At 45.1% G+C, this 104946-nt stretch overlaps 2 protein-coding genes across 5 annotated transcripts; one reads left to right on the top strand and one right to left on the bottom strand.

Annotated features, from left to right (window-relative positions):
• Positions 1-4910: 4910 nt before the first annotated feature.
• TNIP1 (TNFAIP3 interacting protein 1) lies at positions 4911-61523 on the top strand. 4 transcript variants are annotated; one of them, XM_033140308.1, is made up of 18 exons: positions 4911-4932; positions 31850-32020; positions 33603-33725; positions 35866-35954; positions 37674-37745; positions 44051-44257; positions 46881-46975; positions 49572-49662; positions 50209-50298; positions 51698-51763; positions 53215-53346; positions 54325-54453; positions 54640-54768; positions 55081-55206; positions 56750-56830; positions 58085-58282; positions 58778-58868; positions 59677-61523. In XM_033140308.1, the coding sequence occupies exons 2-18, from the start codon at positions 31888-31890 to the stop codon at positions 59718-59720; spliced, it is 1896 nt and encodes a 631-aa protein (XP_032996199.1). In that variant the 5' UTR covers positions 4911-4932; positions 31850-31887; the 3' UTR covers positions 59721-61523. The 4 variants fall into 4 exon arrangements, with proteins under 4 accessions (XP_032996199.1, XP_032996200.1, XP_032996198.1 ...); XM_033140309.1 differs by having other exon boundaries at positions 31850-32026; positions 44051-44242; XM_033140307.1 differs by having other exon boundaries at positions 31850-32026.
• Positions 61524-65294: 3771 nt separating this feature from the next.
• Positions 65295-73779, bottom strand: GPX3 (glutathione peroxidase 3). Its single transcript, XM_033140306.1, has 5 exons — positions 73575-73779; positions 68100-68253; positions 67032-67149; positions 66509-66608; positions 65295-65686 (listed from the first exon to the last, which is right to left on the bottom strand). The coding sequence occupies exons 1-5, from the start codon at positions 73659-73661 to the stop codon at positions 65471-65473; spliced, it is 675 nt and encodes a 224-aa protein (XP_032996197.1). The 5' UTR covers positions 73662-73779; the 3' UTR covers positions 65295-65470.
• Positions 73780-104946: the final 31167 nt, after the last annotated feature.

Here is a 104946-nt window from a genome sequence, read left to right as displayed (position 1 = left end):
GTGGGGAAACTGACATGCACACAGAAATACCTCTGCAAGAATATGCTCACTGCTGAAAAGAAGTTTACTCTGGATAGTGCATCTATAGGGTGGCCTGCTTTGCATTGTTAAAGAAGGTACATGTACCCCAAAATGAGGACAAAAATAGACACAAATCTGCATATGCTACTTCATATGTACACTTGCACATTTAGAAATCATTTCCGTAATTTAAATAGAAAAGTAGCCTCACTGGTGGAGGAACAGGAGTGCGGAGGGAGCGGACCGCCCCCGGCACCACTATTCCAGTAGGGTGCCATCACAGCAACCCTCCCGGACATGCGCCGTGCACCCCCCCATGCGCCGGATGTCACGCCCCCAGAACATGCGCCATGCCCTTGCGGGCAGCGTACTCATCTGTGACTGGATCTCCCAACTTCATTTTTAAAGCAGCAACAGGCTTTTGATCAGCGGCACTGAGGAAGGGTTTGATCCTTTCTCTTCCTGTCATTTCCATGACATAAATCCTTCCCCTATTTTCTCCACTGGGAGGCTTGATGGCATTATCCCGCACTTTCCAGGGCATTTCCCCATCACTTTCCTTATCACAAAAAGTCTGGTCTTTAGGGGAAGTGGGGATTTTTGTGTGTGTGTGTAAGACATCCCAATCAGCTGTAACTGATAAACCTGGATTTGCTGGTATGTGATTCAATCTCACCCCTCAAATATTTGCAGTCTGGGTGCACCATCAATCATGGATCTCCCATGTCACACTGTAATGTTAACAAAATTAAAATGGTATTCCAAATCGAAGGATTTGGAATACCTGGTCATAGAGGCCTATCAATCATGCAGACTTTCCCCAGGAACAATAAAACAGCTTTGTGGTTAGACTACGTAGCCCTTTAAGGAATGTGGCATGGAATAATAGTCTTTCCAAAACTGAATCACATTTTTTCCTCAGTGAATTATTCACTGAATGGTGACGTACTTCAGCATACCCCTCTGGGCTAGAGGGGAGCCCTTTAAATTACTTTTGGATCCTCTTCAAAAACCACCGAAGAAGAGCTGTCTATGGCCTCCGCTGGGGAATTCCCCATCTCCTAAGCTAAAAGTAAGCTTAGGCGTGCCTTCTTCCTCACATTCGATTAAAGCACCCCGAAAGGATCTTTTGGACCCCCCTCTCTTACTTATCTGAGTGAGTAGTCAAAGAAGACATTAACTCCTTATTTTGGACATTGTGGGAGTTTGGGAGGGGGTTACGGAGCTTGTGGTATATAGCTCAGAATTTGATCACAAGAAGCTGAAATCTCTCTCTACTCCCTGCTTGCTCCCCACTCGCAGCTCGTGAGCTAGAAGAACGTATACTGTTGGTTCTTTGACTCTGACCTAGTATAGGAAACACATCATATGAGAGTCCATGTTTATAGAACATACTATCTGGAAGGTGGTGAAATGTCCTTCATTTGAGGTTTTAAAGCAAAGTTTGGATGCCTATCTCTCATGGATGCTTTAGTTGAGATTCCTGCATTGTAGGATGTTGGATTAGGTGGCCATCGGGGTACCTTCCGACTACAGTTCTGTGATTCTATGAACAAACCAATGTTTATTTGAGCAGCCTTGGTGTTGTCAAACTGGCCAGCTGAAGAGAAGGGTGCTTTTGGGGGGGTCTACTTTTCAAGCATGGGGAATAAAAAGAGAATCTTGATAATCACTGGGCTTGGAAAATAAAAGGAAGAGATGAGAAGAGATTTACTGGTGGGTCTAGAACAGTGTTTTTCAACCACTGTTCCGTGGCACACTAGTGTGCCGCGGGATGTTGCCTGGTGTGCCGTGGGAAAAATTGTGTTTATTTGATTCCTATTCAAGAGAATTACTTTATATATAGTCAATATAGGCACAGAGTTAATTTTTTTAACATTTTCTAATGGTGGTGTGCCTCGTGATTTTTTTCATAAAACAAGTGTGCCCTTGCCCAAAAAAGGTTGAAAAACACTGGTCTAGAAAACACTCTTAGCTCTGAAAAGTGCAAGAGAAACTCATTAATTCATGTCTCAGGGTTGAAGGCTCCCCAAACTGGAGCTTGAAGGAGCACCTACCTACATAGCTTCCAGCCCGTGCTTTAAAGATCTGCCCTCTTCATGCAGCCATTGGTGGAAGGTAGTCTTTCAAAATCCTACATCAAGCTTCTTGGTGGTGTCCCTCACCTATAGCACTGTCCTTCCTGACTGAGATTTGGTGGTCATTTCATATTCATAATGTTAACATAAAATATATTCAGCTCACCAGTAGTTGCCTATACTTTTCAGTATGATTTATTATCCTCTGAAATGTATTTTAAAGTTTGTTACTGATTGGAATTTCTGTTACTGTTTTATGATATTTGTATATCGTTTTAAGATTGCTATGATATGTCCTGCACTCTGGCAAGAAGAAGGGCAGGGTAAAAGAACTGTGCGGGGAACCTACCCACACCAGCATCAATCCAGCACTGAACATTATTAATGATAAGCAACATCTCCTGCTCTGAGAGGAAAAGAGGATCCAAAATGGCAGAGAAGAACTGACAGCAGTTCTTGGCCAAGAGGACCGACTCCTCTTCCTCCTGCTATTTCCACTGACCAGGTTGTGTATGTGTGTATGAGAAAAGCTGCTCGCTATACAGTTCTAAGGTTGATTTTCTAATACAAGTACTGTTTTTCAAAAACCCAACACAAGAACCACACCCCATTTCTCACCACCATGTTTCAAGACTTCTCTCTCATACATGCATGTAATTTAGAAGCTTGGTGCTCCTCAGGTGACCAGATGTCATGCAGCAGCAGGGCAGGGCTCCTGCACCTCAAATGCGTTGTGCAAATGAGGAAAGTTCTTTGGACACCACTTTCCCAATCCCTGCAGCACATGATAAAAGCAGCACTGCCAAAATTCCTTCTTCTATGCAACTCTTAAAAGTGCAGAAGCTCCCTTCTCTCTGTGGCCAGACACACACAGGCAGATTTTTATTTTATTTTTTAAAAAGAGACAATGGCCAGCAGATCATCTACCCCCCCCCCCCCAGCTACATCGGGTTGCAATGCTGCTTTTGGACCGGGGCTAGTGAAAACTTTGCTCCAAAGATAAAGTGTGCCTGGGACACTTTAGCTGACAGCATGGAAAGGCACCCCGCCAAGCCTGTGAGAACCAGCTTATTACACCTGTTATAAAGGTAAAGGGACCCCTGACCATTAGGTCCAGTCACGGACAACTCTGGGGTTGCAGCGCTTATCTCGCTTTATTGGCCGAGGGAGCCGGTGTACAGCTTCCGGGTCATGTGGCCAGCCTAAGCCGCTTCTGGCGAACCAGAGCACGGAAACACCGTTTACCTTCCCGCCGGAGCGGTACCTATTTATCTACTTGCACTTTTTGGCGTGCTTTCGAACTGCTAGGTTGGCAGCAGGGATCGAGCAATGGCAGCTCACCCCGTTGCAGGGATTCAAACCACCGACCTTCTGATCAGCAAGCCCTAGGCTCTGTGGTTTAACCCACAGCGCCACCCGTGTTCCACACCTGTTACAGGCCTAGATAAAAACCCTTGCAGCAAGGCTCACCCCAAGGGCATCTCCATTTCATTTCATGCTCATTTGCGAAGAGGGATCCTGTGGAATCTGGAAGCTTGCTTGATTTCTTTTTAGCCACTAGTGTAGTATAAACACTGACAACTGGGAAACACTGGCCTGCGAGAACAGTCTTTACCAAAGGTGTCATGGGCTTTGAAGACGCTCAAGCTCAGGAGGAAAGGGAGAAATGTGCTAAGAAGGCATGCTTGGCAAATCCACACCGTGATCAACTCCTATGTCCAGAAACCTATGTCCCCACTGTGGAAGCACATGTGGATCCAGAATTGGCCTCCACAGTCGCTTATGGACTCACTTTAAAACCGTGTTCATGGACGCTTAGTCGGCTACGAGTGATCGCCAAAGAAGAAAGAAGACTTCTGGTGGCCCCCTTGCTCTGCAATTCCCCTAAAAAAGTTGAAGAAAAATCTCATGGAGACTTCTTTCTCTGGGCCAAGTAAAGCTTTGTTTTTAGAAAGGAAACAGACTATTTTATATAGAGAGCTTCAATTCCCCTTAAAAATTGAAGAAAAATCTCATGGAGACTTCTTTCTCTGGGCCAAGTAAAGCTTTGTTTTTAAAAAGGAAACAGACTATTTTATATAGAGAGCTTCAATTCCCCTTAAAAATTGAAGAAAAATCTCATGGAGACTTCTTTCTCTGGGCCAAGTAAAGCTTTGTTTTTAAAAAGGAAACAGACTATTTTATATAGAGAGAGCTTCCATCGAATCCCCCGAACACCACATGGGGGAAGGACAGGCAATTGCACAGCTATCTATCTATCTATCTAGTATTATTTCTGCACCGCTTTGTATTTATAAGGAGGGGGGAAATCACAAAGCAGTTTACAACCCGTATTAAAACATTTAAAAAAAATCCATAGAAAAACTTTGCAGAAGAAAGTCAAATGTAAGAGAAAGCCCGTTCCACTCCTAAGTCAGCAGCCTACGGGATCAGGCTAGAAAGCGTTTGCCTAGCAGTTGCCCTTGCCGGCGATGCCAGCTGAGCTCGCCCGAGCGGGCTTTCCCCTCGCCTCGCCGCGCCGCTTCCTTTCTTCGGGCTCGCGTCTCCCTTCGCTCTCTTGAGGTTTTTCGAGACGCCGTCAGTGCGCGCCGGGGCGGTGGGAGGAAGCAGCTCTCTGATTAGCCGCTCGGCTTATCAATCACGCGCCGGGGAAATTCCAAAGTGGGCGGTCCTTCTGACTCACGCTTCCTTCCTCAGCCGCCCGGAGAGAGAGAGAGAGGAAGCGGAGCACGAGAGGCGAGGGGGGAGGGCGGGGGGAAAGGGGAGATGCCCGCGGCTCACAGCCCACTAGATCCGGGAGCTGACTGGGTCACCGTCGCAGGATCTCCCACAGGTAGGATCCGAGCATCCGTTACCCCAAGCCAGCCTCATTTCTCCTTTCTTACGGGGAAAGAAACGGTCCCCCCCCCCCCACTTCCTTGTCCCTGTGCGGACAGAAGGGATGCTTTACGCTTAAGGTCGGATGGGATGGATGCTTAGCAACGGGCTTGTGATGTTTTCGTGGGAGCGGGGGGGACCAAATGGTGCGCCTCCTCTTCCACGGTTCTTTGTGCCCCAGAACTCCAGCCCTGGAAAAGCAAATGAAAATAAGGTCAGCGCACCATAAGGACGGAGACCCCGCTCCCTAAAGCAGGGAGGTCAGGGGTTGAAGTTCTATAAAAGTTGAGATCCCGTTTCTCCCAGTGCCTGGCGGATTCTGTATGTGTTCTGTGAGAGGAGTTGTTTGCAACGTTAACAACAGGACGCAGGCACAAGTGGCTCGTGCTGAAGGCAAGGTTTCATAAACGCACCTGTGTGGTGTGTTGTTATGTCCTTTGGAGTTATCAACAGGGAATCTGTCATGTCACACTCCATAGTGCTGGATAACAAATGCAATTTTAGCTCAGGGGTTGCCCCTGTTTTGTTTAATTGACTGAAGGGTTTCTTACTTTTAAGGCTCTCCACAGTGGCAGTAACGCAGAATGCTTCTCAGGTCATGTTCGCAGGATAGTGATTGTTAAAAGGAGGTCAGATCCAGGGTCCGATTTAGGTTTGATGAGGCCCTAAGCCAGTGTTTTTCAACCTTTTTTGGGCAAAGGCACACTTGTTTCATGAAAAAAATCACGAGGCACACCACCATTAGATAACAATAATAGCAGTAGTAGTAATAATAAAAATGATAATTCTTCTCATGTCTGAATTGAGCATGTGAAGATGGCGCACCTTGCCCCGCCCCCACCAGGCTAATAATAATAAATAACAACTATAGTACTAGTCAGGACTCTCCCCCCAGCCACAGGAACTCAGTTCTGGCACCTCTCAGGTGGGCGCCTTCGCCATTATAAGAGAACGAGGGAAGGCGTCCGTGATGAGTTCCAGGCTCCAGCACCTCTTTTTCTAGAAAAATAGCATTGGTAGTACAGTAGTAGTAGCAGTAGTAATAATAATGATGACAACAAATCGCTGAAGCGAGCGTGTCTGAAGCGAGCGTGTGAGGAGAGCGCGCCTTTTCTCCCGCTCCCCCGGCGGCGGGACCCTCGGCTCTGCCAGCCCTGCAGGCGGCGGTGGCGGCGCTTCGTCCCTGTCCTGCTCACCTGGCAGGCCGTCTGTGAGGGATCCCACTCCCTCCTCTTTCGATACTTCCCCAACCGTGACTCTCCCTAAGTTTCACTGTCCACTAGGATGAATCCTTCATTGGTTATATGGGAGTGTCTCTGGGATACCTCAGTGCTTTACGTTCTTAAAGTGAAACTCCTGCCACCTTGGGATCTCCCGCCCTGGGTTCCCAAACTGCTGCAGCTTGCCCTTTCGTTCTGGCAACTGCGTGGCACCTTTGGCTTCCCTGCCCAGTCCTCTGTGTGTTAGGTAAATAAGCCACCCGTCCCTTTTACCTCAAGGAAACCTCTCGTGCTTTTCCCCTCAACCACACCTCTAGAGGTACTGACGCACTGCCACAGTCAGCGAACGTTTAAACACTTTTAACTTTATTAAGGTAACTTGAAAACATGGATATCTTGAGTCAGTACTGGTACAAATCTTCTTATATAATTCAGCTCAGTTACAATCTTTCCTGCATCCCGTTAGCAATGGTAAAATGACCTTTCCTCCCATTCCCCAAAGCCTAACCTCGCAGTTTCTCTTTCTAAACCTCCACCCCCAACTGCCAAACCCCCAACTGCCTTTTCAGGTTGTTCCCCCTCCTTTTAGAATGCCCAGTAGCTCCGCCTCCCAGGGAACACCTACCTAACATGGGAGTGATAGGTTAACCCATGATGAACCAGGCCTTATTCCGCCACATTCGTCCCACCCCCAAAGTCATTGCATAGGCATAGTTATACATTTTAAACAATGCCGAAGCAATGTATTGGAGCTTAATCAAGACCAACAACCTATTATTTCCCTTTTGTACACAACTTCTATGTTGCAACATAACTTAACAAATAATTTACCTATTCCTGTATCTTATTTCCACCATAACAACTAATTTGGCACTTATACACATTTCTAATTTGGAATAACATTTGCTATCACTCTAAAGAGTCCGTCCCAGGAAACCTCGAGCTTCCGCTGTCGTCTGGGCCTCAACACCAGGACTTGGTCACCAGGTTGGAAATTCCGATCTCTGGCGTGTGCGTCGTACCATCTTTTCTGTTGTGCTCTTGTTAAATTACAGGATGATAGTTCCTTAAGTTCCTGTAAATCACTTTGTAGATCCTGAAGATAGGTTAAGACGTCCGCATGACCAATGGGTTCCTTTCCAGTCCCATTCCGGGTCAATAAAACCACGCTTTTATTCTGTCTCTGGTTTTATTAATGCTTAGATAAGCAGCCATGGGTGACTCCAGTGCCAACTGTAAAACTTGTAGTCGGTATTTCCGGGGCAAAACCAACTTTTTTTTCATTTTCCATTTGGCTGCACCTTTTCTCCTTTTGGCTATTTTCATTTTCCACTTGGCTGCACCTTTTCTCCTTTTGGCTATTTTCATTTTCCACTTGGCTGCACCTTTTCTCCTTTTGGCTGTTTTATGACGTCTCCCTTCTATTGCAGTAGACAGGCAGGGATTCTCTAAAGTCACTTCAGAGTCAGGACCCTGCACCTCATCCCACAAGTCTCTCAGAGATTCATCTTCCCCCTGTTCCACTAAAAACTGGGTGCTAGATTCCTGTGCATTTGGTAGCATAATCAGTACTTCCTCTCCCACAGGCTCTGTGGTTGATGCATTAATGGCAGGATTTGAACCCACAAGGGCTTTTGATTCCGCTCTTGTGATAGCATGTATTTGAGGTCTCCGTTTAGCTAGGTCGTTGCCTATCAGGACAGGAACCTCCAGATCATCCCAAATACCCACTGTCCACTTGCCAATAAAATCTTGATACTGAATATTCACTTCTGCTACCTGCACCTCAAACTCCGGTCCCCATATACCTTTTATGCTGTAAGATTGGTTTGGGAGATATTGTTCCTTAGGAATACAACTAGATCTCATCAGAGTAACTTCCGATTCAGAGTCCTGAAGTCCCACTAACTCTTGTCCATTTACTCTGACAGTCTCCAAAAATTCCTTATTAACCTCTTCCTCAGATCTCCAGACCTGCATAACTTTTGCAGAAGCCTCTGTTTGACTACACGTTGGCTCCTGGACTGGTGTCTGCGGAAGGTTTTTAATATCCGTCTGAAGTAACAGTTTTACTGGCTTCGCAACAGCAGCTGCAGTTTGTGCTTTGACCAGTAGAGGACATTTATTTTGTATGTGACTCTCACTTTCACAAAAGAAGCACGTAATTTTCTTTTGAGGAGACTTATCAGACTCGGATTGTCTGACAGGATTGGGTTCTTGTTTTTCCTTTCTTTCCCCAACTTGCCACAGTTTATTTTTCTGTGAAGGCTTAAAGAATGTGACTTCTTTACTATCTTGGCTCTGAGATAATTTTGCTCTTAGCCGTATCTCCTCCAGCCTCAGTCTTCCCAACTGCACTTCTCTCTCCATAGCAAATCTCTCCCGTTCTGCCTCAACCTTGGCTAATTGTATTCTTTCAGATTGCATTCTCTCCTCAGCAGCTATCTTAGCCTTTTCTTTCTCCGCTTCTAATTTATTTTTCTCTTTTTCAGCTTCAATTCTGGCCATCTCTAGTTTCATTTTCATCATCTCTAACTCTACATTAGGGTTCTCTCTGGTTTCTGCCTCATCGGGTCTCTCATCACCCTTAGCTTCCCTAGCTTTCCTCAGGTGAGCCATTTTTCTGACAGAAAAAATACAGTTGTCTGATTCTCAACTAAACAGGCGTGTGGGTGTTGTTTACGGATCACGACGCTGCCACCAATAAATGTGAGGGATCCCACTCCCTCCTCTTTCGATACTTCCCCAACCGTGACTCTCCCTAAGTTTCACTGTCCACTAGGATGAATCCTTCATTGGTTATATGGGAGTGTCTCTGGGATACCTCAGTGCTTTACGTTCTTAAAGTGAAACTCCTGCCACCTTGGGATCTCCCGCCCTGGGTTCCCAAACTGCTGCAGCTTGCCCTTTCGTTCTGGCAACTGCGTGGCACCTTTGGCTTCCCTGCCCAGTCCTCTGTGTGTTAGGTAAATAAGCCACCCGTCCCTTTTACCTCAAGGAAACCTCTCGTGCTTTTCCCCTCAACCACACCTCTAGAGGTACTGACGCACTGCCACAGTCAGCGAACGTTTAAACACTTTTAACTTTATTAAGGTAACTTGAAAACATGGATATCTTGAGTCAGTACTGGTACAAATCTTCTTATATAATTCAGCTCAGTTACAATCTTTCCTGCATCCCGTTAGCAATGGTAAAATGACCTTTCCTCCCATTCCCCAAAGCCTAACCTCGCAGTTTCTCTTTCTAAACCTCCACCCCCAACTGCCAAACCCCCAACTGCCTTTTCAGGTTGTTCCCCCTCCTTTTAGAATGCCCAGTAGCTCCGCCTCCCAGGGAACACCTACCTAACATGGGAGTGATAGGTTAACCCATGATGAACCAGGCCTTATTCCGCCACACCGTCACCTCCCTGTCGTCGTGCAAGGCGACCGGCGGAGCCTGCCCGAGGCAGCAGAGATAGAAGGTGGTGTCGTAGCGGCGGCTGCCTCGCCCCGCACGGCCCACGGGGGTCAGCCAGTTGCTCCACTCGCGCAGTGCCCAGATGTTGGGCACCCGCAGCCGCCACTCAGCCAGTTCCGAGGACGGCGGGAGGCGCTCGGCTGGCAGCAGGCGGGCGGGCCCGCGGTGGTAGCGGCGGCGGCATCAGCCACCGGGCCGGGCAGTACCAAGAGGACTCCGGCTTCTTTGAAGGCCTCGCGGATGGCGCAGAGGCGGAAGGCCACGTCTCCCGGCAGTGGCGAGCCCAGCTCCGGGCGCTCGGCGGTGAAGAGCGCCGCCCTCGGGCACTCGCCCCGCCCCGCACCGAGCCCAGTCCGCAGCGCGGCCCGCCTGGCAGCAGCTGCAGCCAGTCGGACAAGAAGTCGGCCGCGTCCGCCACGCCGCCCGCGAAGACGTGAGCACTGGGCAGGAAGGCGCCCGCAGCCGCCGTGGGCCGAGGGGGAGACGCGCCCAGCCCACCTGCCGCTAGCAGCAGCGTCGCCACCTCCCGCCAGTGCCGCAACCGCCAGCCCATGTTTTCATCACGGCACACCAGGCAACATCTCGCGGCACACTAGTGTGCCGCGGAACAGTGGTTGAAAAACACTGCCCTAAGCTATTGAAGCTAATGGGGCCCTTTATATGTCCAGCTGTCCTTTGTCAACAACAAATTGTCGCTGTTTTTTGTGTTGAATATATGCTATATATGGTAATTTATGGACCTAATTGGTCTCTAAAGCCATTTGCACATAACAAAGTATATATTTTCTTGAAGTAATTGTTGAACTGAAATACAATTAAGAAGTAGTATGCTAATAGTGAAATACAATTAAGAAGAAGTATATTAATGGTGAAATAATTATTAAGCTCTAACTTAAAATGATTTTTTATTCATAACAAACTTAATAAGGCAAACACATTGGCATTGGGCAATAACAAAAGTTTCTTTAGAAACACAATTTACAAAGACTCAAAATCTAGTCTCTAGAAACTTGCTATAACATGAAATAATAATAGGTGTAAATATATGATGCAAACTACTAATAATTATAAATAGCAAAATGTAGGCACCCTATTTATAGAAATGAGCAAACCAGTGATATTTTAGGGAGCAGGCTAGCAGGCGTGGCCCATTACTTACATCATAGGAGCCTACACAACACAAAACACTGTTGCTGTATGTAGGTTTTATTTTATTTGTTTTTTATCTTATATTTAGGAAATGTACATCCAGTTTCCCCCCTTTAAATTTCTTGGGGGGGGGGCAGGAGCGTGGGGCCCTAAGCTATAGCTTGTTTTAGCTTATATGGAAATCCAGCACTGGTCATATATTTTGCTTTAATGAGGCTACAGTCTTCTATGTGGGGGTAAGGTAAAGGTAAAGGGACCCCTGACTGTTAGGTCCAGTTGCGGATGACTCTAGGGTTGCAGCGCTCATCTCGCTTCATTGGCCGAGGGAGTCAGCGTATAGCTTCCGGGTCATGTGGCCAGCATGATTAAGCCGCTTCTGGAGAACCAGAGTAGCACACAGAAACACTGGTTACCTTATTTACTGATTTGCTGAGTGTTGCTCATGGCTGAACATATGCATTATGTTATTAATGCATTTTTAGTCTGTCCTTAATGAAGGCATAGGCACATATGAGCATTAAAATACAATGCTATGCAGTAACGACCTGTTATTATAAGATTAAAAGACACCACTGGATAGCCCAGGTGGTTAGAGCACAATGCTGCTAACCAGTGGCATGGGGTGACATTTTTCGTCAGGGCCAGAGGCGCCAGCTTGGGAGGGCAATGGGTGACATTGTGCACATGACCATCACATCCCCCCCCCTCGCAAGCTGGGCAGAAGCTTCCTGGGCTTTGGAAATGAGGCAACAGGCTTTAATATGTTAATTTACTCGGGACATTTAAGGCAGTGTTTTTCAACCTTTTTTGGGCAAAGGCACACTTGTTTCATGAAAAAAATCACGAGGCACACCACCATTAGATAACAATAATAGCAGTAGTAGTAATAATAAAAATGATAATTCTTCTCATGTCTGAATTGAGCATGTGAAGATGGCGCACCTTGCCCCGCCCCCACCAGGCTAATAATAATAAATAACAACTATAGTACTAGTCAGGACTCTCCCCCCAGCCACAGGAACTCAGTTCTGGCACCTCTCAGGTGGGCGCCTTCGCCATTATAAGAGAACGAGGGAAGGCGTCCGTGATGAGTTCCAGGCTCCAGCACCTCTTTTTCTAGAAAAATAGCATTGGTAGTACAGTAGTAGTAGCAGTAGTAATAATAATGATGACAACAAATCGCTGAAGCGAGCGTGTCTGAAGCGAGCGTGTGAGGAGAGCGCGCCTTTTCTCCCGCTCCCCCGGCGGCGGGACCCTCGGCTCTGCCAGCCCTGCAGGCGGCGGTGGCGGCGCTTCGTCCCTGTCCTGCTCACCTGGCAGGCCGTCACCTCCCTGTCGTCGTGCAAGGCGACCGGCGGAGCCTGCCCGAGGCAGCAGAGATAGAAGGTGGTGTCGTAGCGGCGGCTGCCTCGCCCCGCACGGCCCACGGGGGTCAGCCAGTTGCTCCACTCGCGCAGTGCCCAGATGTTGGGCACCCGCAGCCGCCACTCAGCCAGTTCCGAGGACGGCGGGAGGCGCTCGGCTGGCAGCAGGCGGGCGGGCCCGCGGTGGTAGCGGCGGCGGCATCAGCCACCGGGCCGGGCAGTACCAAGAGGACTCCGGCTTCTTTGAAGGCCTCGCGGATGGCGCAGAGGCGGAAGGCCACGTCTCCCGGCAGTGGCGAGCCCAGCTCCGGGCGCTCGGCGGTGAAGAGCGCCGCCCTCGGGCACTCGCCCCGCCCCGCACCGAGCCCAGTCCGCAGCGCGGCCCGCCTGGCAGCAGCTGCAGCCAGTCGGACAAGAAGTCGGCCGCGTCCGCCACGCCGCCCGCGAAGACGTGAGCACTGGGCAGGAAGGCGCCCGCAGCCGCCGTGGGCCGAGGGGGAGACGCGCCCAGCCCACCTGCCGCTAGCAGCAGCGTCGCCACCTCCCGCCAGTGCCGCAACCGCCAGCCCATGTTTTCATCACGGCACACCAGGCAACATCTCGCGGCACACTAGTGTGCCGCGGAACAGTGGTTGAAAAACACTGATTTAAGGGACTAACCTAGTCCCCCTAGTCCATTGACTGCATGCCACTGCTGATAACCGTGGTTGCAGGTTCAATTCCCACATGGGGCAGCTGCATATTCCTGCATTGTAGGGGGTTGGACTAGATGATCCTCAGGATCCCTTCCATTGTAGAATTGAAATTCTACAAGTCTATGATTCTATGAACACAAAGAAAACATGATTAAGACTACAGTACACTGTTGCACTACTAGTATAAAACAAATACCGGTATGTTCTTTATAGTGAGAGCTGTTCGGCAGTGGAATTTGCTACCAAGGAGTGTGGTGGAGTCTCCTTCTTTGGAGGTCTTTAAGCAGAGGCTTGACAGCCATCTGTCAGGAATGCTTTGATGGTGTTTCCTGCTTGGCGGGGGGTTGGACTGGATGGCCCTTGTGGTCTCTTCCAACTCTATGATTCTGTGATTCTATAGAGTTGACCAGCTGTATTACAACTTAGAAACACCAAGACCCTGATCAAACAGATATGTTTTCAATGCTCAAAGGTATGGTGCCAACCATAACTCTAAGGGGGGCATTCCAAAGGGGGGGTGTCACCATGGCCACATAACTAATAACACCTGATGGGGACAGGGCCTCCTTTGAAAATCTCAATGCACAGGGAGGTGCTCATTCAAATATTCAGGTCCTGGGTTATGACATCTAGGGCCCAATCCTGTTCATGTAGCATCCACTGATTGCAGTGGAGCTTACTCCCAAATAAATGTGATTAGGATTGTAGCCCTAACTTTATGTATTTATTTCTGTCCTACCCTACTCCCCAGGAGCTCTGGCTGATATGCAGAGTGTTGTACAATCTTGTCTTAGCACTTCTATGAGGTAGGCTAGACTGAAAGATAGTGGCTACCTAGTGAGCTTCTTGGGTGGGCAGGGAATTGAAGCCAACACTACAGCTATCACGCTACTCTGGCTTTTTATATCACTTTTGTGTTCTTCAGCTACTTTTCTTTTTCAAAATAGTGAAAGGAGGTATTATCCATGTTTTGCAGTTGGGGAAAATGAAGTCAAGGTTTAGTGGTTTCACTTTGTACATGATAGTGACTCTAAAGCTGCAGGTCTATGCATGCTTATTTGCGTAAATGCTCCTGTGTGACTTATGTCTGAATAAACATGCATGAAGTTGGATTGCAACCTTGTATATTGTTTGCAAGCCCAAATAATGACACATGGTTCATTGTCAGTAACTTTAAGTGAAACAGTAATCAAAAGAAAAGGAGCGTTGTTAACATATGTCTAGTTCCAAACCATACCTTTCTGTCTTGAGAAAGAGTAGGCATGCCCTTCTAAAAAAATTCACTATGTATTGGCTAGTTGACTGATGAAAAAATAAAAGATAAATAAAGGATAGAAATGATTCTCACCAGCTATTTGCCCTAATTCCAATAGATGACACATGCTGAGGTATTTTGGCCAGCAGAATTTGTAAATATTGTTAAAAAATTAGATGCCCCCATAGTGTCTACTCTCCTTTTCTAATTGCTACTGAAATACATCAAAATGGAATAAAGGTATTTCCACTTAAACTTTTCCAATGAGAAATTTGCTGAAGTAGTCTTCCAGCAGGGCACAAAGCACATTTTGTAAATACTGTAACTGCATATTCTGGGCATTGTGAATGGATATTTAGCTGTTTTTTTAATAGACCATTAAAAACAAACAAACACATCAATTAGTTGTGTATCACGTGAAGGTGATACAGAATTGCAGTATGCAGAAAGTAACAACTCAGAAAATGCCTTTATAAATGTCTGATAACATTTTGCTTATTAATCTAATATTATTCTGTTTATAAAATAGAAGCTGTTTCTGTGGATGTGTTTGCTTCGGTTCTGGAACATAGAACCAGTTGTTTCTTCCTATAGATCTTTAGCAATATGAGCAATCTCAGGGACACACATTGCCCCAAGCTATGTTTGTTCTTGGCACTTATGTTGTACAGATGACCAAATGCTGCCACAGTAATAATGGAATACTGTGTTGAAATTCTGGTGATGAGTAAGCAATCCCAATGATGGCATTATTAGATTACATATGTCAGTGTTGTTAGTCTCTTCCAGCAATGCTGTTGGTTGTGTGAATTACCTTGTCTTCCCAAACTTGAATGGTCTGCTATTCCTGCATTCTTTTCAGGTAATCAGAATGTTACATGAGTAGTTACTCTGGTCATGTAGCAGATGGAATTTTGACTATTGAATTATGAATCTATACTTTCTTGTAAGCAAAGCTGACTTCATAGTTTCTCCTCTTGTGAATGAAATCATCTTGGAAGGCTTCAAGGTAGCATTCTGGTGGAGATATCCTGAGTTTCCAAGCTGTAGCATTCATGAAGGTAAAACCCAGCTTTGTTACATGCAGGCATGTGCTTATTGAACCCAAGAGAAGAGGGAAGTGTGTTATTGTTGCTTCCAGGCTCTTGTCAGTAATAGCTATTGTCTTGGAGCCTTTTCCATCAGTTTCTCAATAAATATATGTGTATCTATGTGTTTTCCATTAGTTTCTCAATTAATATATGTGTAGAATATATGTGAAGCTCATGTGATTCTAAGTGATGTATATAATATTTAGTGACTGACTTCAGAAAGTCTAATATGGGGGTGGTAGTGTTTAAATGGTTGATTGAAGTTTATTTTGCCTGCAGCAAACTTGGGGGATCTATATTGACAATTACCACCAGAATTTGTATATTCCAAGTTGAACAGAGTTGGAAAGGGGTAAATGTGATGCTTATAAATGTGCGAAGAGAGGTGCTAATTTTAATACCATTATGGTGTGTTTGCTAAGTTGATCAGAACTTGTGGTCTTGCTGGCTGTTTCTATTCTGTTTGATACAAAAAGGATTGGGTACCTGACAGGCTCTTTTTCTTTTCCCCATGTGGTTTTCTGTTTGAAGGTGAAGGTTTAGAGTAGGCTTGGGGGGAACCCATGGCCCTCCAGATGTTGCCGAACTGCTACTGCCATCTTCGCTGACCATTCGCCATGCTTGCTGGGACTGATGTGGGAACATCTGGAGAGCCACAATTTCAGCAGTCTGGTTTAGAATCCATTGCATCGGGACCTAAACTTTGGGAAGGTGCTTAATGCAATTTTGTGTTTCTCTGCAACATTTTTCTGAACTTTGCGTTCTATTAGGGGTGTCTGATAAACAAAATTCTAAAGCCAAGCGGTGTTAGAAACTGGGATAGAAAAACTAGGAGCCAAATGTCTTTTGAGACATGAGTTGTGGGCACCAAAACAGAATGTCAAGTTGCCATGGGGGGGGGGCAGCAACGCTTTTTATTTATTATTTTGATAAGCATGAACTAATACACAATTCACATAAATGACACATTGTTGACACGTTGTTAATACCACATTTTAGCAGAAATTGTTAATACATGTTTAATTTGGTGTTTGCAATAAAAGCATTGGTACCATACTTCACTTTTCAAAACACTCTACTCTTTACTGTATTGTTAAACTCCTTTACATATTGTCTATCCTTAACATATACTCCGAGGCTTCAAAGCACATACATTTCAGTAATCCTTGAGTGTCAGCCAGGCACCAAAAATGGCATCCAGACTTTTTGAGGTGCTCGCAAATGGGGACTATTTAGGCGCAAAATGCGCCTGGTGCCCTGCTAATTTCGAACCCGGCAGCCAAGGGAAGCTGCAGTTCCTATTGAAAGTTTGTGATTGTGTTTCTCTCTACCTACAATCTCTTTAGTAAAATTAAAATTGTTCTCTGAACTGCGTTTTGCTCTCTGTGTGTGTAAATAGAAGAATCACTCTAGTTTTTCATGATCTATTGTTACCAGATGGAACAGAGATGAGTTGCAAGTTTAATTTTAAAAACACTTGACAGGTCCTGGCCACATTTGATGCTCTGAAGCACATGGAGTTTTGCTATGCTTGTGTGCGTAGGCATGCGGGTTTTTCAATGCAAAGGTCAGTGTACAGTGTGCCTTCTTTCAGGTTGAGCAAGGCATGACTTGTGGGAGGAAGGAAGCATGTTGCCAACTGCTGCAGTTGCGTCCAGATATCAGCAATAGTAGATTTTTGCCAGCATAAGTCGGAGCAATGTTGATCCATCTTCCATTATTTTTAACACACACACCTGGCCTCATGCACTTGTTAGCCTCATCCTGTATTATATCCTTTCCACACATCCTTCATTGACCCTCTTTTGATTTTATTTTCTATACCTAAGTGTTAGTATGAATGTCAGAAAACTGCAACCCTGTCAGACTCGCAAAAAAATTTAGACCTGCATTTAAGGTTGTTGTTGTTGTTTTAATTGCGAGCTGCTTTGAAAGTCTTCAGATGAATAAAGTGTGAAAACAAAATAATCTTCAAAGCAGCAGCGACACATCTTGAATTTAAAGCAAATAGGGTACTATTTTTTAAAAAAAAAATCTGAAAGAAAATAGTAATAAGACCTGGGCAAATGAAAATGCTTAAAATACATAAGGGTCAGCACTAGGCAAGCCTTATTAGGGAAGGCATTCCACAGCTGAGATGTTGTCATAGAAAGCGTATTCTTAATTTTATGAAGCATTTTTAATATCCTGCCTTTCCAACAAAATATTGCTGATGGCAGCTGAAAAGAAAATTTGTACTAATGCAAGCAGTGTGTTCCTATGCCTACTCAGGAGTAAGTACCACTGAGTTCAACAGGGTTTGTTCCCAGGTAAGTGGGTGTAAGATTGCAGTCTAAAACACTCCATATAAATTACACACAGAGACAGACAGATACAGAGAGAGAGAACTATACAAAGATGTACAATTCTTTAAGTCCCTCTCCTGAAAACCCATTGATTTGATTTTCTACCAGATAGTATTTTGTGCATCTGCTTGCCATTCCACAGATGGCAGGTGTCATCATAGAAGAGATGTTTGTCCATATCTTGTACACACAGGTGCATAAAAAGTGTAACACCCCCGCCCAATAGAAAGGTTTAGTTACCAGATGCAAATTTTATGAAGATTTGGTTGACTGATCTATTCACACTCACACATGAATGAATTGACTAAGGCTGTACACCTGTGCACACATACCTGGGAGTAAACATGCATAGAGTTGCATTTCTGTGTGGATTGTGCCCAGAGTTTCTTTATATCAGTTGAAATGCAGTGTTTAATCTGAGGAGTACTGGTTTGTCAACCAGGATATATTTGGATTTGTGCACTAATATTTCAGTCTTGAGTCTTCTCTACACCAGCGTTTCCCAGGCTTTTCGGCATGGTGACATACGAGTTCAAATTTACTTGGTGTGGTGACCTATCAACTTATTGTCACATGAATTTTGGAGCATAGGTCTCTGACAGCCTACAGCCATTCATTTTAACTGTACGTTTGCCTGTTCTTGAGACATCCAAGCAAAAATTTACTTAACATGGAATTTGTTAAAATATTTATAGTTATTCACTGTTTTGTTTATAGGAATGTAAGAGTGCCAACCACCTATTTGCAGGATATTGCTTCATAAACTGTTAAAAAGTTTTTTTTAAAAAAAAAAAATACAGCTGCACAAGCAGTGTTAGATGTAACAAACTTCAACTCACCCTTGGTTTAACTGTTTAACTCAGGGGTCAGCAAACTTTTTCAGCAGGGGGCCGGTCCACTGTCTCTCAGACCTTGGGGGGGGGGGCGGAGTATATTTTGGAAAAAAATATGAACCAATTCCTATGCCCCACAAATAACCCAGGGGTGCATTTTAAACAAAAGCACACATTCTACTCATGTAAAAACACCAGGGACGCCCCACAAATAACCCAGAGATGCATTTTAAATAAAAGGACACATTCTACTCATGTAAAAACACGCTGATTCCCGGACCGTCTGCAGGCCGCATTTAGAAGGCGATTGGGCCGCATCCAGCCCCCGGGCCTTAGTTTGGGGACCCCTGGTTTAACTGTTAACTAACCTGGCATTTCCATACGCTGCTCTGGTTCTCCAGAAGCGGCTTAGTCATGCTGGCCACATGACCTGGAAGCTGCACACCGGCTCCCTCGGCCAGTAAAGCGAGATGAGCGCTACAACCCCAGAGTCGTCCGCGACTGGATCTAATGGTCAGGGGTCCCTTCACCTAACCTGGTGGTAGATTCAGTGATGGCTCACCATGGGATCCTTGTGCAGGGAGTTTTTTGTGGGAGTGTTGCAGCTCGCTTCTGGTGCTCAGATTCCAAAGGCCGTGGTGATCACTCAGGGCTGCTCCCTGTGTGACCATTTTGTGATTGGATCTGCTTCTAACTGCCAGAGAGCAGTTCCCAAGTACTTTTTGATATATATCCAAGCAGCCTTATGATATACCAACTGAACAAAAAAGTTGTAAGGGGTATTCATTGTACCAGTTTAGTATTATAAGCCATAGTTATTTTGGGTTTGCTTATAAAGCCTGTGACCCATTTGCACAGCGTTTATGACCTGCAGGTTGGGAAATGCTGTTCTAGACTATACAGTCATACCTTGGGTTACGGCCGCTTCAGGTTGCGCGTTTTCGGGTTGCACATCATGCCGAACCCGGAAGTACTGGAACGGGTTACTTCTAGGTATCGGTGCTCACGCATGCGCAGAAGCGTTAAATCGCACTTTGCGCATGCGCCAAATCGCAATCTGCACGTGCGCAGACGCGGCGCTGCGGGTTGCGAACGTGCCTCCCGCACGGAGCACGTTCGCAACCCGAGCGTCTCCTGTACTTGTATATCCAGTTCATTATCAAAACAGATACAATTGTTTCAGCCTTTGGGCCTGTAAACACTTCCAGTAGAACAATCCTGTATAATGATGCTGGGCTCCATCTTACATCGGTGCCAGCCAGTGTAGCCAATTGGGGATGGTGAACGCTAGAGTCCCTGTTGTATGCAAGCAAGTATATTCAACTTCTCTCTCTCTCTCTCTCTCTCTGCTACTTAAAGGGAATGTGATGGGAATGTTGAACTCTCTGTATGGAGATTTTCTCCATTCTCTAGCATAGCATGAACAAGTTCTTCTGGTCTACAAAAGCCAGGTACTCTCTGTTGCATATGCATGAGTATCACTTACTGGCCCATTCTATGTCAGCATTCAACTGACGCCCGAAAAGACAAAGTTTGTGGGAGGACAGATTTAGCAACAGTGGAATCTAGAACCAGAAGGTTGGGTGGCAGGAAAGCATTAAGAAGCCCAGCTCATGCTGTAGCAATGGGTGTGGGCTGTCCATTGGGAACCTGTTGAAAACCTCTCACTCCTTGGTTGGTCTGTGAGTAATACAATGACTGCAGTAGTTTCTCAAGGTGTTTCTGCTGTCCACTTCTCATATTCCAAAGATTTTCTGGGATAGCTAATTTAGGATGGAACCTAACCACTAAGAATGAAGGCCCCCCCCCCAAAAAAAACCACGCTTCATTTGTGAACAGGATGGACATGTGATTGCTGACTCCATCACAAATCAGCATAGAGAAAAGAAGACACTGTACCTGCAGAGAGGTTTTAAAAAAAGGGAAACCCTGTTTTCTCTCCTGATGTGACTTATTATTAGCCTTCAACAAATTAATCTGGCTCCTGTGAATATTGCGGTCATGGTCATAGCTTATCCTGTCTCCAGAAAGGTAGATTAATTGGATAAGCCCTGGTGATCAAATGTAGTCACCCAAATGGCCAGATACCTAGAATGAAGTTGACTGTCCTTGTGGCTGGGATGCTGTGGACTCGATTTCTCTGATGATTGGTTATTCTGCTTTCTATATTATACTGCCTATTTCCTTGGCTCCATTTTATTTCCTTTATTATTTTAATATAATATATATTAAAGTGTTTAGAGGGCAGTGTTCATCTAAAGGAAGTGTGAGTGCAAGGATTGCCACTAGCGCAAGCGGAGTTTCCCCGCCTCCCCCTCTGTCACCCCCAAATCCTCTGTAGAAGGTCGAGGGGAAACTCAGAACAGATTTAAGGGGTGTGTGGGGGAGGGAGAGGAGGAGAACGTTCCATTGTGTAAAGCGAAGTCCTTGCATTGATGGAATGTATGTTGAATACAACCCATACACTTCAAAAACCAAGTAAATAAATAAAATTAAAACAATATAAAACAAAATACAAAATTCCCAATTATGCCACTAGCAGGGACAAGAATTTATAGGCACCCAGTACACCTCACCCCTCCTCAAAAACCTGGGCAAAGGGTTGTTTGACAGTGGAATGGACTACCTCAAAAGGTGGTGGACTCCCCTTCATTGGAGGTCTTTAGACAGAGGGTGGCTGGCCATCTGTCAGGGATTCTTTAGCTGTGATTCCTGCATTTAGCAGGTTGTACTAAATGACCCTTGGGCTCTTTCCAACTGTGCAATTTTGTTCTTCTTCTGCTACTGAAACAGAAGCAATGGCATGGTGAGATGTTCCAAAGGTGTAAGGCTGCCATATAGAGAGCCTCCTTGTGGGGCCCCAGACTATTATTCTCTTTAGGTGTAGAGACCACCAGCAGAAAATCTTCTGTAGATCTTAAAATTCAGGCAGGTTGGTATGGGAGGAGGTGTTCCTTCAGGTATTTTGGGCCTGGGTCCTTTAGGGCCTGAAAAGCCAGCATCAGCACCTTAAATTGGGCCCAGAAGGCAATAAGCAGTCAGAACAATAGTCTGAGAATTGACATTGTATGTGAACACCCCAAGGCAACCCCTAGGGCCCTGCATCAGTTACCACTTCTGGACTGTTGTCAGGGTCAACCCCATGTGGAGTGCTTCCGCCCTGCCCCCCCCCCCCGAATTGGCTACAACATACATTTAGATTTGGCAGAGATTAATGTTCCTTGTTACTGGGGGGGGGGGTGCTTGTGCAGTGTGCGATCAGCACGTTCAGAGACCTACACACACCACTTTTCTCAATCAGCTTCCTGTCAGCTGCTAGCATTTCTCCAGAAATAGACACTGTACTCATGTGTCACCTGGTGAGCCAGTGACTCTGTCGCACTGCTTTGATAAGGTTTCTGCTTCATTGTCAGCTGGGCCTGAATTGTCAGGCTTTGACCTTGACCTGCTTTCAGAGTGGGTGCCCAGTGGATTAAAAGTGCCGAAAAAATATGTCATGTGCCAATGAGATAAATGCAGCGAGAGAGAGAGAGAGAGAGAGAGAGGTGTTTCTTGTGCCATTAGTTCTTGCCGTTTCCTAAAACATGCAAAACTTTTCGAACTGCAGGAGGGTCACCAGCTGCAAATATTTTTATATATTATTTTTCTTTATCACATTTACTATCCTACCTTTCCTCCAAGGAGCTCAAGATGGTGTACGCAGTTCTCCGCCTTCACATTTTATGCTCAAAACAACCCAGTGAAGAAGCTTAGGATGAGAGGCAGTGACTAGTCCAAGGTCATCCTGTGAGCTTCGTGGCTCAGTGAGGATTCGAACTCTGGTCTCCCAGGTCCTGGTCTGACACTGTAACCATTACACCACACTGGCTTGCTGACTAAAGCAAGCATCACAGAGAATTGAAAAAGGCTTTTCATTTCCAGCCTCTCTTATAAGAGGTTCCCCACCCCTTGGCATTGCTCTACAATATGTTGCCCAAATTGCCTGTAGAGTGTTTAATGCACTGCTTTCAGGGAGATGAATTTTTGTGCAAGTTATGAAAGCTACACTTCTTTTAATGAAGTGTAAATCTTCCTGTGGTTGGTCAAGGCTTAACACACATACACACCCCAGACACAGGCCAGAGCATCTGTGCAGCTGGATGCCAAACACATTTTGCTAACTTCTAAAATAGCTACTTCTTGACATACTTGCATGTAATTTCTCGGTCTGTATTTATGCATAAGATTTGTGTGTGGGTTTGGGGGGGGGTGGTGACAAGAGAGTGCACTCCAAGAGAGCGGAGCACAAAAGTGAAATTTGTGACAAGGCTCCAAAAATGCAACTATTTCTGGCCTGCACTGGGATTTCTTGTTTTTGAGTTTTTCATCTTTTGCTTTGCTTAAAATTGGTTGTAGCCAACAATACTGTCCCTTTTAGTTTGAGGGATTTGTTTGTGCATTGGAGCTTCCTATCTCTCCCCTTCATATCTGTTCTGGGAGTTCTCATAATCTTCCAGAGCAGATTTGTGGGGACATGCAGAGAAAGGAGAGGGGGGGGGAGTTCTGTTGTGGAGGCACAAGTCCTAATGCAGAAGTGAGGGACCTTTTTGACCAGATCTTTATATTCTCCATCCCTGTGGAAGTACCTTGGATTTTCTGACTAGTTCTACTTTTAGTTAAGTAGAAACTACTTAACTAAACTACTCCCGTTATGCCCCTGTCCATCCCTATGGGCCAGGTTTGACAGCAGGATGGGGCCACCATGTATCTGCTTGCCCTCCTGCAAACTGCATGGGCTTCAGTCAAACCTGGACTACCTGTGACCCACTAGGCCAAATGCAGCTGACCAGCCATGTTATGGGGGTTCGATGAACCTGCCTTTGCCCAGGGCTGTAAAAACTGGAAAGTTGACAAGGATGTGGCAAAGCTGGTAGGCTACCTTACTAGAAGGGCTGTAGCTCAGTAGTAGAGCATCTGCTTTGCATGCAGTTGGTCCCATGTTCAATCCTGGGGTGTTGATGTAGGGCTGGGAGAGAGCCCTGCCTGAAACCCCAGAGAGCCACTGCCAGTCAGTGGAGAAAATATTGAGCTAGATGGATTAATAATCTGACTTGGTATAAGGCAGTTTCCTGTGCCCAGCTTGCTATGTCCCCAGTTATGGGAGCCTGGCCTAAAGAGATCCTTTGCTCTTTTTCCAAAGACCCTCATGGTCCTCTTCCTAGTTGCATGTGTCCTCTTTCTCCACCCCATCAAGCTCTGGGCCACCGCAGAGGCGATGGTGCTACATGTGCAAACTAAGGTCAAACATGACGGAAATGTATTGGAAGAAGGATTCTTCTTCTTCTGATCCTGTTCTCCCCATTCCTCCGAAACATTCCCTTGGAAGTCTTTCTTGTAAAAGACGTGGTGGTTTCCTTCAGGGGAAACTCCCTACATTAATTCATGGCAAATGAGAAGTTTGGAAACCAAAGGCGTTTAACAGCAGCCTGGAGTCATTCAACCCCCTGTGCACTGTCTTAAATCATCTTGCGTTCTTGTGGCTTTTGCATGGGGGGGGGGGACACGACACGTCTGTGTTTTTGTATAGAGGGAAAGAAAGAGATCTTAAATATATTGTTGTGGCCATTGTGTGGGGAAAATGCTGTCCCCCGTCCTGGCTTTTGCACAGCTAATAGATAAATATAATTTCTTAATGAGTCCTTGATGACTGAAAAAGTGATTTGGGAATTGAAATGTAGCCTACAACGACAGAAGTCTGAGCAAGGAGAGGGGTGTGTCCCAGGGACATGTTGTCACTTTTGTGAAAACGGGGGCATCCCTAAATATGAGTATTGTCTACCCAGGTACTTGTGTGTTTGTAAATCTGCTGATAGCATGAAAAACACCCTCATCATAAAAAATGCCCCCTACAGAAACTACCTCTGAAGTATTTCCTACCACTTAGTGGAAGGATGAGATACGGTAATATATTCACTCAGAGCTTGGGGGGGGGGGGGTTGCCTGAACTTGAACAGTGCAGGGAGAATGCTTAACAATTGTTGTGTCTCTGCGTTTTCACGTGCAAGCAATTCTCATTGAAAGAACTGGGACTCGTGCGCACATGAGTTTAGAGACAGGATGCAACTCACTTTTGTAACTGGGTGCCCAGATAATAAAGAACTAGGAGTTACTCAGTTTTTACTTGGTGTGTCAGGAGAACTGTTAGTATCATGAGGAATGGAAACTTACTTGAAAGAGCCATGCTCAGATGGAAAACACTTATGACAATGTTTTCTCACCTAGCTTTTTAAGAACCTTCCTTTGTGGGAAGGAAGAAAAAACCCACGTTCCTAACCACCAGACATTTAATTGCTGTTCTGGTCCTGGATTATGCCAGGTTTCAACCCTTGGCTGGAAAATCCCCAGCATTCCTGACAGGTGGGTTGTGTAAACTGGGAAACGCCTCTGGAGATGAGAGCTTGCAGGCTTTTGTTGTGCAGTAGAGGTGGCCTGCTCTGCCGCCTTCTTGCAGCTGGAGGGTGCCATCTGTCTGTCTTTTCTTTGATACAGGTTGTGTGGCAAAGCATTTTCTGCAAGTTGCTTGCCTTTGAAGAATAAAAAGGGTGGTTTTGTGCTAAGAAGACAGACCTGTAGTGATTGAGAACTCTAGACCTAAACACTGGGTGTGCTGCCTGAGGAGTTGCAAGCTGCTGCTGCTGTTACCACCTCCCCCCTTCTCCTTTTGCCTCCCTCACTCCTCCTCCTCCCTCTGCTGTCACCTTCTCTAATTTGGGGTACCTTTGAGACCCCTTCTTGGAGTGAAGCTTTGTGACTGAGCTGGCTATGGAGAGAGCTTGCATTACTGCCATGTTGCCTGATTGATGGCAAATCACTCTGATATCTCACTCTGTTTAAAAGGACCTTTTCCTCTGAGTGAGGACTGGTGGACTGGGACAACCCTGTTAGGAACAACAGGTTAGCTGAATCCCACCCCTGGTGGTACCGGTATTGGCAAAGTTGAGTCACTTGAGTCCTGTCAGGGAAAAAGGCAGGGTATAACTAAACACAGTCGACTCCCCATTTATGTGGGGGTTACGTTCCAGACCCCTGTATGCATCAGTGAAACCGTGTGAAATGGGGAGTTGCTTGTATCAGCTCAGCTGATGCATGAAGAAAAAGCACGCGCAGAAGTACAGCTTGCACAGCTGAGGTGCGGGGAAGCAGCTGCTGCTGTGCCATGTTCTGTTTGGGCTCCGGGGAGGGTCTCCTTCCATGTCAGGAGGACTCTCCAGGGTGCTCCCCGTTTTCGGGATCCACTTCTGGGTTCCCGGCACCACACATCTGTGTGGTTGCACACACAAAGAGTGTGTGTAAATAGGAAGTTGCCTGCAACTAAATAACTAAATAACAGTAGTAACAAATTGTAGCCTAGTCAACTTCATTGTTCACCCAGACTCCAGATAACTTGCAAATAAGTTAGATAGCACCAGTTCCAAAGTCCTGTGTGGGACCTATCCAATTATTTTTTAACCACTGAATGATCCCTGTGAAAACCTGTCACATTACCCATTTTTGCGAAATCATTAGGGACTTTTATCAAAAGCTTTTTGGAATTCCAAATATTGTTCCTTGAGGTGATCTGATATCTAAATATACAGTGGTACCTTGGGTTACATACGCTTCAGGTTACATATGTTTCAGGTTGCATACTCCGTTAACCCAGAAATAACGCTTCAGATTAAGAACTTTGCTTCAGGATAAGAACAGAAATTGTGCTCTTGTGGTGCAGCAGCAGCGGGGGGCCCCATTAGCTAAAGTGGTGCTTCAGGTTAAGAACAGTTTCAGGTTAAGAACGGACCTCCGTAACAAATTAAGTACATAACCAGAGGTACCACTGTAGTTGTGTTTCAAAAGGTTAAGACGAGTAAACTGATTCTTTCTCAACAAGGCTTATCCTGCTCTGTGTTTTCATAATTCTTGTTTTTAGCAATGCTTTCTACCAATGCAGCCTCCAGGAGGAGCTAAAGTGGTAGAAAACGTTGTTAAAATCAAGAAGAAGAGCAGGGCACAAATCGCTTAAGTCAGAGGTGGACCTGCAGTCCTCCAGATGTTGGATTCCAAATTCCACCATTGGCCACACTGGCTAGGGGTAATTAGAGTTGTACAGTAGTCCCTTGCCTGGAAGGCCATCGATTAGCCCTCCTCTGCTGTCCTAAATAAGCAAACCTATCTAACAGAATTGGTGCTAGTACATGTAACATGAGGACTGGAAACTTTGTTTTTTAAAAAAACAAAAACAAAATTCTGTGGAATCCAGGACTCATGGCCTGCACCTGCCAGAACTGAGTAATTTGATTATTTTCATAGTCAGAATGCACAAAATTGCTGATATGGGGCAGGGTGACGGGAGTTCTAATGAACTATAGTGTATGGCGGAGGGATTTATGCAGATCATGAATGGGGGGAAATAGTACTTTTATATGTATATGGAAATGCTTGCGTGATTTAATTTAATGTCATGTCTCTGTGAAAACCCTCAGAGCAGTTAGCTCCTGACTCCACCACCCCCCCACATCTGATCAGTAGTTTGTTCTTTCTTGTTGACTAGGCAACTCACGGCTTATTCATTGGTTCTAATTGTTTATATTTCACTTTGAAAAATACAAATCTAGCTGGCTTATGAGTGAAATCGGACTACGATAATAAAGTTGCAATAAGTTAATACTGGAAACTCATCCCTCCCGTGAGGCAGATGGTGTCTGTTGGGTGTGTTTGCCGGGGACAGTCCGGACTGGAGCAGGACCAGTCGACTGATGTTCAGTTCACCTGTCTTTTCTTGCTCTTCCCTTCCTTCCTACAGGGGAGTTGGTGTTGGTTGACTGTAGGAGGAGTGAGAGGATGTTGCCCAGCCTCCACTATTGTTAGCTATCTGGTACTATGAGCCTTTCCCCCTCTTTTTTTCTGCTTGGGCGAGATTCCCTTTTTCACTTACACTAACTGCCTTTTTCACTCATGGCCATGTGCAGACAATTGTGTGGGAAACAAATCTAATTCCTGTTCTATTTCAAAATCCCCTCGCCCCATATTGCGGGTATGAATTCTGTAAGGTGATTGTGGGCTATGTGAAGAAGTACTGAATGTTGCTTTCTTCTGAATCTGCTGCCAGCCACATTGGGTGAAGCAGGAAAAGGGGAATTTCTTCTGCCAGCAGTTATTTGCTTTGTGGGTAGATGGTCACCAATGGATTTCACCCATGGTGCCATGTGTATCTTTCAAGATAGTATACACACACACATATATTTACGCAGTATACTCCATCAGTATACACACACGCTGCAAGCGTTTTCATTTCTGCACATAGAATTGTAAGGAAACAAACAAAAAACTCCACAAAGCTAAAGCTGAAGGAGATTTGGGCTCTTCCAATTTTTTCACTGCGTCAGCTTTCTAGAATTAACCTATATATATACTGAGACGCAACAGGCTGACACCTTTGAAATAGTTCAACAAGTTGACTAACTGTTCTAAAGATACTTTGTAACAAGTCCCTGCAGAGATAGTATTTATGTTTTTATGTCAATACAGTACAGTATCTTTAAATCGGGACATTCCCAGTGCAAACGATAGCAATCTGCATCCAGGAGGGACTGTTACCATTCTAATTTACCTAGAGACTAGAGATAAAGCATACTAATTCACCTCAAGTCCATAAGCAGAATTGTGATGGTGCTTTTAAATACAGTGGTACCTCAAGTTAAATACGCTTCATGTTAAGAACTCCGCTAAGAACAGAAATCGTGCTCTGGCGGCGCAGCAGCAGCAGGAGGTCCCATTAGCTAAAGTGGTGCTTCAGATTAAGTACGCTTCAGGTTAAGAACGGACCTCCGGAACGAATTAAGTACTTAACCCGAGGTACCACTGTAACGAAATGCAGCCTTGCAAATAAATTACGAAGTCCTTTATAGAACCCAGTAGTCAATCACAGTATAAAGTTCATTATTTTGTGAGCTTTTGTTGGGTCTCACAGCAGTCTCTTTTTACTCTTTTCCCTGAAGCTAAAGAAAAAAAGCTGTAACTTTGATTTGCAGGAAAAGCCCTAGTAGGCTTCTCCGTTTTAGGAGGAGAGAAGGCATCTTACTTGAACTAATTTAGTGTGCTGTCAAATTGGACAGTTTAAAAAGGAGATTAGATAAGTTCATGGAGTTTTTGGTCATCAGTGGCTGCTTGTCATGATGGATATATATTTTCTCCCAGGTGGGCTTCCCAGAGGAATCATTGGCTGCTATAGGGAACAGGCAGCTTCGTCTAGATCAGGGGTCAGCAACCTTTTTTCAGCTGTGGGCCGGTCTACCGTCCCTCAGACCATGTGGTGGGCCAGACTATATTTTTTTGGGGGGGGGGGGGGGTTGAACGAATTCTTATGCCCCAAAAATAACCTAGAGATGCATTTTAAATAAAAGCACACATTCCACTCATGTAAAAACACACTGATTCCCGGACTGTCTGTGGGCCGGATTGAGAAGGCGATTGGGCCACATCCGGCCCACAGGCCTTAGGTTGCCTACCCCTGGTCTAGATGGGCCTTTGGTCTGACCTAGCACAGCTCTTATTATGTTCTTGTATCTACATACCCTTGAATGTGTTACCAATGAAGACAGTGGCAGGCTTGTAACATTCCTATTGAGGACTGTTTCCTGCCTCCCGCTCCGCATTGCATGTTGCTTTAATTTCTACTTCACCTGTGTGTTGAGCATTGCTACAATTCCCAGCACCCTTCAACTATAGTTCCCAGGATTCTTTAGGAGAAGCCATGACTTTTGAAGTGGCATGAGAGTGCTTTGAACGTATTGTGTGGATGTGACCAGTGTGGCACCAGGTGGAGACCCTGCACTTCTGGATGTGGAGTAGGGTTCTGCCTTTCCCTGATTCTGCCTTCATCAGCTTAAAATGAGAGTGCATTTGTGGATCCTTGAATAGTGTTTTTATTTTAAGAAATAGTATTTAAATGTACTTGCCCCTCCTTTCTGTTCCCGTACTGATAATTTAATAGATGTGTATATTATTCAGCATCAGCAAGCCTGTTCTAGTTTCAGACACTTTCACTGGTCTGTTATCGATTTATGACACTTTCTTTCACACAGTTTGAACTGAATGAAGGTTTGTATCAACACACTAAATATCCCGGAGCTGTTCCTGCATCATTCAAGAAGAATGTGTGTGCACTTTTTAATGACGCCTGCTGACCTAGTTCTGTTCTCTGTTGACCCAGAGTGCAGTAACCTAGCTGAACTCTCATTAGTTTGGTGCTTGATGAGCATCGTTAAATGACGCAGGATTAAATTTTCCAGTACAAGGTGTGCTTAGGTGAAGGGAGTTGAACACTCTGTGCATTAGATCTGAATGCTCCATCACTTTGGGCATTTTTCTCCCCAACCTAGTCAACTTGTGCTAATGGAGTGGATCTGTTCATTCGTTCATTTGTTCGTTCGCTCATTTTTGCTTGAAAACTGAGGTGTACGAACCAGAGTAAAACACTGGATCAAATGGGCAGCCATATACACCAAGAATCAGTAAGCAGGGTGCCTCTGAGCACATACTCAGACTGGGCATTAGTAATGCAGTACCAGAACCAAGTTTGTACATTCTCTCTCACAAAAAAACCCAGTCCTGGTTTTCTCCCATATGTTCTTTATCAGCAACCTAATTTGAAAATAAAAGGCCTTTTAGCTGGTTGTTTCTGTCATTAGAAAAGTTAGAAACCCTTAAATCTATTGCAAGGCACCCACAGACTTACTGGCGGATCTCATTTTACCTGTGTGTGTGTTCCGTAATGGATTGCTGCCTCCTATATTCTTCTTTAACTACACCACCATTCAAATAGCGATCTGGTAGTGAATGTGATGACGTCACAAAGCAAATCAGATTTGGCTACATGCCAATGCTGATTAGGGCAAACCAGTTACATTGTCGTCGCTCTAAACCCCTGTCTCACCTGGAGTATCATTTGAGTGTATATCAGAGAGCACATCTAGGCATGCATCCTTTGGAGAGTATGGATAGATTATCCACAATCAGGTGAATGGCCTTGTGAGTAGAAAGGCAGCGGAGCACAAGGAGCACAACCCTATTGGTTCTTCTTGCTCTCTCGGGAGCATTTGGTATCATTGACCATGATGTTCGACCTGTTTTGGCTGAGACTGCCATCATCCGGAAAGAGTAGGTTTGCAGTTTGGGTGCGCTTTTAGATCTACCAGTCCAGATGATTTTGCTGCCACAGACTATCTTTTTACCAGCTGTGCCATTCCTCAACAGGCATAGTCTGGTTATAGTGTTCCATAGTCTGGTAATACTTGGGGCTGCCCTTGAAGATTACTCAGAAGTTCAATTATTTCAGAATTTGGCTGCCAGAATTTTAACTGGTTGTTGTTGTTGTTCCCAAATACTTGTAAGAGTGCTTCTTCCCCCATACTGACTGTGTTGAGATCTTCAACAGGAGTTCATCTTCAAGCGGTAGTGTGCTCTGTAATAAGAAATGAGAGGTATTTGAATACCTTCCCCTAAAAGGTACGCCTGGCGCCTACTTTGCAATCTTTTCAGCGCTAGGTTAAGACATTTGTATTTACTGAGGCATTTTAATTTGTATATTCACTCAGCTTGCTTTCGTCCTTTTAATCTGCTGCTTTAAAAAAATAGGTTATGGCTGTACAGTGTTAGTTTTAATTTTTTTTAAATTTGGTTTTAATTTTATTACTCTGGTTTGTTGTACAATGCCCTGAAATCTGTTTTTATTAAGGATGGTATATAAATATGTTAATTAAATTGTATATCCCAGCTCTTTTTTATTTTTGCCCTTTTTCTTTTTGCTGTGGTGTTTCCATAAAATCACAGACACTTAGAGTTGGAAGGGACCCAAGGGTCATGTAATCCAACCCCCCCTGCAATGCAGGAATCCTAACTAAAGCATCCATGACAGATGGCCACCCAACCTCTGCTTAAAAACCTTATGTTTTGCAGAAATGGAGAAAATTGCTCTGGCAATCAGGGTGCCAGTCTTTTCTCCACAAACACAAGAACAATGCTCAGCAGAGTATCTTAAGGATCATATTTTGCTGTGATCTTATGACTATAGACCACTCCCAATATTCAAGCCTCAGCTAAGATTGATATATCTTAGTTAGGACTAATTATTGGTTAAAGCAAGTTCAGACAGGGTTCAGGAAGACCAGGGGAACTGGGGCAGAAGAAGGCAAGAGGATATACACTTGCACCACCTGCTCATAATCCCTTAACCAAGGTTAAAAATAATGGGAGCGTTATATCAGCTCAGTGTAAATCGTCATGGAAGCTGTAGCCTCTGACTAAGGCCACCCTATCTGGAAAACCCCTGAAGTCCCAGTAACAGATGAACACCATGATCTCTCCCTTCTGTTAAATCCCTCTGGTTGTTCTAGCGTTCTTAAAGGATTTACGCTTGGAATGCTAACCTCCTGTTCCGTTGTTTCAGGCATAGCTACCCGGAAACTGGAGTATTAAGCTGCACCCATGGAAGGAAAGGGGCCTTATCGAATCTATGACCCTGGCGGGGGAACGGAAAAGGGAGCATCTGCTGCCTTTGAACGGCTGGTGGAGGAAAATACCCGGCTGAAGGAGAAGATGCAGGGAATTAAGTCTCTAGGTAACGGTGAGGATGACATGGAAGCAGAAAAGCAAAAGTTACTCATTGTTGCTGTTTCCGGAATGCCCGGGTCTGCGACAAACGTCAAAGAAGCCGCTTTCTTGTGTACTTAGCAGGAAACCTCTAAACCAGGGGTCAGCAATCTTTTTCAGCCGTGGGCTGGTCCACCATCCCTCAGACCATGTGGTGGGCAGGACTATATTTTTTGGGGAAATGAACGAATTCCTATGCCCCACAAATAACTCAGAGATGCATTTTAAATAAAAGCACACATTCTACTCATGTAAAAACACCAGGGACGCCCCACAAATAACCCAGAGATGCATTTTAAATAAAAGCACACATTCTACTCATGTGAAAATACGCTGACTCCTGGACCATCCGCGGGCCGGATATAGAAGGCGATTAGGCCGGATCTGGCCCCCAGGCCTTAGGTTGCCTACCTCTGCTCTAAACCTCTGTGACACCATAGAGGCATAGTTGTAGCAGCACGTGAGATTCTATTGGGGGTAGCCTACTACTTCACTGGTGGTGAGCATTAAAGGCCAAGTCTGTGATTTGGACTTGCTGCCCCCTTTATGCTAAAGTCTTTCTGGGGGTGCTCTCCATGTTATTGCTGTTGCCTCTGTCTGCACTTTGTTCAAGAGACGTCCCAGGTGATGACTTACTGGCATTGCTCACACGTGGGCTGTGTGTGGGATATGGACCTTTTAAAATATTGTGGCAGTCAGTGGAAGCTCTTAAGGGTTTTTCAGTAACGCTGAACGTCGTAAGTGTGAAAATTGTATACAGGTCCCGGATGTAGTAGCATCACATGAAGAATCTTTTACTGTTTGCCGTCTGAGAACATAATTGTTTTCAGAGGCTGAGAAACAGTGCTGAATATGTCATTGGGTTCTAACTCAGCAGTGTTTCATTCCACAGATGCACCTCTCTGTAGATAGGGTTTTGAATTGGAGGTCTATATTAGGAATTTCTTTACTTCTATAAAAGTTTTTTGTTTTTTAAAGGGGTAATTCATATTACCTAGCCTAAAGGAGAATCCTTTGTGCCTCCAAAAGCTTTCCACCAATGCATATTAAGCACCCATTGCTCTTTATTCCAAAGCAAATTAAAATGAGATCTTGATAGCGATACATTTCTCAGCAAGGCCAAAAATACTGGCATAAAATTTGAGCTTTGCACGTGTGTGGCTGAGGTGCTCGCCAATAAGTAGACAAGGCAAAACATTGCAATTCAGCTGAGGTGGCTTTCTACTTTTTCCTACAGTTTATACTTTTATATATTTTATACATTTTATACTTTTTTCCTTGGTTGTATGATCCCTAATCGATGCAAAAATTTATGTGGCTGCTATATACATCATTCACAGTTCCATCCCCTGCTCCCCCATGGCACAGAGATCTTTTCTGTGTAGGAAAAGTACTCTGTATGAAGTAGCCATTTGAACTGAAATGCAGTGGAGTTAGGCCAGAATTGCTAGAGTTCGGCTAGTTCTGATAACTATGCTGGATGTGCTGCTGTAAAGAAAGAACCTGCAAATACAAAGGAGTGTTAAATCGTGCCCTTGTTGTTTTGCCAGGGGATCTATTGGAAGAGTCTCAGTTAGAAGCCTCCAGGCTGCGTCAGAAAGTGGAGGACCTAGTGAAGGACAATGAGATGCTAAGGTCCACCTCCTCTCTTGACAAGCTTGCGGAAATGGCAGGTATGAGCATCAAAGGACCAACTGTTTAGCATGTCCCAGTAACATGTTCTTTGGCAGACCTAGATTTTCACTGCCGGCGTGTGTTGCATTTAAGGGAATTGCAAGTTGGAAGGAAGAGTAATAAGCCTCAAAGTGATGCTGTTGGCTGTCTTGCATTAAGTGTAAAAAGCCCTTTCAAAAAAGATGCATGCTGGTATCACTGGGCCATCTATGCAGCCAACCTGCGTCTTCAGGTCTGCAGCCTGAATCTGTGTCACTTCAGTTCTTAGGGGTGTTTGGCTCGTGCAGCAGACTTCACAGTAGAACTTGCACCTCTCCTCTCCCCTGCAGCCCCCTGTGCACCATCAAAATCTGCTGCAGCGGGTTGTGGGACCCTTCAGAGCAGATTCTGTGGATGCTTGGCCGAGAGGAGAGGAAGGGGAGGTTCCGTTGCGTGGGCAGAACTCCAGTCACATGGTTTTAGCTACAGCCCAGCCTCCTTGGATTGAATCAATCCTGTTTTCTGCATGCTGCTTTCTGGGCAGGTTGTGCATATGCAAAAATAAACTGGAACTTGAGGGAAGTTTTGGCCATGCTTTTTGCTCATTTTCACTGCTGTTCCCCTCTCTGAGAAAAGCATGAAATCAAATGACCGGTAACCAAAGGTTTTGAATACATTTTTGCTTCTGCAACAAAACTCTTCCTTCCACACCCCTGCCCTGAAATACTTTTTTCTTCTTTGAAGGCTGTGTGGTTTTAGGGGGCAGCTACACTTTTGCACGCAGAAGGTCCCAGGAATAATCCTTTCCATCTTCAGGCAGGTGATGGGGCAGGGCCTCATTCTGTCTGAGACTGTGGAGAAGTGCTGCCAGTCAGAGTAGACAGTACAGGGCTAAGTAGACACATATGCATTGGTTTGAGCCAGCTTCCTAGACACCCCCCCCCCCGGTCCCGGTGTGTTTTCTTTTTGAGTCTCAAAAAAAATCACGAGTGCTTCCAGGTGACTGATTTTATTCAGCATTCATTCCTGTTTGTTGGTGGGGAGATTTGATGGCCGTGTGCCATCTTTTGGGGGGAGAGTGGGTTTGTTGTGCAAGACCTCCTCTTCAACTGTAATTGCACAACCTGGGTTTACTGGTCTGCGATTGAATCCCACCTGATACTAGCAAAGTCTGGGCGTAAATATGTGCATGCCACACACATTGCACACATACCCCCAATTCAGGGTGAGGTTGGCTGCCTTGGGTGGTAGAATTTTTCATACCAAAGAGCAGCCAATGGTCCATTACTTGATGTATTTGTTTAGACCATTATTGGGGGTGCTGCTTAGAGGGAGCTTACTGGCTGGGACTTAGTGGGAGTCTTGCAGTGTACTTGGGATCACACGTTTGATAGATCTGAGTGTGAAAGCCCTGAGAGCACCCTCCTTTAACCTTAGAAAAAGTGACTGTCATTCTGATATGGCACACTCTCACCTTCACCAACCTGTTGCTAGCTGAAGCTAATGAAGCTTGTAGTCCAAAACATCTGCAGTGTGCCAGGTTGGCAAAGGCTGATGCAGTGCGACTTAAAAAAAAGATGTGACTGTTCTGTTCTCCCCACCACCACCCCTATCACCCCTCTTGAGAACTAGATGGGCTTCAAATGGAAAAGCTGAGGAGTGATTTTTGATCTTTCAGTATTACCGTATGCTGAGCCCAGGAGGAAAGAGGGAAATTCCAGCTGACACTCATCAAAGGCCATTTATACACATTTGCATCACACACCAAACATTGCCGCCTCTGTGCCCCCAGAGACCAGCCACTGGTTCTTGCACGGGGAAGGTGGGGCTTGATGTGGTGGGAGTGTGTGTGTAATTTGTGCATGGGGACTTAAAACAAGATGGAAAAGGGCAAGTACTGTTCCTTGTAGACTCTCTGGTGTGTATTTTTAAGTTGGTTATAAAATAGATTTGTTTTAGGCAGGTAATATCTGCTACCAGCTCTTCTGCTCTTGAACCTGTTTCCTGTTAATGCAGAATGTTGGATCTCTATCCTGCCTAGCAACCTGTTTGCTCCTTTCCCTTTTCTTCTTTATACTTTTGCTGCTGCGGTTTCTGTTGGCAGAGCTGGATCTCTGCAATGAGAAATGTTCACTTGCTTCTTTTCTCTTTCCCCCCCAGGAGGAACCCCAGATCTTTGCTCTTCCTCAGAGGTTCCAGGTGAAGGTCAGAAGGAGATGGAAAAACCCACACAGAAGCCACCCAGCAGTGTAAGAAATCAGACTTTAAATAGTCAAGGCAACATAAAAATAATAATGATTAAAACTGCACGCCCTGCTAAGCAGACACAGGAGTAAGTCCCAATGAATTCAGCGGCAGCTATTTCCGAGTATGTATAGAACTAGGCTGCAAGAATGCTAAACACATTGTAAAGACAGGGAGGGGAATGATATCAGAATGACTTTTTCTTCCAATGAACTACTCAGGTTTGAGGACTCTGGCATTTTTAGTCTGTCCATGTAACTGGAAGGGAGTTTCTGAAGTGGAAGAATGCTGCATAGCACTTTTAATGAGCCACATGCTCTACAGTCAAGTTGATCATCCCAACTACTTTGAGAGGTGCTTTCTATTTTGCAGAACTGGAGCTGAAAGAGCACTCTCTTCTAAACCGCCCTGTGATAGTCATTGAGGTCCAAGGCTGGTGCTTTTATTCCTGACCCAAGCTACATCTATTTAAGTCTTGCGAGGCTGCGGGGAGAGTCCATTCCATGATTCAGATCCCAAACTTCCTGGCTTTGTTGAATGCCACTTAACTACAAAGAGATGTCTCTTGGATTGTTTCTAAGAGGTAGCTGCCTTATACCATTGGCATATCTTGTTCACCATGGCCTACACTGATGTGAGCAGCTCTCCAGGGCTTCAGGAAACAACTTCACTGAGCCCTTCCTGCAGACACCAGGGATTGAACCCAGGATCTTTTGCATGCGAGGCAAATGCTGTGCCACCGAGCTCCAGCCCTTCCCATAAAACTGCTGTAGTTTTGAATACTTTATTATTTGGGAAAACATGTAGCCCTGTTTCATTCTGTATCATGGACAGTTACAGTTTGCTGTGGTTTCTAATAGTTATTAGGTAGATTTTGATCTCGCTACGCCTCCAGTTTGGTGTGTAAGATGCCATCTTCCTTTCCCACACGACCTTTTTAGATCAAAGAAATAAGCAACATTTGGAAACGGCTCCATCCAGTGAAAGATGCTGTCCCACTCCCCTCTGACTGTGAACGCATTGCCTCTTGCTGACAGAATTGGAGCCCACAGAGGGTCACTGAGAAACATTACAGAGTTATTGGCTCACTCAGAGAAACCCAGAGATTTGCAGAGACACAAACAAACAAACAAAATAAAAAAGCAAACAAAGCTGCAAAGGAGCCCAGCAAAGACTAGATTGACCTCCAGGAGCTCAGGAAAGTTGAGGATTAGGTGGGAAAGACTTAACAGAAAAGCAGAGGCGTTGGTATTTACTGAACTGCTTGAACCCTTGACAGCCTATATTATCATGGAGGAAGGCATAATTGGACCAGTGTATATAAAGGTATATTCAACCTTCTCAGACCCAGGACCCACTTTTAACCCAAACATGCATTTGGGGACCCATTTCTTAATCTTTTATTGCATATTTGCATAGTGATGGTGCTTCCTGTTCCGACTTATCTTGGATCAGGCAGCAACCCGCCTTTTGAAGATCAGTATGCTGGGAGGTGAGGATTTATGGCAATATTTTGTTGCAGGCTTTTTGCTTTTTTATCCTGTTTCTAAGCAAGCAGGACACCATATATCTGGTTGTTTGTTTTTTAAACACATTCAATAGAGAGCGGGGAAACCCAAATTACTCATTTAATCCCTACTCTGTTTTTTCCTCAGGTCCTGAAACAATCTCCTATAGGGAGAATTTGGGGTATATAACTCTGCATTCATTCATTTTCTCTACAGGGATCTTCATCTGAGTTTGAAATTGTTGGAGCTGAAGATAAAAGGTCTTCCCAGGGAAGCACCGGGAAATCGGTATGTGAATCCAAACAGCTTGTTTAGATTGAGACGCAAAGGGGGGGGGAATGTTTTATGGGTCGTGTTGTCTTGGAAGTTCCTTTGTTTGTGACCTTTTTGTGTGTGCGTTCCGTTCTGATGTATTTTTTCATGCCATCTCCTTGTGTGGTTTGATAGCTCAGAGACAGGGAAATACAGAGGTCTCCAGAAGAAGAAAGCCAAACTAGTCAGCAGGTTTTATCGAGCAGTTGAACTGTTTTATATTGCATTTCACAGAGTAATTTAAGCAAAAGAAAAGAAACAACAACGGCATCTGCCGTGAGCCACTTGCAGTCTTCCTTTTTTCACATGGAGAAAACATCAGGAGAAAGAAAGAGATGTGCTGAGGAAGGAAGGAAGGAAGGAAGGAAGGAAGAGATGTGCTGAGGGGTGCTCAGTCACTGGAATATTTCCCCTCCCCGTGTCATTGTCTTGAACTGGAAGCAGCAATGGGTTGCTGTAATCTGTAGCCACGGATCTCGTGGGGCAGAAGAGGTGCTCAATCCTTTGGCTGTGGACCATTTTTCCTATCACAAAACCCTCAGTTTCCTTCTGCCCCAGAATGATTATATCCATACCCCCCCCTTTTTTTTCCTTCTTCATAGAGCTAAAATCAGCTGGGAACTTATTGATGCTGGGGAAATTGCTACTGGAAAGAAAGAGGGAGATACTCCCTCTTTGTAGGACTTTCAGCTCCAGGTTGCTGCTTCTGCAACTGAGTGCAGTAATGTGTAGTTTGCCCCTATAGGAGATTGTTTCAGGACCTGACTTGGGCCACCAGCTGAGTTTCCTTGCGCTGGTGTGTTGCCACTCACAGAGACTGTAACCACACAAACCAGGCACGTGCCACAGTTTTTTCATTTGGCCTTTTTCCCAGAACAAGCTGATGGGAACTCTCCAACTGAGATCTGAAAGTGCTGCTGTCAAGAGGCTTCTCTACCCCCCTTTTTTTTCTTGCTCACATATGCAAAGCTGTGTGCTGGCCAGCTACTTCCTTCTCCTCGGTGAGATGTGCAAGCTCACAGGCTTGGGCAGCCAGCCAACAGGATGGCAGAGAACTCCGCATGTATCCAGGCGGCACTTCTCAGGAAAGGGGCTGGGGGAAAAAACCCAAGTGATGAAATGAAACTGACTGGAGCAATCTAGCGAACCCTTTTAGCTCACGTGAGCCAGTGTAATGTCGGCAGTGGTTTTAGTACCTACTTTAAATAGCGCCCCTGCCGCTCTGAAAGTTTTACAATCTTTTAATGCAGTGAATGAGAGCTCTCACTTCACCATCATAAACGAGGAGCTCTGGAGATCTGACAGATATCTCTGGATTTGGCTATCTGTTCACTTCTCAAGCCTATCTACTTAAATAGAAATGCTCTCCCCAGGGAAGTTCACCTGCCGCCTTCATTATACACCTTTAGGCGCCAGGCAAAAACGTTCCTTTTTAACTCGACCTTTGGTTGATTTGATTGACATCCTATGCCCTTTTAAAATGTGGGGTGTGGTTTTTTGGGGTGTGTGTGTGGTTTTTATCTTGATTATATATATTGTGGTTTTATATTTTGGTTATGTTCTGTGAACCGCTCTGAGACCTCTGGGTATAGGGCGGTATATAAATTCAATAAATAAATAAATTGATACATGAAAATATTTTGTTAAAACATTAGCCCACAAACAATCTGCTTTGCTCATTTGTGGTGGTGAGTTGCCCCCATCCTGTCACATCAACCCAGCTTGAAATTGGATCTGGCCAGTGGCAGAACAAGGTAAACATTGCTGTCCAAGCCAGTGCTAACCATGAGGGAGAAAAGGGACTCTTCCTCCAGAGAAATACTTTTAAATAGCTGTTTCTTAGCAAGAATCAGGCCCTCTTTCCCTAGCCAGTTACTTCTGTTCCTGAGCCAAATGCCACCTCCTTGATCTTGCCCATGACTTTCCTAGGGCTGTTACGCAGAGCAAAGGGAGAATCCTAACTCAATTATTTTAAAGCTGTCGCAGAACAAGTCCCTTCGTGCGTTGCTCTTGAGCCAGCATGGGCGAGGCACAAGAAACAGAAGGTTAAAGGAAACAACTCTTACATAAAAAGTATGTCCTTTTTATTAAGATTTGGAGAAGGTGTGGAACAGGCCCAGCATCAGTGCTTGAGGAACTAGGTGGGGCAAACAGTCATGCATATTTAAGGCACACACAATGGGGGTGGTTGTTGTAATGTCAACAGCTTGGCTTGCTGTTAGTTGCCTATAGTAACTGCTTCCCTGGGTTGGGAAGCAGTAGGTTAAAAAGCCTTTCCCCCAGATAAGTTGGCATCGTGTCAGCCAATGTGGCTCCTGCCACAGCTCCAGGCTGGTGTGGTTAGGCGGCTTTGAGCGGCTCTCTTTCAAGAGGCAGCCATGCTTTGCTGCTGGCAGAAACAACAGCTGGTGAACTCTGGTACATCACAAAGCTTTATGAATTCTTCTGACAACCAGTAAAAGTTGTGATGTCCCAAAAGGTGCGCCGTCTGCCTTAGGCTGTGCAGTTCTGTGCCACTTGTGATGCTATTACATTGGATCTATAATGTTTAATCTGAGCATAAATTGTTTTATGAATGTCCATTGGGCGCTCTCAGGATCTGACTGTCCCGAGATAAAAGGCATCCCAGGTTTTGTGAGCAGGAAGCACAAGCAGAAACCAGTGCATACAACAGGAAGAGCTGTGACTGCAAGAGTGGCATCAAGCTTGTCTTGTAATTTGGTATTACTGAAATGAATTGATGGGGAGGTGTAGAAGCAATTGGTGGGAAGTATAGAAACTTAAGAGAACTTAAGGGGAAAGCGTCTAGACCTTGAGCAGGCTGGGAGATTGATTCACAAGCAATTTTTACTATAGTCAAATCTCGGTTCCCGAATGGCTGTTTTTTAACGTTTCGACTCCTGAACACCAAAAACCCAGAAGTAAATGCTCCGGTTTTTGACGCAGCTTTTGCTTGAGTGCAGGAAGCTCTTGCAACCAATCGGAAGCCACACCTCGGTTGCCGAACGTTTCAGAAGTCAAACGGGGTTTCCGGAACAGATTATGTTTGACTGTACTGCTACTGCTCCCAAATGAGACTGAAGCTTAAAATTAACCAGGATTACTACAAGTAGCATCTGAAACATTTTCCTAAATATTTGGGATAGCTGTTGCCATCAGAGTAAGATAGTGCAAGGTCTTTTGCTTCTTGAAAAAGGCTTTTGCCAGTACATCCAATGGGCAGGGGTGACTGGCCGTGCTGTAGTCAGAGAGCTGTAGTCCAGCATCATCTGCAGGGCTCTGGTTTTCCCCATCCCTGCTATGGGAGAACTGGTTGGAACCTGCCCAGAGTACAGTTGTCTTCCTTGAAGTAACTTCTATTGAACTAGAAACAGATGAGGCAATAAAGATCTGGCACCAAAGACACACTATGATTCCTGTGTGTATTTCCCTTATGAGTCAGCAGCAACAGAGATGGACAAAGTCTCTTGCAAGACTGGGGTTTTTCATTCAGTGGACCAAGTTCATAGGGGCATGTTCATGGAGGGGCGGACAGGATGAGTCAGCTCTAAGTCCTGGGTGAAAGCTGGTCTTTCCCTGCCTTTTACCTTCAAGGATTCCTTTCTGATGGGCTGCCTGCAAGGTGACTCTTTGAGCTGGCATGCAGCCTGATCTGGCCATGCTTGCTACATCTGCGCAGGGTGACATCCCTTTTCTGACCTGGATTGCTTGGCTGTGAATGGTGGCTTTCGTCTCCGAGGCAACCGAGCAACTAATCAGCCATAACAACCCAGACCAGGTTAGTGCTCCACTTTGCCCAGTTCAACCACGTCAGGGAGGAGGGTGTGGCTCTGTGGCTGCCTGTCAAGGGCCTTGTATAAAGCGGGTGCATTTCAGCTGTAGAGCTTCTGACAGAGGGGCACATGTGCCACCAGCACTTTGGAATTGAAACCAATTGGAACTGAACAGCAAGAGGTAGGAGTGAGAGAGGTGGGGAAAGGGGGAGTGAAGTGAAGGTGGAAGCGGTGGTCCAAGTTGCAAGAGTGTTTTTCTTCATTAACAGTGTGGAAATTACAGAGAATGTAATGAACAGAATCCTTATTCAGAGGCACCTGCTTGAGAGTAAAGAGGTGTGCTCAGCTTTTTGTTGTTGTTCATTGGTTGTCAAGTTTTTTGCCTGCGCTTGTGGAAGGGCCAGAGCATCTGCTTTGCATGCAGAAGGTCCCAGGTTCAACCCCCTGGCATCTGTGGGTAGGACTGGAAGAGAACCCTGCCTGAAATCCTCAGTCGGTCTGTGAGGGCAATACTCAAGGAAAGGGACCGATGATTTGACTTGGTATAAGGCAGGTCTGATGAGTTGATTCCTAGGAGTATCTCCGTTTCCGGTCTCCTCTGTGGGATACAGAATGTTTCTGAATGCCAGTTGCTGGAAACCTTAAGAGGGGAGAGTACTCCTGTGCTCAGGCTTCCCATGGGCATCTGGTTGGCCACTGTGAAAACAGGACACTGGACTAGATGGGCCATTGACCTGATTCAGCAGCCTCTTCTTATGTAAGCTACTACACTGTCTTCCCAGGAAGCCCCATTGCCATAATTCGAAGTATACAGACTGAAGACATGCTGCCTTGCTCAGTGGTGAAGGAAAGACACCAAGTACATGATCAGAGACACTTTATTTATCACTCATTCATTCATTCGTCCTTTGTGTATTTAGTATGGAAAATGAACTCTGAAACTGAGAGCTGGGGAGCCCAGCCACAAATCAAGCCCAGAAGATATGCCAGAGTCTCCTGTCCTAAAGTGCATGGTGGGGGGGGGGCACCCAAGTCTGTAGATTTCTGCTGCAGAGTTCAAGCACCCCTGGAGTTCTCCTACATTACATGCTGGCAGTTTTCTGTGTTGAAGTGTCAGAGGAGTATTTCAGCACTCCCAAAACGGCTGTCAGTAACTTGGTCCAAATTGGTTTAAAGTCCTTTAGAGGTTAAATGAGTTGCAATTGGAAAAAAACTGAGCGGGGGTTATTTTTAGGCACTACTTTTAGGTGACATTAGAAGCTTGGAAGCAAACTAGTTCTGGCAAACCCCCCCCCCCTTTTTTTTTACTCTCAATGTCAGCTTAAAACATTTAGTAGTCTGAGGTGAAGGAAAAATGGCACCCACACCCACAACTGGACTAGCAGTAGAATTTTTCTTCGGTGCCGGCAATGAGGGGGTGTCCTACTCTGCGCCTGAAGGTAGCAGGCACTAAACTATTAAGTGGAGTGGGACAGGCCATGTGAGACACACAGCTCTGTCCTTCAAAGAGAAGAACAGCCAGGGGGGTCATCCACTACTGTTCTTAGCATCTGCTGCCTGAGGCGGTAATCTTACTTTTCTGCTTACAGCTAAGGTGCATTCAGGTGGAATTTTCAGCAATAATAGAAACAGGGCAAAGGTGAAAGGGGCATGGGTAACACAATGAGTTATTCTGGAAGTGCAGAATACCACAGACGAATGCAAGTGCCTTAAATACACTGGATCTCTCTAGAATCATCTCCCATGCAGGGCCTCAAGGACTAAACACTGGCCTTGGTGTTTTAGCCCAATTTATGTTCCCTTTGAGGAATCGGAGTTGGACATTAAATTATGCTTAGAGGGCTGTTGAACTTTTAGACCATAAAATGAGAGTAATTTTGTACTCTTCACACTCCTGGTCAACCCACCTTAAAAAAAGAGAGAGGAATTTATTAATTATTTTTTAAGTGGAAGGGCTGCAGCTCAGTGGCAGAGCATTTGGCTTCCATGCAAAAGGTCCCAGGTTCAATCCTGGCATCTCTAAGTCGGGTTGACAAAGACTCCTGCCAGAAGTCATGGAGAGCCACAGGCAGGGGGCTGACTTGGTCTAAGGCAGCTTTCTATGTTTTTTGTTTTAGAAAAAATACTGCTACCACTCAAGGTTGCCAGGGAAGTTGAGTGGGACTGTGAGGAGGGGAAATCTCACTCTTCCCTCCCATGGCATCTTGTCCACCCCCACCCTGCCATTGAAGCATGGGGCTAAAGTGCAATTTCAGGGTGAGATTTTCTACCTTGTCCAGGAGAAGCAAACCGTGCCCCCCAATATGGGGACTCTATCCAGCCTGCTCACTTTGTAGCTGATATTTCTTTAAATAAGTCCAGAGTAACTCATCCTGAGACAAAAGTGTTGCCTAATCTAGGTCTCGGATGAAGGAAAGGAAAAGGTGGCAAGCTGCTTCTTTGAGCCTGCCTAAACCTAGCCCTTATTTGCCTTCCTCCCAGATTTCAATGTCTCCGTGTCTTTTGCAGGACATCGAGCCACTTCAGAACGAGGATGGAAACCTGATGCTGCACCTCCAGCGCTTGGAGAACACGCTGAGTCTCTTTGCTGAGGAGTCGGACAAAACGCAGCTCTTTGCCCACCTGGGGCGCATGGCTCTGGAGTTCAACCGGCTGGCCTCCAAGGTGCACAAGAACGAGCAGAGAACATCCATCCTTCAGGTTCGAAGGCTGCTGGTAGATGTGCATAGTTCATTTTGCTTTTCGGTTTTCATGAACAACTTCCTGTCCTCCCCACCCCAGATCCCAGTGAGTGGCCAAAGCACATATGCCTGGCCTTTCTCCCATGTAAACATTACACTTACATGTGCCCCATCACTACCTAAATGCACTTACTTGGGGGGGGGGCAATGTGATGCACCGACCCACAACACTTCCCCCCTGCAAAAATAATTTTTATTTCTGACAGTAAGAGCTGTTTGACTCCCTTGGAAGATGGTGAACTGTCCTTCATTGGAGGTTTTAAAGCAGAGGTTGAATGGCCATCTCTCAGGCATTCTTTAGCTATGATTCTGGCATTGTAGGGGGTTGGACTAGATGACCCACGGGGTCTCTTCCAACTCTACAATCCTATGATTCTATTCCATACAATGTACTGCTCCTGGTGCAATACAAGGCACCACACATGCCCACACCTTCCACCCATTCCACCCATCCATTACAACAAAGGTGCAACTCGGTACAAGTAAGGTCAACATACATTGCAGATAAATAATAATAATAATAATTATTATTATTATTATTATTATTATTATTATTATTATTATTATTTTATTATTATTTATACCCCGCCCCATCTGGCTGGGTTTCCCCAGCAGATAAAAGCAAAACAGGAGATCAGGATACAAGTAAGCAGAAGAAAGAACCTAAGATCAGCTATTGCACCAACCAAGAAATATTACAAGCCACATAGCTGTTTTGGCCCTGTGATTTTATCACCTTCTAATTTCTCCTTCCAGCACTATTTCTTTGCCTTCCTTCTCACTCGCTCCCACCTTTAAAAACAACAACAGCATGTGGCCAGTATTATCACTCCCATGTGGTGGATGTTGAACCAAGCCTGGGAAATAGCAGCAGCCGTGCAGTGTGTCTGCAGCTGAGCTGAGTCTTTAACTGGGAACTTCTAGATTGCAGTTCAACCTTTAACCACTACTGTACTGGCAGCAACAATTAAGCCCCGTTGAATATGTGTGTTTCTGGTCATGTTGCCACCAGGCTTTGCGTTCAAGTACCCTCTAAAGCCACCCGGCACACTGTTGACCTCGTAAAGGTTCCTAACCACCGTTCGCAATGCACTGTGTGGTCGATGGAGGAAACATCTTTGCTTTAGTTTTTCTTCCGCCATCTCTTCTTCCCTTTCCAACTAGGAAGGGAAACTTTGAGGATATGACACACTCTCAGTAAGGCATCAGACACTCCCCCCCCCCCCCCGCAACCTTTCAGGTCATAAACTCACCACTGAAAGGCTTTTCCCTGGGGCAAGCCATTGTGCAATTGACCATTTAAAGGGTGATTTATACTTTGTGCCAGTAAATTAAACGAGGGAAGTCCTCAAGAGGAAGGAGAACTGTGTTATTCCTTTTTATTCCCTGGCAGTGATGCCCAGAAGTGTGTCCTTCTGCGGGCCAAACTGAACAGGATGTTATTCCGTGTCATTTGGCATTGCACAGTTTGCAAAACACCATGACAAATAACCAGCATGCCAGGAGCGGGGTGGGGGTGGGGGGGGCGGACTGTTGTATGGGGATCTGGAGGACTTTAACCCTTTTGCCCCTGCTGCACACCCAGTCAGTATCAAAGAGGTGCAAGTGTGCAACTGAGAGCCAGTGTGGTGTAGTGGTTAAGAGCGGTAGACTCGTAATCTGGTGAACCGGGTTCGCGTCTCCGCTCCTCCACATGCAGCTGCCGGGTGACCTTGGGCTAGTCACACTTCTCTGAAGTCTCTCAGCCCCACTCACCTCACAGAGTGTTTGTTGTGGGGGGGGGGAAGGGAAAGGAGAATGTTAGCCGCTTTGAGACTCCTTCGGGTAGTGATAAAGCGGGATATCAAATCCAAATACAGGCTGCCTCTAATCCTGACTAAAGTGACTGGTATTCTTTGCACCTACCATTTGCAATTTTCACCCCATTGCGAATAGCAGGTGTGGAGGGCAGGGCAGCAGGGGCTGCCTCTGATCAGAACCGTGATGGGGCAGAGGTTTAAAGCCCCCCTGCTCCCCTATGATCCCAGTCCATCTCCCCACACCCGTAGCAACTATTATGTGGGTTGTTGTTTTTTTCAAAAGTCATGCAAGTTCCACGTGAATAATATCCTGCAGTTTTAATAGGGAGATATAATTCCTGCTTTCTTATTCCCATCTTTCCTCAACATTAGAGAGAACCAGAATAGTTACAGTGTCATACCAATCCTATGTAAGTGCAAATGAACCTCACTGGATGAGCTTGAACCAGGGGCCATCTCTCAACCTAACCCGGCTCCCAGGGTTGTTGTGAGGATAAAATGGTGGGGGACACCAAGTCTCTGTCCTGAGTTCCTTGAAAGAAAGGTGGGATATAAACAGCAAGGAAGACGGGGTGGAATATAGCTTTGGCATTCATGTCAAAATCTGAGAAAAGGGTTCATGGGATTGGGGACTAGGAAATTCAAATTTCAGCATCGACAGCTAGCCAAGAGCAGGTGGCCAATTGCCAGAAGCTGTTTAGTGAATTTATGACCGAGAAAATGGCCCTTGGCTAATGTGATATAACTCTTTCCACTGCTGATGCTTCTCATACCTTTCCCCCATTTTTTTTAATACAGGCCTTGTGTGAGGAGCTGCGGAATGAGAATGAGGAGCTGAGGGCAAAGTTGGAGAAGGAACTAGAGCAAAGGAACCAGGTTTCAGAGAAGCTGAGGTGAGGGCATGTCAGGTGGGAAAGGAGAATGCAGTCATGCTGGGCAGAGCAGTGATCTAGGCGTTTTCATTGTGTGTCTGTGTGTGGTGACTCTGAAGTTAATATTGGAAGCCTGAAACTGGTGGAAACCGGCCCCTGCCCCTTGCCCTGCTCTGCTCCTAGGGAGTTTTCTTAACAGCCACCCTGAGCAAGCATTACAGAGCCCAGAAGAAACTTCCAGTCCTGGATTTGTGAGGTGAGTGCAGTTATGGCAGAGAACACCAGTGCTTAGAAAGTTCATTTTAGAAAAGGAATTGATTCTAGTTCATCCCTTGCAAATGAAAAATAAAAAAGAACTAATTCCATTTCATTTCACAGTTCGCTTGTGATGGTGCTTGGCATATATTTTTCTGCCTTCAGAATTTTGCAAGCTGTCCTGCTAAAGTATAAAATATACTGCAGCAACATCAGAACACACAAGCATTTTATTTTCCCCAACAGTTCTGATCTTTAAGCTTTAAACAACAGCAGCACTTTTCAGATAGGTAAAAACGGCAAATGCAGTGGCCACAATTATGGAGTTATGTGCAACGAAACACACACACACACACACACACACAAAATGAATTTAAAATCTCCCAAATTTCACTGCAAAGGAAAATTAATTCATGTTCAATTGACCCAGAACTACTTTCAGGTGTAATTAGGAGATTTATTTTTTTAAAAAATAATTTGGTGAATTGGTTAATCTGAACAGTTCATTCCAAGCACTGGGAGTCCAACCCACCTTGCAGGAAGGAACAGAAGGAGTGGAGCCACTCCCTGAAAAGTAACAACAATTTTTGGAAATCCCAGAGGAGGATAAGGGGAATTTCCTTGCATTGGGTGGCACAGGGTGAACCTTAGAAAAGAGACCCTAATTAATACCAGTGCTGGCCCACCTTGGTGCTGCCCTTTTTTTCAATAAGTAATCCCCCAAAACACTCTGCAAGTGTTTGTCTGAGCAAGCCCCATCCTCAAGTTGCCATGTAGTGCAACCGTCTGAAGTGCATTGGACGGAATGTACTTAGAAGCATTTACATGACTGAGATTCCCGATAACGTCTGGTTCCCTATTTGCACAGAGGCCTCTAAGTGCCTTCAGTCGAACCTGCATAGCAGCCTCCTTCAAGCCATGAAGGTCTAAAAGGAGCAAGTGGACTTGGGAACATGGATGCAGCAGGGTTTCCCTGCATGCCGCTGCCCCTCCACACACTTTGAACACCCCTGGGCTCAGGCAAACACCTGCAGAGGGCTAAAGATTCAGCCTTTCCCTAGCCTGAAGATCATGAAGTCCTTTGGCCTTCTAAGACCCAACCAGCAGTTCCCCAGAGACAGCAGACACTGGTGTCCTGATTGCTTTGGCTGGGTAAGACCCAAGCTTCTCTGAATAGCTCGGCTTTCAACTTCTTGATATTTCCAATCAAAAATGCTTTTTAAAAAGTTGTCACTTGGTCTTCCTAGCTGAGATGCTGCCCTCTAGAGGACCTGCCTGATTGTGACTTCCATGCACTCTGAGCTGTTCTCCATTGTGGTCTACAACGGCAGAGCTGGATGGGCCTCAGGAAAGAAATCTTGTCCTGATGTCTTGTCCTGATGTCTTGTACTGCATCACATTCTGTTGCTGAGGGGGTGCAAGCTTTAGAATGTAAAAGACTTTGATGCCAGGAAAACCTCCCCGTACAATCTAGCTGCCATACCCAGCAAAAATTCAGAACAAACATAGAAGTCTTGCATTTCAAGCTTCATGGGCAACTGTCCTCTTTTCAATTTACTTGCAGATCTTTGTAAAGAAGAAGCTTTACCAGGTTCCTAGGGCACGTAGACACTGTATTGATTTGAACACTGCCATTGTTAACATAAAATTGAACTAAGAGACCCATTTTTTTTCCTTCAAAGGTTATGTTACTTTAGAGTAATGAGATCCTCATTGCCACTGAAAGACCCTTAACTTGGCAGTATGTAACCAGGGTGGGCATCCTTAGCAGGATCTGCCTCGCAAGCCAAACAGGACAGGTGGCTGGGGCTGCCCACCTGTCAATCACATCCCATCATTATGTCATCACATGGTTGACATGTGGGCCTGGCCTTGCGCTCTGATCTCAGAGGCTTAAAGGGGAAGTGAGGGGAGACTCAGAAAGCCTTTTCCAAGTCTCCTCCTGCTTCCCTTTTCAGTCTCTTTAAGATAGGCCTGTCTTAAAATCTTTAGGTTCCTATCATAAGTAACACTGAGCCGCTTGTCTCGGGTGGCAGATCAGGAGGGGCAGCCGAGCAAGCAGCCCCCCTGCACATACTCCCGCCAGTGTGCCAGAACAAGTGAGCCCTTTTGCCAGACACTCCCATGCCATTTGAGGTTCAGTTGCTGGCAGCAGCATGGCTGGGCACTGTGGCGAACCTTTTGAAGACTTGGGAGCAGCTTCACCATGGCGTTTACGGCAAGTGGCAGCCCTGGCACACACCATGGGGCAGAGGGGCTCTGCCATGCCTCAGGTGGCAAAATGTCTTTGGTCAGCTCCAGCCAGAAGAATGATTTCTCTTCCCTAATGCTCGTCTCGCTATATTGTTCCTTCCCAATGTAGGTGTGAGAATCTGGAGCTCAGGAAGATGGTGATGATGGGCAGCAAAGATGGAGTCAAGGCAGAAGGCGTAGAATGTGCTGGACAGCAACAGGTGGGAGGATTTTCCCTATGAAACAGAGATGGAGAACTTGAGGACCCCCAGATGTTGTTGGACTGCAGCTGCCATCATCCCTGACCCTTTGGCATTTTGCCTGGGGCTGAGGAGAATTGGAGTCCATCAACATCTGGAGATGTCTTAGCCCTGCTATAAAACCAGATAGTCTTTTCATCTTGGCCCGCTACCCTGGTCCTGATCTTGTGGGATAACTGTTCAAGAGCGCAGAACTGGAGTGGAGTGGCTGTTGGACTTTCTGCTCCAGCCACTTGAAGGCTTAAGAGCTGCCTCTCCCCCACCCCCAAATGCATGCATTAAACATGTCAATAAAACCACCCTGGTTGTTAAATAGTGATTGCTGTTATTCGCCTTTCCAATGTATATTGGATCGTGGTGGTTGTGGGAGAAAATAGGCCTTACTGTTCAGTGCTTTGGATGCTGGCTTCGGGAGGGAGAAGCATGGGTGCCGCTCTTGAATCGCGAGCTGCTTGCTATGATTGGCTTAGCCGCTTCTCAGGACCCTTTTGTGTGCCAACATTTCAGAAGGGGACTGCAGAGGAGAAAGCCATGGGGAAAAGCATGTTGGGGTCAAGTGAGAAGAAAGTGAAGATCCTCGAGCACCAGCGCAATGAGGTAAGCCAGACGTCTGCCCCAAGTGACCTGAGGCCAGAGGAGAGCGTGGCACATTTATTATTTTAAGTGTTGCATCTCCTGCCCCTTAAATGCACAGTTTCCTGAGGCAACTCACAACTGCAACGAGTCACAATACTGCCCCAGCAAGCGGAGAACCCACAAACCACAAGGCAGGGCAGTGTCGGATTACGTTGAAAGTCGGAGCAAAGAGCAGTGCTTTCATTCCCACCCCCCACCTCCCGGAGAGGTGAGCAGCAGGGAAGCCTGGGAAATGAACCAGGGAAGGGCATTCCAAAGGCAAGGCTCTGTGGGGAAGAGTCACAGAGGTGGATCATCTTGCAGGGTTCAAGCCCTGGCATCTCTAGGTAGGGCAAGGAGAGACCCCTGTCTGAAAGCATGGAGGACCCGTCAGTGTAGACTAGGTATAGGCAAATTCGGCCCTCCAGATGTTTTGGGACTACAACTCCCATCATCCCTAGCTAACAGGACCAGTGGTCAGGGATGGTGGGAGTTGTAGTCCCCAAACAGCTGAAGGGCCGAGTTTGCCTATGCCTGGTGTAGACTATACTGAGCTCCGTGAACCATTGGTCTGGCTCCCTACATTCTCCCACAACCCAAAAGGCCCTGTTACCAGTTACTTGCCTCACTTGAGAAGATAGGGATAGCCTGATGAGGACCTCTGAAGACGGTCTTAAATGTCAGGCCGATTCATGTTGGGAATAGACAGTGCTTTCCATATCTCCAGGAAACTGACATCTGTTACCCCCTTTCCTTGGAAACATCGAGATCTGATTCATATCCTCAACATATTGGGTGGACTGCTGCACTGTGATGTTGTCATGTGGTCTAAACTGATCCCACAGTGGGAGCCTGCATTAGCAGCAGGGTCAGGTGCATTTTTCTGTTCTGCTGACAATGGCTCTCTGGGGTCTCCTACTGAGATCTTCCCTTCACATGGCGCCACCTTTTTAAACTGGAGATTCCAGGTGGGATGGAGCTGCAACAGTAGCATCCTGGCAGCAGCATCACTGCCATGTGCCCAGAAGAGGTGGCAAGGTCAGGACTGCATTGGTGCAGCAGTGGAGGCAGTCCAGTGCCGCTGCTGCTCAGCTCCAAATCTACCACTGTCACTCCACTCCTCCTGCCTCTGATAAGCGGCAGCAGATTTGCTGCTAGGCATTTATTGTTGCGGGAAAGCTGCTTCTGCTGTTCAAGAGAGGCCCAAGGTCAACCAGCTTTGGGTGCTATCAGGTTTGGCAATCTATGGAGAGCCTGAAGGAGGCTATTCCTGTAAGAGAGTTGCTGGACAGACTAGAATGCGCTGGCAAGATAGTGCTTTGGCTACATCAGTAGGGAATTGAGATTCTGTCGTTTGATAACCCTGTGCCTTTCCTTCTAGCTGTTGGAGGTAAATAAGCAGTGGGATCATCATTTCCGGTCCATGAAGCAGCAGTATGAGCAGAAGGTAATAGCAGGGTACCAAATGCCTTGCACAAATGAAGTTTTATGGGTGACAGTTATTTCACATAATACGACAACCAGCGAATTTTGTGTTGCTCTCATATGCCTTGTCAGAGGGGAAGAATGTTAACAGGCATGTTGCTAGAGGGAAGGCTGGGTCTCTCTATGGCACTGACTTTTTCTCTCTGGCTTTAATGCTTTTTATGATAAACATTTGTCTGCCATCTTACTGGCCTGCATCAATGCTCCAAACTCAACATACGGTTGACAGTCAGCCAGAACAATCAGACTGTTGTTGTTTGCCATCTCTTAATCTCATGACTTCGGTTAGCTTGGCTTGTGCTATATGCCAGATTTTATTTACCCATTCCTCCTTCCGTGTTGTGATCCTAGAACTTTTCCCATTTTTAGCTAGAGATCATTATCTATTGAGTGGGCATGTTTTCATGATAGATTTCCAGTTGAACTGGTTTAAATACCAACAAAAATTCATAACCAGTTGTCCTCTCAATATCTCTTTTAATTTGACTTCAAAACATTGGAATATCAGGGCAAGGACATTACGTGTGTGTGTGTGTGTGTGTGTGTGTGTGTGTGTGTGTGTGTCTTGCCACCACTAACCCACATATCCAGCAGACATAGGTGTTATTCTTAAATGCTGGTTCTTTGGTGTCATATACCAACAATACAATAATTTATAATTAGTTTCTCCTGAATTAACTTACAAAAGCTTTTCTAGCTTCTCTAGTAAAACAGATTTCTCTGTTTCAGCATTATTTACGCCAATACTCTATTTCAGTATTAATTATTCCAATCATTATTTAAAATATTCTTCTTTTTCTAATAATTAAGAGTCAGCAATTTTTAATATAATAGATCCCTAGTACTTAGTATTGTTAAATGGATTTTTTTCCAGAATCCATATGCTGAGTTCTTAAGATTCCCTTTCTTATCTCCTCACTCATATAATTCTTTACTTCCATGAACTGTAATTGTTCTGAATAAGAAAATGTTCTCTAAGCCCTGCCCTCAATATAATACATTGTCCTCATCATAAAATTGCCAGCTGTTACTACTCCATGTTTCACCCAAAGGGAATCAAATTTTCTATGCAATAGCAAAGGTTTCCTTATGGATCTCATTGGCTTATCTTAAGTGTGTCCTTGGCCTTATACCTTAAACACACACACTCTCTCTCGCTCGCTGTGTGTGTGTGTATAAATTTATGTTGTAAGTTTAAAGTAAATTGGAAAGTTGATGTTTCTTGCTCTGCTGAACACCAGGGATCTGTTCTGTCTGAAATGTCCCATTTTATCAGCATTTTTTATTCTCATTGCTCTGTAGTATTCTCATACAGTCAGACAAAAGATACTGCATATTTTTAGATGTTTGCAGAATTCCTAGCTGTGTCCTGCGGTTTGCTTCATGTTTCATGTCATCTTCCCCTCCTGGCAGATAACAGATCTACGGCAGAAGCTTGCTGACTCCCAGAAAGCCCTGGGGGAGCTGGAGGCAGAACGAGAGCAGAAGCAGAGGGATTTTGATCGTAAGCTCCTGCTGGCTAAATCCAAGATTGAAGAGGAGGAGGTGAGGTCCAACACTTCCTGGAAATGCATCAGCACCCACCATGGCCAGTAGTCAGGGATGATGGGAGTTGTAGTCCCACTCACAAGTTTCACATCCCTGTTATAAAAGATGAGACCAGAGATACTGAACATGGGATACTGAGCCTGTCTAGTATGAAGGTAGATGAGCTGGATAGTATATTTGACCAGAGAGGACAGGACATGGGTTAGAGCAGGGGTCGGCAAGGTTTACCAGCCATGGGCTGGATCACTCCCACGGAGATTGTCCGTGGGCTGGACTGCCACAATGCGATGCCGGAAATGCCTGCGCAGAAGTGATTTTCGGCGTCTGGACACACACAGACGCGATTTCCGGTATCCGCGCATGCTCAAATGCGATTTACGGCGCTGCTCAGCAAGTCCCCACGCCACGCCACGCCACGCCATGCCACGCTGGTTTAGCGCAGCACGCGGGGGACTCACCGAGCGGGCAGCTTGCTTCGTAGGCGGCTCGTGGGCTGGTAAAACGGTCTTCATGGGCCGCATCTAGCCCATGGGCCGCACGTTGCCGACCCCTGGGTTAGAGGGATGGACAGGCAGTTTGAATTATGATGGCAAAGCTATAGCCACTTGCATTTGTTGAGATTTTAGCGGGCTCCCCAGTTATAGACAATTAGTCAGTGGCAGGTGTGGGGAACTTTTGGCCTGCCAGATGTTGCTGAACTACAACTCCCATAATCCCTTGCCCATTGACCGTGCTTTCTGGGACTGATGGGAGTTGTAGTTCAGCAAAACCTGGTGTCTGGCAGTATGTTCTCAAGAAGGTAAATGAATCTGCAAGGCAGGAGCCTGAAATTTTTTATTTTTAAAATCTTCTCCCAATTCTCATTCATTTCATTTCCAGTTCTTCTACTTCTGGTTTTGAGGCAGGGAGGGAGGGTGGTAGAATGAGGATCAGTGGTCCTAAAGTATAAGACTCTTACGAATTTGTCTTTCTCAGGCAGAAAAGGAGAGACTTGCCGGTGAGGTGAGAGACCTAAAACAGAGGGTGAAATTCCTTCAGGATCAGTTGGCTCCAGTCACCAGGCAAAGGGAATACCAGGAAAAGGAGATTTTACGGCTTAATAAGGTGGGTAATATACTTCTACTTCTCTGTAGCCATGCCAGTTTTTCCTACCCCAGGTTATGAGCTTCCCTGGACAGTAAAATAGCCCTAAATCTCTTACAATATCTGCAAACATATTGTTTACTGATCCTAAGCTGCTGTGGAGAAAAGACCATCTTAACTGTCCCCTCTGTTCCTCACCCCCCTCAGGCCTTAGAAGAGGCCCTGAACGTTCAAGCCTCTGCTCCTTCCCCTTCGGCCTTCAACAGCCCCATTGAGCCTGGAGCATCTATCCGGCAGCAGGAGGTGGTGACCCAGAATGAGATCCTAAAGCAACAGGTATGGCAGGCTTCCATGAAACTAGGGCTCCCCTTGGCTTGACACCATTCGTGAGCACAAAAATTATTTCCAGAAAACACAGTGTTCCTTTTGCCTCCTATTATGCCTCCCAGGCTGGGGCAACCCAGTCAGATGGGCAGGGTACAATGTTGTTGTTGTTGTTGTTTTGTTGACGTCTTTGAAGTTGGGCTCAAAACACAGTTGTGCCCATTGCCTTTTCCTGACATCAGTGTCGGGACACTTGCTGCTTGGCATACATTGGGATTGTATCTCTGTGAGCCAAGGACTTCACTGCCTCTCGTTCCCTGCCAGGTGAAGATTTTTGAGGAGGACTTTCAGCGGGAGCGGAGTGACAGAGAAAGGATGAATGAGGAGAAGGAGGAGCTGAAGCAGCAGCTGGATAAGCTTCAGAAGCAGTTGATGCTCACCAACAACCAGGTAGGAACCCAGAAAGCACATTCTGGTTTCAAAAATGAAGCTGTGCAGTGAAGGGGATGACAGTTAGGCCTCTCCGAAATCCCAGCCTGCTGACTGATCCAGCTGCCCTGTTGTAAGGTTCTCAGTTAGTTGCTCATGAGTAAGCAGCCAGGACTCCGCTGTTTCCTTTAAAGATTTTATTGTGCAAACTATGTACAGTGCAGAGCTAAAAAGTTCATGTCTGTATCAAACGGTGTCAGAATCCGGGAATGGCCCCTCCCGGTTCTGACCCCAACAAAAGAGTTTCGGTTTACGAAAACCCAGCCTTCCATCCTTTCTCTTCACCCCACAACGTCTTTGGGGCGACAGAAATTACGTTCCCCCTGTATCGCCCTCGGGACTGTGGGAGTGCTGGGCCTCTCTTGCATCCCCAGAGCCTCTACTCCCTTTCCCCTGTGAACTCTCCCCCTCTTCACTGGACGTCTCGCCGCTCCTGTCGCTACCAGAGGAGGAGCTGCTGGCAAGGTGGGACTGGGGCTCTCTGTAACATCTGGAGAGCCCTTCCACCACCTTCCGCTGCATTGGGGAGAGTTCCCTGACACCTGTGCTTTCCAAAATCCAAAAGACTGCTACATACCCTTTCTATCCACCATTAGTTTCATCTCCCATGTTCCCTCCCACCACATCAGTGTCCTTTTCTCTCTCCCCCCCCCCCCCGGTCTTTATCAGCCTGCTTCCCATTGCCTTCTCCTAGGCCTAGCCGTGATCTTCAGGGGATCCCTTACCATATCCTGCATTGCCGCACTAATACTGTCGGTCTTCTCCCAGAGGGTAGCCAGGAGAACAAAGAGGCAAAATCTCACTTGCAAAGAAAAAGGCATCTTCTGGAAGTTCTTCAGAATCTGGATGCAGTTCACAAGCCACAGTTTAGTCACTTCACTCCTATAGCAGGGCTGGGGAACCTGTGTTCCTCCAGGTGTTGCTGAGCCACAGCGCCCGTCATCCCTACCCATTGGTCATGCAGGCAGGGGCTGATGGGAGTCCAGCGGCGTCATGGAGAGCCACAGGTTCCCCACCCCTGCTCTACAGGTTGCACACACCTGCTGCCTGTTTTATCCTTAAGGGAAAAGAGATGATAATTGTGTCATTTGTTTTGGAAGGAGAGGGGGAAGAGGCATGCCTGTAAGCAAAGACAAGGTGTGTTCAAGTAAGATTGGGTAGTTGCTCCCTCAACCAGAAGTGGATCTTGCATGTCCATGGAAATCTAGTATGGCCTCTTACTTCCCTCCCTCATGTGACCTCACTGGCCCTTTGTAAGAATACGCTGGGGCAACCTCTCCTTATATCCACACAGAGGCCTACAGCCAAAGAACTGCATAATGTGCCGCCTTTTGGTGCTCCACGATGGCACTCAGATTCGGAAGGAGCTCAGCTGCTCTGGCAGATTTGAGCAGAATATTTGCATATGGTCTCCTTTAATTTGCCTGGCCTCCTTCCCACCATGCAGTTGACAGGGAAGCCTTTCGCTCCTCACTTACCTGTGGGCCTTCTCTTTCCCTGCCAGCTGCAGATTTTTAAAGAGGACTATCGTAAAGAGAAGGAAGAGAAGGACAAGTTCAAGAAGCTGCTCAAGCAGCACAAACAGGTATGGAATGCCATGCTAGGAAAAGCACTGTGCCGAAAGATAGGACTGCTCAGGGAATACTGAGTTTAGGTCACAGCCAGTTGAGCTGTGGGGGACTAGGGGGACTGTGGGGGCTAGGGGGACTGTTCAGAGACCCAACTTCGACACGTGGCTCAGACTCCAATCACTTGAATAATTTTTGGGTAGCTTCCTTAGGGCCAGTTCGTATAAGGGATGGATGAATGAATCGGGTCACTTTTGCATGTGTTCATCCACAAGTCCATTCTTTCCCACCTTAATCTGAATAACCAACTTGGATGACCTAAAAAGGGGATTACACAAATTCATGGAGAATTAAGCTTTCAGTGGCCACTAGACACGATGGCTGTGCTCTGCTTCCATGGTTGGAAGCAGTAATGCTTATAAATACCAGTTTCTGGGAACTGCCAGAGGAGAGACCGCTCTTGTGTTGGGGTCCTGCTTACGGGTTTCCAACAGGCATCAGGTTGGCCACTGTGAGAGCAGGGTGCTGGACCAGAAGGGCAAGCGGTCTCTTATGATATTCTCTTTGCCGTGACGCACCCATAAATTATTTCCATACATTGTGGATGTTTTCCAGTCAAATTGAATCCTAATTGGGCGAAAGGTGTGAAACCTCTAGCCCCAAACTGGATATTACCTTCTCTTTTTTAAACATACTAATGTGTTTTTATTTCAGGGAAAGCAACCAATTACCAATGCCATTGTGGCTGATAATTTTTACTAGGGTCCTAGGTTACACACACGGGGTGGGGGGTGGGGGAGAGGGGAGAGAGATGTACCTCTTTAATCCACCCTAGCTGGTAAGGACTGGTTCTGGCCCACAGACTATAGGGCATGGTATCCCATTAAATTGACAGTGTCAGATTTGTCTGTAGATGGCTTTCTGTTTACCTATCCAGGGAGATCAAAACTGCTTCTACGTGTAGGTCCAGAATAGATCTGAGTCATTCTTCTCTTACTTCCCACTGCTATTATTTAAAAGGTAACTCCTTTTTCTCAGCCTACTCTTATTTTTTCCACCTGGCAACAGTGAGATCAAAATACTGTTGAAGGGGGCATGGTGTTCCTTCAGTCAGCCCAGGATGAAATGTCCCTGGATGAAAAGTACAGGATAACCAAAACAATGATGCCTCCGCCTCCAGATGCCCAGATATTCCAGTAGTAAATCATTAGCCTTGTGTATGGCTTATCTGTGTTTGCATCATTTTCAGCCTCCTGCTTTCTCACTTACAGCATTCTGGTGACAGGCTTCATCCAGAGCCGCAGCCAGGACCGGTGGCCCCAGTCTGCCCCATATACCAGTTCCAGTGCCCCACTCCAGTCCAGCCCCACATGTATCATGGTTACGAGGAGTGGCAACAGATCCGTTACCCACCAGCAGCAATGCCAAATGAGCGTCCTCCGGTTCAGAACTACCACCGATTCCCTCCTGTGAGTTAACTAAATCAGAAGTCATCAGGGCTGTGGAAAAAGGGCAGCTGGGAACTGGAGGCTATAAGTATAAAGCCATCCATTGCCTCGTTAAAAAAATAAATGAATACCACAGTCTCAGTATTGTGCCAGATTCTGTGCAAAATTTCAGGTGCAAGCGAATCCCCAGAACGAGCAGCTCTGCTTATGCTAGCGCTTCCTCCTATTTTCCAAAATCTGAAATTGTTGGCTTTGCCTACCACAATCTGTGCTCAAAATTTTGTTGCATGGCCTGATCCTTTCTTTAGTTATAGAATTCATATTGCGTTCTTTCTCTCAAAGGAGCCCAGGGCATGTTCACCTCAGAATGAACAGTTCTGCTTAGCCTATTGTCAGTGCCTCCTCCTACTTGCACAGTGGGGCCATTCAGTTTGGAGAAGCAAAGTTTCCATTTCGAAGCACGTATTAGCTGTGCGTCGTGTTTATGCTTCTTTATTTATGTCTTGCTCACTTTAGCCAGAATATACCTGGTATCCACCATGTGCAATTTCACAAAATCAGAACGCGCAAGCGCCAGACGGTGGGAAACAACTCCCCAAGGAATCGGGTAAGGAAGAGGTTGAAACTTATTTGATGAAATTCCCGAGAGCTATTGTGAATGCTGCTTTTCCTTCCTCTCCTCAAAGGGTCGTCTTATCTGCTAGGATAACTCTGCAGAAATGTTTGGCTGCTCCACGTGGTGGATCATTTCCATTGCACGGGGTGCCTTCATGCCATCACCACCACCTGACACTGGTAGCTTTGTGGTGGCATGCTCATTTGCCACACAAAACTGGGGAGGTTCACTCTATGGCAGCCAGCCTGTGTGCTGTGAGGGCACTGTTTCAAGCTGCCTTCGTCTGCCTATCATAACACACAAGCACGCCCTGAACAAATAGGAGGGAAGGAGGCAGGATGCTTGAAGGTGTACATAATTGTCGTGCCTGTAAGGTCATGTGGGTTTCTGATGTATGCGATTCACAGAGATCTAACTGGTCTTCTGCCGCAGTGTACCAAGGAGCCATAGGTGTGCGTCTTTGGGCCTCCCTAGCTCTCCCTTCACCGGGCGGGCAGGCGTGGAGCCCTCAACAGTTTGTAACTGTGCTGATGACCCGCCAAAAACTGGCAGCCCCTTCACTAAACCACAGTTTAGTGTGTTGTGCAGATGCGGCTGAAATACTAAATGTCATCGGCCAGATTTTAAATATCCACCAGACATTTGGCTATGGAGTTTTCAGCAGCTGCTGTTGGTCAGGATTGGGATGGTGGATTCAGTTCAGCTCAAATCTCTGTGAGCTGAACATAATAGTATATCATTGATCAGACAAAGACCTGTGTGCCACTTTTTGTAATATTTGTGTGTTTTTGTCTTTCAGACCCTACAGGTCTTGGGTTACCTAAAAACCAAAGGCCTGCCTAACTCTATGGCCATGTGCAAGAGCATAAAAATGGAGTTGTGATATACGCATGTGAGTCTTCATGTACAGATAAAAGCCTCCTTGTGCTCCTGAACACTATTCACATTTATCTGTGTATATGGAATACATGTACACTTGGATGCTTGAGCTAACAGCAACTTTAGCAGGATTTTCTGAAGACGTATGGAAGATACTGCCAAGGAGTGACAGTGGCCCAGTATTGTGGGGAAAACCACTGGAAATAACTACCTGGGTCTCCCTTTCACTCACACTCAGCACTTGGATGAATAACTCTTTCTGACCTCAAAGATTCAACTGCCATGGGTCAACTATCAGATTCCAGTGGCAAACACTGGCAGCCGTGTCTCAACAGAACCTATATCTAGCTGATTCCCTCTGTGTGATGTGACAGCTTTACATTTACAGCATCTGAATTTGGTGGCAGCGGAAACATTCTATGTGCAAAATGACTTTTGCAGAGCAGCTGTTGTGGCCAATGCCTGGACAGGTTAAAAGACGCTGAATTTTTGCAAGGGGGTAGGGAGAAGGAGAAATCCAATCCCTGTATAGTGTATAGGAAGTAAAATATACTTTTCCCATGCTGAATATATTTTTTTTTAATTTGCATGTCAAGTTCAGTGGTTTAGCCCAAGGAAACATTATGCTTCCACTGAGTTGTATTGTTCAGCATGGTTAAAACTAGTATTTGTTTGTGTATTGCGACACATACTCTGTTTATACATATACCTTAACTTACCCTCCTCTTAGTATGTGGCAGCTCCTGCATTGTTTTCTTGAGCTGAAACTCTGTTCCCGTCTCTTTTCTATCCCACAGTATGAAATCAAACCTATTTGACTCAATGTAAATGTGGTCTGCAAATAGGCTAGCAGGTTTTGCTGCACATCTTTTCTCTCTCAACTCTCTCAAGACAGCTTGCTGGACTAGATGGACTTCCAGTCTGATCCAACAAGGCGGTTTTTAAATGATTCCTGATGGACTGGATGTGTTAACGAGAATAGCTAATCTTTGGCTGCATCCACTTTCCTTGGCGTACATCCCCTTGAGGCCAGTGGGATTCAATCCAGAATAAGGTTGTGCTGTAAATGTGGTAGTTTTGTAAAAATGAAGAAGAGTTGCACTCCTGGTCCAGGGCAGTAGTGACCAGCAAAGGCTTTTGAGGAATATGTGTTGCAAAAAAAATCACAGTTTTAAAACTCTGCTATATGGTACTGCTGATGTTACCACTGTTTTACATGAGTCGGAAGGAATCACAGCTGTGTGACCACCGGTTGCATGAGTTGTGGTCAACTGTGTTGCTCTTAAAAGAGCACTGGTGGTATAATGAAACAGCTTGGATGCAATTGGAGCTCAGCTTTCTATAGGCATTCTGCACACTGGCTCGCTATACGGCTTCCTTCCCAATCTCCTTCTCGCACAGAGGCTGGTTTCTCCAACAAAGCAGCAGCATGCTTGTGGAAGTGGAGAGGCTTCATTTTAAGAAGGAAGGGACCTTAGAATGTGAATGAGTGAAAGATGAGATACAGAGAAGTGATGGTTGTTGTTGCTTTTTAAGAGACAATTGAATTATGAGGGTGCACCATATGGTGAATAGGTAGGAGGAAAAAGAAAATAAATGCATATGGAAAGTGACTGGGTCAGAGTCTGTAAAACTTGCAAAGACTTTGGTCAGTAAGGTTTCCACTGTTCACTGTTCCTCAGCATGATAATCCCTAAGGAAACTAAGGTGCCCTTTATTTGGACATTTCTGTAAAACCTACACTTGTCTCAACCACAGATTGCTTTTTTTTAAAAAAACTGTGATCCAGCTAACCTAATTGTCATAAACATTTCTTTCAAAGTGTGCAATGCAAGAGGTGGTACAAATGGCTTGTTACATGCTGCTGTAATACTCCAATGTAGGGGTGTATCAGGGGTTGGCCAGGTTGGCTCATGTCAAGGGTGCAGGCCCAGGGTGGCGCCAAAATCGTGCCCCTCCACTCTGGCTCTCTGCCCATTGGTGTGCTCCCTGGGCCACTCCTCCACTGCTTTGGGTGGCTGGACAAGGTGCACAGACTACTCTGGGCACCTTGGCAGGCCCCTGGTGTGAGCTTGGAGGGAAGAAAGACATGAGTTGCAAGAGGAGCGAAAAGGAAGGAAGCAGAAGAGGAAACAGTGAGTGGAGGGTGGAGGAAAGGCAGGTAGGCAAACAGAGGGATCAATGGAGGAGGTGGTGGTAGGGAGGCTGAGCAAAGCAGACTCAACCCTGATGGCCGCAAAGGAAGTCACTAGTGGAGCATGAAAGGCAAACTCTTTGAGTTTCTGGTCCATGGTATCTCCTGGCTTCAGAGGTGCCAATACAGCTCCTTGCCAAGGATGCTAGGGAACCTAGGTATGCCTCTGCTCAAATTGTTAATGCCTGGGCCCATTTGAAACTAGAATTGGATGTTTACAAATCGTCAGCCATCAAACTGCAGGGAAAACTCTTTCCTTAGGAAGTAACTATAAAGGGTGGTCCTTTTTTCTTGTCCTCACAGAGGGAAATAATAACAATTTAAAAAGTGTTACATTGCAAGATAAATGCATACCACCCCAAACATAGATGTTATGGCGGGGCACTTGTAACCCCCCTTTTCTTTCTGTCATAGGAAAGAAAGTGGTGAAGGAAAGCCTGATTAGAACTTAATGTACACATCACTCTAAATAGTAACACCTAGTATTTTTGCTTGCCAATCTTCTTCCTATTGTATAAATGTTAGAGACATTTTGTTTTGGCAAAATGATATTAATTATATATATTAATTTTATTCTATTCCTAATAAAGTGTGATTCCCCCCCCCCCCCGTGATCTGCAGTCCCCGGGGTGTCATGTCGAAGTGAAATGTGTCTTTGTGCTATCTGGTGCTGTTTATTTTAGCTTTTGGATTGCCATAAATGAAAAGAGGGTGAGTATCAGGGCGTTGGGTATTTCCCTTCATCATCTGTAAGAAATAATTCCCTGCACAGCATAGATGGGGAGCCAGTAGTCCTGTGGATGTTGGACCCATTAGCACCAACCAATATGGGCAATGGTCAGGGATGATGGGAGTTGTAGTTCAGCCACTGGTTAGCTACCCCTGATCCACGGTGCAAAAAGTGAAAGAGAAGATCCAAGTTCTCTCTCTCTTTCTGTGTGTGTGTGTGTCTGTGTGTGCTTGTGTATTTTGTCTTCTCTTTGAATCTATATTTGCATGAAGTGAACACCGAGGGGAAACTGCCTGAACCAGGATACAGAATGGATTCAGGATGTCAGATTCTAATGCTACCACACAGTTTTGCAGTGGGAAAGCTGGTTTATTTTCTTTAACAGGGACAGCTTTTAGTATGATAACACAGAGCAAAAAAGGATGAGCTCTAACCAGAAACCCCTTCTGTTCCATTTTCACCTAAATAGCAAACTCATTAGGTTGCCTTAAGCAAGCCACTCTCCCTCTCTCTCTTTCGATATGGGAAGAAGAATACTGACTCAGCTTAGAGTTGTCATAAAGGATCATTGTGTGAATGGCTTTCCTACCCTCTAAAGGCACCCTATAAATTGGGGTGCCTAACCTGTGGCCCTCCAAATGCTGCTGAACCACAGTTCCCACAATCCCTGAGCACTGTCTGTGCTGCCTGGGATGGATGTGGAGGGCCTTTGCTCAGTGAGAAAGGTAGTGGCAGTATAGACAAGCTCCCGTTTTGTTAAGACTGTAACCTAGCTAGAGGATCCAAATTCTCCAAGGAACACACATCTTGTATTGCCACCAGATCAGCACCCTTGCTTAAAGGAAAGTCTCTCACAAGTTGCATTGAGTGCTTGCTTTTTTATTATTAGGCAGTTTTTTTCATACACCGAGCGGGTGTGGAAGCAAAAGAGGCTGGGATTGTGGGGCTGGTCAGAAGGACTGCATCTCTGCAAAGGTGAATTGTGAGGCAGCACGAATGCACTAGAAGAGCTGCTCCACTGTACCTTCGCAGCCTTGGGCTAGGTCCACACTTTGGGAGCTTTCAGACCCAGCCGTCATACTGATGCATCATTTTGTCCCCAGATCCCTCTCTCCTGTCATCCACACTCAGAGGAAGCAGTGCCATCTTTGAGAAACTTCAGTCAACATAACCTCTCAGCCTAGGGGAGGGTCTGTTCAGTTTGCTGTGGAAGGGAGGTGGGCTGTGCCTTATCCAGAGCTGTCCAAAATGTGGATCCCATCTTGTTAGCAAAAGATCTGCCCATCCCTAACAGGGGCAGTGTGAGTTAGGTTCTTATAGCAAAGGGCTGCAAATAAAGATCTCTGAGACCTGATTGTGATGTGAACCAGAGGCAACCAACATGGTGTTTCCTAGATCTTGTTGGGGTATGACTCCTATCATTCTTGACCATTAGCCATGCTTGATGGGACTGATGGAAGTTTTAGTCCCAACAAGAGCTAGAGAGCACAGTGTTGGCTGCCCTGATGGAAGCACTAGCCTGTGAAAGCCTATGCCACCATAAATTGGCATAATTGAGTTATATAGATAGAAGTGAGTGTGGTTTGACTTACAAAGCCTGATGGCTAAAGACTGCTGAATATATATTTGCATATAAATATGTTAACAGAGTGGGGAAGGAGGTCCCTCCCACACTTTTAATGCCGCAGCATCAAAACCAATGACTACTTTGTGTGTTGCAATATACAGTGATACCTTGGTTCTCAAATGCCTTGGTTCTCAAACTCCAAAAACCCAGAATAAGTGTTCTGGTTTTTGAACAATTTTTGGAAGCCGAACGTCCGATGTGGCTGTCGGCTATTATTTCCGGGGCACCTGCACCAATCAGAAGCAGAGCCTTGGTTTTCGAGCATTTTGGAAGTCAAACAGATTTCTGGAATGGATTAAGTTTGGCGCTTTTTTTCTATTTATTTTGTGTTTTTGTGGCTTTTTCAGTTAATTTGGTTTGTGACTGTGTGGAACCCAGTTCAGCTATTGATTGATTGATTGATTGATTGAGTGACTACAGAGATAAAAGCCCCCCCCCCCATCCCAACAATGACTAGCATCAGTGCAGGTAAAAAAAAATTAATTTTAATTTGTATCATCTACAATACTGTCTTATTTATTTTATAGTACAGTACATTGATTATTGCTTTCATTTTATGGATCAGTGGTTTCGTTAGATAGTAACATTCACATTAAATTGCTGTTTTAGGCGTTGTTTTTAAAAGTCTGGAACGGATTAATCCATTTTGCATTACTTTCTATGGGAAAGCGCGCCTTTGGAATGCTTTGGTTTTGGAATGGACTTCCGGAACGGATTAAGTTTGAGAACCAAGGTACCACTGTACTGAGCTTTGATCACAGAATTGTAGAGTTGGAAGGGACCCCAAGGGTCATCTCAGTCAACCTCCCTGCAATGCTACCAATGTGCTGCAGTGGGTTCAAAGTTGGAGTGGTGGCAGGGAGAGGGCCCACTTACAACATGGTGGGAGCAAAGCCCATAGAGGGACTGGAAATATGAGGCCCACTTTCTCTTCCAAAGTAAATGTGTTTGGAAAAACAGGTCAGTTAAGGAAGGGTTGCAGCCTGATTTGGAATAAACTAGTACATATTTAACAGTACATCTTAACCTTTTGCTTTTGGTCAAAGGAAGTTCAGTTTCTGTTTCTTTCTGTGATTTGAGGATAAAATGTCTGGTTCTGGATAAAGCAACAGGTCTCCCCCACCCCACCCCTCCCATCTTGTTTCTCCACATCTACATGACCTCTAGCCAATTGACAGGTTCTGCTGCTCTCTGATGTATTTCAGGATGTCGCTCTTCACAGTGCCAATGTTGGTCCTGTGCGCCCACCTCATCACAGGCTTCCCGTCCGGACCGACCAAAAACTTCTCAAAGTTCCACTTGATATCGTGGACCTTCAGCGGTTCCCAAAAAAGTCTCTTGGGGTCACCAAAGCTTTCTAAAGGAGGCGGGCAGGAGTTCTACCAGAGAAGGAAAGAAGAAGGCAATTTGAGAGAACGTGCTTGAAAACAGGCCTTTCGTCATTGCTCTAGTGGTGTAGGGGAGATGTAGGCAACTGCGAACAGGGAGAGGGGAGCCTGAAATGCACTTCCTGACAGTGACATTTGAGTCTAATAAAAGGCCAAGCTACCCTATCTGCATGTGGATAATGATGCTGCAACCTGTTTTGTTCTTAAATGAATACCAGTCTGGGGAGGGAAGAAGGTGCTTAACCCCTCCTCACCAGCTGCTTTTCTGCTAAAAAATTCCCCCCCCCCCCAAATAGCTGCTTTTTTCTCTGCCACGTTCCAGAAAGGTGCTTGCCTATCTAAAAACTTAAAATTTTCTTGGCAGACCCACCCCTGGCATTTGCTTAAATAAAACTTACTGGCTTGGATCCCGAGTTACATTTCCATTAATGGGAGGGCCATGACCTATTTATGGGAGGGACCTGTGTCTACTGGAGACCCACACTGGCAGAGGAGGGAGAGAAGGAGAGGCACTTTTCACTGATTTTCTCTTAAGCTCTTTTATAGGAGACCCCAGTCCTGATTATAAGAACCCTGCTGGATCAGGCCAAAGGCAATCCTTGTTCTCACAGTGGCCAACCGTTGGCGCAGATTTAGTGGGGGCACATAGGGGAAAGGAATAAATTGGTTAGAAATTGCCCCCCTCCTTCTGTCAGTGGGAGCATCATTGGAGCGGAGTTCTGTTTGCGGAATCCTTGGCTCCAAGCTGTTTCCCTTAACATCTTCATGAGCCAGGATGAGAGGTGGTAGGGGTTCAAAGGAGCCAATACAAACCTTCAAGAAGGTGTAGATTCTCTGTTCTTTATCCCCATTCACGTCTCCTTTCTGAAAGAGCTGGAAATTTGGGACAAAACCTCCTCCAGGCCTGACGTATCTGGAACAGAAGGAGCAGCTTTAACCAGCCCTTTCACAGAGAGGCTGCAACAAGGAATAGTCTCTACTCTGTTCTGCCTCCTGGCCCCTGCTCAGAATCTATTAGGCACAGTCCCTGTTGCCCAGCCATAAATATCCTTTCCATTCCCAACTCCCACGTAATCACTATTTCCAGGGAAGTGTAGGTAAGTTCCCTAGAGATTTAAAGAGTCTGTTGCCTGCCCCACCTTCTTGCCAGAAGGAGAAGAGAAGAGAAAATTAGCAATACGTGCGTGTGAGTCTGCTCTGGGGGTACCTGGTAGAGCCACAGGAGGAGATAGCTAGCAACTGTAAGTATTAAAGACAGTAGGCTTTCTAAATTAGCCTGTTGTGCAATGAAGAGTTACCTGGCGTAACCACCAAGTCATGCAGTAGGTGTACTCACTTCAGTCCTGGAAGAATTTCTGAGTTCTGGCCAGGTTCTTGTTTTCCAAATTGATTGCATGGGAAACCTAGGACAACTAGTCCATGATTTCGCAGCTCATTCTGTAGTGCATTCAGTTCTGCAACATAATCACCGACAGCAAAATCCCAATTCAGACTCTAATTGAATTGCCACAGTCCCTGCACTCCACTGCAATTTCAACTACAACCTGTACCCCAAATACCTGCCATTTGAGGATCACATTTCTGATGGTTACAGTTTATGCCACAATAAAAATTGTCACTGTTTAAGGTGCCAAAAGAAGACTCCCATGTCAATTTGAGTGCAGCAGACTTAACACAATTGGCTACCCCTCTAGAAGTCACCCACAGGACTTAGGTCAATAAAACACTTGGCTCAAAGCATACTTATGTGACGGAGCCATCCTGAAGTCAACAAGAGCCAGCATGACATCTCTGAACATTGCGATGTGGAGATGAACCTCCAAGAATGGTCCATTTGGTCCACCATGCTGTTCTCACAGTTGCCGTGAGAATGGGCAAGCAGGACCAATACACAACAACACTCTTCCCTCCTGATGCTTCTGGCAGCTAGTATTCAGAAGGCAGTATCGCTGCTGACCATCAAGACAGAACACAGCCATCATGACTAGTAGCTACTGATAGCCTTCTCCTCCATGAATTTGCCCAATCCTCTTAAAGCATCCAGGTTGGTGGCGATCACTGCATAAATTAACGATGCGCTGACTGAAGGAGTAATTTATCTGTTCTGAATCTCCCAAGGGAAAAGCAAATCTGCCTAAGTGTAGATCTGCCTGGATTGAGCCTCGGAGCCTGTGCTCAGGCCAGATATCTGCTGCACGTGACACAATAATAAAGAGGAAAGTATCACAGAACAGAGATTATTTCCATCCCTACCAAATAATCTTAGCTAGTCATGCTTCTGGGCTTAAGAGATAGGTTTTTTCAGCTTCTGACATTGCTGGAAGTCTAGTGCCTCCCATCGAAGGTATCCACCACTAGGGCATGTGCTGTTAGCTAGGCTTCTCTTCCTAGCTGAGAATCTTACCAAGGTACTGCATTGTGAGTCCTCAGTAGGTGGCCACATTGACAAAGAGGACCATCCTCCCCGAGTACTGCTGGAAAGGGATGTACTCGTCACCGTTTATGGTGAGAGCCCCATAGTCATAGATGGTTCCTGCTTTCGTGTTGTAGCAGTCCACCTGGAGGGAAACAAGAGAGACTCTACCTGAAGAAGGATAAGGAGGTGAAAGAAGATACTCTGGAACGCAGATATACACCAGGGCTTTTCTAAGAGCTTCTTTGACAGCTCATATACATTTCCACAAGTGCACCCGGATGCCCATCCCATGGAAGGAGATCGGACCCCAACGGGGAGGGGAACCTCAGGCCAAATGTTCCATGCAGGTCTTTTTACCTGGCCTTTGGGACTCTACTGGCCTGGCTTCACCTTATCCTGGAGTGTTTCTGCCTGGCTAAACTGTGCCCTAGAATTCTGAAAACAACTCTTGATTGCCTGGCTAGAGGGGGATGTGTGAGCATGTGCAGAAAGCAGCCTACTGTGCAAAGATTATATTTGTTGCTCCTCCCACTTTTGGCTCTTGCCCTGCTCTCCTCTGGCATGTGGCCTCTGGCAAATTGCCCAGAAGAGAATGCAGCCTGAGGTGGCCAAAGATTCCTTACCTCTAGAGTAGTATGAGAACCACACCAGCTTCACCGGTTCTCCCGCCTACCCACCCTTTAGGTTAGCTCTTGACATTGCTATGGACCTCGGTTGGTCGCCTCAGTTGGCTGGGGGGTCTGGTAGGACTTTTTCCCACTTGGGCTAGCTAAATCGGGTTTTTCCACCTGTTGTTGTTCAGTCATTCAGTCGTGTCCGACTCTTCGTGACCCCATGGACCAGAGCACGCCAGGCACGCCTATCCTTCACTGCCTCTCGTAGTTTGGCCAAACTCATGTTAGTAGCTTCGAGAACACTGTCCAACCATCTCATCCTCTGTCATCCCCTTCTCCTTCTGCCCTCCATCTTTCCCAACATCAGGGTCTTTTCTAGGGAGTCTTCTCTTCTCATGAGGTGGCCAAAGTACTGGAGCCTCAACTTCAGGATCTGTCCTTCTAGTGAGCACTCAGGGCTGATTTCTTTGAGAATGGATAGGTTTGATCTTCTTGCAGCTACCTCGTAGCAATTCGTCACAACTTTGGTTTGGCGGTTAGGCATTGGACAACATCAATAGAGGTGAAAAGGGGAGGTAGCGCCATCACCTGCCCCTCATTGGAAGGGTATTCCATTAAAGGATTCCGGGGGCGTGGCCTTGTCCAAAGCCTAGGGAAGTTAGGGCATAAGGTACACCCCAACGGTGATCACAAGAGGAGTTTCACTTGATAAACATCAGTTGGGCTCCCCTTGGTGGTTAACCCTTCACGGACTTCCAACACCCGGGTTGGGGTCAGATATAGTGGTTAGGGTCCAATGCCTAAGCCAATACCGCACAACATCTGTAACCAATAAAGTTGTGGCCTTTACACCCATTTAATTCAATATCAATGTCTCATGTGTCCTTCGGGAGGGAGGGACATTGCCACGCAATACAAAATACTGCAGGGCTGACAACAGCACCTCTGTCTGCAGGTACTGGGGAACATCAGCACTGGCCCAGATTTCCCCTGTGCATGGAAGAGAGTCTGCCTGTGTCTGCCCCTTCCCAAGCTCAGCGAATGCACGGTCAGCAGGGTGTGTGGCTCGGGTGCAAATGCCCAGTGTGTCTGGACGCTCCTGGTGTAGTGATAAGAGAAGCCATCCCTGCTGAACTCCCTCCTTCTTCAGAGCTGGCAAAAAGGCACAGGAGCATCTTCCAAGCAGAGGTGTTGGCAAACCTATGAATGTATTTAGAGGAATTGTATAATGAAAGATGAAATAAATACAGTAGGGTGGGCACACCCTTCTGGTGCTGGGTGCTGAAAATATATTCCATCCTCGGTGGTGAGGAAGGGAAGAGCGAAAGTTTAGTGGTAGAACACCTGTTTTGCAGGTCCTGGGCTCACTTCCTGGTATCTCTGAGTAGGGCTGGGTAAAATCCTGGCCTGAAACTCTCAAGAGCTGTGCTGCCAGTCATACGTGCCAACTCCCTGGTGCCCTGGGAGCACCCACAAAATTTCCCATGAAGGGGCTGGGCATCCACAAATTTCAGTGCCAGGGCCATGCACGCTGCATGACAGCCACGGCTCTGGGCACCCAAGCTGGCACACCTGCTGCCAGTCAATACTGGTCTGGACTGATATAATGCAACATCCTATGGCAGAGCAGTTTATAATTGGTGACTGAAGAACTGCACCCACCACTTAGCTCTTGATGGTCACCTAGAAACACATGGTTACTAAGCTCTGATCGGTACACTTCATCGTTGGCTCTGAACTTCTGGTTCACTGCAGGAGAGAGGAAATCTATTTGCGTCAGAAGCCACAGATCAAGCACTGCTAAAGCCATTTTGAAGCCTGTTTGCTTTTGCTTTTCCAGTTTTCAGGGACAGGTGCTGGATGACGGAGATGGGTCCCCTTTACTGCAAGCCAACCCAGATTTGTTCCTGTTCGAAATTTTGTTCCAAGTAAAATCCTGGATTACAGCCGTGGGATAGGGAGGGGGATTAGCACTTGTGTACGTCTTTTGGCTCTAAACAAACCAAAGGCACGTCACACAAAAAATACTAACCGAAGACACAGAACAAGAGGAGTCAGTTTCTGAGACCAGTTATTAAGTAGTAGCGGTAGAAGGTACAAGGGTAAAAATAGCATTGGCCAGCGAACCCACAAAAGATGGACAAACATTTAAACCATTGTAAACAGCTGAAATACAGACCACAGGAATGAAAAGCTTGGAGAAGCACTGCCATTTCCTTGGCTTTTAAAGATAGCCTTGGGAGGGCAGAGGTATATGTAAGCATTTGGCAAGCTGTTTCTCCATCAAAGGCCGTGGATTGCAACTCCCATCAGTCAGCACAGTAGATTGCTGTAACGGGAACAAGACATGAACAGTCTGCCTAGGCTAGATGTATTTGTGACTGGGAGCAACAGGTTTGGAAGCCCTTCTCTTTCCTTCCCAGAATCAAAGTGAAGACATCTTTCTACCTCTGCAGCACCATCCAATGCGTTTGGTCTGCCGGAAGCCCCACTGAATCCAATGCAGCCTGTCTCCTAGCAAATATGCTTGGCATGTGCCCCAATGGGCACCTTGTACAGCAGGCATGAGGAAACTTTGGCCGTGCAGTAGCTGATGGACTGCAACTTCCATTGGCCTTGATACTGGCTGCGCTGGCCAGGGTTGATGGGAGATGTAGTCCAGCAACATCTGGAGGGCAAAAGTCTCCCCACCCCGCCTCACAGCTGCTGTTCTGGAGAGAAATGGAAACATACAATTGTGGAGTTGGAAGGGACCCCGAGGGTCATCTAGTCCAACCCCCTTGCAATGCTGGAATATTTTGCTTACGGGGCTTGAACCCACAACCCTGAGATTAAGAGTCTCGTGCTCTACCAGCTGGGCTTGGAATGGTGGTTTAATATTTTCACACCACTTGTTTTTGCACTTAGGTAATGCTTCCCCTCCATCTTTCTGTGACCCACACAAGTTGGTCTTGTGCATCGGTGCAGGTATGAGCAGAAACTGCTCTAAATGGACCAGCAACAAAGTGGTTATTGTGCTTCCCTTTTTTAGGCAGATTATATGTGGCTTTCTTATTCATAATAAGATGTCCCTGAGGTTTCTCTCACATCTCTGCCACACTATCTGCCTGTGCAGATAGCCCTGGGAGTAAACAAGTCACATGGGACCTATCCTATCTTGCCTAACCTTGTCCTTTGGACTGATGACATTGGTGCACGAGTCACATCCATCTCCCGTGCTTTAGACAGCAGCTCCCCCTTTCCCTGCCCGAGATTAAAGTTCTGTGCTGCAGAGGATCTGCCTGACCTGCAGCACTATATCTCTGGGTTCCTCTCCTGCCCTAGGAGGGATTCAGATATCAGTTAGGAGTTGGGGGGTGAGATTCGCACTGGGTCCTTTGCAACCATAGTATCGTTTATCATCACAGCTATCCTGTGAGGTTGATCATCTGAATTTCACAATAAGACAAATGGGTATTTATAGCATTCCTGGCATGAACATAAGGATGTAAGAAGGGCCCTGCTGGATTAGACAAAGGACCTTGGCTCCGTGGCAGGACATCTGCTGTACCATGTAGAAGGTCTCTGGTTCAATCCCCAGCATCTCCAGGTAGAATAATATTTTTTTAAATAATTTTATTATTTGTACCCCACCCATCTGACTGGGTTGGGAATATATATATACACACACACAACCACACCTGAAATTCTGGAGCTCTGCTGCCAGTCAGAGTAGACAATACTGAGCTAGATGGACCAGTGGTCGAATTCAGTATAGGGCAGGCCCCTAGGTTTATGCTCTTCTGACCCATCTATTCCAGCATTGTGTTTTTGTGGTTGGGCAGCCTGCTGCCTTTGGGAATGCCACAATCGGAACATGAACCTCCCTAGCACTCTCCTGTACATGTCCCTCAGCAACTGGTATTCGGACGCACGCTGCCTCTGATACTGGACATCAGATATAGCCGTCGTAACTAGTAGTCGCTGATAGGGTCAGCCTCCATGGAGGTGTCTTATCGTGTAAAGCCTGTGCCCAGCAGCATCCAGGTCAAAATTCCCAAGATCATACTGATATAATCACCCTGGAAAACGTGAAATTTCTGCTCAGAAACTAGCTTAACAGGACAGAGAAACAGCTCACATGCCTGGGAAGATGGGGGGTGGCACAGGGACGGGCTGATCTTAAAATGTGCTCCATTCCTTGATAAGAAGCAGGAGGAGGAGGAGGAGGAGTTTGGATTTGATATCCCGCTTTTCACTACCCGAAGGAGTCTCAAAGTGGCTAACATTCTCCTTTCCCTTCCTCCCCCACAAGAAACACACTGTGAGGTGAGTGGGGCTGAGAGACTTCAGAGAAGTGTGACTAGCCCAAGGTCACCCAGCAGCTGCATGTGCAGGAGCGGGGACGTGAACACGGTTCCCCAGATTACGAGTCTACCGCTCTTAACCACTACACCACACTGGCAGCGAGTATACATGACTAAAAGAAGCACTCCCTTTGTCCCCCGACAATGCACACAACAATATAGGCTCAAATACATACCCTGATCTAGATACACAGTTTCAAAGGCATTGCTGGAGAAGAGCTGAACATAAACTGGGATCTGCCATTCTGCTCAGAATTTTGTGGTATGCAATCTCTGGTCCCTACGCAGGCCAGATTAGGTTGGTTCCCCACTGGCTGCAGATTTATAAGGGGTGCTTGATTGTGCAGAGAGTATTATGTTATATAAATCACTAGGCAGCTGTTGCTCGTCCTCATCAAACCCCGCTGTCAGATACTGCATGGTTTCAAACCAGAATACAAGAACTGTCAGATCCCAGGTTATCTTGCTGTTTGAGCACCCATTGAATGGTACTGCAATCTTACCTTCTGTTCCTCCTGTCCCAGATTTGGCTGAATTAAGCCAGCTAAGAGCAAGGGCAAAATCCACGTGTCCTTACGCCTGCCTCTCATGGTTGTGGCAGCCACGAGGACAAGGGGGGGTAAGCACCCTCCCTTTGCCTCCCCAGAGGGCTACTGCTTGCCGCAGGTGTCTCTCTCTGTCTGCCACTCAAACACTGTTAGCACCTTCCAGCAAAAATGCTGCGATAAATAGGGTGAAGCAGAACGCTTCTGGCCAATCATGGAACAGCAAGGACTTGTGGGCTGCTTCTGCAAATATTAACCATGTAGGCTCTGAACTCGAGCATTCCTCACAGATTGGTGTGCCATGTGCTGCCTTAGGGGTGAGCTCACGTAAAATCCATCTTAGAGATAATGTCAGTGACCAGAATTTGGACTAGAGAGAAGGTTCAAGAATATAACATGTCCCCTGTTATCTGCCTGGAATTGTAGCTCTGTGACACACAAACCGCAGCTCCCAGGATAATTTGGGACGCACATAAATAAAGCTCTTAGGCTAAAATTCTATATCCACTTATGTGGAAGTAGCCTTGAACTCAGTAGAATTTACTTATGAGTAAATATGCACAGGCCAGTTAATATCTCTGTATGTTCTTTTCTGCATTTAATTTCATTCCAGCTGAACTCCCTGCTCACAATCCATCTAATGATTTTGAAGTTTTTGTATACTGTTCTCTTCCTAATATTGCTATTTGCAATATGATTGATTCAAAATGGTATGAATGAAGATGAATTAATAGATTTTGTGAATCGCTGTGAGCTCTTTGCAAAGGTTGCCAAATAGAAAAGCCCACCGGTGCCTATCTTAAATAAACAAGAACTTAAAAGTGTGAGTTGGCAAAGCAACATTTCTTGGAAGAAGAACAGGGCAGTTGTGCCCATTTGCCTAGAAGCAGCCCAAGGTGGGACTGGAACACGATGCAAAAGGCCTTGCAATCTTGGTAAAGCTCAGTTGGTTAGAGCGTGTTGCTGATACCACCAAGGTTGCAGTGTCGATCCCCGTATGGGACAGCTGCATATTCCTGCATGGCAGGGGGTTGGACTAGATGATCCTCAGGGTCCCTTCCAACTCTGCAATTCTATGACTCTATGAATTGAAAGAAGTCTCTACAGCTGACACGTCAGTCTAAAAGACAGAGCAGAGAGTATAAGAACTTGGGCTCAGGAGCGTGCAGGCAGCCAATGTTACTGGAATAGAACTGGTGTGATATGATCTTTTCACCTCAGTCCTGTCAACAGTTGGGCAGCCAAGTTCCACACTAATTGAGGCTCCCATACAGTTTGAAAAATCAGCTTGACATTATAGTCCAGTCTTGAAAATCCAGCACAGAATGCTGCAGCCGAGATATCCCTGTTCAAATAATTAATATGTTCAGATTAGATAGAAGTTGGGCCACCCAGCAGCATAAGCTGGTCGAAGGCACACTGTTCTACTGAGACCAACTGTGTTTGTTCTTGGTATGAGCTTTCGTGCATGCACACGAAAGCTCACACCAAGAACAAACACAGTTGGTCTCTAAGGTGCTACTGAAAAGAATTTTCTATTTTGTTTCGACTATGGCAGACCAACACGGCTACCCACCTGTAAGTGTTCTACTGAGGCAACCTATGCCTTAAGCAATGTGAATGGCTTAGCCTCTAGCAGTCCCTATAGGGCTGTGGCAACCCCAGAATAATGTCTAACGCACTCACAGCTTCTGTCTTGATCCTGGGGCACCCCAATCTCTCCCAGCCAGCAGATGGGGGCTGCAAAAGCAACTCCTGGGGTGACAGCAGCAGCAGCATTAGGAAGGAGGCATGAGGACTTCTTCTCAAAGTCTACTTAGCATTTACTAGGCTTTTGGGAAGAAATGGCAGCCTGCTATTTCTCTCTCTCTCTCTCTCTCTCTCTCTCACACACACACACACACACACAGAGAGAGAGAGAGAGAGAGAGACTGCACAGGAAAAGCAAGACCTTAACCTGTGGTGGCATATTATCAGTATCAATGCTTTTTTCTGTGGGGGGGGGATGCTGGGGCACACATACCCCTAAACATTTTGTGAATCTAAGTTTGGCCTCATTGAGGGGCAGTATTTCAATATGAGTAGGAAAATGAGAGTACCCCTAAACATTTTTTAAAGAAAAAAAGCACTGATCAGTATGGTGTGTTTCTTTGTTTTTTGTTTGTTTTTTTACTATATTATTAGCGGGGGGGGGGGGGAACCAGCTACTGCCTTGGCCCTGTGGATCAGTGGAAGAGAGGCTGTTGGCAGAGTAAATGGACACAGCAGATGGACTAGATTTCAGCAAAGTGTAATTTGGTGGGGCAACTCAACCAGTAGCTTTTGATAGGAGAATATCATATCAAAAGATTGTAAGTTTGCTGTGTTGGGGCTTAACCTTTAAAGTCCTGAACACAAGCTTGGCATCCAAATACATAAAGGAGTGCCTCTTTCCAGACCCCTTTCCTCGTGACTTAAGGTGCTGTCAAGTGTTTCCAGAGGTTGTGGTGGTGCATTTTTAGTAGAATGGAAGGAGGAACTGGTGATAGTAGTCTGGTGACTGAGAGGAAGACACACAATTCCACATCGGATGCTTTGTTCTCTTAAATATAGAGGGGGCAATTCTGAGCTTGCCAACTTTGGTAGAACTGGTGAACTTGGGACGTCATGTTTGCATCTTAAATCCTGCATACAATTGCATAATGTACATACCGCTCAACCGTCCTTATTTAAGCGAGACATCCTGGAATTACAGAAGCCATTCCGGGTTCTGATTGGATCCCAGAATGTCCTGTTTTTTGGTCCAGCGCTCTGGCATAAATCAGCTGGCTTGTGCCAGAGACCTGGATGAAAAGGAGCCCATTTTTTGGTCTCAGTCTCTGGTGCAAGTCAGCTGGCTCCTGCGAGAGCTTGGGACCCCCCCCCCCCAAAAAAAGCCTAGCATCATGATTTGGCTCACCTGGATGCTAGAGGGTATGAATGTGTTCCATGGTGTGCCAAATGGTGGGTGTGACTATGCATTGTGATTGTGTGTGTGGTCTCCACAATAATTTTTCAAGTTTCCAAATATGCCAAATTTCAGATTAATTCATTACAGATTGCCACTGATCACAGCTAGTTAACAGGTGTTGAAAATTGACACAGTGATCCTTTTTGTTCCAATTTTCAAACAGGCGTATCGTATATTTCTTTCCACCTTTTGTGAAAACTACCAAGACACTTTATTCAGGGTGTGTTTTTCAAGGAAGGCAATTGTGCCTTAGTTTGATGGAGTTCTGAGCAGCGACTGAAAAGTTCATCAGGCTTTCATGCCCAATTAAAGTCAACTAACAGAGACAGCATATACATAGATCAAATGGTGAATCAAGAATTTTGATAAGAGAACCACCTTGTAGATGCTGTGAGCAATGCTGAAATATATATACAGTGGTACCTTGGGTTAAGAACTTAATTCGTTCCGGAGGTCCGTTCTTAACCCGAAACTGTTCTTAACCTGAAGCACCACTTTAGCTAATGGGGCCTCCCGCTGCCGCCGCACCGCCAGAGCACAATTTCTGTTCTTATCCTGAAGCAAAGTTCTTAACCTGAAGTGTTATTTCTGGTTACAGGTAGGTAGCTGTGTTGCTCTGCTATAGTCAAAACAAAATAAAAAAATAAAAAATAAAAAAATCCTTCCAGTAGCACCTTAGAGACCAACTAAGTTTGTTCTTGGTATGAGCTTTCGCGTGCATGCACACTTCTTCAGATATTTCTGGATTAGCGGAGTATGTAACCTGAAGCGTTTGTAACCTGAGGTACCACTGTATATGAAATATAACCATGTCGTGCAGAGCCTCAATGAAATTGAAGACTTGCAAACCTCATTTAGGCAAATGGGGCCTAATTCTAGATTCCCCCCCCCCCCGCTGAATTCTTTGCAAGTAACACTAAGACTAAGGAGGAAGAAGAAGAACCTGATTGGCCGTTCCACCCCCTGAACTGGTTGTAAATAAAAAGTATGGGAGATGGGGCATGCTGGGGGCAGACTGAGGTGGGCAGGGCAGGGCCCCATTTGAGGTGGGCAGGGCAGGTTGTCCTCCCCTGCTCTCTACGCAGATGTTTTCTAGATCAGTGACACAGGCACTGTGGAACCAGAGAGCATTTCAGGAACAAAGTGCACCTTTCAAAGGGTTCATAGTTTAATCCTGCTGTAGTCTTGCCAAATCTTTTCGGCAAATTGATTAATGATTTTCAGGTCAAACAGCCTGCCTATTTATGAGACTTCACCCATTCCTTACTTTGTCTTTGAGTCATCTTCATCTCAAGAATTTCCAATTTTTAATTGAGGATTCTCAAGCAATCACCTTGGCTATTACAAAAAGATAAGCATATGCTAGAGCTGAACTACTGAAATCAAAACTTTCTCTTGAGAGAACCATCTTCTCAAGATACATATTTTATTTTAGTAGTTCTTCTAGTTAGGTAACGTGAAAAACGTCAACTGAGAGCCAGTGAAGTTAAAAAATTACAGAACGGGTGAAAAATATAAAAATCTGCTTGAAAGGAAAACACCTTTGTGGCTATCTCCTATCGAGGCTATTGCAATTAAGAGAGTCCATATGGACTGATGCTGGATTTCGGCATCAGTGTTGACCCATGTGGAAAGGCGGGAGAAGTGACATTTTCCAATTTTAGGCAAGGCTTAGGCAGGGAGGAAGGGGTTGCTTATATCCAATTAGACATATACAGTGGTGCCCCGCTAGACAGAAATAATTCGTCCTGCGAAAATTTCCGTCTAGCGGATTTTTCGTCTAGCGAAGCGGCAATGCAAGCCGCGTTTTCGCTAGACAAAAAAAAAAGACGAAAAATTTTCGTCTTGCGAGGCAGCCCCATAGACTTTTTCGTCTTGCGGGGCTGCCTTCCGCTAGACGAATGCTTTCGTCTAGCGAGTTTTTTGTCTAGCGAGGCATTCATCTAGCGGGGCACCACTGTACATAATACAGCATAGCAGCTTAGATTACTAGGGCTTCTCCGTGCTCAGTTGATGAAAAAGATCACTCTCCATTTTTCAGTAGTATTTAATCACTGCTGCTTTCCCCTGAGGACTTGCTGTTTTGTGAGAAATGTGAGAAATGTTCATCAGAAACAAATTAGAAGTCTGTTTCGTCGGCCAATCATGCATGTGGGTGTATATACTCTTTGTATATATATTGTTTCCCAGTTTTATCCAATTAGTGTCTTATCTTATGGAGAACTGTCAAGTGTCAGTTCCATTGGTATGGAAATCTGTTCCTTCTACACAGGGGGTTCATAGGGATGCAGGTAGCGCTGTGGTGTAACCCACTGAGCCTCTTGGGCTTGCTGATCAGAAGGTCAGTGGTTCGAATCCCTGTGATGGAGTGAGCTCCAGTTGCTCTGTCCCAGCTCCTGCCAACCTAGCAGTTTGAAAGCATACCAGTGCAAGTAGATAAATAGGTACTGGTGTGGCGGGAAGGTAAACAGTGTTTCTATGCATTCTGGCTTCAGTCATGGTGTCCCGTTGTGCCAGAAGCGATTTAGTCATGCTGGCCACATGACCCAGGAAGCTGTCTGTGGACAAGCGCCGGCTCCCTCGGCCTGAAAGCAAGATGAGTCACCTTTAAGTGGACTTAACCATCCAGGGGTCCTTTACCTCCCCACCCTAATATGGCATACCTCATAAGTTAAGGAATATGAAGGATTTGGTAACCACTACAACCACACTCAACAACAACAAAAGCCACCCAGAAATAGATCGGATGTGATTCCGGATAACTCAAGAATAGTTGCACCATAGCCAAGGGCTTTTGGATGCTCAGGACATATTTGGAAGTCTTGCTTTCAGTCTTCTTGGAAGTTGACAAACATTTGTGAAGGAAGAAGAAGGCGTGTAGATCTGTCTTTGCAGTAATGTGAATTAGGAAGGAACAGAAGTAGGCCTTGATCACAAGGATGCTTTGTGAGAAGGATGTTAATCTGGAGCCTGGTCAAGGCTTTGTAGGGAATTAAGAAGGAAGGCTGTTCCTCCCTTCCCATTTGGACTAATCTTTCTCTGGTTGTATAGTGAGGGAGATTAAACTGACGTCCTGTTTTGATGAAACACACTACTTTCTAGGTTGTTGTTCTATGTGCATCAGGAGATTAGTATTAAAAACAACGAAGAGATTTATTCTAGTTATCTCTCTTGTTATCAGCTAGCAAGCCCCATTCCCTGATCCACTTTGCATGCAAAGACAAACACATTAATCTGAATTTTCATTCTAAGCATCCAGTGAGCCTGGCTAAATTCCACCAAATCCAATAAAAATCCCATTTGCTGGGGTTCTGGAATAAAACTCTAGGAGCAAATCTTTAGTTATCTGAAGGCAGAATCTATTCAAAGGCAGAGAGTTGCGGTGGGTAGACAATAGGTCAGGGATCAGCAAACATTTTCAGCAGGGGGCTGGTCCACTGTCCCTCAGACATTGGGGGGGGGGGGTGGACTATATTTTTTTTGGGGGGGGGGAAATGAACAAATTCCTATGCCCCACAAAAACCCAGAGATGCATTTTAAATAAAAGGACACATTCTACTCATGTAAAAACACGCTGATTCCCAGACGGTCCGCAAGCCGCATTTAGAAGGCGATTGGGACGCATCCGGCCCCCGAGCCTTAGTTTGGGGACCCCTGCAATAGGTGAAGAACAAATTTAAAATATGCAGTTAGTATTTCAATTAAAAGCAGCAAAAAAGTAACCCCCCACCCCACCCACTGTTTTTACCAGCAATGTTGAGAGCAAGGACAAATGAAACATGCAGAGAGCTTTACAGATTTCACATATGCAGACATGTAAACAGAAATGAGAACTTACATCTGCAGGGCTGGTAAATATCTTCACTTCTGGAAAAGTTAGCAACACGATGAACGTAACATGCAAAATGTACTGGATCCTGCAGTCAGGTTTGTAAGAGTCATACATCCATTCTAAAGCTATGGATGTGCCCTTTTAAAAAGGTAACATAAAAGGCCTTTCTCCAGCATTTGTGTTTCAATTATGTACTTTGTGCCAAAGCACACAGAGCAATTAGCACTATCAAGTTCTCTCCATATGGATTATAGACGAGTAAGACTAGTTAGTCCACACAATTATTTAGTGTGAATCAGAAAACTCCATTTACGTTAACTTCCAGCAAGTTTTAAGTTACTCAGATAGAAATGTGATATACTGTACTGTTGTGTGATGTGCGTGACGAACCGGGCTCTAAGAGGCTTTGCTAGGTGAACTGTTGTGATAACAAAAGCAAGCTGGCATCCCAGAATATGTAATCTCTCAAAGGAGAGTTTAATCTTCTGAACAGCACCTGGTATAAATCCTAGCTGTGTTCTTGGCAGCTACCATATATGCTGGCAGTAGTAAGCTCTATTTTATAAGTGGGCTTGCTCATATAACATTTTCTTCCCCATTAACTCCTGTTGAGAAATAAGGATTATAGGAGGTGTGCTTTGCTGTCAGGAGGGCTGGCCCTGCCATTAGACACAGTGAGGCAATCGCCTCAGGTGGCAGATATTGAGGGCTGTGGTTGGAGATCCCCTGGCTATTGCTCTGAAGCTTCCTGCCCATTCTCCTCTGTTTGAGATCAGAGCTGTGTCAGTCACACTGCCAGTCATGCAGACCCTCCAAAGTGGAATTTGCACCCATATTAAAAAAATGCTGTGAAAATTGATTTTGAATTATTATTATTTTTGAAAAATACATTGAATTTGGCATAGCTCACTATCCCCACCTAGTGTCACATTTGCCCCTTGCAACACATTTAAAATGTTTTATTTGCAGCTGTGTAGCTGTCCCTATTTTCCAGGGACAGTCCCGGATTTACAGAAGCTGTTCCAGTTTCTGATTTTATCCCAGAATGTCTCGCTTTTCCTTAGAACATCCCTATTTTCATTGGAGAAATGTTGGAGCGTATGGTAAGACACCCCTTTTTTCATTGGAGGACATGGAGTTATTCAACCCCTGAGCCAAGAAGATAAGTAACTATACAACCTTTATACAACATCTGGAGACAGCCCTGTATAGAGAAGCTTTTTAATGTTTAATGTTCTATTATGTTATGTAAAGGGGACGCAGGTGGCGCTGTGGTCTAAACCACTGAGCCTAGGGCTTGCCGATTGGAAGGTTGGCAGTTCAAATCTCCATGATGGGGTAAGTTCTTGTTGTTCAGTCCCAGCTTCTGCCCACCTAGCAGTTCGAAAGCACTTCAAAGTACAAGTAGATAAATAGGTACCACTCCGGCGGGAAGGTAAACGGTGTTTCCGTGCGCTGCTCTGGTTCGCCAGAAGCACCTTAGTCATGCTGGCCACATGACCCAGAAGCTGTCTGCGGACAAACGCCAGCTCCCTCGGCCTATAGAGCGGGATGAGTGCCGCAACCCCAGAGTCGTCCGTGACTGGACCTAATGGTCAGGGGTACCTTTACCTTTATGTTATATAAAAACATAATTGGAAGCCGCCTATTATGGAATAGGACGTCCCTATTTTCATCGGAGAAATGTTGGGGGGTATGGCACAACCAGCCTGCTGCCTTCAGGTGCATTGGAGGGGTGATCAGTTGTCAGCCCAGTCAGCTCCTGTACAGGAAGTTAAGGGGTGCCATCTTGCCCTTTGCTTCAGGTAGCCTAATGCCTTGGGGCCAACCCTGGGTGGAAGAATACGTTACACACACACACACGCACACACACACACACACACACACACACACACAGTTCAATTCCTATCAGTACTGTGGAAAATCCAAGTCTGAAAGACAGAGTAACATAGAATGCTGCCTTATACCAAGCCAAGACACCAGTTCATCTTGCTCAGAACGGTCTACACCAACTTGGCAGCACCTCTCCACAATTTCAGAGCAGGGTCTCTCCCATCCCTACCTGGGGATGCTGAGCAAAACAGATGCTCTGTCACTGAGCCACAGTTCTTCTTTTTGCTAGAAAGAGATGGGGCTGGTCTGTAGTCTCCATGGCCTGAGCCTGCAGAGCACAGTAGTTCATCTTGAGTCTTTGGCGGGATCTATACTCGCTCTTTAAGAGTTCTCGGAACAATATTTTTGATATTGTTCTAAAATGTCAAGGCATTTGGTTTCTTGTTCGAAACATTTCCTTTTCTACAATATCTACCCACTTATTTGATGGGGAGAGTTATGCATCGCCCCCTGGTGTCTCATTTTAATAACGTATTACTATTTAAAGCTATTTGAAGCTGAGGCTCCAATACTTTGGCCACCTCATGAGAAGAGAAGACTCTCTGGAAAAGACCCTGGTGTTGGGAAAGATTGAGGGCACAAAGGAGAAGGGGACGACAGAGGATGAGATGGTTGGATAGTGTTCTCGAAGCTACCAACATGAGTCTGACCAAACTGCGGGAGGCAGTGGAAAACAGGAGTGCCTGGCGTGCTCTGCTCCATGGGGTCACGAAGAGTTGGACGTGACTAAATGACTAAACAACAACAACTATTTAAAAGAACGTCATATGGATACCCAGGCAAGATAGAGTGTTTTTTATGTATGCCACAACAGCTGCTAGAATTTTGATTGCGAGAAACTGGAAAGGTGAAGAGCTCCCGACTGTAGAAGAATGGCAGATGAAGTTAATGGACTATATGGAACTCGCTGAGCTGACTGTGAAGCTCCGAGACCAGAGGGAGGAGAAGGTGCAAGAAGATTGGAAGAAATTTAAAGAATATCTAAAAAATCGTGAAAAATTAGATATTTGAAGCAGAATCAGTGAATATAAATGGCTTTAGTTATAAGATGTTAGTTTAAAATAGTATACTAGAAGTAATGTTGATGAAAGATGTATGTTATTAAATGCTGTAATAAGTAATAAGTAATACGAAGTAAGTTAGTTATTTGAAATTGTAATAAGAATAATGATGATTGATGGAAATTAGTTACAAAGTTACTAAAGTAAATTAGAACTGAACGCAGTTGAGAGAACGGGGGAAGTCCCCTATTTAAGATTTAAACTAGATTTAAACATTAAGCAATAAGTAGCTGAGTATTCGTGTTTAGGTATGTATAAGTTTTTATTATTTTTAATTTTTATTCTTATTTTTAGTTTGTTGTTGTATTTGATGTGTTTTTATTGTGTTTGTATGTTGTATTTGTGATTTGTTTAATGTGAAAACTAATAAATTTTTTATAAAAAAATAAAAATAAAAATAAAAGAACGTCATATGGCTATATGATTATCACAACCCTTTTAAAACTCATTTTTAGCTTTAAAACCCACGAGTGTTCTCTGCCCTGAAATTTAATTGGAGTGGGAGGGGGGATTTTAAAATTTTATAATTCTCTACCCCCATCGTTCTGCCCGGACACTGAGGTCCAGCGTCGTGGGCCTTCTGGTGGTTCCCTCGCTACAAGAAGTGAGGTTACAGGGAACCAGGCAGAGGGCCTTCTCAGTAGTGGTGCCTGCCCTGTAGAACACCCTCCCTTCAGATGTCAAGGAAATAAAAAACTATCTGACTTTTAGAAGACCAGAAGGCAACCCCTTTTAGGGAAGTTTTTAATGTTTGATATTTTATTGTGTTTTTAATATGCTATTGGGAGCCGCCCAGAGTGGCTGAGGCAACCCAGTCAGATGGGCAGGGTATAAATAAATAAAATTATTATTTATTATTATATAATTTTATTGTCTGGGACAATCTCCAAACTTATTTACGGTTCTGCCCACAACAGATATCCATGGTGACAGTTCACAGGCTGGAACATGATGTGGAAAATATGTTATAGGTGAGGTACTTAGATGACCCTCGTCTCAATCACTATGCTTTTTCACCCCAGATTTTTACAGTCCCATAGAACCAACGTTCCTTCCCCAGAACATTAAGAAGATTCTTTACTGCAAGTAGTAGAACTCCAAAATCACACTTATTTTTGGCTAAAGTGCTGAAGGCAGAATGGCTGAGTGCTCTAAGGGAACAGGAAACACCCAAACTTTCCTAAAATGGTGAAGCAAGCAGCATCGTACAGACTGGTTTTATAACACAGCACATTGTACTCATCAGCTATCCATGTAAACTTTGTACATTTCAGGGAGTTTTCTCTTTCAGGCAGAAGTTGGCCAGGTTTTGATGACTTCAACTCGTCATTCCCAAATCCTAACAAATCTACGTTGTCTCGGCTGCTGCATTTCCTGACACTGGCGAAGAAAAGATCAATGACCAGCCTCCACGACAAACATACGATCGGCTAAAGTGTCTATACACAGAGAGCAGATGAAGACGGTTTACAGGAAACGTTTTTCAAGTCACGTGGGAAAGAGATGACAAAGCAGATTCTGTACTGTTTAATGATAAACCAGAATGCAATCCAGAGGAGGGGGGAAAGGAAGTTTGCTAATATAAAAGGGACTGTCCCATTTTGCAAGGCAGAGTGGGGAATTTTGCAAGCAAAGGAACTTAGGTAAAAACCCCTTCATTTATTTATTTAAATATGTCACCGGGGTTAATACAGAGAAAATAAAGCATTCAAGACCCTCCACCCTCTCAGACGTCCCCAAAACTGCTCCTCTTCCACCCTCAACAACAGACTGACCACCAACACCCCTTCTGAAGCGGAGCGTAGGGCCGGTGGCCAACGGCAGAAGTTGGATTTTATCCTCTTGACTTTAAAAATTAAGTCTAATAGTGCCGATAAAGAGACTGTGCAGTTCCACAAACACTACATTCCATCATATTCAATTTTATTTTGACGCTTTTGTTATTGAAAGCAACTGTCAATATATACACTTTTTTCACTGAGAGCAAAAGCTACTCTCTGAGTGAGGAGAACTGGAGTCAAAGAATTTTATGAACATAAAAAAGCTCTGCTGGACCAGGCCAAGCACGCATCAAGTCCAAAATCCAGTTCTCCAAATGCCTATGGGAAGCTCACAAGCAAGCCATACTCTCCCCCCTTGTTATTCCCAACAGCTGGTGCTAATTTTTAGGGTGGTACTAGGGACAGAAGGAGCATCTAGTGTGATTTTTGGCACCAGGGCAGAAATACCCAGTTCAAAGAGTTCAGCCCATATTGCATAAATTATGGTCTCTCGAAAGCAGAAAAAAGACATGAACAAATAGACCTTGAGGCATTGGCCGTGTATTACCTAGCAGAACATATGAAAGCAAGCTGACCTCTTAACACAAGCAAAGACATAAGGGAAAATCCCAGACACACCAGCCATTGATTTCACATGGGAGAGAATGAGTAAGGTCCTACACTTTTGTCTACAACTAACTGCCAGCAAAACCTAGAGTTTACTGCAGCTAGGGCAGGATGGATCTGCCAATTTCTGTCCTCTCAGTTTCTTATTTTTCCAATCTTATATTCAGTTCCTCACATTTCTGCAGAAAACTGCAGTTTGTTTTTATTAAAAAGAACCATGAAAATTCATCAGCATTTTAGTGCCAATTTCTTCTAATAAATATGTCTGTCTGTCTGTCTGTCTGTCTGTCTGTCTGTCTGTCTGTCTGTCTGTCTGTCTTCTTCTTCTTCTTCTTCTTCTTCTTCTTCTTCTTCTTCTTCTTCTTCTTCTTCTTCTTCTTCTGCAATCACTCATAGCCAAGTAAGATTGTCTTCCATAAACATGGTTTTAACAATGAGTCTGTAAGAGTAGACGGTTTACAGGAAATGTTTTTCAAGTCATGTGGGAAATTCTGTGGAGGCCAATTCTGGATCCACATGTCCTTCCACAGTGGGGACATATGTTTCCGGACAGGAGTTGATCACGGTGAGGGTTTGCCAAGCATGCCTTCCTCTTAGCACGTTTCTCCCTTGTGTCCTGAGTTTGAGTGTCTTCAAAGCCCATGACACCTTTGGTAAAGGCTGTTCCCCAATTGGAGCGCTCGCAGGCAAGTGTTTCCCAATTGTTGGTGTTTATACTACACTTTTAAAGATTTGTCTGTATGCAAATATGTCTGTACTGTATGCAGTTTTGACTAATGTGAACGTTTCCGCAAGCAATTTTACCCAGTATTTATGCATTTTCTAAAACATTGTTTGGAGAACTGCACCACAAGGTTGAGATATAAGGACAGATTTCAAGAGGGGGCTGTGTTTCAGTTCGGTTGTCATATTGTTTCAGAAAGTGTGAATTAGACAGGTTTGCCTTTAAATGTGGACTGAATCAAATTTCTCCCCCATCCCTAACTACATTCTATCCAGTTTGTACTGCCTGCTTGCTCTAGAGCAGGGTTTACCCCAACTTTGGTCTCTAGATGTTCTTGTGGGGTTTTTTTGTAAATAAATTTTTATTTGTTTCACACAACAAACAAAACAAAAACACAATAACACAAATAGCTCTACCGAGCTTTCGACTTCCCTCCACCCCCTCAACAGGTACCTTATTTCAGTCCAATCCAATTATTAGTCTTATTATTATTAGTCTTTACTATAGTCCACATTGTAGGATTTACTTCAGTCCTGCTAGTGTCTTCAAATTCTTACAGTTATCTTTTAAGTAAACAATAAATTTACTCCAGTCTCTCTGGAACTTCGAATCATTCTGGTCTTGGATTCTGCAAGTCAGTTTGGCCATTTCCGCAAATGTCTCTAGCTGTTTTTGGATTACAATTCCAACTGGTCCTGCAAGATAGGGAAGGGCTTCCGATGACAAGTGCAGGGACTGCAGAAGCACAAGATATTTACCCACCCATTTGTTGATGCTTCTTGGATCATCCAAATGTGATTTGGAGTCTCTTCTTCTTGCATGACATGATTCCCTTTAGTAAACAGCCACGATTTTGCATTTTGTCCTCTTTTGTTCAAGGTATGTTGTGTTGTGTTGTATGAAATATGCAGATATGTGCTGAAAAGTGACTGTCAGCTGTGTCTGTCAGTCTTAGGTTCCTCAGACTGCACAAGAAGCAAACTGTTTATGTGTGCAAACACTGTATGTAATTATCTGCACATCCCACTTCCGCCAAAAAACTACTGCAGTTCACAGAATTTGTCGGTTGCATGAGAATAAAAAAGACTTGTAAGATTTGGACTTCAGTAGTGCAAATATTGGACTTCAGTAACACATACACACCCTTGTTTGCACTCAAATCCAACACCAGTAGGCTTTATTCATTATTTTAACCACTCCCGATTTTGTTTTGGCATGTTGTTTTTGGCAATCTCACCAAGGTCTGCAGACTCCAGAAATATCTGCACAGAGGAATATCTTTGGAGAGATATTTTCAGAACAGGAGCTCAGTTTACTATGGTTGTGTAATTTTTCTGCATATCTGTATACAGTATACTCCAAACTTTCAAACAATACTGAAAACGAGTGAGTCAGAGCGTTAACATATCATCAGCCAAAACCAGAGTGGAGGCAGCTGCTGGTGATATGACACAAACATTCAGACAAGTACATAACTCATGCTAATCAAGAAGCATTTCTGCTGAAAGATGACTAAAGATAGGCATAAACCATTCTTGATTATGTGTCCCAGGCACTCTCATCTCTTTCTAACATTTGGACAGAAGCTAGCTGGTAGCCTTACTACTTAGTCCAGGGGTCAGCAAACCTTTTCATCAGGGGGCCAGTCCACTGTCCCTCAGACTTTGTGGGGGGCCGGACTATATTTTGAAAAAAAGTTTGAACGAATTCCTATGCCCCACAAATAACCCAGAGATGCATTTTAAGTAAAAGGACACATTCTACTCATGTAAAAACACGCTGATTCCCGGACCGTCCGCAGGCTGGATTGAGAAGGCGATTGGGCCGCATCCGGCCCCTGGGCCTTAGTTTGGGGACCCCTGACTTAGTCCTTTAGAGAGCATGGAAACTAATTTACTTTTCAGAACAGCTTCTGGCAATTGACCTTTGAATGAGTTTTTATTGCATCTTTTTATGTACGGTTGGGTGTAATCTGTATCTTAGTGTGATTTGTGGGTTTAATATTTGTTGTACACTACCTTGTTGTCGTCTCTCCCCTTAACCCACAACATTTCGGTTGGATCAATGTGAGCACCAGCAACTGCTTGCATGCTGAGAAAGGTAGTTGGCGGAAGGAGGGAAGGAAGGTCTCCTTCCTGGGTGGGGAAAGGGGCACAGAGGAAGAAAATGAGAAAGTGAGGTAAAAGGTTGTGATGGTGGTGGTGCTCTCCACGTGCTGTCAGAGGCCTCCAAATGCAAGTTGCTAGGCATCACAAGTGTGGAGAGTGCTGTTCCTTTCAGTTCCTGCTTATGGGCTAGGTTGGCCACTGCGAGAATAAAAGCTTGGACTAGATGAGTCTTTGGTCTGATCTAACCTGTTCTTAATGAAGCATAGAAACTCCAAATGAAACACCTTCTGTGGAAGCACTCCAAGTGGAGCATACGTTAAATCCATCAAAGAGTCAGAAGGCATAATATGAATATCAAGCCGTCGCACAGAGATGTTTCATGCTGCCTAAATTGCTTCCAAGAAATGTGCAGTTCCTTTTGTGTTACGAGAAATCCCAGGTCCTTTTGCATAAACCACTTCCAGTCCACGATGTTGAAATGTTTCTGCTGTTAGACTAGGACCCCTTCCCAGAGCAAAAGAAAGGCCAAAGCTGACTTGGCTCAGCTTGAGCAACCACAGCTCTAAACAGTGTATAAATACAATCCATTATTGAGGCTAAAATGCCTCCAGGAAAAAAATACCATTGCTCCTCTTTGGACATGGTTCTGCCTTTGCGCTTTACTTACTTGTGTGCCTGTTTTCCCCACTTAAAACCCTTGACAGGGTTTCAAAGATTCTGAACCAATTTTGCCTTTAAATAGCTAGGAAGGAAATGGACTGGACCTGTGATCCAAAGCAGTTAGTGTTGCCAGCAAAAACCACCAATTGTGCAGCCAAATCTGCCTTAATGTGGAAGTTTTCTCTGCTGCAGCTCAAATTCTTGAGGCCAGCCCCTTCTGTGTACACACCATACATTTAAACCCTCCCAAGAATCTCAAGAACTGTAGTTTACCCCCACCACAGAGCTACAGTTCCCAGCATCCTTAACAAAGTACACCTCACTGGATTATTATTATTATTTGGGGAAGGGGTGTGCTTTAAACACATGCTGTGTGAGAATGCTACAGAGAAAAAGGCCAGCTTTAGCTAATATACTGTATTTTTACTTTGGCTCATGGCCCTCCCACTGTAATGACAAGAAAAATGAAATGAAGTTCATGGGTTATATGTGGCTAGCTGCCATTGAACTCAGTTGGACTTACTTCTGAGTAAACAGCTTTAGGACTGTGCTTCAATGCCAAAATTTCAAATTATCCTCTCCAAGAACAATCCTCCTTAAAAATGAAGGGTTTGGGGGGGGGGTAAGGAAGTTGAGAGGGAAAGTCAAAACCGCAATAACTTCATAAATATGCTTACAGGGTGTGTGAGACCTGGCAGTGAGTGAGAAAGAGGGATCTTGGGATTGTAGTAGCTTTAATAATAATAATAATAATAATAATAATAATAATAATAATAATAATCCTGCCCTCCCCGGCCAAAGCCGGGCTCAGAGCAGCTAACAACAAGTAAAGGGATGGTGTAGATGGAAGATAAAGCAACTAGCCATTGTGGCCATGTATTGGAAGCAGCAAATATCTACCGTATTTGCAGCTTCTAAAGGAAAGGGAGCCTTTTCTACAGTTTCCAGACAGATAATCTAATCAGCCAGTCACATGTCGCTGGGGAAACAAACAACCTCCCTCTGCAGCACATTCAACAATGGAGGGCGGGGCGAAAGGGAGCTAGGGACTCTTATCTCTCTCACGATTTCTTGCTGATCAGCTGCTGAGCGGGGTCCTTTCAACACCCCCTTTTCTCTTTGTAAAATACAAAGCATGATCCTCTTTTGGCCCCTGGGAAATTCGGCTCCAGGGACCACCATTCGCTCCATAAGATGCACAGATATTTCCCCTTACTTTTTAGGAGGAAAAAAGTGCGTCTTATGGAGCGAAAAATACGGTATATACCCTTTGCTGGGAATCGCAAGGTGGGAGACTGCTTGTGTCCAGTGTCCAGTCTTCCTATAGGCACCTGGTAGGCTACTGTGAAAACAGGATGCTAGACCACATGGGCAAAGCTCGTCTCATGATCTGAACGCCCATGTATTCAAGTAAGCTGCTTAAATGTTGCCACCACCCAAACATTTTCCTTTGGCTTAGCAAGACCTCACGATGCCGGTTCTGATCCTAAAAGTCCTGTTCCTTCCTTCTCCAAACGTATTGGGACATTTACAACAGGATTTAGAGTCCCATAGTTGGCAGGGACCCCATCTACTATCTTTAAAGGGCATCCAGGAAACATGGGCTATAGATGTTGACTTTGGCTGGCTTCTCACCACAACCTTAGTAGTGGGGCGATAAAAGTAATCTGACACGTGAATTTCTCTTATATAAAGACAATCACTACTATAGTGTACTTACAATGCAGGCAACTGATATGGCAGACGAAGGAGGCAGGTTGAAAGGTATTTCAGTGCTTCGGGTGCATGGACAATTCACAGACTCCTGTAACCAGAATATAAACCCATTCCAATATAAAAGAAGATTTGAGCCTTTATCTGTCAAAATTGCCATCCCTTGTACACCCATTCTGCAATCTTGTCTATTTCTGCTAGCTCAAGACATTGGATCAACCATTCGCAGACAGAAGGGAGCTTTCAAGCCCTGTGCTATTTTTGCCGATACCATCAAATTCCCTATCAACAATTTCCCCAAATCAGGGATGCCTACATGTATCACATTAAATAAGACCGTAAAAGGATCAAAGGCAGTTCATGATACTGCAAAGGGATCGCGCCTGACTTAATTATGTTGTTTCCAAATGTTGAAAGGATTATGTGTCAGTTTGGCAAGCCTGGCTAATCATCCAATAGCGTTTAGAAATCGGAAGAGCTGTACTTTTCCTGTAAAATGATAAGCAAAAACTTCATTTCCTGGAACAACGGATAATTGGCAATTTACCTTCATTTCACCTATGACTTTCTGTTCTAATTACACGACTGGAGACACTAGACTAATAGGCATGATGGATTAAGAGCCACTGGTTGCCATTTCTGTCTCATGTCTGACGCCTGTAGGTACAAACTATTATTTGCACTGAGCCCTTTGTTTCCGCCTCGGCATACTGTTTGCCTGTTTGAAATGGGAGAAGCAGACCAAAGACTGTGTAGAATTCGGGGGGCGGGGGGTGAGTTTCAAGCCTGTGGATATTTTCTCATCCAGTATATTTTCCAGAAAGGAATTGAAAATAAAACTGCAATATCATAGCACTACTATGTTACCTATGGCGCAACTGCATTTGGAATACTGTGTTCTGGTCACCTCACCTCAAAAAGGATATTGTAGAACTGGAAAAGATTTAGCAAAGGCTGGAGAAACTTCCCTATGAGAAAATATTACATTTGTGGCTTTATAATTTATGGGGAGGGAGATAGCATGTAAGACGGGACATGATAGAGGTCTTTTTCTCCCTCTGTCATAATTCTAGAACCCAGGATCACCCAATGAAGCTGAATGCTTTGAAATTCAGGACAGCGGGTAGTACTTCTTCACACAGCGTACAGTTAAACTATGGAACTCACTGCCACAGGAGGCCGCAATACCCTCTGCTGCTAGATAATATCCATTATGTAGGGATGGTGTGATGGAATAGTTATAATGAAGTGGGGCTTGAAGGAGCATTACACATAAATGGGCAATATTTGGTTGAGCACTGCATTTTTTTGGTTATGTGGAAGCTCTGGTTTCCTTTGCAGAATTCCTGCAGTTACCTAGGATGTCCACTAGATGGTTGGATTGGATAAGAGCAGTTTATGATGGTATGCAGATCTCTCTCTCTGTTTTACTCCTTCATGTCTGAAGGATGGATATGAACGCTAAGTGCTCAGAATAGAACTCTGCATCCAGGACTGGCTAAACAACACAGCATCCAGTCCTACTGTCTTTGACATCACACATGCTTTTTTAACTCCTGTGCTGACGTCCCTGATGTGTCTTTTGCTGTCTCTACAGAGACCCCATTTCTTCTTTTGACCCTTATGTTGTTGTTGTTCAGTCGTTCAGTCGTGTCCAACTCTTCGTGACCCCATGGACCAGAGCACGCCAGGCATGCCTATCCTTCACTGCCTCTTGCAGTTTGGACAAACTCATGTTAGTAGCTTCGAGAACCCTGTCCAACCATCTCATTCTCTGTCATCTCCTTCTCCTTGTGCCCTCCATCTTTCCCAACATCAGGGTCTTTTCTAGGGAGTCTTCTCTTCTCATGAGGTAGCCAAAGTACAATTAGCTAAGGCACCAATGTTTTCAGCTCTGTTAGAACATGAATTTCATTCCACAGCACCTAAATGTATTCCTGTACTGTCTACTCCTCTCTACTCCAGATTTTTTTATTTGCATACTGCTCTTTTCAGAGGGCTGTTTAACAACAAAATCAAGCAGGTAAGAATACATAAAATCCATAAAATAACGATCAATTAAGAATGCACAGAATTCTGGTTTGCCAGAAGCGGCTTAGTCATGCTGGCCACATGACCCGGAAGGTGTCTGCGGACAAACGCCGGCTCCTCAGCCTATAGAACGAGATGAGTGCGCAACCCCAGAGTTGTCCGCGACTGTACCTAATGGTCGGGGGTGCCTTTAATTTACCAATTCCTTTAGAATAGATCTTCCTCCCCACTGCCACCGCCAATATTTTTGAGAATTAAATCCAGCTCTCTGTTCATCCTCCAGCTGAAATCGGGATGAACAGCTGCCCTCTCAGCCCTTCCCCTCTGCCCCTTTTCAGCTTTTGAAAGGGGAATTGATGTCTTGGCAGCCATGAAAGAGCAAGTGTTTCATCACCCCAAGTGACTTTTCCATTGCTTCCTAAATCTTTTATTGCTTAGCACACAGCAATTGCCTGTATTTCTTGCCAGTATGGATGAGTCTTTTGGTTCAGCCTCAGAACCCTGAAAATCTGAAAGCAACCTCTTTTCTTTCACTGGCATGCATTAGAAAGCATGGTTTCTTTCCTCGCCATGGTTAATTTGCCTGTGCTTTTTAGCCTTAGCTACCATCCAGTAGCCCGTGTCTTTAAAATCTCCTCAGCATTCAGTTTGAAATATACTCGGAGTCGAGTGTGAATTTCATGCTCTTTATTCAGCTCATAGTAGTGAGGAATGTAGTTCCCCCAAAACGTTTGCTTTATATACACTATTTACACAATGGGCCCCACGTGACTGGCTAATTCCGGGATACTCCTGTATGCCAATCGGAGTGCAGATTCACTTCCACCTGGAGCTGGATTGGGTGGCTCATGCGGACCAATCAGACTGCTGCAATCTCAATCCTATTGTTCTGGGACCAATCAGACTGCTGCAATCTCAATCCTATTGTTCTGGGACCAGTCAGACTGCTGCAATCTCAATCCTGTTGTTCTAGGACCAATCAGACTGCTGCAGTTTGGATCCTATTCAACTCAGTACATAACACAGTTGCTTAATTGCAAGGCAATGGAGGAGTCTTAAATTATAGTTTCAAGACAACTTTTAGAAGGTGGAACAAGCATTGCTAATGTGGCATCCCTGGGCACCTGCAAAGTCCTTCCCTTGTGTTTGGCAGACTCTTCTCCCCTCACTGAAATTAAGCTTTTGTAGCCAAAAGGATAGGTTGTAGTATATATGCTTGGTTGTGGTCTCTTTGTTTTGCAAATGTGCCCTTGGGCCCCCAAAGGCTGGTGACCATGAGGCAGCTGTTCCTTGCTTGTACTGAAAATATTTATGTTGGAGTCTTGTAAAGTATTGTTGTTTTTCCTTCCTGAAGGAAAGGAACAACAGCAGTGTTTAATGCTTGTGGCAGATAGAGTCCATTCCTGAGAGTCTTATTTCAGCATTTATTTTTAAAACAATAGTTTCTCCATCCGGCAATTGCACACAGGGATGTTCTTGGAGAGCAGCAGAGCAAATGAAGAAATGTGCTCCGCTTTCACAATATCCCCATCCTTGGGCCAGCTCTCAGCCAGCCAATGTGAAGGCATGTATTTGACCCTTGTAGCTAGTGACTGCTTTGTTACATAAATATGTTGCATCTATCTTTGGAATGGGGAGTTCTGTGAGTTAAGCAACGATTAATGTGGAAATTTCCTTATGCAACGCTAATGTGATAAGTGTGTGGTGCTGGAAGGGGATGGCACAGACAATAGCCCTCCATCTTTTTGTGCTATTCTCACAGTGGAGAATTGTCTCCCAGCCCCATTACTGAGGGATTTTCTCTGTCTGTGGTAGGTCATTAATTCATTAATTCCAATAGCTTGTCCTGTTCTAGCTTCTGAAGCAAGACGTGTTAATAAACGGATAATAAAAGTGGCTCTATTAAACATCAAAATCTCACAGTAAATCTCATTATGCTCATCATAGCATATTGGTTGCTCAGGATTGTTGATCAGTGTTTGTTCTCTGGAAAGGTAGTTAGGGGAAGGACCACGGACATTTTGAGACCACAGGTGTGTATTTGCATGGATGTTGTTCACCAGAGTAAGGAATGATCTGAAACTTGCTCATCTCTGATGCACTTGCAACATTTTTTTTTTAAAAAAAAGAAAAGGCAGGGGCGCCAAGTTCTGGAGGGCGCCAGAGAAGAGGTGGAGGCTGGACACAGCGGCTCCTGGCATCAGCTCGCCGCCCCTGCCCACCTCCGCTATGCTGCGCCAAAGCAGCGCTGCACCTGGAGCCTCCGTCTGCTGTGGCCACTGCGGTATGAAGCGGCCAGCTGAACTGGGAGGTGCCACATGCAGCCTCCACCTCTTCCCCGCCGGAGGAGCCGCCCTCCAGCCACTGCCCGCCTCCTCCAGCCCCACCAGCAGCACTGTCCTCCCTAAAGAAAGGTTGACAACTCTGGGAAACGGGGGCGGGGGGGCGGGGGTAGCTTTGCACCACGGCACTGGATATGCTCAAGACGGCCCTGAAGAAAGGCATCTCATCTGATCATTGCTGACAAGAAGCATACAAGAGGTCTACAGGCATAGACATACTACGAGGTTGGTAAAGCTATACTGTACTAATGAGCTATAGCCCTCTCCCTTCGTTCAACTTTGCATTTGTAGACCAACCGCGCATCTATGATTTGGGGGGGGGGGGGTGGGACTCAAAAGTAGTAAACAAGGAAACTCTGACATCAAGGCCATCTCCCCTCAACACATGCACACGAGGCCTTTTCTGGAAATGAGATGATCACTCCACTGTGGTTGGATGAAGGAAAGTGTTGGCAAAGGGCTAAAAGTAAAATTACCGTATTTTTTGCTCCATAAGACGCACTTTTTTCCTCCTAAAAAGTAAGGGAAAATATCTGTGCGTCTTATGGAGCGAATGGTGGTCCCTGGAGCTGAATTGTCCAGGGGCCAAAAGCAGGTTGTGCTTTTTATTTTACAAAGAGAAAAGGGAGTGTTGAAAGGACCCGCTCAGCAGCTGATCAGCAAGAGATCGGGAGAGAGATAAGAGTCCCTGCTCCCTTTCAGCCCCGCCCTCCATTGTTGAATGTGCTGCAGAGGGAGGCTGTTTGTTTCCCCAGGACATGTGACTGGCTGATTAGATTATCTGACTGGAAACAGTAGAAACAGCTCCCTTAAGATTTTTCAGAAATGTGAGTTAAACCCCATAAAAATGGGGCTTTTCCTCTTTGCTTTTCCCCCTTTGCAAAAGGAGCTTTGCTTTTCCTCCTTTGCAAAAAAAAAGCTGCAAAACCTTTAGCTGATCCTTTTTAAAAAAAGGCCTTTTGCCTTTGCAAAAACAGCTGCAAAACTTTTAGCTAGTCCTCAAAAAAGCCAGGGCTTTTCCCCTTGCAAAAAAGCTTCAAAACTTTTAGCTGATCCTCAAAAACACACACACACACACACACACACACCCAGGGCTTTTAGAGGAGGAAAACCAGAAAAATGTTTTTTTTTCTTGTTTCCTCCTCTAAAAATGAGGTGCGCCCTATGGTCCGGTGCGTCCTATGGAGCGAAAAATACGGTAATGGGGATTTTGTTTTCTGCAAAGTCCTGTTGTTCCTTTTTTTAAAAAAAACCAAAATGCTTTTACAGACCTCTGACTTGGGAAGACGTTTCTCATAAAATGCCATGGGAGTTGGAAAACGAACTAACTCGTTATTTCTAAAGCAGATGCACTCGGCTTCCCTTCGAAAAAGGCTTTAATGAAATGTTGACAATGGCCGCCTTTGGCAGCACTGTCTGTCTAATTAATAACACATGCAGCCTCTGAAAAACAGAAACCTCTGAAAAACGCATATCTGGGCTGGGAAATAATCTTTTGCTCAGTCCCTGACAAAAGAAAGCTGTGAGGGAACTGCAGAAAGTTCCGAATCCCCTTTAATGCTGGGCTGCAATGGGGGATTTATAGATATGTGCAAAATTAGGGCTCCGTGTCACTGAGAATTCCCCAAGTTATTAGTATACATTGTTAACCGAGAGAATGCCTTTGAAACATGACTACAAACAATGATTTGCCATGGTTGAATTCTAGCATTTTAATTCAATGCTTTGTTTCTACTCTCCGTTCTTTCTACTCCATGATTAAAGTCAGTGGAGGCTGGTCTAGGGGAACCAGGGCTTAGTGGTACCAAGTGAAACGTAAAGCCATTTATTTATTTATTTTTAAAAAGTGTCCCCCAGAATCTCAGAGCCAAACTCTTTTCTGTTCCAAACATCATTTGAATTTGCAGAGGCATTTCTGTCAATTGGCTGCTCTCTAGCTGCTCTCTGCACCACTCACTCCAAAAAAGTATTGTGAGGAAGTCCATCCCATCTGTCTCCAAACAGAAAAACCATGTGATTGTATTATTATTTTTTTAAAAGAATAGTGTCTGTCTGAAAACGTCCACAGAATAGTAAAAAGATAATGGAAGTGAGTTCCAGTTCCTTAGAGTTTGACTCGAGGAGGAGGAGGAGGCCAGGGAGTACTGTCGTACCTTGGTTCTTGAACCCCCGGTACTTGCCCTGAAAACAAGGAAGTAAATCTTCCGGTTTTCAAACATTGTTTGGAACCCGGACGTCCAGTGTGACTTCCATGGCTTCCAATTAAGTGCAGGAAGCTCCTGCAGCCAATCAGAAGCCACGCCTTGGTTTTCAAACATTTTTGAAGTTGAACGGACTTCCAGAATGGATTACATTTGAGAACCAAGGTACAACTATAAAGCTGACTGAGGAAGCTGCCTCAGGCGGCTGATACTGAGGTGGGGAGAGTGGCCGGAGCAGTGAGTGCCATGTGCACTGCCCTGTAACCACTACACTAGCCCACAAATGCAGTAGAAGACCCTTTCCTTTCACCAGTATTGGAATAAGATTCCACTGCCAGCCCAATTGGCTTCTGTTTGTGCCTTGGGAAAGGACGCCATCTTGTCCTTTGCCTCAGGCGGCAAAATATATTGAGCTGACCTTGGAGTAAAAGGAGAGTTAAATCCTCATAGTCTGTCTTATCATGCATCTAATGAGTAGCAAGCAATAAACCCCTTATTTCTTAGTCTAACTGGAATATACCCAGGCCTTTGGACTCCCTCCACATGCCGTCTCCGCCTCTCAACTGGTTGCGTTCCCCATAGGCAGCTGGCTTTAAGGAGAGAGTGTGCACTCTGAGCCTCAGGAAACCAGCCCTGGCAGGGTGAGTTTTATGGCAGTGTGTTGGACCAGTTGACCCTCAGGGAACCCTTCCAACTCTACGGTTTTTTGAGTCTATGGTTCTCTTAGGGAAAGAAACGTGTCACATGACTGAGCCCCAAAAGACGCTAGTCCCAATTTTCTTCTGTGGCTTATTGGAAGGTATGGGATTTACTTCTGAGAAGAACTGCATAGGATTGCTAGAAAAATGCTTGCGGCACTTTAAAGTCTAACAAATTAATTATGGCATATGCTTTTGTTGTACATAAGCTTTCATGGATTAGAACCCACATCATCTGGTGAAGTGGATTTCATGTCACAAAAGCTTGTGCCATAATAATTAAGATGTTCCAAGAGGCTTTGTTGTTTTCCTCTGGAAAATCTTCAAAGGTCTGTTCCTTAAAAGACATTCAAGGAAATGCTTATCTGATGTAGTGGACTAATGCAATTATTTTGGAAAAGGATTAGAAATTGGTTAGTCACTGTGATGGAGATACATTATTAAATGCTGCTTTTATTTTTATTTTTGAGTTTCATTCTATTGGTTTTATGTTACATACTGCCCATCTGACAATGTTTGGTTTTTTAACATTAACAGCCACCTGTTTAGGGAGTATAAAGGGACGCTGGTGGCGCTGTGGTCTAAACAACTGAGTCCCTTGGGCTTGCTGATCGGAAGGTCGGCAGTTCGAATCAACATGGCAGGTTGAGCTCCCATTGCTCTGTCCCAGCTTCTTCCAACCTAGCAGTTTGAAAGCACATCAGTGCAAGTAGATAAATAGGTACCGCTGCAGCAGGAAGGTAAATGGCGGTTCCATGCATTCTGGCTTCCATCATGTTGTTCTATTGTGCCTGAAGCGGTTTAGTCATGCTGGCCACAAGACCCAGAAAGCTGTCTGTGGACAAACGCCGGCACTCTTGGCTTGAAGCAAGATTAGCGCCGGACCCCATAGTTGCCTTTGACTGGACTTAACTGTCCAGGGGTCATTTACTTTTACTACTTACTACTACTACTACTGTACTAAATTTGTATACAGTGGAACTTTGGTTCCCAAACAAAATCCATTCCGGAAGCCCGTTCGGCTTCCGAAACGTTTGAAAACCAAGGTGCAGCTTCCCATTGGTTGCAAGAGCTTCTTGCAATCAGCGGAAGCTGCGTCTCATGTTTGGGTTCTGAAAAACATTCGAAAATGGAAGCATTTACTTCTGGGCTTTCAGTGTTTGGGCACTGAAACGTACGAGAATGGGGGCGTTTGGGAACCGAGGTTCCACTACTGTACTGCCTTTCACCCAAAGAACATAGGGTGGTTCAGAACATAAACTGGGTGGTTCAAAGCATATTAGGGACAGCCTAATACAGTACAGTTATCTATATTGGTTGGCTACCACAGCCCACCTCTCTGTACAAGAATATAAGCATGGTCAAGGTGGTTGTATAAGCTACACTACAATTATGATTACTCTATCAATCTGCTGTGTCAGCACAATTTAGAAAAATATAGTAAGTTCTATGAGAGCAACTTTATAATAGACTTATGAAGAGGTGGGGAAGCCCTGTCTCTTGGAACTTGGAGTAGATCTGGACTACAGAAGGTGCTGCACATTGGCCAATGCATGAGTCACATCCATTGCAATGCTAATCCAAGGGGTTTCCAGGAACTAAATGAAGGGAATGTCAGCATTGTTGCCTTGTTGCAGTTTTATGCTTTATGCTTTCTTTGCATGCATTAATAAAGAATGTGTAGCCTTCACCCATATGTGTGCTCATTGTCTTCCAATCCTAAGAGAACCTTTGACTCCTGGCAGCACCCTTTCCAATTGCGTGCTATAAATTCCCCTCTCCTCGCCACCCAACTGCCATCTTATTTTTCCATAACTTAACACTTTGTATCCAGTTTGGCCAGGGCCCAACGAAGAGGCGAGCTACTAATGAACATGAATGCATGTAAGCAACATGTTCTCTGGGTCATTCTTCCTTATCACATTTTCAGGTAAAATAATCTGTGTGCTTCCCTTTTTAGGTCTTTTTCTCTGAAGATCATCAAGTATTTCTGCACTATGTCTTGGCTATAACCAACTGCGTCAATATTCCCCCCCCCCCGAGAATCTCATTTTGTCCTCTGTACTCTGCCTCCTTGTCCAAAGGCTCACTGACTCAGGCTGCTTCCAAAGCAACAGATTTTATCCTAATTGTGCTTCCTCTTAAATCCTTGGAGAAAAGCTGTTTCCTAAGAATTAGGACTAATGGACCCAAGTGCATCCAATTAATCTTAATTTAATCTAAAGTACTTCACATTGTTTCCAGCATGGTGTAGTGGTTAAGAGCGGTAGACTCGTAATCTGGTGAACCGGGTTCGCGTCTCCGCTCCTCCACATGCAGCTGCTGGGTGACCTTGGGCTAGTCACACTTCTCTGACGTCTCTCAGCCCCACTCACCTCACAGAGTGTTTGTTGTGGGGGAGGAAGGGAAAGGAGAATGTTAGCCGCTTTGAGACTCCTTCGGGTAGTGATAAAGCAGGATATCAAATCCAAACTCTTCTTCTGCTACTTTCAAGTCTCTGTATAACAGTCCTTGGCTCCTCCATATACAATATTAAACGGTATTTAGATTCCATGGGTTTAATTTGAGAAAGTGACTAAACTGTGATTCAAACCAGGATGAATTCTCTTCAAATCTCTCCTTCAGAATAAAACTCAGAGGGGGTAATAATAATAATAATAATAATAATAATAATAATAATAATAATAATAATAATATATTTCTACCCCGGCCATCTGGCTGGGTTTCCCCAGCCACTCCAGGCAGCTCCCAACAGAATTTTAAAAACATGATAAAACATCAGTCATTAAAAACTTCCCTAAACATGGCTGCCTTCAGGTGTCTTCAGTCAGATAGTTCTTTATTTCCTTGACATCTGATGGGAGGGTATTCTACAGGGCAGGCACCAGTACCGAGAAGGCCCTCTGCTTGGTTCCCTGTAACCTCACTTCTCGCAGTGAGGGAACCTCCAGAACCTCAGAGGTGGACCTCAGTGTCTGGGCTGAATGATGGGGGTGGAGACGCTCCTTCAGGTATACTGGGCCGAGGCTATACTATTCTTGGTATAATATTAGAATGGATAGTTCTGATAGTTCTGCTTGCAGGAGATCTGTGAGGTTAAAGGTTACTGTTGAACACATGTATTGGAGCTCTGAGGGAATGTGTGGGTTTTTAAAGGATTTCAAGAAATCAATCAACCTCGCACTTGGTGTTTAGTAACAATAGGCCCTAAAGAAGATGCATGTGGTTTGTATTAAACGTGCAGACTTAGCTGCCATTATTATTTTCCTTCATAATAAAAATCTTTGATGATAATGACGACGACGATTACTTAGCACCATCATTTAGACCTCTGCTGCAGTCTGACTGAAAGATCCTAAAAACTGTTCCCATATCTCTGAACATTTATGCTGGACTACTTTCGCTGTGTACATTAGACACAGCTAGGAGGACGATCACAGATGATGCCCTTAATGAGACTAGACTGATGGGAAGTTTTCCTCCCTTTAGACTCAAACCCTCAGACTAATGCCTACTTACAAAATGACAAGAACAGGTAAACTGAGGTTCAGCTCAACCACTAATCTAGGCACTTTGCGATCAAAGGTCTCCTCTCTTAAGGCTGGGATCAAAGCATAAGGTACATGGTACATCATGGTAATGGTGAGGTTCCTGCGCTAACTTCAATGTGCTTGTTTAATGTGGTTGATTGATATGACTCATACCAACCATATAGATGCTGCTTGTTGATGCACTAGGTGTCAAGCAATATAGGCACTGCGGGGGTGGGGGCTGTACTTGTATTGACAGCAGCCACTTGCTCCTATGGTGATGGACTCCCATATTCGGACATTTAGCTCCATCCACTATTTCTGCACTTCTGTAGTGCCATGACATGTTCGTGGTAGGCCCACGTTCAGCCTGACACCTGGTCTTCCTTCTTTAAATCCCCCCAAAGGGCTACACTCAAAACCACTATTACGTGTTTGGATTGGTAGCTCATTGCAGTGTAATGGTTCACAGCCACCAGACATGTGAAACTCCAACAAAAACTGCTTTCGAACATATGCACAGCATGAGAAGGGCTGTGGGTCAATAGTAGAGCATCTGCTTTGAATACAGAAGGTCCCAGATTCAATCCCTGGCATCTCCAGCTGGGACTTAGAATATTCCCCATCTGCAACCCTGGAGCCAGTGTAGACAATACTGAACTATATGAATCAATGGTCTGGCTCATTTTAAGGCAGCTTGCTATATTTATTTAATTTATTCACTTCCCACCCAGCTACAAGAAACAGGATGTAAGCAAAGAAAACAATTTATCTGACTCTGATTTATATCATTTTCTTCCCAGGCCGCAATCTGACTCATTTCATTACCTAAGAAAGCCCTCGTGTGTTTGGCTTTCGTCAAGGTCAGACTCAAACCTTATGAGAAAATTCAGCAAAATGTGCATGTGACAATGGCGTGAGCCATGGTTGATATGAGATCAAATTCGCATCCTGTCCCAGGAAAGAAAATACGTTGTCAACAAGGTATAGGTTATGTGTCTCAAACATCACATAGCCAGTGGGATTTGTAAAAACCTTTGTTCTTAGCACCTCGAGCTACTCTTTTTGCTATTTCTGTACATGAAGAATGTGTGTAGTAATGGCAGATCTTGACTGTAAACTCCCAATCCTAGTCATCTAACAATTAGAGATGAATTTTCACATGTTAATGTTTTTTTTCCCTCTCTTTGACTGCAAATTGCATTGCTCTTTCTATTTCTTTCATGTTTTGCTTTGTTGAAAGTGGTGCATATTTACTGTATTTCTAATTGAAATTCTAAAAAAAGAGAGAGAGAGATGAGCTTTCCAGTGTCCCAGAGGAAAAATGAGGAATTGCAGAGCATGGGGTAGGGCAGCGATAGGCAAGGTGGTGCCCTCCAGATTTTGTGGACTCTTGGCTCCCATCTTCCCTGATCATTAGCCATGCTTGCTGAAGCTGATGGGCCCAAAACATCTGAGGGGTTTCATGTTGGCTACCCCAGAGGCAGGGAATAGGAAGAACATGAAAATGAGCAACACCAATTTTCTATTTGAGACAGCCAATAATAACTATACATAAGATGCAAGTATGCTCATCCAGATAGCACTATGAAATTGGTGTCACTCACAAGTGCTCTTATAGGAACGATCAGGAGTCATTGCAGAAATGAGACTAGTGTAGAAAGTCCAAGAATAAAAGCAGGCAGTTAATTCAACAATGCCTGATATTGAGACGATAAAGGTAAAGGGACCCCTGACCATTAGGTCCAGGCGTGGACGACTCTGGGGTTGTGGCGCTCATCTCGCTTTACTGGCCGAGGGAGCCAGTGTTTGTCCACAGATAAGCTTCTGGGTCATGTGGCCAGCATGACTTGGCTGCTTCTGGTGAACCACAGCAGCGCACAGAAACACTGTTTGCCTTCTCGCCGGAGTGGTACCTATTTATCTACTTGCACTTTGACATGCTTTTGAATTGCTAGGTTGAGGAGCTGGGACCGAGCAATGGGAGCTCACCCTGTCACAGGGATTCGAACTGCCGACATTCTGATCGACAAGCCCAAGGCTCAGTGGTTTAGACCACAGTGCCACCCGCATCCCTGTTGAGATGACAGTTGTGCACAAAACAACCTAAAAGACAGTCTAACCCCTTATATACCTGATCGAACACTGTGATCTGCAGGAGAGGGTCTCTCCTGCATGTTAGCAGGAGATTCATTCAACTGAAATAGGAACTAGACCTTCAGTGTGGGGGCAACTGTGGGGGCAGGGTACAAATAAAACAACAACAACAACAACAACAACAACAACTATTATTATTATTATTATTATTATTATTATTATTATTATTATTATCATCATTATCATTATCTCCCTCCCATTACACATCAGAGAGGTGCTATTTCCATTGTCTATTGGGTCCTACAAAATACCTTATTTTAAAAAACATGGAATTGTTTTTAACTGTTGATCTTTGACTGCGAAATCGTTTTGTGATATTTCATGATAAGCTGTTCACAAATGCGATAAAATAAAATAACAAATGTTTATTACATGGATTTGCCACAATATCACAGCTTCAGCGGGAGTTTACTGCTGATACATTTAGTGGAAATGCATCCACTTTTATGTAAAACACATAAACAAATTCTACTTAAACCTTTGAAATCATTTTTCACAGGGTGGAGTCTTTCTTTCCATAAAAAACAGATTAATAAGTAGACTATCTCCAGCTCTGAACTATGAACGGACAACATCTCCTAACACCTGGTCTGGCAGGATGTTGCAGTGCCACTTGCAGCTGAGCGAAAGGGAGAGGTCTGGCCGATCTTGAGTCTTCCTTCAACACTGCACAGCAGCAAGAATAGCTGCTGAACCTTTCCCTGGTGTGCAGACAGTGAAGGCCTAAAAAGCCCTCTTTGGACTAGGAGTCGCCAGTTCTGCTGTATGAGGGAACAGATGACTGTCAAGAAAAGGCACAGCAGTAAAGGCCAGCAGTAGCCACGAGAGAAGGGAAATGAATCATGCAGGAACTACAATAAATTGTTGCATGTTCATGCCAATTATACGTTCACTGTTGTCAGGCAGAAATAAACGTCTAGTAACCTCATTAGTAGAAAGAGAACACATTAATGGACAGTTCCCCGAGGGTGCATGTGAAACAGGGGGATGGATGGAACAGCCAC

Source organism: Lacerta agilis, chromosome 2 (assembly GCF_009819535.1).
Source record: "Lacerta agilis isolate rLacAgi1 chromosome 2, rLacAgi1.pri, whole genome shotgun sequence".
In the NCBI taxonomy this organism is placed as follows: Eukaryota; Metazoa; Chordata; class Lepidosauria; order Squamata; family Lacertidae; genus Lacerta; species Lacerta agilis.
The sequence above is the reverse complement of the archived record's forward strand: the minus strand, read 5'-3'. Positions and strand labels throughout refer to the sequence as shown.

Bases quoted from the DNA above. Each gene is read 5' to 3' on its own strand.
- TNIP1 (XM_033140307.1), top strand. From the start codon at position 31,888: ATGGAAGGAAAGGGGCCTTATCGAATCTATGACCCTGGCGGGGGAACG. The intron at 37,746-44,050 runs GTATGTGAATCC...TGTCTTTTGCAG, and splicing joins AGGGAAGCACCGGGAAATCG to GACATCGAGCCACTTCAGAA. The intron at 56,831-58,084 runs GTATGGAATGCC...TCTCACTTACAG, and splicing joins TGCTCAAGCAGCACAAACAG to CATTCTGGTGACAGGCTTCA.